The 134,425-nt window shown below is 51.3% G+C and overlaps 12 protein-coding genes and 1 non-coding gene across 33 annotated transcripts; 6 read left to right on the top strand and 7 right to left on the bottom strand.

Moving 5' to 3' along the window:
- Positions 1-897: 897 nt before the first annotated feature.
- TRIR (telomerase RNA component interacting RNase) lies at positions 898-3,967 on the bottom strand. 2 transcript variants are annotated; one of them, XM_066348081.1, is made up of 3 exons: positions 3,561-3,956; positions 1,618-1,695; positions 898-1,325 (listed from the first exon to the last, which is right to left on the bottom strand). In XM_066348081.1, exons 1-3 carry the CDS (start codon positions 3,894-3,896, stop codon positions 1,218-1,220), a joined length of 522 nt encoding a protein of 173 aa, XP_066204178.1. In that variant the 5' UTR covers positions 3,897-3,956; the 3' UTR covers positions 898-1,217. The 2 variants fall into 2 exon arrangements, with proteins under 2 accessions (XP_066204178.1, XP_066204179.1); XM_066348082.1 differs by lacking the exon at positions 898-1,325 and having other exon boundaries at positions 1,619-1,695; positions 3,584-3,967.
- A 1,162-nt stretch (positions 3,968-5,129) lies between these two features.
- Positions 5,130-13,200, top strand: GET3 (guided entry of tail-anchored proteins factor 3, ATPase). The gene is made up of 7 exons (XM_066348080.1): positions 5,130-5,558; positions 6,371-6,518; positions 10,913-11,061; positions 11,142-11,292; positions 12,046-12,153; positions 12,239-12,436; positions 12,857-13,200. The coding sequence occupies exons 1-7, from the start codon at positions 5,398-5,400 to the stop codon at positions 12,986-12,988; spliced, it is 1,047 nt and encodes a 348-aa protein (XP_066204177.1). The 5' UTR covers positions 5,130-5,397; the 3' UTR covers positions 12,989-13,200.
- Positions 13,201-14,853: 1,653 nt separating this feature from the next.
- On the top strand, positions 14,854-23,061 carry BEST2 (bestrophin 2). Of its 10 annotated transcripts, XM_066348070.1 has the most exons (13): positions 14,854-15,074; positions 15,204-15,334; positions 15,843-15,938; positions 16,040-16,120; positions 16,997-17,091; positions 17,222-17,316; positions 18,503-18,736; positions 18,844-18,998; positions 19,331-19,408; positions 19,576-19,728; positions 19,814-19,894; positions 20,072-20,226; positions 21,201-23,061. In XM_066348070.1, exons 3-13 carry the CDS (start codon positions 15,891-15,893, stop codon positions 21,619-21,621), a joined length of 1,596 nt encoding a protein of 531 aa, XP_066204167.1. In that variant the 5' UTR covers positions 14,854-15,074; positions 15,204-15,334; positions 15,843-15,890; the 3' UTR covers positions 21,622-23,061. The 10 variants fall into 10 exon arrangements, with proteins under 10 accessions (XP_066204167.1, XP_066204166.1, XP_066204168.1 ...); XM_066348069.1 differs by lacking the exon at positions 15,204-15,334 and having other exon boundaries at positions 14,855-15,074; XM_066348071.1 differs by lacking the exon at positions 15,204-15,334 and having other exon boundaries at positions 14,856-15,074; positions 16,927-17,091; positions 21,201-23,060.
- A 2,911-nt stretch (positions 23,062-25,972) lies between these two features.
- On the bottom strand, positions 25,973-40,127 carry HOOK2 (hook microtubule tethering protein 2). Of its 3 annotated transcripts, none has more exons than XM_066348059.1 (22): positions 39,967-40,127; positions 39,354-39,439; positions 39,212-39,284; positions 38,242-38,292; positions 38,023-38,155; positions 37,871-37,938; positions 37,454-37,516; positions 37,058-37,162; positions 36,803-36,963; positions 36,575-36,715; positions 35,008-35,209; positions 34,574-34,684; positions 34,384-34,471; positions 33,956-34,025; positions 33,162-33,299; positions 32,987-33,074; positions 32,757-32,791; positions 26,863-26,945; positions 26,671-26,774; positions 26,364-26,474; positions 26,225-26,296; positions 25,973-26,145 (listed from the first exon to the last, which is right to left on the bottom strand). In XM_066348059.1, exons 1-22 carry the CDS (start codon positions 40,009-40,011, stop codon positions 25,996-25,998), a joined length of 2,178 nt encoding a protein of 725 aa, XP_066204156.1. In that variant the 5' UTR covers positions 40,012-40,127; the 3' UTR covers positions 25,973-25,995. The 3 variants fall into 3 exon arrangements, with proteins under 3 accessions (XP_066204156.1, XP_066204162.1, XP_066204163.1); XM_066348065.1 differs by having other exon boundaries at positions 26,671-26,771; XM_066348066.1 differs by having other exon boundaries at positions 37,058-37,138.
- A 12,672-nt stretch (positions 40,128-52,799) lies between these two features.
- JUNB (JunB proto-oncogene, AP-1 transcription factor subunit) lies at positions 52,800-54,586 on the top strand. Its single transcript, XM_066348047.1, has one exon. The coding sequence runs from the start codon at positions 53,108-53,110 to the stop codon at positions 54,149-54,151; it is 1,044 nt and encodes a 347-aa protein (XP_066204144.1). The 5' UTR covers positions 52,800-53,107; the 3' UTR covers positions 54,152-54,586.
- Positions 54,587-57,567: 2,981 nt separating this feature from the next.
- On the bottom strand, positions 57,568-61,579 carry PRDX2 (peroxiredoxin 2). Its single transcript, XM_066348012.1, has 6 exons — positions 61,473-61,579; positions 60,884-60,988; positions 60,634-60,787; positions 59,339-59,461; positions 59,038-59,168; positions 57,568-57,869 (listed from the first exon to the last, which is right to left on the bottom strand). Exons 2-6 carry the CDS (start codon positions 60,984-60,986, stop codon positions 57,784-57,786), a joined length of 597 nt encoding a protein of 198 aa, XP_066204109.1. The 5' UTR covers positions 60,987-60,988; positions 61,473-61,579; the 3' UTR covers positions 57,568-57,783.
- On the top strand, positions 61,576-65,440 carry THSD8 (thrombospondin type 1 domain containing 8). 2 transcript variants are annotated; one of them, XM_066348027.1, is made up of 3 exons: positions 61,576-61,947; positions 64,075-64,280; positions 65,303-65,440. In XM_066348027.1, exons 1-2 carry the CDS (start codon positions 61,578-61,580, stop codon positions 64,272-64,274), a joined length of 570 nt encoding a protein of 189 aa, XP_066204124.1. In that variant the 5' UTR covers positions 61,576-61,577; the 3' UTR covers positions 64,275-64,280; positions 65,303-65,440. The 2 variants fall into 2 exon arrangements, with proteins under 2 accessions (XP_066204124.1, XP_066204131.1); XM_066348034.1 differs by having other exon boundaries at positions 65,236-65,371.
- Positions 65,441-65,556: 116 nt separating this feature from the next.
- On the top strand, positions 65,557-71,739 carry RNASEH2A (ribonuclease H2 subunit A). Of its 2 annotated transcripts, none has more exons than XM_066347964.1 (8): positions 65,557-65,690; positions 65,893-65,964; positions 66,075-66,201; positions 66,305-66,392; positions 69,165-69,302; positions 69,408-69,495; positions 71,389-71,453; positions 71,562-71,739. In XM_066347964.1, the coding sequence occupies exons 1-8, from the start codon at positions 65,564-65,566 to the stop codon at positions 71,718-71,720; spliced, it is 864 nt and encodes a 287-aa protein (XP_066204061.1). In that variant the 5' UTR covers positions 65,557-65,563; the 3' UTR covers positions 71,721-71,739. The 2 variants fall into 2 exon arrangements, with proteins under 2 accessions (XP_066204061.1, XP_066204051.1); XM_066347954.1 differs by having other exon boundaries at positions 71,330-71,453.
- A 3,705-nt stretch (positions 71,740-75,444) lies between these two features.
- Positions 75,445-79,180, bottom strand: RTBDN (retbindin). 3 transcript variants are annotated; one of them, XM_066347999.1, is made up of 6 exons: positions 79,052-79,180; positions 78,259-78,433; positions 77,311-77,377; positions 77,090-77,200; positions 76,475-76,568; positions 75,445-75,908 (listed from the first exon to the last, which is right to left on the bottom strand). In XM_066347999.1, the coding sequence occupies exons 2-6, from the start codon at positions 78,425-78,427 to the stop codon at positions 75,681-75,683; spliced, it is 669 nt and encodes a 222-aa protein (XP_066204096.1). In that variant the 5' UTR covers positions 78,428-78,433; positions 79,052-79,180; the 3' UTR covers positions 75,445-75,680. The 3 variants fall into 3 exon arrangements, with proteins under 3 accessions (XP_066204096.1, XP_066204075.1, XP_066204086.1); XM_066347978.1 differs by having other exon boundaries at positions 78,259-78,438; positions 79,052-79,177; XM_066347989.1 differs by lacking the exon at positions 79,052-79,180 and adding an exon at positions 78,871-79,045 and having other exon boundaries at positions 78,259-78,438.
- A 2,907-nt stretch (positions 79,181-82,087) lies between these two features.
- Positions 82,088-122,462, top strand: MAST1 (microtubule associated serine/threonine kinase 1). 5 transcript variants are annotated; one of them, XM_066347941.1, is made up of 27 exons: positions 82,088-82,190; positions 87,044-87,072; positions 89,013-89,101; positions 89,553-89,628; positions 91,566-91,644; positions 94,398-94,558; positions 94,672-94,747; positions 94,920-95,129; positions 100,841-100,942; positions 101,025-101,157; positions 101,237-101,304; positions 109,602-109,687; positions 109,777-109,985; positions 114,756-114,894; positions 115,010-115,142; positions 115,279-115,444; positions 115,545-115,646; positions 115,793-115,915; positions 116,482-116,591; positions 116,832-117,010; positions 117,085-117,335; positions 118,278-118,484; positions 118,700-118,929; positions 119,242-119,364; positions 119,472-119,608; positions 120,443-120,630; positions 120,732-122,462. In XM_066347941.1, exons 1-27 carry the CDS (start codon positions 82,152-82,154, stop codon positions 121,985-121,987), a joined length of 4,701 nt encoding a protein of 1,566 aa, XP_066204038.1. In that variant the 5' UTR covers positions 82,088-82,151; the 3' UTR covers positions 121,988-122,462. The 5 variants fall into 5 exon arrangements, with proteins under 5 accessions (XP_066204038.1, XP_066204029.1, XP_066204018.1 ...); XM_066347932.1 differs by having other exon boundaries at positions 87,041-87,072; XM_066347921.1 differs by lacking the exons at positions 82,088-82,190; positions 87,044-87,072 and adding an exon at positions 87,255-87,406 and having other exon boundaries at positions 101,240-101,304.
- Positions 122,463-122,847: 385 nt separating this feature from the next.
- DNASE2 (deoxyribonuclease 2, lysosomal) lies at positions 122,848-125,598 on the bottom strand. The gene is made up of 6 exons (XM_066347894.1): positions 125,226-125,598; positions 124,924-125,101; positions 124,751-124,829; positions 124,308-124,469; positions 124,021-124,218; positions 122,848-123,613 (listed from the first exon to the last, which is right to left on the bottom strand). Exons 1-6 carry the CDS (start codon positions 125,318-125,320, stop codon positions 123,219-123,221), a joined length of 1,107 nt encoding a protein of 368 aa, XP_066203991.1. The 5' UTR covers positions 125,321-125,598; the 3' UTR covers positions 122,848-123,218.
- A 576-nt stretch (positions 125,599-126,174) lies between these two features.
- KLF1 (KLF transcription factor 1) lies at positions 126,175-131,169 on the bottom strand. Its single transcript, XM_066361048.1, has 3 exons — positions 131,045-131,169; positions 129,598-130,417; positions 126,175-126,835 (listed from the first exon to the last, which is right to left on the bottom strand). The coding sequence occupies exons 1-3, from the start codon at positions 131,129-131,131 to the stop codon at positions 126,660-126,662; spliced, it is 1,083 nt and encodes a 360-aa protein (XP_066217145.1). The 5' UTR covers positions 131,132-131,169; the 3' UTR covers positions 126,175-126,659.
- TRNAP-GGG (transfer RNA proline (anticodon GGG)) lies at positions 128,585-128,660 on the bottom strand. The gene has a single exon. It is a non-coding gene; the product is annotated as a tRNA-Pro (tRNA).
- Positions 131,170-134,425: the final 3,256 nt, after the last annotated feature.

Raw genomic sequence — 134,425 nt, 5'->3', positions numbered from 1 at the left:
AAAAAAACAGTGTTGGCCCTTAGCGCAAAACCCCCCTAGGAGGTGGCACAGTGGATAGTGTCAGGCTGGGATGAAGAGGACCCAGGTTCAAAACCCCAAGGTTGCTGGCTTGAGCAGGGGTCACTCACTCTGCTGTAGCCCCTCAGTCAAGGCGCATAGAAAGCAATCAACGAATAACTAAGGAGGTGCAAAGAATTGATGCTTCTCATCTCTCTCCCTTCCTGTCTGTCTGTCCCTATCTGTCCCTCTCTCTGTCTCTAACACCAGGAAAAAAAAAAAGAATGAAGTTCCAAGTTGCCACCCTAACACATAAGGCTCTGTATGTAATCCACCCACCCTCCTCAGTCACCTGGCTCTAGTCATACCAGCCTCCTCAGAGCTCTCCATGAGGGCCAGGCACTTGCCTGCCCATCTTTACACTGGCTATTTCCTCCACCTGGAACTTGTTTCCTCACCTGAGGCCCCTGATCAGATGCCAATGAAAATGGACACCCTCCCCCTCTACCCTGTACTTCTTCACAGGCACCTCCTAAAATGGATTTCCCTTTTTGTTTCCTCCAAGGGGGGATCTATTCTGTTCATTGCTGTGGCCCCAGGGCAAAGCCCAGGCACATAGTAGATGCTTGGTATCTGCCAAAATACAGCTTTGGCTTAGCCAAATGGGACTGTGAAGAGACCCTGAACATGAGGAGCAACAGTGGGGGTAGTCAGGGGTGGGGAGAAATGGCTCCTGGGGAAGAGTCCAGGCCTACTGATGAGGCACCCCCCCCATGCCTCCAAAGGCCCCGCCCACCTCTACCCCCAACCCCAGTCACCAGGCCAGCTCCAGGTTTTGGTGAGGGCAGTGGGGGAGGATTTAGGTTAGAAGGATCAAAGAAGGCAAACCAAGCACACAGCTCCAGCACTAAGTCAAGGTCTTTACTTCTCAGAAGTGATGGCTAAGGAGAAGAGGAAGGGGAGGGTGAGAGGAAAACAGAAAAAGCCAGAGAGAGAGAGGAGGTGGGGAGAGAGGGGACAGTAAACCACTGTTCTATGAAGTCTCAGGAGGCAAGTGCTCAAGGTAAAAAAGAGTCCTGGAGGATCATCCGCGGCTGCTGGAAGCATCTCGATTTCCTTCTGTGTTTAAGTCCTTGGGGGGAAAGGCCGCTGCCGCTGCCGCATTAAATAGTTATGTACATCGCAGAGTCCCAGGCCATAGGCAGGCAGGGGAAGGAGGGTCATTTCACCAAGGGCCGAGTTTTATCATCATCACCACACTGGTGGGCTTTGTACTTTTTCACCTCTGCCATGTACTTGGCCCACGCATCACCTTTACTTGTTAATACCTGTGGGAGGGGGTACAGGGGCACACAGGGGGGTTGGGAAGGGGATGCCAGGAAGGCCAGGAACCAGGGTCAGGGCTGTCCTGAGACAGTTGATCCACCCCCAGCATCACCACCCCAGAGGTCCTGGGTTTGAGGTAAAGACATTCAGACAGAGTCAAGTTATCTGGGGCATTGTTGAAAGCCCTCCTCCCAAACCCAGTACCCCCCATCCAGGCCCAGATGCTAGACAGGAAGAAACAGGGCTGGTTAGCCAGGTGCTGAGACTGGAAAAAAAAAGGCCTGGCCTGCTCACCTCATCCTCCGTCTTCTGCTTCTTGGCTACTATTCCCGTCTTGAGGGCTAGTTTGTTCCCGCCTCTGCGCTTGCCCACCTGGGTGAAGGGACAGAAGACTGCAACGGTTACAGGAGCCGGGCCCGCCCTTGGCGGTGCTGAGGCCCACTACACCTTCCTAGCCCGGCCCGGTGGCCCGTCCCGACGCCGCGCCCAGCTCCGCCAGCCGGCCAACCTGCGCAGCAATCAGAGAGGAGCACACGCAACTCTTAGCGCCTGCCCTGGGCCCATGATACCCAGGCAGTCCTGGGTCCCCAGGCTGCCCTCCCAGGGAGCAAGAAGAACCCCCACATCAGTGGGTATGGGCTTTGTCCTCACTCTCCAAACTGAAGCCTCGCCCTCCCCTAGCAGTGACAAAGCAGGCAGCAACAGCTCCTTTTATTAAGCACTTACTGTATACCAAACCCTGTGGCAAGTGCTTTGCATGGATCATCTCCTTTCACTTTCACAGTTACAACTATCCCATTTTCTACATGAGGAAACATCTCTGAAAAGGAAATGTCTATACTCTCGGTCATGCTGGCAGCAAACCATGGAACTGAATTCAGGGTCAGGTGGGTTCAAGCCACAGAGCAGCATCCTTAACAACCAAGCAACACTGTGTTCCCTGCATCTAACCTAGGCTGGCCTCTTTAAGGGTGCTCCCACAACAGCCCCTCAATGAATAAATGAAAAGAGCAGTGACAACTATTGCTGCTACTCTTGTTTAAGGAGGGACACTTTTCTCCCACAGTTCACACAGCAACCCAGTTCCTGACACTTCCCCTTCTTCAAACAGTAGTTTCACTCTGGATTTTTGTCCTGGTCCTCCATCTTCTCCCATTGATTGATGGTTTCATGTGCCCCATGGACTGCAAGAGGCTTAATAAGCATCATCCCACCCCACCCCTCAACTAGGCATTAAGTGACCCATTTTTGGTGGATGAAGGAACTTAACCCCAAGTCTATTCTTCTCAAGTCAACATTTTTTTCTCCACTCCACAGGAGCTTGATCTCAATACCAGAGACAGAGCAAGCTCAGAGATAACAATCAATACAGACGCCATTTATTTAGCCTAAAAGTTCTCAACCTCACACTAATGACTTGTAGCTAGATCATTCTTTTCTAGAGAATTGGGGGTTGGGGTACAAGGAGAGCTGTCCTGTGCATTGTAGAGTGTTAAGCAACATCCCTGGTCCCTACTCAGATGTCAATAGCACCCCTCCCTCAGTTGTAATAACCAAAAATGTCTCCAGACTTCGCTAAGTGGGAAGTGTATTCCCAATTGAGAATGACTGGTTTTGGCCTTTCTATAGGACAGACCCCATGCCAACCATTTTTCCAGGATGACCTCACTGAACTCTAACATCGGAAAATGAGATGCTGTCCATTTATCCAAATAAAAAAATTTAAGGTAAGCCACACCAGATGCTACTAAATTAGCGATCTTGTCTATCATGTTCACCAGGGCATATTCAACACCTAGCACAATGCCCAGCAGAAGATAAAGTGGACAGTGAACAAATGAGACTCAAAGAAGCCAAGCAAATTTCCTAATTACAGAACAAGCGGTTTGAGTCTCTAATCTACACATCTTAGGCTCCAGATTTGAACTTTATCCCCTTCCGAAGAGTGGTAGGTGGTCCCAGTATCCACAGTTCTGGAACCACTCAAACAGGTATCTTGGTATCCTGGTTTCCCCATGCCCGGCTCCCGGTTCTCGCGGGCAAGCTACTGGGGTCCCCAACATTCGCCCCCAAACCTCTCTAGTCAGGAATCCATATTCCTCATCTTGAGAGGGTGACCTGGATGTTCCCCTCATCGGGGCCGGAAGGTAGACCTGGATCCCGATCCCCTTTCTCGGGCCCGATTACCCCAGCCAAGGAAGGCCCTGGCGCCCACCCCCACCCCCGTGGCTCCTTACGAAGCTGAGTGTGGGGCCAGGGCCGCCCTTCCTCTTCGGATCCCCAGGACCCGCGGCGGCAGCGGTAGCTGGCTGATCTGGTCGCGGCGGGCCCGGGGGCGGCTCCTCCTGCCGCTGGCGCTGCTCCTCCTCCATCTTCCGCTTGAACAGCTCGAGGAAGCTGCCGTCGTTGGCGAACAAGTTCACGCCACCTGACACTGGGCTCGACATTTCCTCGTCACCGCTCTCGGGTGATGTCCCAGGCCCCGATTCAGCCCATCGGCTCCCGCCGCCGCCCGCCGCGGTGCCCGGTGCCTCCCGGCCCGGAGGCTCCGCCCGTCTCCCTCGGGCAGCCATTTTGTCACCAAGACCCGCGCAGAGGCCTCCGGGAAAGCCTCTCCGGCCCGCGCTTGGCGCCCGACTTGTCAGTCCCGGGCAATGCATGCCGGGAAGGGCTGTCCGGCCTGCAAGCGTCCGCAGTAGGGGCGGGACCCGAGGGGTGGGACAAAGGAGGGGTTAAAACGGCGCGGTGTACCCAAGTCCTCTGCCCCGCGAGATCCAGCTAGACTTGGACGTGAGTTACGCAGACATGGTCTCCCCGGACTATTGTCTAGGGCTGCAGCTGGCTCTGCAGAGTGAGGTTCCCTCTTGGGACTGGGGGCGCATAGCTTTCTGGGGCTAGAATCCCCTTCTTGGCACCAGACATAATCTCATTTGGAGAGGAATCCCCTTTGAGGCTGTGTGCTCAGCTGACACCTTGCAACATAGGTCCCTAACTAGATCTAGAGAGTATAGCTATCCTGGATCCCCGGACTACAAATGAGGGTGTTCTGGGTTGGATACCTGTCTCTGGGATGGCGCTCTCATTTGGAAATGGGGACACAGCCCTGTGGAGCTGGGGTTCAGGGTATTATTTTATGAGCTAGAATGCCCACATGAAGCTAGAAGTATTTATTTTTCTTTCTTTTCTTTCTTGTTTTCTTCTAGGCCAGGGCTATTTTTCTAAACTAGAGTCTCCCAGCTTAGAGTAAAGAATGTCCGCAAAAAGCCTGGGACTCAGCTAGTATTCCTGCCAGTGCAGAAGTTCAAACAGGGAATTCGCTGAACTGGAGTCTTCCCTTCCACAGGAAGCAAACTGCAAGGAAGTTTTCCGGAATAGGGTTCTTACCAAGACAAGGAGGCATTTGCAGGTGTGATTTCTGCTCTGGTGTGCAGAGCATGGGTATTCAAGGAGCACCGAACAAGAATCTACGGACCTTGTGCACCACTGGAGTCAGTTCTCCCTCTAACCCTCTCACAGGCCCAGGATCTGACTTCAGCTAACTAATCAGTTCGTCTGTGATTGGTTTGCATTAGAAGCCAGGTGTCGCACGGAGAAAACGGACCTGAGACAATGCTGGGACCCAATCTGGATATAGGGGGAAATGATAGAAACGAGGTTGAACCTACGGACTCAGGCCAAGGCGGACCTGGGACTAACTTAAGGACAGGGCATGGACGGGGTGTTTGGCTGGTTGCTAAGGAGAAGAAGCTACCGGGACGTGCGAGTGATTGGTGAAAGTAAAAAAAGATGTAGCCAGTGAAAAGAGGGCTGCGAGACTTTGGGTCCAATCAGTAAAGGGGAGTATTCTGGAACGTACCATATGTTAATTAGGAAGGGAGCGTCTTTGGGAAAACAGTCGGGAAATCGACGAGGTAAACCCTGGAAATTGAAAATATGGCTTCTGTTGGCGCCTAAAAGTCAGGCTATGAAGAAACTAGCTCGGGATGCTAGCCCTGATGGAGAGAGGGCAAAGAATTTTTCCCTGTAGGTGCTTTGCGTGGTACGCTCCGCTTGGTCACGTGAGCCGGTTCTAAGATGGCGGCAGGGGTGGCCGGGTGGGGGGTTGAGACAGAGGAGTTCGAGGATGCACCCGATGTGGAGCCGCTGGAACCTACGCTTAGCAACATCATCGAGCAGCGTAGCCTTAAGTGGATCTTCGTTGGGGGCAAGGGTGGAGTTGGCAAGACCACTTGCAGGTAAGAAGGCTGCGGCGGAGACCGGGAAGACCGGTAGGATGTACCACTGGGCGAAGGGGAGGCCAGGGACCGGTTCTTCCACCTAGAGCTGGGCACTTGGATTGGGCCGGGGTCTTCCGCGTTGCGCTCTCTACCAGTTACCGGGAGCAAATGGAAGATACCTCCTGAATGCAGGCCTGGCACCCTCTGAGTTGGACCATTTCCGCTGGAGCTCAAGGGCCGAACTACATTGAACCCAGCGCATGGGGGCCGGGAGAACACTTAGATGTCCAAATCAGCTGGACCATACCAGAGCGAGCTCAGAGTAGGGAGAGGGGCTCCGGAGCAAACTCTTAGTCTGGTGAACCTTGTTAGTTTGTACCCACTGGCGGGGGTGTGGTGGGGGGGCGGCACGTTATGAGACTCTTTCAGTCAGCCTGTTGGACAGGGAGTCATCCCTGGGGCAAATTATCCTGGACGAGTGGACTGAACCATCCTGAGTTTAGCAGGAGGTTCTAAGGACTCCTTAGCTTAGCCTTGAGGAGATGCAAGGGACCCCTTAACTATGTTGGCTGGACAGCTGGAGCATACTGCTCTGTGTCTGCAGAGAAGAAGCAGGTGTCAAGTCAGACTGAACCTCACAACTCTAGCCAACTAGAAGGGTCATAGGTGAGGTCTGAGAGGGTCCCTTTGCAGGGATTGAGACTTGTTCTCACAATTACTCATATTCTCAAAACCCCTGCTTCTGAACCCCGCATCTCTCCCATGCAGGCAGACCTAGGGAGTAGAGCCTGACCCCTTACTCCCTGCCTTTTGACCTTTTCCTTGCCCAGCTGCAGCCTAGCAGTCCAGCTATCCAAAGGACGGGAGAGTGTTCTGATCATCTCCACGGACCCAGCCCACAACATCTCTGATGCATTTGACCAGAAGTTCTCCAAGGTACCCACCAAGGTCAAAGGCTATGACAACCTCTTTGCCATGGTGAGTAGAGCGAGGCTCAGCTCCCAAGTCTGGCAAAGGCCTGTTCAGGCCTTTCCTGAGAACACCTACCATCAACTACAATGTCTTGCCCAGTTTACATTCTTTGTTTCTCTGGTTTTACCCATTCTTCAACATACCCACAGCAAAACAATTGAGGAATGCTTGTGGAGCAAAAAGGAAGGCAGAATAACCAAAGTTTAGTGAGCAAGGGGAGAGAGACATCAGAAAAGTCCATCAGAGCCACATGGTGTAGGACCTTGTAGGCCTCTTGGAGCAATTTAGCTTTGATTCCAAGTGTAATAAGAAGCTGTTCGGCCTGACCAGGCGGTGGCGCAGTGGATAGAGCGTTGGACTGGGATGCAGAGGACCCAGGTTCGAGACCCCGAGGTTGCCAACTTGAGCACAGGCTCATCTGGTTTGAGCAAAAGCCCACCAGCTTGAACCCAAGGTCGCTGGCTCCAGCAAGGGGTTACTCGGTCTGCTGAAGGCCTGCAGTCAAGGCACATATGAGAAAGCAATCAATGAACAACTAAGGTGTTGCAACGCGCAATGAAAAACTAATGATTGATGCTTCTCATCTCTCTCCGTTCCTGTCTGTCTGTCCCTGTCTATCCCTCTCTCTGACTCTCTGTCTCTGTAAAAAATAAATAATAATAATAAAAAAGTAAAATAAAAACACTTTACTCTTAAAAAAAAAAAGAAGAAGAAGCTGTTTGTTTTGAGCAGGGCAATGTCATTATAGCTTAATTCACTTTTTGAAAAGTAGCCTGTGGCCTGACCTGTGGTGGCACAGTGGATAAAGCATTGACTTGGAACACTGAGGCCACCAGTTCAGGTCCCTGGGCTTGCCCGGTTGGGGCACATACAGGAAGCAACTACTATGAATAGATGCTTCCTGCTTCTCCCCTCTCTTTCCCACTCTTCCTATCTTTTTCTCTCTCCAAAAATCAATAAAAATAAAACAAAAATAATAAAAAAAAGAAAAGTAGCCTGTGGCTGCCATGGGGTGGATAGATTGTAAGTTGAAGGTGGAAGTAAAGAGACTAACAAGAAGCCTGGGACAGTGACCAGGCAAGAGATTATGGCAGCCAGTCCTAAGGTGGAGGCAGAATGTTGAGGGAGAAATGGCAAGATTTGGGATGTCTCTTGAGAGTCAAGTTATGCAACTGATTGGTTGTAATGGGTGAAGAAAAGAAATGAAATAAGTACATCTCTTAGTTGGCTCCTGAGCAGCTGGGATGGGGAAGACTAGAAGAGGAACAGGTTAAGAAGGGGCAAGTCAGGAATTCCATTTTGACCATAATGAATCCAAGGTACCCACTGAATGTCCAAGTGAGGACATAAGGACAGTAGCTTAGCTGTGTGAGCTTGGAACTCAGAGGAAATTGACATTGATTTGAAATTGTAGGAGATTGGTGTTTAAAGCTGTGTGAGCCTGAGCAGTGGTGGTGCAAGTGGATAGAGCACCCTAGTTCGAAACCCAGGATCACTGGCTCTGACTCCAAGGTCACTGGCTTGAGCCCAAGGTTCGATCCCTGGTCAAGGAACGCACAAGAAGTAATCAATACACAACTAAGTGGAGCAGCGAGTTAATGCTTTTCTTTCTTTCTCTCTCCCTCATCCCCTCTTTTTCTCTCTTTCACTCTCTCAAAAAAAAAAAAATTTTTTTTTTTGTATTTTTCTGAAGTTGGAAACGGGGAGGCAGTCAGACAGACTCCCACATGCGCCCGACCGGGATCCACCCGGCATGCCCACCAGGGGGCGATACTCTGCCCATCTGGGGCATCGCTCTGTTGCAACCAGAGCCATCTAGCGCCTGAGGCAGAGGCCATAGAGCCATCCTCAGCACCTGGGCCAACTTTGCTCCAATGGAGCCTTGGCTGCAGGAGGGGAAGAGAGAGACAGAGAGGAAGGAAAGGGGGAGGGGGAGGGGGGTTGGGCCTTGAGGTCCTGCAAACCGGTGTAAGAGCTAATAGTAGGTGGAGAATGGCCTGATGGGGGAGGGACTTAAGAACACAGTGGAGAAGGGAAGGGCCCCTGACCAGCAGGAGAGGAGAAAGAGAGATGGTAGTGGTGAATAAGAAACAGGTTTTTGCGAAGGGAGGGGAGGGGGATCTCAGAGGGAAGAGACCCGAGCACAAAAGAGGTCCATAGAGGGACCAAAGAAGTCCCAAGAGAGGGGCACCGCCGGGGATCAGACAGGAGGGAAAGAGAGTTGGGAGTCCTCAGAGAAGGAAAGATCAGGAGTGGAGGTTTTAGGTGAGGTTTCTCTGGCCAGAAAAAGGCCTGCGCAGTGGAACAGGCGGCACAGAGATTAAGGACAGGTGCATGAATAACTAGAAGCTGTGTATGTAAGAGATTTCCAATGAGTCCCCAGCTTTTTTGGCGATAGTTAAATTGGTGAGGGTGTTAACACCGAAAGTCCCTTTAGGAGGCTAATTCAGTGGGTTCTGTGGCCTGGCCACAGCAGAGAAGAACAGTTTCTTCTTCTTTAAGGAGGGAGATTCCTGTGCCCCCACGGCCACCCTCAGTCCTCAGAGTGGTCAGATTTGAGTATTAGCATCCTAAAACTCAAGGTCCGGCCACGGACAGAAAAGGTAAAGTGGATGTGCTCCGGACGTCTCCACAGCACATGCACTCGGACGAAAAAGACTTCCCTGATGTAGCTACGGTTTTGGACAGGGAGTCTCGGAGGAAAGAACTGAGGGGAGGCTGGAGGCAGGGGACTTACCGCACCATGCACCCAAGTGGGTGGAAGGTCGGAGATCCTGGTTCTTTCTCGGAGGGGACGGAGAGAGGAGCAGTCCTTGCAGACTTCTAACTCCTCCCGGGTTTTCGGCACCAAAATGTAAGGTATTTTTCCCTGCTGAGAAGGAAGGAAGGGGCCGGAGCCACCAAGTGTGGAATAACAAAAGGCTTTATTGAGTACAGAGCGCGCATCCCGCCCGGCAAGGTTCCTTGGCCCCAAGGTAAGATGGAGGCCAAGGAAGTCACCCCCCAAAAATTTTTTTAATTAAAGTATTTTAAATGTGAGACAGAGAAGCCCAGAAACAACCTGAAGGCATATCAGCATTTAGGGTCCAGTAGTGAAGGTGGCTGAGAAGGAGCCACCAGAGAGGTAGGAGGAGAGCCAGAGGGTATGGGCTCCTGAGCTGCAGGAGGATAAAGAAATTAGGCAGAAAGAGATTGTTCACTCCAGCAGGCACATCTGTTTATAGAGAAACCACCCTGGGAGTGGGGGCAAACGCCTGCCTGGAGTAGGTGAGCTGAGGAAGCGGAGACAGTGATTGCCATGATGGGGGCTAAGAAATGGGGCCATCGCTGGAGGGAGACAGAAGCAGGATTAAGGAGGGCTTTTTTTTTTTTTTTTAGAAAAGAGATATTAGACCACATTTGTTTCCTGAGGCAAATGCTCCAACAGGGAGGGAAAAGTGATGTTGCAGGAGGAAGTGAGGATGCCAGCAGAGGGCTGTCCTCGAGTGGAGTGAGCTCCATCCAGTGCACAGACTCATGATTTGGACTCCTCCAGGGCCAGGAATGCAGAGGTGGGGGGGGGGGGATACAGATGTTGACAGCCTTTGTGGCTTTTCGTTCTGTTTGAGACCCAGGTGAGGCACGGGTCTCTGCAGAGAGCAAGGAGCAAATAGAATAGCAGGGGTTGAGGAGGGATAAGATGTGACATAAACACGCCCAAGATTGAACTGTGTGGCTGTCAAGTGCCTATTGGAGTTTATGATTAGGAATGGGGAGCAATGACCTGTGGTGGCGCAGTGGATAAAGCCTTGACCTGGAATGCTGAGGTCGCCAGTTTGAAACCCTGGGCTTGCCTGGTCAAGGCACATATGGGAGTTGATGCTTCCTGCTCCTCCCTACCTTCTCTCTCTCTCTCTTCTCTGAAATGAATAAATAAAATAAAAATAATTTAAAAAAAAAAAGAACAAACAAAAATAAATGTGATGAGTAAGCCATGCAAGGAAAGGCTGGAAGTTAAGGAGAAAGGAAGGCAGGGCAGTGGGGTGTGACTGCACTGATAGATGAGATGGTGGGGGAAGGCTCATGCTAGAGGAATAACGAGGAAACAGTCAGGGTCCAGGTGGGGGAATAGCCAGTGAAAGCCATACAGAGGGCTTTGGCTTCCCTCTGTGGCCACTGATCACAATTTGCAATTTTCCATCTGTTTTTGAAATTGACTCTTTGTGCAATCAGGAGGCCTTAGTGACTGAGAGAGGGTCATGGAACCTTAGGGGTCCCCCCAGCCTCCTCTCTGATGGAACCTTAAACAGAGCTGAGGTTGAAGCCCCCTATGGGCTCCTCTGGTCCTGGTGCCACCCAGGTGAGAAGACCCTGGGAGTATCAGCAGCAGCCTGAGTCTCGATCCCTTGCCCCCCCACCAGGAGATTGACCCCAGCCTTGGTGTGGCAGAGCTGCCTGATGAGTTCTTCGAGGAGGACAACATGCTAAGCATGGGCAAGAAGATGATGCAGGAAGCCATGAGCGCCTTCCCAGGCATCGACGAGGCCATGAGCTATGCAGAGGTCATGAGGTCAGGCCCAGCGGGCTGGTGCTGCCTGTGGTTGGGGTGGAAGAGGGAGCAGAGTAGGCCTGACCCTCATCTCCCCACAGGCTGGTGAAGGGCATGAACTTCTCGGTGGTGGTGTTTGACACAGCGCCCACAGGCCACACGCTGAGGCTGCTCAACTTCCCCACCATCGTGGAGCGGGGCCTAGGCCGCCTCATGCAGATCAAGAACCAGATCAGCCCCTTCATCTCACAGGCAGGCAGGGCCCGAGGGCATCCAAGTGTCCCCTGGGTGGGAGCTAGCCCCCAGTCCCCCAGAGGTGCAGTGACAAAGGCCTTTCCCACGCACAATCCCTCTGGGTCCACAGTTCCCAATGGGTGGGGTGGATCTTCATTATAGGGGAACTGTCTACCCACTCTAGGGGACGTGATGTCCCTGTCCCCATCTACTGGGTACCTCAGACAGAGTTTGAAAGCACATATTCCAGAGCCAGGGAGCCCAGGTTCAAATGCTTTGCACTCTAATGTGACATAGCTATGTGACCTATAGCAAATCACTTACCTCTCTGGGCCTCACTTTCCTTGTCTGTCCAATGGAGAACACTTGTTATTAGTAGTATGACAGTCATATTTATTACACACAGCCCAGCTCCCAGGTAGTGTGTTTAGTCCTCCTATGGGGACCTGTGCCTCAACTAGTCACATTTGTAGAGCACTTACTCTGTGCCAGGCACTGTTCTGAGCATGTGACATGTCAGATAATGTAGTATACCAGCTCTTGGAGCTAAGGTCTACACATGGGTAAACTAAGCCTTTGAGAGATCAGGCCACCTGGCCACAATCCCACAGAAGAGGTAGAGATGGGATTTGACCCTGTGGTCTGCTCAAGGGCCTTTTAACCACTGGGAGGTGTCAGGAGCCATCCACCCTGGGTGTTTAATGAGCCCCCAACCCAGGAGGTCTAGCAGCCGCAGATAAACGTCAAGCCTTCCCGTGCCACCACCCCCAGATGTGCAACATGCTGGGCCTGGGCGATATGAACGCAGACCAGCTGGCCTCCAAGCTGGAGGAGACGCTGCCCGTCATCCGCTCTGTCAGCGAGCAGTTCAAGGACCCTGTGAGTCATGGTACAGGTGGACAGTGAGAGGCTCCAGGGACAGGGCCGGCATGTGGGCCTCACTGTCCTCTTTCACACCCTGCAGGAGCAGACGACTTTCATCTGCGTGTGCATCGCTGAGTTCCTGTCCCTGTACGAGACGGAGCGGCTGATCCAGGAGCTGGCCAAGTGCAAGATCGACACACACAACATCATTGTCAACCAGCTCGTCTTCCCAGATCCTGAGAAACCCTGCAAGATGTGTGAGGCCCGCCACAAGATCCAGGCCAAGTACCTGGACCAGGTGTGCATGCCCACCCACCCACCCACCCACCCAGCCCTCACACCTCTGATCCTGGCAGTGGGGCCTGGCCCAGCCTCGCCACAGCACTGCCAGCCATTCACTCTATGCTTTGACTCAGCTCCATCCTGCCTCTGACCTCTACCCCAGCCTCCTGCCCTTCACCCCTACTTCAGACCCTTTTCCCTAATTTTGGCCCTGGAGGACTGTGGCTGGCCTGGCCTGGAAACCTCTGAGGAGCTGAAGGTCCAACCCCAGAATCTCTGACCTCACTGGCGCCACTCCTACCTGTGACCCCATGAAGCCTCTGACCTTGGGAGTCCCTCAGCCTAACCCTTTCAATCAACCTACATCTGTGTCCCTGCCCTGCAGCCAGCCCCCTGACCACTGCCCTTTGCCCTCTGCCCCCTGCCTCGGCCATAGATGGAGGACCTGTATGAAGACTTCCACATTGTGAAGCTGCCTCTGCTGCCCCATGAGGTGCGGGGGGCGGATAAGGTCAACACCTTCTCCGCCCTCCTCCTGGAGCCCTACAAGCCGCCCAGCACCCAGTAGCACCGCTGCCAGCCCCAGCTGCTACCATTTCCACCCACCCTCCACGCCACCAGGGCAGAGTTTGCACAAAGTCCCCCTATAGTATGGGGGGGAGCCACTTGGGAGTGGAAGGCGGGGAGGGCGTCTGTTCCCCCTGGTGGAGCTGGGGAGGCTGTAACTACTCCCCCACCTCTTTCCGCCTCTTACTCCTCAATAAAATGATCTTAAACCACTGTGGGTATTGGTACGAGGGTTTGGGAGTCGGCGCCTCCACGTGCAGTTGCACAGTTTGTACATTGCACAGAGATATCATCAAAAGGGGTGCAGCACAACAGACCTAACAAAGGTGTTTATTATGGTGATTTTGGAACTTGATGTCTTCAGTAAGGGGGTACTTTTTCTAGCTCTGCATGGGTAGGGGTATACTTGCCATAATCCCTGGGGTAGGAGAGAGGGGCATATACCCCCTTTCTTTGAGGCTCAGTGTGGGAACCAGGAGGTCCCGTGGAGAGCCTCAGGCTGGTGGGGAGCGGATTAGGCTGGCAGCAGCTCAGCACTGCCTGCTGTTTGGTTTTGAAATTAGTGGGCACCCTGGGCAGAAGCTGGGCTGGCCAGACTGGGGATTAACAGTTTTCACCCCACCCACCCCCAATTCCTGCCTCTGTGGAATTGTATCAGCTTCTCCCAGCACAGCTACAACTAGGGACAGATTAGAGGACAAGATGGCAGAGGACTCAAGCTAGAGGGACCCCTGACGTCCTGTCCTGCCTATAGGGCCATCTCAGAGTGGTCTCATGTTTCCTATAGTTTGAACTTGATCCCTAAAATAGAAAATGTGGCCATTCACAGAACAAATTCACCTGACCCTGAAAGGGTCAGCACAACAGCCTGGAAGGCACCCAGCAGGCCCCCTGACCCCCTCTACTCCTCTGCCACTGCCTGGACAACCATGTTCATCCCCACCTGGAAGACTCAGGACTGGGAAGGCCTCCAGTGTTTGCAGATTCCATGCCAGAGCTGGTAGGGGCTGGGGAAATGGACGAGAGGTGCCTGAGGATACACATGAGCAGGAAGTGGTGTTCAAACTGCACTCCCAGGGTCTGGGTGTGTCAGGGTGTGCATGTGTGTGTGTAAGGAGAAGCCAGGCACAAGCCCAGACATGTGCTCAACTGGATTTCACTGGGTGTGCACAAGCTGTGTGGGCACTTTGGGGTGGCACTTGTAAACAAACACGGTGGTACAACCCACAACAAAGACCCCAGGCTCCCAGCTGAACTGCCTGGGTTCAAATCCCAGCTGTGCCATGAAAAGGCTGTCATTTGGGCCTCAGCTTCCCTACCAGATAATAGAAGTGACAAGCACCAACTTCTTAAGCCTGTTTGTAAGGACTCAGTGAAATGAAATAACATTTTTACACAGCACCAGGAATTTACCTGCCAAAGAGCGTTGTGTTAAAATTTGTTTCAGTTAAGCATGTGAACTAGCTTGGGCATCCTGCCCCTAGCCCAGCAGGGTGCAGCAGTCAAGTGTGGGGACACTGTGAACTGGAGGAGGGAGATGAGCACAGGAGGGGGGAAGAGGCTGGCTGCAGTGTGTATGAAAGGGAATGGGGGCCTCTGTTCAGGAATGGAGCCCAATCAACTTGAAGTCTGTCCCTTCCCCAGGGCCTGCAGCCAGCAGTGACACCCCTCATCCACTTTTATGGGCTGTCTGGCAGCTGGACAGTGAAGGAGCACATTTGAGGGTGGCCAGCCTGGGCCAGTTCTTAATTACCCCAGGTGGGGCTGACATCTGCGAGGCTTGGAACAAGGTGTCCTGGCTGGCAGTGCTGGGTGGGGCCGTATAAAGCCATCCTCACTCCTAGCACACACGGTGGATGCAAAAGACGTAGGGGCTGGATGCCTGAGTCCCCACCACTCCCACACCAGGCTGAGGATGGGAGGAATGGGATAGGGAGGCTGTTTGTGCCAGGCTGGGAGTGTCCCCTTTGTAGGAGTGTCTGTGAAGGGAGGACATCTGTTCTGTATCCATGCCAAATGTGGGGACAAGTCTTTGTGTCCCCAAGCTTATGTGCTCATGGCAATGCTGAGAGGGTCTAAGATCTGAGGTGTGTGTATGGGGGGAGGCGTGCCTGCTCACCACAGTGAGGGGCATTGGAGTGGGTGTCATCAATGTGCAAGTGCAGGTGAGTGTCATGAGGGTTACGGGTATGACTCCATCTGGATGTGCCCCTCAGGGTCTGCAGGACTGTTGAGGAGAGGTCGTTGTATGGATGTGTCCTTGCAACACTGATGGATCTTAAGGACTGCAGAAGCGTGTGCAGCTATGTAAAGGGCAGGCATCCCCACATCTATTGTGTGACCACAGGTATAGCTTTGTGCAGGAAAGACCAGGAATAAATTATGCTACCACCCTCTGTGGGGTGGTGTGTGAAGGCTTCCTGGGCTCTGGGTGGGGTCTGCACTTAGCTGATTGTGTGAGCTCATGTGTGTCTGTTACATGGCATGATCAGGAGGAATACAGAGCCTCTGGGTTTCCGCCTGTGTGTTCCTAGGTAGCTTTTTGGTGGCTGAGAGCCTGTGGGTTAGGGTCCATCAGCCTTATACCTGAATGTTGGAGGCGGTAGAGTTAGGTGTGTCTTTTGTGACTTTGTGACAGTACCTACTGCCCTCTGGATCACTAGGGTTGTGTCAGTGTTGAGGAAAGCTAAATTTGTGCCTGGGTCTACATATGTGTTTCTAAGTACATTTTTGTTAGTGTATGATTATAGGTGACGTTGGAGTGAACCAGCCTCACTGAATAGTGTGTGTGTGTGTGTGTGTGTGTGTGTGTGTGTGTGTGTGTGACTGAGGACAGTCCCTGTCCCCTCCCCCAGCCCTAGGTCCAAATCTGTTGGACCTGCCAGTGACTGCCAACGAGAGAGATGGGGAGGAGCAAGAGAGACATGGGCAGATTTCTCCCCTTGCTCCAGGTAAACTGGCCAGACTTCTCCAAAGTTCTAAGGCTGCAGCAGAGGGGGGCGGGCCAGGGAGGGACCATCCACGCCCATTCCTCAAACCCCTCCTGCCACAGGGTCTGGCTTCAGCCCCACCCAAAGCTGAAGCCACAAACCCATCTCATCCCTGTCCTGGTGTGTCCTGCACCCACCGTCAGGTGAGTAGGGCCCAGGCCCAGGGGAACAGGGGGCCATGAGGACAGGTGGGCCTGTGGGCAGGAATCAAGCAGGAATCCATCAGAATCATCAGAGTATGGAGTCGAGAGTTTGGAAGGCTGGAGAATGAACAGAGGAAAGGTCAAGGTGGACCCAGGAGAAGGGGAAGGATAGGGAAGGGTGGATAGGCTGGGCCAGCTGTGCAAAAGAGGGAGCCAGCTGGAGGCAAAGGGGCTGCAGGAGAGGACCTGGGGGCCTGGAGCCTTGTTGACAGGACTTCTAGGGCTTTAAAAGGGAGTGCAGGGGCGGAGGAAGGGCAGAGATTGGGAGCTAGGGGAGTGGAGGGATGGACAGAGGTGAGATCTGAGAGAGAGGAATGGTGTGTAGGGGGTCAGTCAGAGTCCTAAGAACCTATAAATGGAGGCACTGGGGAGTAGGGGAGGCTGTAGATGGAGCCCAGGAAAACTGGATGGATGAGATAGAAGGCAACTTGGTTGACTCAGAGGTTTGGGAGGTAAGAGCTGGTGAGAGGGTCTGAGGAGGTAGGCGCAAGATGTGGGGAACAAAAATCCAATAGGAGGGTGGCCTGTTAGAGAAGGCTTGGGGAGAACTGGCAGCTAAAGACGGAACTGAGCAAGGCAGGGAGGAGACTGGTCCGAGAAGGTGGCCGTGTACGGGAGGGAACGTTGAGCTGAGTCACCTCGTACACTCCACCAGCACCCGCAGCCCCCAGTCCCTCCCACCCGGTCTCCGGTAACTCGGCCACAGGCGGGGGTCCGGTCCAGCCCCACTTTCTCTGGCCTGACAGTCACGTTGCCGCGATGACCGTCACGTACACAGCCCGTGTGGCCAACGCGCGCTTCGGCGGCTTCTCGCAGCTGTTACTGCTGTGGCGCGGCAGCATCTACAAACTTCTGTGGCGGGAGCTGCTCTGTTTTCTCGGGCTCTACATGGCGCTGAGTGCCGCCTATCGGTGAGGCGGAGCGGGGTGGGCATGCCAGCCACAGTGGGCTGGAAAGGGGCACGGGTGTGCCTGGGGGCGCGGGAAGATAGATCTGCAGCTGGGGAGGGGCTTACCCATAACTCCGCACTCCTCCCTCCAGCTTCGTGCTGACGGAAGAGCAGAAGCGCTACTTTGAGAAGCTCGTCATCTACTGCGACCAATACGCCAGTCTCATCCCGGTCTCTTTCGTGCTCGGTGTGTTTGCGTTCCCGAGCTCCCCCATCCGAAGAAACCCATTTCCATTCATGCATTTTGGAGATGCCCCCATTCCTGCCCCTCTGAGACTCCCCTCAAACCCAACTCCAAAGACCCCCATTGCTGCGGGGTTTTCTTTGTTTTGTTTTTTTCTTGGGTTTTTTTTTTTTTTTTTTTGTATTTTTCTGAAGTTGGAAACGGGGAGGCAGTAAGACTCCCGCATGTGCCCGGGATCCACCCGGCATGCCCACCAGGGGGCGATGCTCCGCCCATCTGGGGCGTTGCTCTCTTGCAACCAGAGCCATTCTAGCGCCTGAGGCAGAGGCCATAGAGCCATCCTCAGCGCCCGGGCCAACTTTGCTCCAATGGAGCCTTGGCTGCGGGAGAGGAAGAGAGAGAGACAGAGAGGAAGGAGAGGGGGAGGGGTGGAGAAGCAGATGGGCACTTCTCCTGTGTGCCCTGGCCAGGAATCGAACCCAGGACTCCTGCACGCCAGGCTGACGCTCTACCACTGAGCCAACCGGCCAGGGCCATGCTGCGTTCTTTATGGCAGGTGTGGCCCCTTGGATATCGTCACCTGGTCACAGTGCACCTTTCAGAGTTCTATGTCACCCATATGCTTATCTCTGGTTACCTCAGGGACTCCCCTTTTCTGTCTACATAAGATTACTAGTGCCCTTATCCTCATGTTCTGGACCCCAGGGACCTCCTCCAGGAACTTCATATGAATCCATCAAGTCCAGCCTAGGAATTATTTCTCTGACAAGTCCTGGCCCCTAGCCTTCTTCCCATTGATCTCTTCCCACATGGATGGGGGTGACCAGCCTACACCAGGATCCTTGACATAAATCTTGTACCCAACCCCTTCACACATTTCGAGCTCAGGGTTTTCCTGTAGCCTCCATGAAAACATGCCATGTGCCCTGTGTCTCTGCCTCCATGCTGTGATCGCGACCCCCATCCCAGATACATTCCAAATAGCGGGAGCGACCCAGACTTCTCTGGCCACTTTAACCTCAGGGCTAGAACCCCAACTTCCCAACCCAGGAGGCCTGGCGTGGTCAGGGTGACCGCCTGCCCAGTGTCGGTGATGCAGACCCTAAATCATTCCTCTTTCCACGACCTGGGCACCTAAATCCCTGAACCTAGAGCCTCCATTGAGCCCCTATTCTCGGCTCTGCCACAGGCTTCTACGTGAACCTGGTGGTACACCGCTGGTGGAACCAGTACCTCTGCATGCCGCTGCCCGACCCACTCATGTGCATAGTGTCGGGCACGGTGCATGGACGCGACGAGCGCGGCCGCCTCTACCGGCGCACGCTCATGCGCTACGCCGGGCTCTCGGCCGTGCTCATCCTGCGCTCCGTCAGCACCGCGGTCTTCAAGCGGTTCCCGACCATTGACCACGTGGTGGAGGCTGGTAAGGTCCTGGCAGGAAGTGGGGACAAGGCCAAGACAGAGGGCTGGGTGAGTGACTCCAGTAAGGACAGGAAGGCGGGTCGAGTAACCCCAACTTCACCCATCCAGGGTTTATGACTCGCGAGGAGCGCAAGAAGTTTGAGAACCTGAACTCATCCTACAACAAGTATTGGGTGCCCTGCGTCTGGTTCTCTAACCTGGCAGCACAGGCCCGGCGTGAGGGCCGCATCCGCGACAACAGCGCCCTTAAACTGCTGCTGGAGGTGGGTTTGCCAGCTGGTCATTCATACAAAATGCCAGAGAATTTGTACCTCACCTCCCTGGAATTGTGTCAGGGGATGGCTTGCAACGCGCCTTCCACGAGGCTAATCACAAACATTCTTATATAGAATTCCCCAGTGCACATCTACCTCTATGGGGCCCCGCCCGAGCTGTACACGCAGCGCTAAATACTCTCCCTCCTGGGAGCCCCCAGAAGCACATGCCACCACCTTCCACCAGGTGACCACTCACCTCCATTTCAAGTACCTACACTTAATCCCCACGCGTGAACTTACAAGTCAGGTCCCCTTATAACTTGTATCTGCCCCCCCAGGAGCTGACTGTGTTTCGGGGCAAGTGTTCGATGCTCTTTCATTACGACTGGGTCAGCGTACCTCTCGTCTACACCCAGGTAACCCTGCTGTGCCTCCGTTTAGATTCATCCTCAGATGCACTTGGTCTCAAAGGGAAACTTAAGGCCAGCTAAGACCCCCCTCACAGTGACTCCCAATCCTATCCCTGGTCTCTCAATGAGCCTGAGGCTCGGAGAGCCCTGACCTGGCAGCTGCCCGCCCCCAGGTGGTGACCATCGCGGTGTACAGTTACTTCCTGGCCTGCCTTATCGGTCGCCAGTTCCTAGACCCTGCACAGGGCTACAAAGACCACAATCTGGATCTGTTTGTACCAGTCTTCACTCTGCTGCAGTTCTTCTTCTATGCCGGCTGGCTCAAGGTGGGTGGGCTCCCAGACCAGGATTCGGGGAATGGGGTGGGCAGGGGTTCTCAGGTCTCCATTTACCTCCATCCACCCCACTAAGGTAGCAGAGCAACTCATTAACCCCTTTGGAGAGGACGACGACGATTTTGAGACCAACTTTCTGATCGACCGCAACTTCCAGGTGAGACTGCTGTGACAATCCATCCTCGGGCTCCCAAAGTGGCCCTACGAAGACTTGCCACCTCGCCTCTGAACCCTTCTTCTCTCTTTGGTATTGCACTCCTACCCATCCTGAAGGGTCGACCCGCAGTGCCCGCGCTTTGGTACCCCCCACCTAGTCCAGTGTCCACGCCTACAGGTGTCAATGCTGGCTGTAGACGAGATGTACGACGAACTGGCCATGTTGGAGAAGGACTTGTATTGGGACGCGGTGGAGACTCGGGCCCCCTACACCGCGGCCACCGCCTTCCTAATGCAGCAGCCCTCCTTCCAGGGCTCCACATTCGACATCACGTGAGCCAGCGGGGTGGGCGGGGCTTCTTGGGGGCGAGTTTTATGGCTCTAGCAGTGGTAGTCAACCTGGTCCCTACCGCCCACTAGTGGGCGTTCCAGCTTTCATGGTGGGTGGTAGCGGAGCAACCAAAGTATAAATAAAAAGATAGATTTAACTATAGTAAGTTGTTTTATAAAGATTTATTCTGTCAAACTTAGCGAAAATCTGACATAAAGTACTTGGTAAGTAATTATAATTATATGCTTTAACTTGCTGTAACTCTGCTTTATAAATTTTATAAAGTTACTTCCCTACTTTATAAATCACCATTACTGTGGAACCGGTGGGCGATTAGAAAATTCTACTACTGCCTGACCTGTGGTAGCTCAGTGGATAAAAGCGGCGACCTGGAATGCTGGGCTCGCTGGTTCAAAACTCCGGGCTTGCCTGGTCAGGGCACATATGGGAGTTGATGCTTCCTACTCCTCTCCCCTTCTCTCTCTCTCTCTCTTCCCCCCCTCTCTAAAATAAACAAATAAAATCTTTAAAAAAAAGAAAAGAAAGAAAATTCTACTACTAACAGAGATACAAAAGTGGGCGGTAGGTATAAAAAGGTTGACTACCCCTGCTAGGGGAAATGTCTGGTTGAGAGGGCTAACAGGTCAAGGGCTAAATTCTGGAAATTTGAGGTTGAGAGCTAAAGTCTATGAGGATAGGGATTAGGGTCAAGGGCTGGTACCAGGCCACTAACTGGGGTCAGTGCTAAGGTCTAAGATGAGGACTGGATGAGTGGCCAGGGGCAATACGATGCCACAACTGAGGCTTTGAGGCCTAACTTTGAGCAGAGCGGGAGCTCTCAGGTGAGGGGCCAAATTCTTTTGGGATGAGACAAACAGTTGGGTAGACCCAGAAAAAAAACAGCGGCCTCAGTCGCAGCTCTGTCAACCAAGGAGAGGGGTGTGGACGCAGTGCTGACCCCCTGTCCATCTCACAGGCTGGCCAGGGAGGACATGCAGTTCCAGCGGCCGGACAGCGTGGACGTGCGGCTGGGCGAAGTGCACAGTGACTTTTTGCAGCGCCTCCTGCCGATAGGCCCGGGCATGACCGCGGGCCTGCTGGGCCGGCGCCTGTCCTTGCTGCGCCGCAAGAACAGCTGCGTGTCAGAGGCGTCCACCGCCACCAGCTGCGCGTGCACCAGCGCCCTCGATGGCGCGACCCCGCATTGCGCCTGCGGAGACCTACTGCTGGACTCCACTCTTCGAGAACTGGAACCCGAGCCTCTTACTGGGCCAGAGCCGCCAGTCCTGGGTCCCACCACTGAGCCCTTCACCACAGTGCTCATGCCCGCGCCCCGGGGGCCAGCTCCGCCCTGGCTGCCCAGTCCCATTGGCGAGGAGGAGGAGAGTCTTGCCTGAGACCCTTGGGTCTAGGATCCCCAAGAACAGGAAAGCAAAACCCACACGCATCCAGGAAGCGGTCCGGGTCTGCATAAGGCGCACGTGGATTTCACCCACTGGCTTTTGATGTCCTTGACCAGCACTCCTGTCTTCACATCAGGCCTGTGTTTGTCTTCTGTGGGCCAGGCACTGGGCTGAGGGTGGGAGATTCTTCCAGCAGCTTTGAGCAGCTCATCCTTCACACTAGTTCTACTTCCCACCCCTCATTGTAGGAGAGGCCCCTATCAGTGTGACCTGCCTGTATTGTTTCCTTAAAATGGAGGTGTGAGTGCCTACCTCTTTGAGTTATAAGGATGGAGATGTAATGACAGCTTTACAATATTTGGTACATAATAAGTGCTCAATAAAACGCTAGTGGTTTCTATTCAAATGTTAGCCTGACTTTTCCTGCCAGGCATTATGCTAAGTCAGATTAGAGAAACTTTCCAGGTTATCTCATGATGCCCTGCCCACTTCTTCCCAAACTTCACTCTCTGCAATGGCCCCATCAGTGTGCACAACCTTACTCATTCATTAATGTATCAGCCACAGTCTTAGGTCCACAGCTTCCTCCTGCCAACCTTGATTTATGATTCTGCAATCAACCTCTCCACCCCAAGTCCCTGGATTCTCAGATACCTTTTAATACCTCCTGGTATTAATTTAATCATATGCCAGTGACTCTGGCATTTATTAATTTGAATTTATTGGTTTAGAGAGAGGAAGGGAGAAAGAGAAACACTGATCTGTTCCTGTATGTGCCCTAATAGGATCGAACACATACCTTTGTGTTTTCAGATGATGTTCTAACCCAGTGGTCCCCAACCTTTTTTGGGCCACGGACCAGTTTAATGTCAGAAAATATTTTCACTGACCGGCCTTTAGGGTGGGATGGATAAATGTATCACGTGACCGAGACAAGCGTCAAGAGTGAGTCTTAGACGAATATAACAGAGGGAATCTGGTCATTTTTAAAAAATAAAACATCGCTCAGACTTAAATATAAATAAAACGGAAATAATGTAAGTTATTTATTCTTTCTCTGCAGATCAGTACCAAATGGCCCACGGACCGGTACCGGTCCTTGGCCCGGGGGTTGGGGACCATTATTCTAACCAACCAAGCTATATGACCAGAGCCACCAAAGACTCCTGTATTTAGAAGCCAGGATCCCTCCCCTGCCTCTTGACCCATATATCCAACTGTTCTTTTCTTCTCTTTTTAAAACATTTTATTGATTGATTTTAGAGAGAGAAAGGGAGAGAGAAATTTTGGTTGTTCTACTTTCCTTTCTCTCACTCCTCTCCACATCAACCCAGTAGTAACTCTCAACAGTTTGGTCTTCAATTGTATCCAGATTCCAATTATTTTCCCTTCTTCTAGGTTCCCCATCATGGCTAGAGCCCCCATTGTGTGTGTGTGTGTGTCTCTCTCTCTCTCTCACACACACACACACAGCTAGTCTAGTGATCTCTGCCCTAGTCTCCCAGCTCTAGCCCTAAACCCCCAGAGTCAGTTCCTCTCACAGCAGCCAAAGGGAGCCTACGAACACCTGAATCAGGTAACATCCTTCCTTTGCTTAGAACACTCCATGATTCCTACCCCACTTAGAATGAAAGCTCAAGTCTTGCTCTGGTCAGGTAGCTCAGTTGGTTAGAGCATCATCCTGACATGCCACGGTTGTGAGTTCAAGCCCCAGTTATGGCACATACAAGAATCAAGCAATGAATGCTTAAAGAAATGGAACAAGTCAATGTTTTTCTCTCATACTCCCCTTTCCTCTCTCTAAAATCAATAAATAAAAATTAAAAAAAAACAAAACTAAAGTTCTCCCCATAGCTCATGAGGCCCTGAACAATCTCCTTGCCCTGTTCCCTCCCTTCCCTTTACTCACTCCACACTATCCCTCTAACCCAGCAAGCAAGGTTTCATCTCAGGGCCTTTGCACATGCTATTCCCTCTGGCTGGATTACTCTTTCCCAGATACTTACATGGCCCCTCTCTCACCTCTTTCATGTCTCTGCTTAAATTATGTAACTTCCTTAATGAGGTCTCCTTTGTTGGCCTTTTATTATAAATCACCACCTCCCTTGCCCTGGCTAGGCCAGTTGGTTGGAGTGTTGTCCTGATATACCAAGGTTGTGGACTCAATCTGCAGTCAGGGCACATACAAGAGTCAACCAATTAATGTATAAATAAATGAAACAACAAATCAATGTTTCTCTCTCTCTCTGTTCCTCCCTCCCTCTCTAAAATCAATTTATTTTAAAAGTGCTTTGTCTTTATTTTTATTTTATTTTATTTTTTTTGTGAGAGAGACAGAGAGAGGGACAGATAGGGACAGACAGAGGAAGGAAGAGATGAGAAGCACCAATTCTTTGTTGCGGCATCTTAGTTGTTTACTGATTGTTTTCTCATGTGTGCCTTGACTAGTGGGCTACAGGAGAGCAAGTGACCCCTTGCTCAAGCCAGCAACCTTGGGTTCAGAACAGCTACCTTAGGCTTCAAGCCAGCAATCTTTGGGCTCAAGCCAGTGACCATGGGGTCACATCTATGATCCCATGCTCAAGTCAGTGACCCTGTGCTCAAGCAGGTGAGCTTGTGCTGAAGCCGGATGAGCCCGCACTCAAGCTGGCGACCTTGGGTTAGGAACTTGGGTCCTGTACATCCCAAGCTGACACTCTATTTACTAAGCCACTGCCTGGTCAGGCAAAAGTGCTTTGTTTTTAAAAAAATAAATACTGTGCCAGACCTGTGGTGGCACAGTGGATAAAAGCATCGACCTAGAATGCTGAGGTTGCCAGTTCGAAACCCTGGTCAAAGCACATATGGGAATTGAGGCTTTCTGGTCCTCCCCTCCTCTCTTCTCTCTCTCTCCTCTCTAAACAATAAATAAATAAAAATCTTTAAAAAATTATAAATAAATACTTATAAAAATTCAAAAAAAAATTTTTGCCACCTCCCCAATCTACCTCCTGCATCTATCACTTCTCTCTGCTTTATTTTCTCTATAGCACTTCTCACATCAAACTTTTTTTTCTTTTTCAGAGACAGAGAGAGAGTCAGAGAGGGATAGACAGGGACAGACAGACCGAAAGGGAGAGAGATGAGAAGCATCAATCTTTAGTTTTTCGTTGCGCATTGCGACACCTTAGTTGTTCATTGATTGCTTTCTCTTATGTGCCTTGACCGCGGGCCTTCAGCAGACCGAGTAGCCCCTTGTTGGAGCCAGCGACCTTGGGTCCAAGCTGGTGAGCTTTTGCTCAAACCAGATGAGCCCGCACTCAAGCTGGCTACCTCGGGGTCTCGAACCTGGGTCCTCAGCATCCCAGTCCGATGCTCTATTCACTGCGCCACCACCTGGTCAGGCTCACATCAAACTCTTATGTTTCCTTTATTGTCTGTCTCCCTTTTGTTGGAAATAGCTTCATAAGGCAGGGATTTTTGTCTGAAGCTTTGTCACAATACACCACACATGCGCAGTTACACAAATGCAAATATGATTCTCACTCCCACTGGGCACGCACTACCAGTCACTCACACTTTAGTAAGATAAAAAATCAAGCCCTAAAACAAAAGAAAAAAAAGAAAAAAAGATAAAGAAAACAAAAAAATAAATAAAATCAAGCCTTGCCTGACCAGGCGGTGGTGCAGTGGATAGAGCATCAAACTGGGATGCAGAGGACCCAGGTTCGAGACCCCGAGGTCACCAGTTTGAGCGCGGGCTCATCTGGTTTGAGCAAAGCTCACCAGCTTGGACCCAAGGTCACTGGCTTGAGCAAGGGGTCACTCAGTCTGCTGAAGGCCCGCAGTCAAGGCACATATGAGAAAGCAATCAATGAACAACTAAGGTGTCACAACGAAAAACTGATGATTGATGCTTCTCATCTCTCTCCCTTCCTGTCTGTCTGTCCCTGTCTATCGCTCTCTCTCTCTGTAAAAATAAATTTTGAAAAAATATTTTTTTCCCCTTTTTCTTTTTTTTTTTTCAGCCAAGCTTTTCTTTAAAAGCAGAGGTCTGAGTCCCTGGCCCATCTTCTTTCCCTCACTTCAGTGCCCAGAGTCCAGCGAGGGCAGATTGAAAATCTTTATTATTTTTCTTCTCAAATATAAAATCACTCTGTCTACCCTGGCAGCTCATTAACCTCAGGGAGAATATTAAGGATAAGAATCACATCGCTAAAAAGAACAGACCCATACCTGCCTCCCACCCTGTTCTGCATGCTTGTCTCATCTGGGTCAAGGTTCTCAAGCAGCTGATCCAGGCAAGATGCTGGGCCCCAGAGGAGTTGAGGGAATCCAGGATGAATTAAGCCCTGATTGGCTGGGCATGTGGCAGGATCCTGAGGTCCATCAGTGCTTGTCAGTGGGATGCATGTTCAGGGTTGCTAGGCGTCCCAGCCGTCCACGGCGAGCATTAGTAGCCAGCCGCTGCTGGGCCAGAAATGACTGAGCACGGGCAGGTGCCTGCTCTTCCCCTGCTCGCTGCTGCAAGGCCATGCCCTGGAGGGAGAGGTGTGGTTGGCATCAACTGAGCCCTGGGGATGCCCCAACACTCCAGCCCTGGTTCTGCTGCACTCACCATATTATACCAGGCACTGATGAGCAGCTTTTCTTCCTGCTCCCGCTGACTTCGATTCTTCTCAAAGTCCATCTGCCAAGGAGGCAATATTCAAAAGCCTGGATTGCTGGAGGCAGAGAGAAGGGATGAGGGCACTCACCTCCAGGTGCCGGATCCGGACTTCCCGCTCCCGGAGCTGTGTCCTCAAGGTATGGAGCTCTGGAAGCACCCCTCTGGGTGGCAGCTGCTTTGGTTCCAGGGTCTGTATCACCTAGGGTTTGGGGAAAATACAACCAGGGTGACCTAGCCCTCACAGGCTGTTTGACATACTGGAGTGTGTTAAGTGTGACAATTCATGGCTGTGGTATAGAAGTCTGTGACATGATGGCAGGAGATAAGCAAACTGGTGGGAAGCGTGACCCAATGGGAGGAAGCAGCTTGGGCAGCAGGTCACTCAGCATCCTCACCGTGCGTGCCTTGTCCACATAGCGGCGGTACCGCTCCTCCATGGCCCGCAAGTCTGCGTCCTTCTTCTGCAGGCTGTCCTGAAGCTCCTCAATACGCCGGGCTGCTAGGGGAATCAAGTGGCCCCTCAGCCCCACACCGAGACCAGGTCTCCCCCCACCCATCTACCCTTCTGACTGCTGAGTCTCACTCACTGCTGCCATTGGCAGGTGGCTCTAGCTCCTCAATGTACTCGCGCTTCCGCTGCAGCTCCAGATCTGCCTCCTGCAGCTTCTGCCTGTGGGCAGGGGATAAGCAGCAATGGTGGTAAACAAGGCATTCCCAGCTGGCTAGAAGTGCTACTGCATGACTAGAGCCTTCTCAGCCTGCCTCCCAAGCACAGGGGCTGTGTGCTCTGGTCCTACCCCCTCTTCTGCCGCCAGAGCCACACCCTCCAGACCCCTAGTCAGGCAGCCCCTAGGTCAGCCACCCGCCTGTCCACTTCTATTTCAGAGCTCACATGCTGATCCAGCCACCACCACCTCTTGCCAGCCTCTTCTGTTTTATTTTTTCTTTCTTATTTTCTTAAAGATTTTATTTATTCATTTTTTAGAGAGGGGAGAGAAAAAGGGGAGGAGCAAGAAGCATCAACTCCCATATGTGCCTTGACCAGGCAAGCCAGGGGTTTCAAATGGCAACCTCAGCGTTCCAGGTTGATGCTTTATCCACTGCACCACCACAGGCCAGGCAAACCTCTTATATTTTCAACTCTTCAGTTCCATTCTCCACTAAGCAGACAGTGATCTTTCTAGAATGTAAATATCTTATAGCAAAAGGAAATGCAAATTACAAGCTGCATCTAAGTTGATTGCCACCAATGGCAAAACACAAAATATTTGATAATATTCCCTGTAGGTGACACTATTATTCATTGAATGTGAAACATAGTATGACATCTAATAGTTACATCTATTAAAATTACAAAGGCATGTGCTCTCTGAGTCACCAACTCCACTTTTGTGATATAGTGAAATGATGTCTATATAAAGATGTACACTTCATTGCTTTGTTTGAAACTGCAAATATCTAGAAAGAATGAATTAAACTCATTATGAATTTCACAAAAAATGCTACAGGCCAGCTCTTCTGGACCAGAATTCTACAGAAGAATTAAGTCTTAATGCATCTAGTATCCAGCTTCTGTGAGGAAATAACTTTTTCTGTGCTTTGGGCCAACTTCAGCTACATTTCATCCTTGGCCAGGACTGAGAAAAACAACACCCAAATAATTGTCAGTGGGGCTGGTAGTTTCCTCATGCAACCCCAGTTGACACAGGATGCTATATTTATAAAAAATAACTATTCATTTGGAAAAATTTCCCCATCATCTTTTCTTTTTTTAAAAGACTTATTGATTTTTAGAGAGAGGAGAGAGAGAGAGAAGAGGGGGAGCAGGAAGCATCAACTCATAGTTGCTTCTCATATATGCCTTGACCAGGCAAGCTGAGGACTTCAAACCAGCAACCTCAGTGTTCCAGGTCAACGCTCTATCCCAGTGGTAGTCAACCTGGTCCCTACCGCCCACTAGTGGGCGTTCCAGCTTTCATGGTGGGCGGTAGCGGAGCAACCAAAGTATAAATAAAAAGATAGATTTAACTATAGTATGTTGTTTTATAAAGATTTATTCTGCCAAACTTAACAAAAATCTGACATAAAGTACTTGGTAAGCAATTATTATTATATGCTTTAACTTGCTGTAACTCTGCTTTATAAATTTTATAAAGTAAAGTTACTTCCCTACTTTATAAATCACCATTACTAAAAAAAAAAAAAAAATCACCATTACTGTGGAACCAGTGGGCGGTTAGAAAATTTTACTACTAACAGAGATACAAAAGTAGGTGGTAGGTATAAAAAGGTTGACTACTTCTGCTCTATCCAGTGTTGGGATTCAGCTGGTTCTCACTGGTTCAGTAGAACCGATAACTAATTTTTTATTGATTTCAGCAAATTGGTAGTTAAAATGGCACTGGTAATAAAAGTTCTCTTTAAGGTGGGTCCCTGGGCAGCAGCCCAATGTGGAAATCACAAATTTACATTCCTTACTAGTTATTTATTTATTTATTTTTATTTATTCATTTTTAGAGAGGAGAGAGACAGAGAGAGACAGGGGGAGGAGCTGGAAGCATCAACTCCCATATGTGCCTTGACCAGGCAAGCCCAGGGTTTCAAACCGGCGACCTCAGCATTTCCAGGTCGACGCTTTATCCACTGCACCACCACAGGTCAGGCTCCTTACTATTTTTTAATGTTTTTCTGTGCAACAGAATATTCTAAGTGGTCATAGTAATGTTCATTCCATCTACAGGTGAAAAACTTTGACGGAATTATGCTTGTAGTATTTATTCATTTTATAAAACTCATTATAACTTTAATGAAATACTACATTTTAATTCCCTTGTGTTTGTTACTTCAGTAAACAAACATATACGTAAAGAGAAAAAGTGCCAAACAACCAGGGGGTAACAAGCTCTCATTGGAAATATCTTTTTCGTGTGTGTGTGTGACAGAGACAGAGAGAGAGGGATAGACAGGGACAGACAGATAGAAAGGGAGAGAGATGAGAAGCATCAATTCTTCATTGCGGCACCTTAGTTGTTCATTGATTGCTTTCTCATATGTGCCTTGACTGGGGGGCTACAGCAGACCAAGTAACCCCTTGCTCAAGCCAGTGACCTTGGGCTCAAGCTGGTGAGCTTTGCTCAAACCAGATGAGCCTGCACTCAAGCTTGCAACCTCAGGGTTTCGAACCTGGGTCCTCTGCATCCCAGTTTGACGCTCTATCCACTGCGCCACCACCTGGTCAGGCTCAGTGAAGATATCTTCAATAACAGTTCTATTGTGCCTGACCTGTGGTGGCCGCCACCACCTGGTCAGGCTCAGTGAAGATATCTTCAATAACAGTTCTATTGTGCCTGACCTGTGGTGGCACAGTGGATAAAGTGTCGACCTGGAAATGCTGAGGTCGCAGGTTCGAAACCCTGGGCTTGCCTGGTCAAGGCACATATGGGAGTTGATGCTTCCTGCTCCTCCCCCCTTCTCTCTCTATCTCTCTCTTCTCTCTCTCTCTCCCTCTCTCTCTCCTTTCTAAAATGAATAAATAAAATTAAAATAAAATTTAAAAAAAAATAACAGTTCTATTATTTTCTGTCAGGTATTATTTAATATTTTTTTAATTAATATTTTTAAACTCTTTCTTATAACAATCTATTTTTATGTACCTCTTTTTTGTTGTTGTTCTTATTTAAGTATTAAATGCATGAAATGATAAAATACCTTTCAGTATATCATTTTTTTTTGGGGGGGGGGGGGTTTGTATTTTTCCGAAGCTGGAAACAGGGAGGCAATCAGAGAGACTCCCGCATGCGCCCGACCGGGATCCACCCGGCATGCCCACCAGGGGGCTATGCTCTGCCCATCTGGGGCGTCACTCTGCCGCAACCAGAGCCATTCTAGTGCCTGAGGCAGAGGCCACAGAACCATCCTCAGTGCCCGAGCCAACTTTGCTCCAGTGGAGCCTCGGCTGTGGGAGGGGAAGAGAGAGACAGAGAGGAAGGAGAGGGGGAGGGGTGGAGAAGCAGATGGGCGCTTCTCCTGTGTGCCCTTGGCCGGGAATCGAACCCGGGACTCCTGCACGCCAGGCCAACGCTCTACCACTGAGCCAACCGGCCAGGGCCGAGTATATCATTTTTTTATAAATTGTTTTACATAAAAATTTTTTTTATAAATTGTTTTACATAAAACAATCATTAGGGCAGAGAACAGGTTGTTAAAATATTTGAATCCCACTTCTAGCTCTATCCACTGCATCACCCCAGGTCAGGCTCCCATCATCTTAAGTAGAAAAAGCAAGTGCAGGCAAGCACATACCCTATTACCTTTTGTGTAAATAGGAATGAAAAAGAAATCTATACTCATATTTATTTGTTTGCTTTAAAAACTCTAGAGGAAGAACACTTTGTAAAGTAAATGACTGTCTTACTGCTACGCTGTACATCTAAAACTAATACAAAATACTATTAAATGTAAACTATCATTGAAAAAAAGACCTCTGGAGCAATTTCCATAATAAACTAACAGGAATGGGGATGGAGTAGGGTGGAAACTCAGTTCATACGGGATGATGACGGGGAGGTATATATTTTGATTTTTAAAACTATAAATGAAAAAAAAAAAAAGAAGAAAAAAAAAAAAACTATAAATGTGCCTGACCTATGGTGGTGCAATGGATAAAGCATCGACCTGGAAATGCTGAGGTCGCCGGTTTGAAACCCTGGGCTTGCCTGGTCAAGGCACATATGGGAGTTGATGCTTCCAGCTCCTCCCCCCTTCTCTCTCTCTGTCTCTCCTCTCTCTCTTTCTCTCACTCTCCTCTCTAAATGAATAAATAAAAATAAATAAATAAATAAAATTTAAAAATGAAAAAAACTATAAATGTGGCCTGACCTGTGGTGGCACAGTGGATAAAGCGTCGACCTAGAACACTGAGTTCGCAGGTTCAAAACCCCAGGCTTGCCCAGTAAAGGAGCATATGGGAGTTTATGCTTCCTGCTCGTCTTCCATTCTCTCTCTCTCCTCTCTAAAAATAAATAAATAAAATCTTTTAAAAAGACAACTATAAATGTGGCCTTACCTGTGGTGGCGCAGTGAATAAAGCATCAAACTGGAACACTGAGGTTGCCGGTTCGAAACCCTGGGCTTGCCTGGTCAAGGCACATATGGGAGTTGATGCTTCCAGCTCCTCCCCACCTTCTCTCTCTGTCTCTCTCTCCTCTCTCTCTCTCCCTCTCTGTCTCTCTCTCTCCCTTTCTCTCTCTTCTCTAAAATGAATAAAATTAAAATAAAAAAAAAAGATTGCCTTCCTTTAAAAAAAAAAAAAAAAATTATAAATGTGATCATTACTTTAAATAGTTTCTTTTTTGCTTGACCTGTGGTGGCGCAATGGATAAAGTGTCGACCTGGAATACTGAGGTCGCCAGTTCGAAACCCCGGGCTTGCCTGGTCAAGGCACATATGGGAGTTGATGTTTCTTACTCGCCCCCACTCCCCCCTCTCTAAAATGAATAAATAAAATCTTTTTTTTTTTTTTTTGAAAAGCGAATGCTTTGAATTTTTTTTAATTTTAATTTTTTAATTTTATTATTTTTTGTATTTTTCTGAAGTTGGAAACAGGGAGGCAGACAGACTCCTGCATGCGCCCAACCGGGATCCACCCGGCATGCCCACCAGGGGGCGATGCTCTGCCCATCTGGGGCATCGCTCTGCCACAATCAGAGCCATTCTAGCATCTGAGGCAGAGGCCACGGAGCCATCCTCAGCGCCCAGGTCAACTTTGCTCCAGTGGAGCCTTGGCTGTGGGAGGGGAAGAGAGAGACAGAGAGGAAGGAGAGGGGGAGGAGTGGAGAAGCAGATGGGCACTCCTCCTGTGCCCTGGCTCGGAATCGAACCAGGGACTTCTGCACGCCAGGCCGACGCTCTACCACTGAGCCAACTGGCCAGGGCCTAACTAAATAAAATCTTTAAAAAAATATTTTCTTTTTTAACAATGTAGAAAGTGAAAGGCTTTCGGCAAGGGAAGACTACCTTGCTGAAATTCCCTTGATGGCTCCCCTACTTCTCCCCCAAAACATTTTTTTTTAATATTTTATTTATTGATTTTTAGAGAGAGGGGAGAGAGGGAGAGAGAGAGAGAGAGAGAGAGAGAGAGAGAGAGAGAAGGGGGAGGAGCAGGAAGCATCAACTCCCATATATGGTGCCTTGACCAGGCAAGCCCAAGGTTTTGAACCGGCAACCTCAGTGTTCCAGGTCGATGCTTTATCCCACTGTGCCACCACAGGTCAGGCTTTTTTTTTTTTTTTTAATATTTTATTTATCCCCCAAAACAGTCTTTACTGCTTCCCTTGACCTTTAAGACCCTACTAGATCTGAACCTTTGATCTGTATTTCCACTGACTTGTTCTCACAAATGACTCCATGGACACCTCCCCATTCCGCATACGTGTGTCCTAGCCTCCCCTACCCCCAGGACTGCCACCCCTCTGGGACTCACAGATGTTCCTCTAGCTTCCTCTTCAGCAGGGCAGACTGGGGGAGAAGAGGCACGAAGTGAGTGGAGGTCCAGAGGTCCCAACCCCTCCCCAGAGTGAGGGTAGGGTGTCACCCCGGGCACATGGTACTTACAATGGACTGCATGGGGCATTGGGCAGCAGGTACAAAGAGAAAAGACTGTTACTAGGGGGCAGAAGGGAGGGGACAGGCTGGATGGAAGTGGGTACTCACATCCTCGGTCTTGCTCCCCTGCTCCTGCAGTGCCTTCTGTAGGTCCTCCACTTGGGCCCGCAGCTCCAACAGCTGCTGCTGGTTCAACCTGCAGGAGTGGGCAGCCGCTCAGTGCCTGGCCCCACCATCGGCCTGTCTCCACGCATACCCCTGGAACCTTCCACTGTTTCCTCACCGATGCTGTGTCTCCAATCGGTGGCGTGCACGGTTGGCCTCCTCTAGGTGGCGCTGCAACTCCTCTTGCCGCTCCCGGTCGGCGGCCTCCTGCCGGCACAGACGCTTGTTCTCCAGTTGAAGCCGCAGGAGGGTCTCCCTGCAGAACCCGGGAGAGAGTTGAACAGGGCTGTGGACCAGTCACCCCGCAGTCCTGGTGGAAGGGACTAGGAAAGGGACAGAGCCCTAGGGAAATGCCCAGCCAGACTCTGGGGTAGGACTAGAGTCCTGGGGACAGGGCCTAGGGCCTACAGCCCAGGGTCTAGGCATAGTGAGCAAAGCTCTGGGGAGCCAAAGTAGGCAGGACTATGAGCTGGGCCTAGGGTGGGAGCCAGGCAAGGACAGGGATACGGGAACTATTTTTGAACACTAGGGAAGGGGCTGCAGGAAAGCAAGACACAGGAATAGAAGAGCTGGAGTGGGAGAGCCTATGTGGGTAGGGCACAGGGCACTGAATCTAGCAGGAGCTACACTAAGGACAGGGCTGTGGGGTAGGATTTTTGCATGGCTAGTGGAGCCAGAAGGTTGGACATAATTTGTGCACTGAGGATGCATCCTGGAGAGGCAAGCCACCGGACAACTAAAGCAGAATTAAGAGTGGGTAGGCCTAAGAGCCAGGGTAGGACTTGGGAACCTAAGACTTGGGAACTGAGCCAAGCTGGCTGAGCTACGGTAGGTGCCTGCACTAGGGGCAGGGCCGAGGGTGAGCACTGGCAGTCCAGGGTATGGCTAAATTCCTGAGTAACCCCAGGATACCTGAGCTCCGCTGGTAGGATCTCTGCTGCTAAGTTTTCCACAGCTGGTGAGGTGGGATCCAGAGACAGGTCTGGAGAATGTGAGAAAAGTTTTCAGGTAGCTGGACGGCCCGTTCCCACCCCTAGAATCTTTTTTCCAAGAATCATCTTTGAGGGCTCAAGTGCAGCCAAAAGTCTGGCTTGACACAAGCCCCCACCCCTACCCCCCACCCTCGCATGACAGGAACCATGATGCTTGGCCCCACACTGAGCTCAGGAGGACAGCCCCTGCTTTCTTTAGGCCCTTATCACTGTCCCCCTCTGTCTGTCCAGCATGGCCTCACACTGCTCCCAGCCTAGGCAAGCCCTGAGACACTGCCTTTTCTGCCTGTTCTAACTCACCCCACCCCACACACCCCCCCAGGATCCCAGGATGGGCCCCAAACTCACCAGCCTGGGTTGGTCCCAGAGGCTGCAGCTGGGCACACCGCAGCTCCTCATTGGCCTCCCGCAGTGAATCCCGCTCGGCCAACAGCCGCTGAAGGGAAGGGTGCAAGGCAAGACTCCACTTGAGACCCATTCGAGTGAGCTACCCCATGATGAGCAGGGTAGAGCTGGGGTGGTGAGACCTCAGCCTCACCTCTTTCTCCTTTGTCACCAACTCATACTTTTCTTCCAGATTGCGACACTCGAATAGCCATTTCTCAGCCTTCAAGGCCTCCTCCTGCCGCTGGCCCTGCAGTTCCTGAACCTGAACAGAGAGGAGGTGTGGGGATGGCAGAGTGGGAAGGACGGACAGGTACTGAGTTCAAGGTGAAAGGGCAGGTGAGATGACCCAGCCTCAAAAAGTTAGAGGGGTGTGGTTTAAGTTAAAGGGCATGGCCTAAAACTGGAGAGCAACTGGGCTGCCTTTTAAAGGGCATGACCTATATATACATAAATAAGAGAACCCTCATTTCTGAGAGGCTCAGCACCACACTGAGGGTTCCCAAAGTGAATGGAACGATCCATGAGGGCCCCTCCACCCCTACCCAGGTACAGGTCAGGTTCTCCGCACCCCAGGACCTGCCACACCTGCCGCCGCTGCGCCTCCAGCTGGGTCCGCAGAGAGCCAGCCCTGCGCAGCTCATCCTCTAGCTGCTGCGTGCGCTCTGCGTAACCTGCGTTGTGCTCCTCCAGCTGCCGCACCTGCCTCCGCAGCTCCCTAAGCTCCCCAAGGCGGCGGCGGCAACTGCTCAGTGTGGCCTCCAGCTGGCCAGCACGCTCCGATGACTGCCTGGAGGAGGGGGAAGACGGGGGAGAGGTAGGTGTCTGAGGTCTGAACTCAGGGTTCAGCTTGGATTTGAGGCCCACAGGGCAGAAAAGATCATGTCAGCATGAGGGCATGAGAATTCAAGATGGTGGGTCTTGAAGGTCATGGGATAGCCTGGGCCTGGTGCTCTTGAGAGTCATTAGGGGGAATAAAGGGAACCTAAGTGTCAGTGCTAGCCAAGGTCATAATCAGGGATGATCAAGAGCAACACTGTGGGGACAGAGAATGGCTGTGGGGATATAGGGAGAATGCTGGGGGGCCCAGTGGGATTGAGGAGCTCCCAAGGACACTTTGGGGTCATGAAGTAACTGTGAGGTTGCTGTGGGCACTGTAGGTGCAGGGGCCTCTGGGGTCATGGGGGAGCTTTGGGGCCAGAGCACTATGGGTTCCTTGAAATTTAACCTTACAGAGGTTCTGTGGAATCACAGAGGAGCCCTTTGAGGCCCCATGTCTTCTGTAGAAGATACAGTGAGGTAAAGGGAGTGAGTGCAGTGGGGCCCACCAGGCATGTTGGGGTTGTCAGGGTGTGCAGAGTCCTAAGAAGGTACAATCCTGTTATGGAGGATATAGTGAAAGTTACAGTAGATGGCAAGGTTATTGCACTATGGGGTCCTAGAGGGTACCATGAGATCCTGGGGCATGGTAAGACCCAGAATGGTATAGTGAGCTCTGGGGAGCATTGGGGGGCCCTGAACTTGCTGGGTCACAGCAATACTATGAGATCTGGGTGTTACAATGTATGATAATAGGGAGACAACGATGGGAGTCCTGGGGAACACCATGGATCCAGGGGGCTTAGTGGTATTCAAAAGACGTGGTGGAACCTGACCAGGCAGTGGCGCAGTGGAAAGAGTGTCGGACTGGGATGCAGAGGACCCAGGTTCAAGACCCTGAGGTCGCCAGCTTGAGTGCGGGCTCATCTGGTTTGAGCAAAAGCCCACCAGCTTGAACCCAAGGTCACTGGCTCCAACAAGGGGCTACTCGGTCTGCTGAAGGCCCACAGTCAAGGCACATATGAGAAAGCAATCAATGAACAACTAAGGTGTTGCAACGCGCAATGAAAAACTAATGATTGATGCTTCTCATCTCTCTCCGTTCCTGTCTGTCTGTCCCTGTCTATCCCTCTCTCTGACTCACTCTCTGTCTCTGTAAAAAAAAAAAAAAAAAAGACGTGGTAGAGTCCAGATAGTGCAGTGGGGTTCAGAATGGCACTATGAAGGCTATAGGGCATTATGGGTTCTACTGGGCATTTCAGGGTTATAAAAGTACTGCTGTGGCATCAGAAGAGCACTCTGGCAGTGGGGTGTGTAGTGGGGACCCAATACTCACCGCAGCTCATCCATCTCATCCTTCAGGGCCTGTGCTTCCTGGGCCAGGCTAGTTAGCTCCTGGTTCCGCTGCTGCAACTCTGTGACCTCCCGCTCCAGCTCCATGCATCGCAGATGATCATCCTCCCTGCCATTCTCCAGCCTGACAGTGCATAGGGGTGGGTACATGAGGGGACCACACCCACCCCAACCCTTTGGCCTGCCCAGCTCTGGCCCCAGCAGCCCATACCTGAAGTTCTCCTCCTGCAGCTGCTCTAGCTGGGACTGTAGCAGCAGCAGCTTCTTGGCAGTGAGGCCTGTGGCAACCTCGCCCTCCGGCCGGCCCACCTGCTGACGCAGCACTGCATTCTCCTGCGCCAGGCTCTGCTTCTCTTCTGTCAAGAGCACCAGCTGTGGGCAGGGAGGTGCAGTTAGCTCGGGGGGCGGGGGCTATGCAGGAAACCCCGCCCTATAAGCACCTGTGGTCCCCCCACCTCAGCCCCACCTGCTGCTCCAGGTCCAGACACTGCTGCCGCAGCTCATCCCCCTCATCAGCCTCCTCACTCAGGAAGTAGTACCTGCGGGACTGACGAGAGGGACGTGGAATGGTCTGGAGGGGGGATAAGCAAGGAACTCAGGAATCCAGAGAGGAAACTGGGGGAAGGAGGCTGGGATGACTAGGGGCAGCAGTCAAGAAACCCTCAGGATTGAAAAAGAAAAGGTTGGCACCCCAGGGTACTAGAGGAAGGTGACTCAGGAGCCCTGGGTACCTGGCAAGGAAAGAGAATAGGACCCTGAGGGATGGGGTGGTTTTCAGGCTTAAAGACAAGCCCCTCCTGTTTAGGTAACCCCAAGAATCAGTAATGGCGTTGGGACCCTGACCAGGTCCCCCACCCCTTACCTGGCTGTCAAAGTTCCCGTATGTCTCCAGTGGCAAGGCATCAGGGGTATCTTTGGTCATGAGCTGAAGGAAAATGGAGTAGCACAGAGATGAGCTAGGCCCTCTGAGAGCAGCCTTCAAGGCTTCCATGATCAACCTGAGACCTTCTTCATCCTCCTGTCCCCCAAGCCATTTCTCCCCTATAACCCTAGCCTGAAGACTGTCTTCCTGCTATGCATCTAGCACACAGGGAGGCCTGGTCCTTCGGTTGTGACCTAGAGCTGGGAGGAGCTGGCAGACATGAGACAAGGAAATCTGGCCAATTGAGTTCCAGGCAGAGCCCAGACCTTACCAGGGCAAAGCCTGTGCCCAGTTGCCTCTGCCTTAGGGGCATCCCTTCCCCTGAAGCTCCCTGCCACATTGGGCACCCCCACCTACCTCCTGGATGGCTTCCATCACCACATGCTGAACTGATTCCTCCAGCATCATAATTCTCTGGATATGCTCTGGGGATCAAGGTTGAGGAGACTTGAGACCCTGGGAGGAAGATTTCCTCAGGTCTTCCCTTAGGGACCCCCTAACCACCATACCCTGCTTTTTCTCGCAACTGATGGCACAGCTCAGCACCAGCTGAAGCAGCTTGCCGAGCTCTCCAGGGTCTGAGAACTGGCCAATGAGGCTCACATCTGGGAGGTGCTGCTCCAAAATGGGATGTCCTAGGACCTGAGGATTGGTAGGTAAGTGTTAGGAACTCACAGGTTCTTCTTCTCCTCCCAGTACAACCCCCCTAACTCTATTTAGTTACTCACATCCTGGGAGTACTCCACCAGGCTCTGTAAGATTGTCTTCAGATTGCTGACCTGAGGAAAGACAAGGAACTATGTCCAGGGTCCCGGAGTGCCCCAGAAGTGGCCAGGCAGCCCTCACCCTGAATCTATCTACCCCACCCTTTTTGTCCACTTCCCGTCAGTCTCTGATCATGTCATCCTCTTTAGCCCCATTCTCTGTCTGAATGTCCCCTCTCCTAGGCCTGATCTATTGGGCTGCTGGCCTTTTTTATCCACCTGCTCATCTTGTTCACATGTCCCCAGAATCCAATCACTTCTCACCACGTGCCCACCACCCTGTGCCTCTAGTCACTGTCATCTCTCCCCAGGGTTACTGTACCAGCCCTGTCTCAGCTTCCACTCTCCACTCCTCTCCAAGCAGTCAGGGGAGCTTTTTCAAGCCCAAGACAAGGTTGTGTCTTTTCTCTGCTAAAACCCTTCCTTGACTTTGCATAGCACTTAAAATTGAATCCACCTCCCTGGCCCAGGCTGCCAAGCCCCTGATGACCTCATACCATTTCATTCCTTTGCTTTCTGTTCTGACTTTTCTGCTATTCTTTGATCACTCCAAGCTTGTTCCCAACTCAGGGGCTTTGCATCTGTTCTCTAGCCTCAAATACAATTCCTCCAAATCGTACATGGAGATCAACCCATCTGGAGTAATTGTCAAACAACCCCTGATTGTTCTCACTCATGGCCTACTTTATTGTTTTCATACAACTTATTGCCTTTGGAAGTCAACATTTATGTTTGTACATGCAGGTTTTTGTTACTCCTTGCTGTATGGCCAGGTTTGCTCAATAGATGAATAAAAGAATTGTTGGCTGATCACCACACATCTGTTGCTCATTCTAACCAGGTCTATCTGATCATCATCCAGGAAATATGTCTAGCTGACCCTTCACTGATCATCTCTTCACAAATCTGTCCCCCAGTCAAGTCCGACTGTCACCTTCAGCCTCCAGTTGGAACCTGGGTCCTCTGAGATGCGCTGGAGCCAGGCCTCGTTGAACCAGGAAGGGTCTCTGGAGGTGAAAAGGTGGGATGAGCTGCTGAGGGACTTTTTTGGGACCCTCCTCTTTAGCCCCACTCACATCTGGTTCAGCACATAGGCTATGGCCAGGCCACTGCTCAGATCCTGGGGGCTGGTACAGGGGGACGGGGCGTGGAACGTCTGCAACTGTGGAAAAGCACAACGAGCAGCATCAGGGCCTGAGATCACTGAACAACTCCTCTTTTGCAGACTTTTCCAGTCAGCAGGAACTTCACACACTTGAACTTGAAAGGCTGGACAGGAACTGGCCTGTTGCTCCAGCAAGCCAGCTCTTTGGGGGAGTGACCTCTGCTCACCTGGGACCAGAGGGGGTGTGGCCTCATTTCACCTCTGTCCCACAAACCTGAGAGATAAGCCAGTGAGGAACCAAATCACCTGGTCCCCACAGGCGACGTACGCGTCACGAGGCCAGCTCACCTGTGCCCTCGCCCCACGTGCCCCAGCCACGAGGAGGCGGGACCTAACCTGTTCTGTCCACGCAGATATTCTACGTGACAGAGGCGGATACTCAGGTCAGAGTCCAACAACTCAGCAGGCCGACGACCCCTTTTCTCCTCCCAGCCCCAGAACGAAAAGGTGAATTGAGCCAAGGCCGGGGCTCCTGGGCGAGTAGAACCAGCGCACACCTGTCCCTGGCCCCGCCTCCGACCTACCCAGGTGAACAGAGACCCGCATAGCTCGGCCTTGTCCACGCTCATGGCTCCCGATCGGATTCGACCCCGGCCGCGGAGCCCCGCCACCGCAGCCGCCTCCAGGTCTGCTACCAGCGAGCTCCCGCAACCTCGACCTCCCGCTCGTCCTAGAGCGCCGCCCCATGCCCGCCCCCTAGGCTAGGCCCCGCCCTGTGCACGTGATCTCCTCACCGCCCGCTCAGCCTTCCAGAGCTGCCATTTTGAGTCCGGTCAGCGTTCGGGCCCCCGCCCTACCACTAGGAGTCAGTCTAGGCCAGCCTTGCGCTTCTCTCCTCCACCCGGTCTTTTGAGGGGTGGCAGAGACTTCAGAATCTAATGTAGAACTACCCTATCTTGTCATACAAGGGCACTCATATCCCTTCCCTTCAGCTGCAAGAAATTCTACTATCAAATCACAATATGATCGGAGTTTTTTTCTGTGCTGGCAAGGGCCAGGCCATTACACATTCTTTGACTTGTAGTGGGGATCCTAAAAGGGTCTGTCTTCCTGATGGAGGTGATTTAGGAGTTTCGCCCCGGGCAGATAGGGGACATGGATGTGGTCCTAGGTCGAAGGCAGGATGATTCTACTAGACATAAGTCCTGGGTGATGGACAGGCACACTTGCCCATCCTGGATCCGTACGCTGAGCTTTCCCCTTGGTTCCCTCCTGTCCCAGAACCCGGATCAGGCTGCCCGGGTTCCCGAGCTCACCAGGGGGCGCTCAGACCACAGGAACGCGGTCTAGGGGGAAAGTGTGTATTCAATTTGAGACCCGGCAGGGGCGATGGAGGGGGCCGAAAGGAAAGTGGGAAGAGCCGTTAAAAATACAATCGCAGCCACCATTATTGAGTGCCTACAATATACAGTCTCTGCGCTTCGCGACTTAAATATATAGGCGGCTGAAATTTCCCCAGGACTCGATGTGGCAAGTGGTGTTTTAATTCCTGGTTCACAGGCGAGGAAACAGAGGTTCTGGGTGGACCCGGCTTTAAGAGTACGGGTAAAGCCCAGGCCCGCGCCCTTTGACGTCTGAGTTCCCCGGCAGCCCCTCCCGCGAGGGGCTGGTGACATAATGAGAAGTAATTAGATGTTATTAGCTGTACCCGGAGGGAAGGGCGGGCTCTGCATTGGGGGTGGGTTAGGTCTGAGGGAAGGGGCCCTGATTTCTCCAAGACAGAGTCTGGCTCCTTCAACCTTGCCCCGGAGTGGGTTAGGCGGGACGATCACAGCCCTCTCGCCGCTTCGCACGAACACAGTCATTCTACCACAAGACGCGGTGACAGCCGACTCATGCTCAGTCGCACGCACGCATGCACGCGCGCGGGGACCTCGGAGCTCGTTTACACCCCCACAACCCCTTCCCACGTCGTTTTCAGCCTTCAGCCCCTGGGACCTGGGTGGGAGGGGGAATAGAGGGGGAAAAGAAAAGGGCCGGCAGGCTGAGCTGGCTTCCGGACTGGACTTCCTTCAGGCAGGCGTGGGAACCGCTGCCGCTGGCCTCCACATGCTTCACTCACTAGAGAGGGTGCTGCCAATAGGGGGAAACCGGGCCATCCTGGCCCAGGGTAGAAGTGGAAGGTGAGCCAACAACTAGGGCTGTTTCTAAACTGGTATGGGAGTGGGGGGATGGAGTATTTGTGAGAAGACCTGGTCGCCCAATGTTTAGGGATATGCTGGAACCACCAAATATTTGGGATGGGGTCCCAAATGTTCACAAAAACCGCAGAGATCTTGATGTTTAGGAGGAACCTGGGAATCCAAATATTTGGACTTTGGATCCGAATTGTTCTAATGTTCTGTGATAGTATGAACATTCCAGATATCAAGTGGCTCAAATCTCTGTTTTTTAATGTTCATTTTATTGATTTCAGAGAGAGAGGAAGGGAGAGAGACACAACATCAGTCTGTTCCTGTATGTGCCCAAACCAAGGATGAAACCTGCAACCTCTGCGCTTTGGGACGATGCTTTAACCAACTGAACTATCTGGCCAGGGCACAAATCCCCATATTTAAGAAAAGGTCCAGCCTGACCTGTGGTGGCGCAGTGGATAAAGCGTCGACCTGGAAATGCTGAGGTTGCCGGTTAGAAACCCTGGGCTTGCCTGGTCAAGGCACATATGGGAGTTGATGCTTCCTGCTCCTCCCCACCTTCTCTCTCTCTGTCTCTCTCTCCCTCCCTCTCTCTCTCCTCTCTAAAAATGAATAAAGCCTGACCTGTAGTGGCACAGTGGATAAAGCGTCGACCTGGAAATGCTGAGGTCGCCGGTTCGAAACCCTGGGCTTGCCTGGCCGAGGCACATATGGGAGTTGATGCTTCCAGTTCCTCCCCCCTTCTCTCTCTCCTCTCTAAAATGAATAAATAAAATAAAAAATTTAAAAAAAAGAAAATACGTTCTTTAAAAAAAAAAAAAATAAATAAATAAAAATGAATAAAAAAATAAATAAAAATTTTAAAAAAGAAAAGGTCCAGATGCCATTTTGGGGGAGGTCCCACAGTCCTCCTTTGGGGTCTTAGGAATCTCATGGTTGGAGCAAATGGAAGCTCCGATGTTGGCAGAGAAGAGCAGTAATAAGAGCAATAATCGCTATAATGAGATGTAAGATGTCGCTGCTAGAGTTCCAAATACCATCAATAAAATAGATTAAAGGCCCTCATTTTAGGGCAGGGACTCTATATTTGGGGGAAGATACAACCCCCATTTTTAATGAAGGAAGTCCCAAAAGTTTGGGGGACAGTTTGGAGGCCCCCATTACATAGGGACAGAATGTGTAGGTCTCCTCTAGCAGTCCACAGCTGGCTTGGGGACCCACCCCCTCCTGTCTGTTTCCAGGAACAGCTGGGCCCAGCCTGGGAAGTACTGCTGGGAACCGGGTGACTCAACCCCTCCCTGCGGCCACAGCTGGACCCCCGCCCGTACTTTCTGGCCTTCACATCTGGGCATAGACCCAGTCATGAGGGCTGGGATGAGGACCCTGGGTTTATCTATTGGAGGATAGTGCCAATTCCCCAGAGCTTACCACAGCCATAGTATGTACACCATGCCACATACCATGGGGGACTCTGACAAGTCCTCTGCACTCCAGACACTGACATTTCTCCAGGAACTCCCATGTTGTCCCCCTCCTCTTGACTATGTGTCTGAGTCCTTGTGAAGTGTGCTCACATTTATGTAGGTATAAGATAATGCATCTGTGATTGTATGCACTTGGGTGTGTGTGTCTGCATCCACTTATGTCTTGGTGTATCTTGGGGCCCTTGGAATTTATGTAACAGGCTTTCTCTGTGTGATTTGGTTGAGGGACTGGAGCACATGCTCTCTATATGGGGCAGGGAGGGGGCTCCAGCTGAGCCAGTGACCCCTTGCTCAAGCCAGCAACCATGGGGTCATCATGTCTATGATCCCACACTCAAGCCGGACAAACCCGCACTCAAGCTGGCAACCTAGGGGTTTTGAACCTGGTTCCTCAGCATCCCAGGTTGACACTTTATCCACTGCACCACCACCTAGTCAGGCTACTTTTTATTGACCTGTGGTGGCACTGTGGATAAAGTGTTGACCTGGAATGCTGAGGTCACCAGTTTGAAATTCTGGGCTTGCTTGGTCAAGGCACATATGGGAGTTGATGTTTCTTGCTCCTCCACCTTCTCTCTCTCTCTCCCCTCTCTAAAATGAATTTTAAAAATTATTAAAATATCTTAATTATTTTACTTTAAATATGAGAGAGAGATAAGCATCAATTTATTCCACTTAGTTGTGTATTTATTGGTTGATTCTTGTATGTGCCCTGACTGGGGATCGAACCCACGATCTTGACATATTGGGACTATGCTCTAACCAACTGAGCTACCCAGCCAGGGTTACCTGTGTTCTTCTTTGTGTGAGAAGTATGTCATAATCTGTACCTAAGTGTGGCTGTAGGTCATGTTTCTGTGACCGTGACCTACTTTTTATCCATCATATATCTTTCTGTAATAGTGTTACCCTGTCATATGTTCTTGGTTTGTCCATGTCCCCACAATATGGACAATACAAATGTTCCTGTATGTGGTCTTTGGGTTTATCTCTGTGATCCTACTTTACATTTGTGATGACTGTATGACAGCAGCATGATGTCTTGATATACAAGACTGTGTCTTACTTTGTCTTTGTGTGTGTGTGTGTGTGTGTGTGTGTGTGTGTGTGTGTGTGTGAGAGAGAGAGAGAGACAGACAGAGAAAGAGAGAGAGAGACAGATAGGAACAGACAGGAAGGGAGAGATGAGAAGCATCAATTCTTTGTTGTGGCACCTCAGTTGTTCATCAATTGCTTTCTCACATGTGCCTTGACTGGGGGCTACAGCAGAGCAAGTGACCCCTTGCTCAAGCCAGCGATCTTGGGTTCAAGCCAGCGACCATGGGGTTATGATCTATGATCTATGATCCCACACTCAAGCCAGCGAGGGGTCAAGCTGGCAACCTCTGGGTTTCGAACCTAGGTCCTCCATGTCCCAGTCGGGCTCTATCCACTGCACCACCACTTGGTCAGGCTGTCTTACTTTGTCTTGATGGTGATGACATAGCTTTATCAGAGTGCCTGTGTATGCGACCTGTGTTATGAACATGGCCCTGTCTGTGTCCCCACCACAAACAGTGGGTGATAGATGTGCCTGTGTCACTATCTGTGTCTCCGTATGTATGTGTCCATGTGACCCTATCCCTTTCACTGCAGGACTGGCTGGACTAGCGAAGGTTTGTACCAGCATGTAGCAGGTGTATCTTGTATTCGTGTAACACTGTGGGTCCTTGGAGAGTTTGTGACTGTGTGTGTGTGTGTGTGTGTGTGTGTGTGTGTGTGTGTGTGTGTGTGTCTTATCCAAGTCACACAGAACAGAGCACTCAGTGCAGGCAACTGTGAACAGGGGGTGTCAGGAGCGGTACATCCTGCCTCTCTCGCCTGGGAGGACACCCTACCAGAGCTGCAGGGTCGCTTGCGTTGTGCGTGACGTTAGACACGACAGGGATTGCTGCGTGCGTGGAACCCGACGCGGTTGTGCAGTTGTGCGTGCGAGCGTGGGGAACATGGGATGGGCTAGCTTCATGAGCATGAGCGTGAGCGTGAGCGGGCAGCGCAGGGTACAGAGCCTTAGGGCAAGGATGAAACTCGGTGGGGAGGAGGGTGCCGTTAACCCCTTCCTGCCCAACCTGAAACTTGTGGCCCCTCAAGGGAGTGCAGGGGCTTCCCCAGCTCTTGAGTGCAGTCCCTGCTGGGGGAGGAACCCCCATAGAACGAGGCCCTCCCCCTAGTTACCCTGGGAACTGGAGCTTCCCGAGTGGCGGCGCGTGCCCCCTTCCCTGCTCTCCTGCTCTTCCTTCAGCTCAGTTGTCTGCAAGTCACTCGCTTCCGCTTCCGGCTCCCGGTGTCTGAGGAAGGGGACTGGGGTCAGTGAGGCCCTGGCTTAAGTGACTCAGGCCAGCCCGGTGGTCCCCTGACCGTAACAGACCTTGCTACCCCTTTTCTGCCCCAGTGACTCACTCCTCTCGGCTTTCCCCAGTGACTCAGGCCCCTGGGGAGGGGGACTGTGAACTCTGAGACCCCTCAAGGCGGAGCTGAGAACCAAGTTCTCGGGACTTCGTGCTCTAGGGGAGGGGAGTCTCTCTTCAGCAGGGGTATAGGGTAGGTGGCAGTGTCGACAGTTACCTGGCCCTAGCCAAGGTCACTAGCATGTTCACCCCGAACCCCAGGCGCCCAGGCCTCCAGGAACCCAGCCCCCAGCCCTACCCCCACAGCCCACAGGAAGTTTTGGCAGAGCCTGTCGTGGCGATGAAACAGTTAAAGCCGTTTTCTTATTCATTTCATCCAGGGGCCCCTTTTGACTCAGAACAAGCTGGGCGCCCCCTTCAGCTGAGCCTCCTGGAGGCCTAGGTTCAACATGAACCATTTTTAGAGAGAGAAAAGAAGGTAAGGTCGTTGGTGGTCTGGTTGGGAGTCTTGGGTAGCATACCCAAGAACTGGGCTCAGATCCTGCCTGTGCTCTCATTACGACTGGGTCTCAGTTTCCCCATCAGAAAATGGGGAATAAGTATGTCTGGCTTATTATGCCATTATGGAGATTAGGTGAATAATAGATGAGATTCTTTGCATCCAGAGCTGGGCACAGGAGCAGGAAGGGGTCTTGACCCACAAAAGGACACAGGCTCTTCCTGTCTCTCAGGGCTAAATGTCAGGATGTCTAGCAGAAGCAATTCCTTAATGGGCAGGCCTACCCAACCCAGGCAATCCAAGGCCTTGGGGTTCATCCTGTCCACCCCCTGCCTGGGGCAGGCACCCAGGAAGTGAGAGGCGGGACAGGAATGAGGCGGAACCTGTTGGACCTGTCGCCTCCCCACCCCTACCCTCATTCTGGGTTCCTGACAGAGCCCCCACGCTTCGGCCCCACCCCCCACTGCCTGGACTCCTGGGTCCTGACCCAAGGGTGGCCCGAGGGAGGGGATGTTGGCAAAGACAGTGTCTAGGGAACATCCTGTGGACTGCTGGCTGGACAGACGAGACGGGAGGGTCAACCCCTCCTGGGCAGGGCAGAAGTCAGTTAGGGGCAGAGTAAACATGGCCCAGGGTGGCCAGACTTGGGAGAGGTGGCAAGCAATATACACATACAAACTCACCCTGAGAGAGCCAGTCCAGACACACAAACCCCTGTCACCCCGGCCACAGAGAGACTGCCAACCTGGGACACACTGACAGGGTCGGAAACACATCTGGGCAAGATGACCCAGTGACAGACACAGTGGTAGAGCAGACTCAGGAGCACGACTGAAATCTGCTAAACACACGAAGCCATCAACAGGCCAGAAGCATGCAGGCAGGGTGCGTGTGGCAAGGATAAATCAACTTGGCACACAGGCAAGATGGGCAGAATGCCACACAAAGATATTCAGGTAAGCACAAAGCTTAGCTGATCTAGTGGCATGGTCACACACACGCTGAGACCAATGTGACAATGCCAGAAATACACAGACAGCTAGCTGTGCATCAGACATGAGCAGGCAATGCATGCATGTTGATAGACTCAGAGGGAGGGACAGTCACTTTCAGCACAGGTGCCTCAAGAGTTGTATGAGAGGTGTTCAGACACACAATGTCAGATCCTGACACACAAGACAAAGTAAAACGTGTGCATGCGTGCACACACACACACACACACACACACACACACACTAGCAAGACCACGACCTCAAAAAAATACTCAGGTCCTGAACAGATAGCTCAGTTGGTTAGAGCTTATCCCCAAACACAAAGGTTGTGGGTTCAATCCCTGGTCTGGATACATACTGGAACAGATTTATGTTTCTGCCTCTCTCTCTCCCTCCCTCTCTTCCTCTCTTCCTAAAGTCAAAGTTTTTTTTAATTAAAAAAAAATTTTTTTAAGACTTTATTCATTTTAGAGAGGGGGGAAGAGGAGCAGGAAGCATCAACTCCCCTATGTGCCTTAACTGGGCAAGCCCAGGGTTTTGAACTGGTGATCTCAGAATTGCAGGTCAACACTTCATCCACTGTGCCACCACAAGTCAGGCTCCTAAAATCAATAAATAAAATTTTTAAAAAAGATACTCAGAAAAAAAAAGAGAAAAACATAAATCTATGACAAGATGGATGGAGAGGAAACATATATACCATGACAGAGAGCTCTCCCACACACACACAGTTGCACACACACTCAGAAGGCTCCAACGGACACCAAGACTTACAGGTACACACTACCTCACTGGTAACATTTATATATCAGACCTGCTGACAGATGGGACAAATGGAAGAAGACAAACTGACATGTTCACACACATGGTCTGGCCAGACAGTCACATTAAGCACAGAGAGGCACAGCCAGGCCACAGCCAGATATTCGTTAGACATTCATAAACACAGTGACACAGAGACACCCTGTCTCTCTCTCTCTCTCTCTCTCTCACACACACACACACACACACACACACCAGGCAGCGCTCACACACACCAGCCACAGACCTCAAACACACATACAGACCTCACACAGGCAAGCTGTGGACCTCACACACACACAAACACACATACACACCAGACAGGAATAGGTTAGCCATATGAACTCCAAAACAACACAGGTAAATAGGCCAGCCACATGCAACTGATTCCATAGACCATACATACATACCCACCAATCCTCCCACAAAACTGACAGACCCTACACAGCCCTGCAGGGTTGGGCCAACACACAGACACATACACTGGGAAACAGGCCTCACACACATTCTCACATGCCCTGACAGGCCAGTCATACGCAGACCCACAGTTGACCAGACAGACAAGCTGCCGGACCATGCTGAGGTACTGTGGAGCTCTGGGCTGCCCAGTCTGTCTCTGTTGTGCCCCCGCCCAGATACCCACACTTCCTCTCTCCAAACATTACCCTGACTTCCCTCCCTCCCTATTTGTCACTTCCTGGGAGGCCTGGCTCAGCTGCCTCAGTCCCTGGTGGGCCTGTTTCCTCAGCACATCCCCTGTAAAGGGGGCAACCAGAATCAGCCAGGCCCAGGCCCCCCAAGACCTCACCAACAGTGTGTGTGGTGGGGAGACAGAAGTAGTTTTATGGGAAACTCCCCTCATGCCCAGCTGAGTCAGCCTGGGGAGACGGCCTCTCCTTCCTGCTTCCAAGAAAACCAAGCAGCTTCCTCTCCAGCAGAGGGGGCGAGGGACCCCCAAACCACATATGTGGGGGAGGGAGGAAGCTGGCAGGCCAGGGGTTCCTGAAGGAGGACCTTTGTGATTCTCAGCCTCTTCCTGCCCAGCTGCCTGTCCACACCCAGGGGCAGGGACACGGACGTTGGGTGCTGTGACTTGTGGGTTCTTGCCCTGGCCTGCCCACTGGCTGACTCACTTGCAGCCCCCTGCCCAGTTTCCTGGTGAGGGCCCCACCGGTCAGTAAGCCAGGCGGGAGGGGGTCACCAGACTATTTTTAAGAAGGAGAAGTCCCTCATGTCAAAGCTGAAAGCCCCAGAGAGACCCGTGGGTGGGGGTGGGTGAACTTCCCCCTTATCCCATCCCCACCCCAGGCCCTGGGCCCCTGGGCATGGGGGAAGCCTGGGCACAGAGTCCTCCTCCAGATGCTGGTCTGGAGCATAAGGGCTGGGCAGTCCCCAGCTGCATCTGAGCACCCAGGCCAGAAGTGGGAGGGGGCTATCCTCACGCCCTTCTCACTGGGGCCTTGGCGCCAGTGGGGCTGCATGAGGGGGTGGTGCCCAGGCCACAAGGGTGAGACTGGCAGGGGCCTGGAACCGGCTGTACCAGCTGGGCTGGGCCCCACCCTCTCTGGCTGGCCTATTCCCCACCCCCTGCTCAAACACCCATGCAGAGTGCATGGAGCCACCCAACCCCACTCCAACATGCTGACCTGTCCCCTCACTCACCAACACACCTCCACCATGTGCCTAACTCCATTTCTCCCCGGGTTAAAGAAGACCCTACACAAAAGGGCCTGTAAAGCTTGGCAAACAGTTGGTCTGTATAAAAGCCTCTCTGCCTGTGATTATTCACAGTATAGTGGCTGATGCTCTGGAACCAGACAGCTCAGATTATACCTCAACTCCAGCACTTATAGCTGTGGGACATCAGGCAAGTTTTTTACCTTCCTGTGCCTCAGTTTTCTCATCTGTTAAATGGGGATACACAGCATGTATTTTGCTGGGTGTTGGAAGCAGGCAATTAGTTACTCTACTTAAACCACTCAGAAGAGTACCCAGCCCATGGCAAGAGCCATATAAGTGTTAGCTATTAAAATAATTATTATTGTTTCTCAGTCTGTCTGCCTATCTTAAGTGTCATTGCTGTCTGCCTACATGATGCTAACCCTGCTCCCAGTTTGTCTTTCTGGCCATCTCTCCCTCCCCTGACCTCTAGCCCCATACATCCACTTTTCTTTGCTGGGTCCTTGCCCTTCATCTCCACCCACTCTGGGCCAGCCTCATGGTTCTCTAAGACTTCCCTAGCCTGGCCAGCCTCAGCACTGTCCAGGGCTGACTCATTGTGGCCTCCTGGCCTATGGGACCTGCAGGTTGGCTTCCTGAGATGCTGCCCTCTGGCCAGGCCTGCCCAACCCCCCAACCCTGCCCACTGCACACACCCCACCCCCCCCCACCCCCCCCGCAGGGTCCTGGCCAGATGTCAGCTGCAGTTATTAGCATGGGCGGGAGACACAGGCCTTGGCAGCATGCCTGCCAGACTCAGAGGCCGCTGGAATCTCCCTTGAGCCTGGGGCGGGGGAAGGGAGCAGTTCATGCTAGGGGAGGCAGGAAAGGGGGCACCCAGGGGTCACAAGTACCTCCAAAAACCAAAGACAGGGATGCCCCCAGCTTCTTCTGGGACCTTCCTCCCCAATGCCATTGCTCTACTGGACTTCCCCCTGCCCCCACATAGCTCAGTTTCTCTTTCACCTCTTTCATTTTCCTTCTCTCTCCCACCCTTGGTGAGTTCTGTGCCTGCTCTACAAAGGCTGGCTAGCCTCATCCCTCAGCAGCTCTCTACCCTAAAGAAACTTCCATTATTCCAGAAGATAGAGGCATCTTTTTGAAAGGAAGAGACTCAGCCTAACACCTCCTGTTCTAGTGGCTTACATCTTAACTGTTTGGAAGTCCCACCTTAAGCCTAACTAGAAGCCTCACATATAAACCCACCCAGTCCTTACTCAGGAAGGGCCTCTGGGGTCCCCTAGCTTCTTCCCTTGGATTTTCAGGTCCCTTCTGACTGGAAGAGAGCCCTCAGATGGAGATACCCTGAGTAGACAGGTAACAACTCCCCCTCCCGCCAGGTATTCTGGATGGTTGATGGAACCCCCAGACTAAAACAGGACTAGGGGTCCTTGCCCACATGAGTGAGTGAGGGGGAACCCTAGCCCCTAGGGGTGTTTGTGGGGAGGGGCCCTAGTTCTCATGGCAGAAAGGATGGGTTCCCCGCACGCAGGAGGGGGCAGCCCTGCTAACACGCCCAGGCGCCAGGGACGCCTCGAGGCATTGGCCCGCCCCCTGTGCGCCCCGTGGGGCCAGGGGCGAAGTCCGACCCAGGCCCGCGGGCAGGTGGGGACCTGCCAGGGTGGGTCGGGCCGGGCCGGGCTTGGCAGGACGCAGCCCTAGAGCAACTAGGTGGGGCCAGGCCAGGCTGCCGTGAGGGCTCCGGGGGCGGAGGCTGGGGCTGGTCAGGACTAGCCGTCGGGGGCCCGGGCGCGCCCTAGGACCTGGCAGATAACCGGGTTCCCGGCTCCAGGCTGGGAGCCAGGGAACAGCGCTGGCCCCACCCCTTCCTGTGCCCTTATATGGGCGTTGGAGACTCCCGGGACCAGCTCCGCCCCCAACTAAGCGCCGACTCCGACCAGTTGCCGCGGTGACCAGGATCAGCTCCCGGGTGGGTCCCCCTCTGTCGAGCTAGTGGAACCGTCCCCAGACTGCCTGCCTACAAGATCACCCACGGACACCGCGGGCTGAACCATTGCTGGGGGGGACGGTGCCTGGATGCCTCGAAAGCTGGGCGTGTTCAGCGGGGCCTTCGCGGGGGTCCAACGCCTATGTTCCTCTTCCCAGGCTCAGAACCCGGCCCGACCCAGGGCGGGGTGAAAGGTCCCGTAGGATCCGAGTGACGGAGACAGGGCCGGGCTCCTTCCCCTAGGGCTGTTGCCACACTTCCTGCCGCGGAGCTCTTCCTCAGCTTGTTTCTAAGGAAGGAGTGGGGTTGGGCGACCGCTCCCCGGCCTTCGGGCTGGGTACAGGCACCAGGAACTGACGCCTAGTCAGTAAAGCCCAGGGTTACTGGGGGAGGGCTTTGGGATGGGGATAGTGTATAAAGCAACTGTAGGTCACTTGTAAGAGGGGGCGCCAATCATGGAAGATCCAGCAGTCCAGTTCCTCAGGATCGTCAAAGACCCTTCCTTCCCTCATATCTCAACCGGGTACCCTCTGTCATTTTCATCTCAGCTCTGAAGGTGTGTCCCAACCGTTCTAATTCTCTTTCCTCAGGGCTTCGCAGATGACCCCTGTAACCCCAAGCTGTGACAGTGTCCTCTTATTCTACCCCACATATTTTTCCTCACTTAGTATACCCTAGGACCCTCATTCACTTTCTGCATATCTAGATTCCCCTTCCCATTTATGGAGGATCCTCAGCCTCTTCCATGGACTTCAGAATCCTTACTTATTTTTTGCAAAATGGGTCCTCAAGCCCCTTCCTGTATATTTTCATCCCACCACTTTTCCTGGAGTCAGTTCCTCCCATGAAAATTCCGGTCCCTCAACTCTCTGTATTTGAGACCCCCACTCAATTCCTGAATCCAGCATTTCCTTACCCCTTTCCCATTTACCTAGCTGAAACCTTCAATTTCTCTTTTATGGGGTTTACCAGAGTATTCATAGCCCTCCAGCTGCTCTAGTATACTACAGGTCCCTCAGACCTCCTCTGCACAACTTACCCCCCTCCACACACACGCGCGCGCATACACTTGCTCTGTACCAGTTCCTCGTGTCCCTCATCGCGTACTACAAGGGTATCGTAGCCTTCCCTGGAGCCCCTCCCCGTGTGTCTCGGAGTGTTCACACATCCCCTTCCTAGCGCGCACTAGGGTCCCCTGAGCCCCTCCTCCTGCAGCCTCGCCAAACCACCCAGCCCGTGGCCGCTGTTTACAAGGACACGCGCTTCCTGACAGTGACGCGAGCCGCCTCCTCCCCTTCCCCACGCTCGAGGTGGGGGGGCGCGGGGGCCCGGTTCGCGCGACGGCCAATCCGAGCGCACTTCCGCAGCTGACACTCGCCGTATAAAGGCGTGTGGCTCTGGCAGAGCGGCTGGGACCTTGAGCGCGGCAGGCCATCACCGGAGCCAGCAGGGAGCGGGAAGCTGGGTGAAGCGACACCGAGAAAGCGATCGCGCCAGAGAGGGTCGGAGGAGCTACCGAAGCCGCACAGGGCTTCGCTCACGGCGGCCGGCTGGCCTTTCCCGGTCGGTGCCAGCGCCCAGGATCGCGCTTACCGACACCTAGTCCAGCCACCGCCGAGGACAGCGCGCCCTTCACAGCTGAAAGGGCCGGGGCGGCCCCGCAGGGACCACCCCCCCTCCCGACCGCCCGGGCCGCCCGGATGTGCACTAAAATGGAACAGCCCTTCTACCACGACGACTCATACGCAACAGCGGGATACGGCCGGGCCCCGGGCGGCCTCTCTCTACACGACTACAAACTCCTGAAACCCAGCCTGGCGCTCAACCTGACCGACCCTTACCGAGGTCTGAAAGCACCTGGAGCTCGGGGCCCCGGCCCAGAGGGCAGCGGTGGTGGCAGCTATTTTTCAGGCCAGGGCTCGGATACTGGCGCGTCGCTCAAGCTCGCCTCATCAGAGCTTGAGCGCCTGATCGTCCCCAACAGCAACGGTGTGATCACGACGACGCCTACACCCCCAGGACAGTACTTTTATCCTCGCGGGGGCGGCAGCGGTGGAAGTGCGGGGGGCACAGGGGGCGGCGTCACCGAGGAACAGGAGGGCTTCGCCGACGGCTTTGTCAAAGCCCTGGACGACCTGCACAAGATGAACCACGTGACGCCCCCCAACGTGTCCCTGGGCGCCAGCGGGGGGGGCCAGCCAGGGCCCGGAGGTGTCTATGCTGGCCCGGAGCCTCCTCCCGTCTACACCAACCTCAGCAGCTATTCCCCAGCCTCTGCGCCCTCCGGAGGCGCCGGGGCCGCCGTCGGGACCGGCAGCGCGTACCCGACGGCCACCATCAGCTACCTACCACACGCGCCGCCCTTCGCTGGTGGCCACCCGGCGCAGCTGGGCTTGGGCCGCGGTACATCCGCCTTCAAGGAGGAACCGCAGACGGTGCCGGAGGCGCGCAGCCGCGATGCCACGCCGCCAGTGTCCCCCATCAACATGGAAGACCAGGAGCGCATCAAAGTGGAGCGCAAGCGACTGCGGAACCGGCTGGCGGCCACCAAATGCCGGAAGCGGAAGCTGGAGCGCATCGCACGCCTGGAGGACAAGGTGAAGACACTCAAGGCCGAGAACGCGGGGCTCTCGAGCACTGCTGGCCTCCTCCGGGAGCAGGTGGCCCAGCTCAAACAGAAGGTCATGACCCACGTCAGCAACGGCTGCCAGCTGCTGCTTGGGGTCAAGGGACACGCCTTCTGAGTACCCCTTCCCCGTACGGACATCCCCCCCACCCCCAGCCTGGACAGCTGGGCGCACGCCTCCCACAAGGCGACGGAGCAGGCGGTGGGTACCGGCCCCTGGTCATGGAGGCGCCGAAAACCACACTGGACTTCTGCCCGCCCGCTCTGCGCCCAGTCCTTCCACCTCGACGTTTACAATCCCCCCTTCTACAGTTTAAAAAAAATTCTTTTTTTTCTGCTGGAAACGGACTCGATTCATATTGAATATAATATATTTGTGTATTTAATAGGGAGGGGGGAGGAGGGGGCGATTGCGGCGGAGCTGGCCCCGCCGCCTGGTACTCAAGCCCGCGGGGACACTGGGGAGGGGACCCCCGCCCCCTGCTCTTCCCTCTGCACCGTACTGTGGATAAGAAACACGCACTTGGTCTCTAAAGAGGTTATTTTAAGAGTGTTCGTGTGTGTGTGTGACTTTTTATTGAAATTATTTAAGTAAAAAAAGAAAAGTTCTTTATTAATTTCTGTTGTCTTTTTTTTCCAAGCCCGGCGGGCGGAGGGAGTAGAGTACTGAAATGAACCCGCCCCATTGCTGTTTGTGGCTCGCTTCGGTATCTGTGTCCCCTCCGCAGGTCTACCAAAGCATCTCGCGATTCCAGCCCGGGTGTCCAATCCCACTTGGCATTCCCCGATCTAGGGCGGGGACACGGTCAGCCTCCGGACACCTAGGGGCAGGACGCCAGGGGCGATATATGTAGTGCGCAGACGCGGCCCCGCCTAGCCGCGCGCGCCGGGGCTTTCCCCACTGACGCAACGGAAGCGCTGCCCATATATGGGCGGATTCTGCCTAGTGACGCGACAGCGGTCTCCGGGCAGATTCCGGGAATCCCCTCCCCCGCTCTGCCGGGCAAGGGCTGCGGCGCCCGGAAGGAGGCCGGGATTTTCCCAGGCGGGCGGCTGCCGGGGCCTGGAAAGCCCCAGGGCTGGGTCCAGAGCGTCCGCGGTGGGCGGGCCGCACTCCTGGGTCCAGGGAGCCTCCCCCAGAGCCTTCCTCCCTGGCTGGCGCCCCGGGCCCGCCGCGCCCACGCTGTCTGACCTGACCCGAGTGGGGGGTTGCTGCTGCTTGCCTGTCCTTGCCGTTGCGGTCCCCCTCTTCCCGCCAGGAAGGGCGGCACCCGCCTGCCAGTTTCCCCTCCCGGTGCCAGGCCATGATCGGGGTGACTGCCAGGTCTTGTTCTGCCAGGGCGGCTGCTGCTCAGTCTCCTTCCCCCGCAGCTGTTGCGCCCTCCGAGGGGATCAGGCTGGCCTCGGAGCTGGAAGTAATCAGAACAGTAGAGAACCCAGGCCACAGGGGCAGGATAGACAGAACAGACACTTCATTGATTCATTTCATAAACTACTAAACAACCGGCCCTAGGGACACAGCCTGTATCACAGCAGGTAGACAGAAAATAAACAAGGAAACATGATTCTGAGATGGTAAGTGCTAGGAACAGAAGACACAAGTCAAAGTGGTAGTGATGGGGCAGGGGAGATGAACTGCTTTGGAGAATGGCTTGGGAACATGGACCTTTAATGAGACCAGATTTAAAGAATCCTGGCGCTGAGAAAATCCTCGGTAACAACATTCTGGGCAGAGGGAACACATGAAGTTCCTGTGGCCAGAACAAGATCAGTCTGTTAAAGAACAACGGTAAGAAGCCAGTGTGCCTGGAGTGGAGTAAACCAGGAGGGTGGAAATGAGGTCAGGGAAGACTACACAGGTCCTCGGAGAGAGGTGTAGATAAAATCCCAAGGCTATTATTGACTTTGGAGGATATTCGGCTGGACAGCAATATTAATAATGGGCCTAGCCTGACCTGTGGTGGTGCAGTGGGATAAAGCGTCGACCTGGAACCCTGAGGTTGCCAGTTCGAAACCTTGGGCTTGCCCAGTCAAGGCACATATGGGAATTGATGCTTCCTGCTCCTCCCCTTTCTCTCTCTCTCTCTCTCTCCACCCCCCCTCTAAAAATCAATCAATAAAAAAAAACAATGGGCCTATGGGTTAAAGAAACTTGTTTGTCCTTTTGAAGGAAATGGGGACTCAGAGTGGCAAGGCCACCTGCCTGGACATATGGAACATCAAACTACACTCCTGGGAAAATTGCCTTGCTCAACCCTTGCCTTCCAGTGCAGGGTCCAACAGGCAGCCCTTCCAACTTGCGATGGGACAGCTTGCCCTCTGCATATAGCTAGAGACTACCCACTCTTGACTTTGCTGACTGGGTCAGCACTGTCTTCCCCATAAGACTGGACTCTTCTTCCAGGTCCATTAACCCATTGTAGTAACCATTCACTGGGCCCTGAGTTTATTTTTAGCCAGAGGGAGACAGTAACATCAATCCTTTCCTGTATGTGCCCTGACCTGGGACTGAACCAATAACCCTGGCAACCTCTGGCCTTCTGGCCACTGCTCTAACCAATGGAGCTGTTGGGCCAGGGCTACATACTTTATATCTTTTAACATGCATGGTGATGTGTGTTGGTTGTCTTTATTCCCATTTACCTGAAGAAGAAAGCCAGGAAGTAGCACATCTCTTCCCTTTTTATTGACTTTTAGAGAGAGGGAGGTAGCATCAACTCTTGCATGTGCCTTGACCAGGCAAGCCCCGAGTTTTCTAACTGGTGAACTCAAGTGTTCCAGGTGGGCATTTTATTCACTGTACCACCACAGGTCAGGCATCACATCTCATTTTTTTTAAAGATTTTATTTCTTCATTTTAGAGGGGAGAGAGGGAGAGTAATAGCGGGAGAGAGAAGTGGGGGAGTAGGAAGCATCAACTCCCTTATGTGCCTTGACAAGGCAAGCCCAAGATTTCGAACCCGTGACCTCAGCCTTCCAGGTTGACACTTTATCCACTGCGTCGCCATAAGTCAGGCCATCACGGCTCTTAAAACATTTTAATCCGGAGGGAGGGGTACAAAGAAAACTGGATAGAAGGTGACGGAGGACAATCTCTCTTTGGGTGATGGGTATGCAACAGAACTAAATGACAAGATAACCTGGAAATGTTTTCTTTGAATATATTCACCCTGATTTATTGGTGTCACCCCATTAAAATAAAAATTTATTTATATAAAAAAAAAGAAATCGTATTCCAACTATACGTTAATAAAAAAAATTTTTTAAAGAAAAAAAACAAAACATTTTAATCCGGGCTTACCGGTGGCAGTATGTGGCAAAGACTGCTTTGTAAGGCCAGGTTCAGGAGCTTTTTCCTGGCACAGAGGCAAGCAGCACCCAAAGTGCCTTTATGCTTAAAATGAGAAAAAGTGGTGAACATGATAAGACTGCCACCTTGTGGTAGAGATAAGTAACTACAGCATCTGTCTCTCAGGCCAGAGCTTGGGGGAAAAGGGGAGTTAGGGGGCAGACAACAGACAACAGAGACTCATATCTGTCCCTAATACTTTATTGATCACCTCTAGGCTTGTGCCCGGTTGAGGGGCTCCAAGGATGGGTCACCATTCACCACTCAGCTAGGAATATGAAAAGGCCTTGGCCTAGCCCTTCAAGGTCACACACACTGTAAAATATGAAGGGGCAGGTCTGGCCTTTTCTGGGCCAGTATAGAGCACCAAATGAGCCCAAGCTTGGCTCCCATCTGCCAGTCTAATTGTGTTTGGAGAAGTATTCCTTGCTGTCATCCACGTTGGGCTTGATTGTGTCACTGCCTGGCTTCCAGCCAGCGGGACAAACTGTGGGAAGACACAGGAAGCACATGTGAGGTTACAGTCCCATATTCAAGGTAAGGCAGCAATGAGAGGCCAAGTGAGATCCCAAGTTGAAGAAGCCCATAACCAAATGGTACAGACCCAAGGCCACACTGCACGTTGACTAAAGCACCTAGGCCCAGGTGGAAGATTTTGTGGCTGATCTTTTTTCTCTCTTTTTTTAAACATTTATTTATTTATTTATTTTACAGAGACAGAGAGTGAGTCAGAGACAGAGATAGAGTCAGAGAGAGGGATAGACAGGGACAGACAGACAGGAACAGAGAGAAGCATCAATCATCAGTTCTTCATTGCGCGTTGCAACACCTTAGTTGTTCATTGATTGCTTTCTCATATGTGCCTTGACCACGGGCCTTCAGCAGACCGAGTAACCCCTTGCTGGAGCCAGTGACCTTGGGTTCAAGCTGGTGGGCTTTGTGGGCTTTTGCTCAAACCAGATGAGCCCGCGCTCAAGCTGGCAACCTTGGGGCCTCGAACCTGGGTCCTCTGCATCCCAGTCTGACGCTCTATTCATTGCGCCACCGCCTGGTCAGGCAATTTTTTTTTCTCTTTTTCATGTAAAGTTTTATTTATTAATTTTTGGAGAAAGGAAGGGAGAGAGGGAGAGCGACATTGATTTATTGTTCTACTTATTGATGTATTCATTGGTTGATTCTTGTATATATTCTCTGACCAAGGATTGAACCTGCAACCTTGGCACTTCGGGATGATGTTCTAACCAACTGAGCTACTTAGCCAGGGCCAACATTTTTATTTCTTTTTGGTCCCATCTTATTCTCTTAGTCCCACCACCCCTACTAGACTTTGAGAAACTATGGTCAGGCTGTGCCCTTCACCCAAGAAGTTACTCTGATCCAACTAATTTTATTCAAGCCTGCCTTAGCACACACCTTCTCAAATACCTTCTATATAGATTTTTATTACCTCCTGGCTCCCCACCCTCATATTAGGATGTCTCCTCCACCAGACTAGAAACTTCCTGCAGACAAAGCCCTAAGCTGAATCTTCTTTGGAACCCTTACATCCATGTCACACAGCTGATAAAGCAGGCAGTGAATGTCCACATGAGTGACAGAGAGAGGGGCTGATTATGTACCCACATGTGAATACATGTGAATATGTGTCCACTCACCTTCCCCATGCTCATCTGTGTACTGGAAGGCCTGGACCAGCCGCAGAGCCTCATCCACGGAGCGCCCCACTGGCAGATCATTGACAGTGATCTGGCGAAGGACACCCTTTCCATCAATGATAAAGAGGCCCCTGCAGACATAAGCATTCATAGTGAAGAGCCGGGAACTCCCGCTGGCAGGGGCAGAAGAGAGATCACCATCTCCCTGCCAGCCACAGTGCTGGGGACAGAAAGGGCATCATCCAAGAGTAAGTAGTCCCTTCACCCTGAAGATGGGGAACCCCCAAGGATCCCACAGTACCTGTAGGCAATGCCCTCATCTTCCTTCAGCACGCCATAATCATGGGACAAGCTTCTGGTTACATCAGCCAGCAGGGGGATGTTTAGGGGGCCCAAGCCTCCCTCCTTCCGGGGGGTGTTAATCCTGGGGGTGGGGAAAACAGAGCAGGGACCTCAGAATGCCTAGCATAGCAGGGTCCTCACCCCGTGGGCCTGGGTATGATAAGGGTTAGAAAGGGGGTGCTGGAGGATAGAGATAAAGGGCTTTAGAGCAAGGCCCTGAGAGTTCCACCCACCCCACCCTGAAGTGGGTGCAGTGGCTGTTTCCCGCAGCTGGGAAGACTAAGCTAATGCTCTCATTCCAACAAAGTGGTTTAAGATGTGCTGGCCGTCTCCGGCATCTTGGGGCAGAGACCTCATCTCCTCACTAGCTCTATCCTGGGGCCCAGCCCTTCGCTCTCTCTCTTTTTAAAAAGATTTTCTTTTTTCTTTTTTTGGAAAGGTTTTTTATTTATTTATTTATTCATTTTAGAGAAGAGAGAGAGGAGAGAGAGAAGGGGGGAGGAGCAGGAAGCATCAACTCCCATATGTGCCTTGACCAGGCAGGTCCAGGGTTTTGAACTGGCGACCTCAGTGTTTCCAGGTCAACACTTTATCCACTGCACCACCACAGATCAGGCCTAAAAAGATTTTCTTAAGTGAGAAGCAGGGAAGCAGAGAGGCAGACTCCTGCACATGCCAGGAACCAGGATCCACCCAGCAAGCCCCCTACCAGGTGATGCTCTGCCTATCTGGCCTGTTGCTCCGTTGCTTGGCAACTGAGCTATTTTTAGCACCTGAGGCAGACCATGGAGCCATCCTCAGGGCCCAGGGCCAATTTGCTCCAACCAAGCCATGGCTGCGGGGAAGAAGGAGAGAAATATAGAGAGAAGGGAGAGGGGGAGGGGTGGTCACTTCTGTGTGCCCTGACCAGGAATCCACCCGGTTAGTCCATTCCCCAGGCTGATGCTCTACTACTTAGCCAACCAGTCAGGACCACCATTCACTCTTAAACTGGAGTTACTACCTTCTTGAAATAGTTCTTGGGAGGGAGGCTGCTTTGCCCTAAGTGAGATAAAGCATTTGCAACTCTGCACGAAACAACTATTGATAGATTCCAAGTGCTAATTACTATAGTCAAGGTTAAGGACTTGGGCGTGATTATTTCCATTAATTTTCAAGATGGAAAAGGGTGGTGCAGAGGTTGAGCAACAGCCACTAGAACAGAGTGGTGTAGGTTTCGCTGCACCCTCTCTCCCTACTGGTCCCTGCTCTTACCAAGCCAGGTGAGTGAATTGCGAGTCTACAGAGACCCCCAGCACCTCGCAGCCCAGCTTGCGGAAGTCTTCAGCATGCTCGCTGAAAGCGATGATCTCCGTGGGGCACACAAAAGTGAAGTCCAATGGATAGAAAAAGAGGACCACGTATTTCCCTGGATGAGCGGGCGGGAATAGAAAAGGAGTGAGGGCCCAGCATCTCCGACGCCAGTGCCCCGCCTCCCCATGGGCTCCCTCCTGGCCGCCCTCACCTCTGTAGTCTGAAAGCTTCACCTCCTTGAAGGCGCCCTCCACCACGGCGGTGGCCTGGAATTCCGGGGCCGGCTTTCCGATGCGAGCGTTGCCTGAGGTCATGACTGAAAGGTGAGATCCCCGCCCCCCCCGCCGGGTCAGCGCGCCCGGGAAGACCCTTTGTCCTCGCTTTCCAAGGTCACGCTGTGTGCAGTAAATGGTGATTGCATCAAAGCGGTCCAGGCAACGGCGCAGCTCCGAACACTCCTCGGTACCGGCTCTGCACCGCTTTCAGACCGCGGAAGACCCGCCTCCCTTTCCCCCCTGCTTTGGCCAGCAACTGCAGCTCAGGCGCTAGCATCAGGCCTCCAGCTGACATGTCCACCTGGACGCGGTGGCGCGGACTCACCGCCCGGGGAGAAACCACCGCAAGCAGCGGGGCGGGAGGCAAGTCAAGGCTCTGGCCTCGATTTCCCCCATCCCACCCCAAGGACAAAGACGGCCACCACGGCGGGTGGAAAACAAAGGCAGCCAGAGCTGAGGTCTGGAGAGAGCCGGAAAGGCTGCAGGGGGGCTTCCCCCAGCCCAGTGCGCTCCGGGTGGTCCTACCTGCGTGAGGAAGGGTGGGACGCAGAGACGAGCAGACTTGCGGACTCACGTTCTCAGCGCCAAGTGCGCGCAGGTCCCGGGAGCCTTTTATGCGCGGCGCGAACCATGACGCTTAGGGCGGGGGGTGGTGGCGAGAGGAGCGGTTGGATCCACTGCCGCCGTAGGAAAGGGGGAGCGAAGTCGGCCGGTCCGCGCGCCTGCCCTCAGTCGGGGAAGACGCGCAACCGTGGGCCGCGCCCACTACGCCCACTGTGGGGCAGTGAGGCCCCACGGACCCGTGCAGGGCTCTGCCCCGGAGCGCGCTGGGGGCGGTTGGAGTCCAGCATGGCCCGGAGCCCAGCTGGGCTACTGCTGTCACATCTGATTTTCCTGTTGCTGGGGATCCCTGCCCTGGTCTCCCCCGACTACCATTACTTCGGCGATCAGGGCGAAGGCGACACGTGGGAGCAGTTAAGGCTGCAGTATCAGGAGAAAGGTAACTGCAGGCCGGGGGTGTGACGGTGCGGAAAGGTGCCCCATTGCCTCACTGGCCGGCTGGCTGCAAACAGATCTTCCTCCGTGTACTTAAGATCTCCGCCCAGCTCCTCACTGGCACGTCCCTGGTGCTGGTCACTTTCCTCAGAGGCTCAGTTTTCTCATCTGTAAATTGAATTAGATTGCCTTTAAGCAGTTTACACGGAGGAGAGGCGGTGAGCAGGACCCAAGCAGGCACACCCATAAACACATGGGTAGGTGAGAGAAGAGCAGAGATAGAAGACGACAGGTCTTTTTTTTTTTTTTTCCTTCTTTCCTTTTTTCTTTTTTGACAGATAGAGTGGGACAAATAGGAAGGGAGAGAGATGAGAAGCATCAGTTCTTCATTGTGGCAGCTTAGTTGTTCATTGATTGCTCTCATATGTAACTTGAAAGGGGGGGGGCTACAGCAGAGTGAGTGACCCCTTGCTCAAGCCAGGGACCTCGGGCTTCAAGCCAGTGACCTTTGGACTCAAGCCAGTGACCATGGGGTCATGTCTATGATCCTGTACTCAATCCAGTACCCCACACTCAAGCTAGTGAGCCCTGGCTCAAGCCAGCAACCTTGGAGTTTGAAACCAGGTTTGAAACCTGGTTCCCTACTGGGTCCTCCACATCCCAGTCCAATACTCTATCAACTGCACTACCACCTAGTCAGACACGACTGGTCAACTTCTGAAGTCTGAGCAGGGCTGGATGAAGAAGATGGGTAACCAATGCAGCTGGCATGACAAGAAAGGCAAAAAATACAAAGATTTAGGGGAAAGAGAGGGAATAGCATATGCCAAGGCCAAAAGACCTGATGAAAGAATGAAATATGTTAGTGTGTGTGATGGAGGCTTGGTAAGTCAGGGCCTGTCTCATTGAGGCTAGGGAGATGTCAGTAAAAGAACCCTGTAAAGGGGAGTGAGTAAGCGCTCAGTAAGTTGTGTTGTTTTATTATTTTTTATTATTTCTTTTATTATTATTATTATTTTTTTGTATTTTTCTGAAGCTGGAAACGGGGAGGCAGTTGGACAGACTCCCGCATGTACCTGACTGGGATCCACCCAGCATGCCCACCAGGGGGCGATGCTCTGCCCATCTGGGGTGTTGCTCTGTTGCATCCAGAGCCATTCTAGCACCTGAGGCAGAGGCCCTAAAGCCATCCTCAGCGCCCAGGCCAACTTTGCTCCAATGGAGCCCTTGGCTGTGGGAGGGGAAGAGAGAGACAGAGAGGAAGGAGAGGGGGAGGGGTGGAGAAGCAGATGGGCACTTCTCCTGTGTGCCCTGGCCGGGAATCGAACCCGGGATTCCTGCACGCCAGGTCGACGCTCTACCACTGAGCAACCGGCCAGGGCCAAGTTGTGGTTGTTTTAAAAGTGATCAGATTCTCCCTGACCTGTGGTGGCGCAGTGGATAAAGCGTCGACCTGGAAATGCTGAGGTCGCTGGTTTGAAACCCTGGGCTTGCCTGGTCAAGGCACATATGGGAGTTGATGCTTCCAGCTTCTCTTCTCTCTCTCCCTCTCTCTTTCTCTCTGTCTCTCCCTCTCCTCTCTAAAATGAATAAATAAAAAATAAAAATAAAATAAATTTAAAAAAAGTGATCAGATTCTAAAAAAAAAAAGTGATCAGATTCTTTGTTTTTGTTTTATAAGCTAGCACAGTGCCAAGGACTTTAAGTATCTTTATTATGCTAATTATGTCTTTCAATTTACCACCTGACAGACCTGCTGGTCAGGTGGCACTGTGCCCGCTGGACAGGCTTATGATCATGTCCCTGAAATGGGAGTCAGCTTCTGAGGGTGGGCATGAAGGGTGTTCTACCATAGTCCCATCTGGCACAGGTAGGAAATGTCAGTTTGCAGTCTCTCTGGGTCATTCACCAGATGTTTGAACTCAGAGAGGTGGCTTGCTTTTTCTTGATCTCAGTTTCACGACCTAGAAGTAATGGGAAGATAAACGAGATCATCTATGGCAGGGCACCTGGCACAGAGGCACAGCGCTGCAAACATGAACTGTTGTTATTAGTGTCTTTAGCAGCCTCCTTCCCTACAGGAGGTCTTGGGGGTAGGTTCCCCCCCACACACATGGCCTTCCATTCCTAGACGCGGGGGACTCGATCTTTGGCCCGTGGGGAAAGTGGCGCTGTCTTTGTGACCTGGGCAAGCAGGAGCGCAGTCGCAAGGTGCTGGGCACAGCGCCGGACCCGGTGTTCATGGACCGCGAGAACCTGGTTCAGGTGCGACCCTGCCGGCAACGGGATTGTTCATCCTGCAAGCCTATCGACTGCTACTGGGGGCTCTGAGTCCGGGTGAGAGAAGGGGTGCAGAGAAAGCGGGCTGGGTGGTCTGGCAAGTCCCCAGGGTGGGTGGAAAGAAAGGGAGAGTGTGTGTGAGGGGGAGCGCACAAACGAGGTGGGCATCGGGGAGGGAAAACTGGGGCCCTAAGTTTGGGGCTTGAAGGTGGTGGGAGGAGAAGAGAGCTCAGTCTGGAGATGTGAGCCCCGCTGATATCCGGGCAGAAAAGAAGATGGGGGGAAACAGATAGAGGAGCTGTGAACCTGAGGAAGGGACATGAGCCAGGCGAGGGCCAGGGACCAACAGGCAGAGGACGTGAGCCCCGCTGAGTCGAGGAAATAAGATGGGGGAGAGAAGCAGACGGGTGGGGTGGGGAACAACATGAACACTGAAATGGAGAGCATGAGACTGCGTGGTGGGCGGAGAGAAGTCTCTTGAGATTTCGGGATCTCAGACCTCAGTCTGAAGGAAGGGGAGTCTGAGCTCGAATGAAGAAGGGGAAGACAGAGATCTGGATGAGGTACCGAGAGGGAGTTGGGGGACCCCCCCAAAGTCGGAAGGCCTGAGCTCAACGGGATAAGGATACCTAGTCCAGGGGTGGCAGGGATGATCACGGGTGCAAATAGCCTGAGATAAGGTGGAGGGTGGGAATTCTGGAAGTGTGATGGTATCTCATTTTTTTTTTCTTTTTAAAATAAAAAGTTCAATTTATTTGTTTTAAAAATTACTTTCTTGGTCTGACCTGTGGTGGCGCAGTGGATTAAGCGTTGACCTGGAAATGCTGAGGTCGCCGGTTCAAAACCCTGGGCTTGCCTGGTCAAGGCACATATGGGAGTTGATGCTTCCAGCTCCTCCCCCCCTTCTCTGTCTCTCTCTCTCTGTCTCTCCCTCTCCTCTCTAAAATGAATAAATAAAAAAAAATGATTTTCTTAATTTAAAATATTTATTCATGTTATCCATTTTATATAGGCCCTGATTAGGCCGGTCCTCCAAGGTCCACCTCAGTTTCCCATTTATTTTCTACTTTTCCTACCAGCCCCGCGGGCGAGGCTCTGGAGACCTCCGGGTGGAGTTTCGAAAGTGACCCTTCCCACCCGGGTTCTCAGAGCTGTGTGGTCGGCCCCCAGGAACTACAATTCCCAGGAAGCCCCACGGCGTTGGCGTCAGCTGCGCAAACGTCAACGGCGGCGGCGGGAGCTTTAGGGGTGAGTCCTGCGTGCTGATTGGTCGAGACCTAGAACCACTGAGGGGGTCTGCGGCAAACTCGCGCGGAGACCTACGCGGTGGCGGGAGCGGTATGGAACTCGGAGAGCTGGAGAGAGATAATACAGGCCGCTGTCGCCTGAACTCGCCTGTGCCCGCAGTGTGCCGCAAGGAGCCGTGCGTCCTGGGCGTCGATGAAGCGGGCCGGGGCCCGGTGCTGGGTGAGCCCTCAGGGCCGGGGTTGGGGAGGGACGCGATAAAGAAGATGCAAATTGCTGGAATGGATTCGAGCCAGAATTGTACCGATTCGGTAGGGGAGGTGATAGTGATGATAGCCATGACACTGGTACCGGAAAAAATGGTGATGATGGAACAGGGATGGCGGCTTTCATTCGCTCACTGGTTGGATCCCCGCTTCCCCAGGCCCCATGGTCTACGCCATTTGTTATTGTCCCCTGTCTCGCCTGGGAGATCTGGAGGCCCTGAAAGTGGCAGGTGAGTCCTTGGCGAATGTCTGGGGAGGGTGCAGGGGCGGGTGTAAACTGGAGGGAGAGCAGGAACTGGAAGAACCAGCCTCTCCCCTTCTCTTTGAACACTTTTCCCAGACTCAAAGACCCTGTCGGAGAGCGAGCGGGACAAGCTGTTTGCGAAAATGGAGGAGGATGGGGACTTTGTGGGCTGGGCACTGGACGTGCTGTCTCCAAACCTCATCTCTACCAGCATGCTTGGGCGGTGAGGGATCCCTGGGAGGGACCAGAGTGGAGGGACAGCCAGCCTAGGCTGGAAGGGATCGGTGACTGGAATGGAGTTGACTGGTCTCTGTCCCCCACTGCAGAGTCAAATACAACCTGAACTCTCTGTCGCATGATACAGCCGCTGGGCTGGTGCAGTATGCGTTGGACCAGGACGTGAAAGTTGCTCAGGTGAGCTGTTGAGTTGCTCCGTTTGAACACCTCAGGGTAAAATGTGGGTAAGAGTGCATTGGGCGATTCAGTGTCAGAGATATCTGTAGTACCTTAGGAATATCTGTTGCTGCTGTTGACTTCCTACTGCTTTTCCTACCCTAAATATGTGCCCTACTGAGGAGCATGGTGGGGGCACATGCTCACGCCTATCTCCATCTATTTCAGACTGAAAGGCTCTGTGTCCAGAACAAATCCTACATCTGTCCACTTGTCCTAGCCCAGAGTACCCTCCCATCCTGGACACTGCCCCATTTTCTTCTTTGATTTCCCCACCTTCAGTCCCCTCCCCTACAGTCTGCTCTCAATACAGCAGCAGCTGATAGTCATTTTTAAAAATGTAAATCTCGGCCTGATCTGTGGTGGCGCAGTGGATAAAGCGTCGACCTGGAAATGCTGAGGTTGCCGGTTCAAAACCCTGGGCTTGCCTGGTCAAGGCACATATGGGAGTTGATGCTTCCAGCTCCTCCCCCTTCCTCCCCCCTTCTCTCTCTCTCTCTCCTTTCTAAAATGAATAAATTTAAAAAAATCCTTACAAAAAATAAACAAATGTGAATCTCAACATTTAATTTTTTTATCACAGTAGAAATTAAATCAGGAAAAATTAGTCAAAGGGAGGAGAATGAGATTATATTACCAGAGAGAAACAGAAGTAAGTATGCCTCAAGTGCTCTGAGGCAAAGAACCAGCTGGTTTGAGAGAATGACATGGGCAAATACACTTGTGGTAGGGAATGGAACAGGGGAGGCCTTGCTGAGGAGGTGGCTGAGAAACAAAACTGGAATGTGGAGCTGTGATGGAATACTAGAACAGACAAAGCCCTATGCTCGACTTCATGACCAAGTCAGGGAGGTGGGTGTTCAGCTAGTAAACAAATACTAAAGGTGATTTCTGAGAACAATAATTGCTGTGGAGATCACTTTCCCATTTGCCTTCCCTAACATTCTGTCAGCTCCAGCCATGGGGCCTCCTTACTGCTGTGCAGCATACTAGACATGGTTCCACCTCAGGGCCTTTGCACTGGCTGTTTCCTCTGCCCAGAACAATCCCAGATCTCCGTACACATGGTACATTCATTCCTTTATTTTTTTTAGGCCTTTATTGAAATGTCACCACTTCAGAGTGACTTTCCCTGAACTTCCCATCTCTGTTTAAAATGAAATGGCCTTGCTTGACCTGTCTTGTGGTGGCACAGTGGATAGAGAGTCCATCTGGAAAGCTGAGGTTGTCAGTTCAAAGCCCCAGAGTGGCCAGTTAAGGTACATACAAGAAGCAACTACTATGAGTTAGTGCTTCCCTCTCCTTCCCCCTCTTCTCTCTCTCACCTCTCTAAAACCAATAAATAAAATCTTCACAAAGACAACCTAGTGTCCTGGCCAGTTGCTCAGTGGATAGAGCTTTGTCCTGGAGTGCTGAGGTCACCAGTTTGATACAGTGTCATTGGCTTGATTCCTTCATTGCCAGCTCAGCCTTGGGGTCAACAGCTCGATCTTGGGGCTGGCCAACTCAATTTCTGAGGTTGCTGGTTTAAGCCCTGGTCAGGGCATATATGAGAAGCAATCAGTGGCACAACTAAGTGTTACAACAGGTTGATGCTTTTTCCTCTCTCTTGTTCTCTGTCTCTTCCCCTGCCTCCTGCCCCCCTTCCCCACTTTCCTCTCTCTCAAAATAAATAAATAAAATGGAGGGGATATAGCAATGGCCGAGTATATGGACGTCCTGGGTTTGATTCCTGGTCAGGGCACATAGGAAAAGTGACCATCTGCTTCTCTTTGACCTTCCTTTTTTTTTTTTTTAATACAGAGGCAGAGATAGACAGGGACAGACAGACAGGAACGGAGAGAGATGAGAAGCATCAATCATCAGTTTCTCGTTGTGCGTTGCGACTTCTTAGTTGTTCATTGATTGCTTTCTCACATGTGCCTTGACCGTGGGCCTTCAGCAGACCGAGTAACCCCCTGCTGGAGCCAGTGACCTTGGGTCTAAGCTGGTGAGCTCTTTGCTCAAGCCAGATGAGCCCGCGCTCAAGCTGGCAACCTCGGGGTCTCGAACCTGGGTCCTTCCACATCCCAGTCCGACGCTCTATCCACTGCACCACCACTTGGTCATGCTGACCTTCCCTTTTGAGATCTCCTTTTTTCCATCCTATAGCCAGTGGCTCGATTGGTTCAAGTGTGGCCCCGGGTGCTGAGGATAGCTTAGTTGGGCCCAGCTTCGGCATAGGTGCTAAAAATAGTTAGTGCTTGAGCGTTGGCCCCAGACGGGGTTGCCAGGTGTATCCTGGTTGGGCACATGGGGGAGTCTTCCTCACTGTCTCCCCTCCTCTCACCTATGAATGAATGAATGAATGAATGAAATGACAATCTCATCCAACTCTCCCCTATTCTTTATTATTTACCTTGTTTCTTGTCTGTGGTCCTCACCAGGGTATTCCCTCCATGAGAATGTGGATTTTTGTCTGGTGTATTCACTGCCATGTTCTCATATTAAATGCAGCGTATGTTATGCAGTAGGTGCTCAATAGATGTAGAATAGGTACAGCTTGATTGGGAAAGCTCCTTTGGGGGTCATGCTTGAGTTGAGACCCCTGAGAAAGATGCAGCCTGGGACAAGCTGAGAGAAGAGTATTTCAGGAAGCGGGAACAGCAAGGGCAAAAGCTGTGAGGCTGGATCATTTGCACAGTTGTTTGCCCTAGTGTTTGTTGAATGAATACATTTCTGTCACCACTGCAGGTATTTGTGGACACTGTGGGACTGCCAGAGACATACCAGGAGCGACTGCAGCAGCGTTTTCCTGGCATTGAGGTGACGGTCAAGGCCAAGGCAGATGCCCTATACCCCGTGGTCAGTGCTGCCAGCATCTGCGCCAAGGTCAGCCCTTTGCTATCCATGACTGGCCCCCAGCATCTCTCTGGGTAGAGGTCAGGTGTGGCTGCCTCAAGGGAGGGAAATCCTAAGTGCCTTTCTTGTCCACAGGTGGCCCGTGACCAGGCTGTGAAGAACTGGCAGTTTCTGGAAAAACTACAGGACCTGGACACTGATTATGGCTCAGGCTACCCCAATGGTGAGCAGATGATTGGGGCAGCTGTAGGAGCCGCCCTGAGCCAGTGATACTGGTGATCACTCTGAGCAGGGGGGCCTGAGAGTGGGCCTGCTTACCCTGCTCCACAGTGGAAGAGGTGAGGCCCAGACTAGGAGCTCATGGCCCGTGTGCACCCTCCCTTCTCGATGCTGTCTCTGAAGCCTCAGTGGGGGACTGAGACCCATGGTGAGGTCACTGTGTCCAGTAGTTTCAGCTTCAATCTTTCATTTTTCTCCCCATTATGAGGCTTGGTTTTCTTCTTTTTCTTTTTCTTTTTTTAATTTATTCATTTTAGAGAGGAGAGGGAGAGACAGAGAGAGAGAGAGAAAGAAGGGGGGAGGAGCTGGAAGCATCAACTCCCATATGTGCCTTGACCAGGCAAGCCCAGGGTTTTGAACCGGCGACCTCAGCATTTCCAGGTCGACGCTCTATCCACTGCACCACCACAGGTCAGGCAAGGCTTGATTTTCTTGTCTGAAGTAGAAGTGATTGTGCTCCCCTGACACACATACAACACAAACACACACACACAGAGCAGATTTGAAGATTCAGTGGTTGGCTTCAGTGAACCCCCTGGTCCTTCTGAGGCCTAGGAAATAACTGGCAGGCGGGTGGGGCGACACCGTCTATGATTGGAACTTAGGTGAGGCCAAAGTCAGGAAACCAAGCCCAGGCCAAAAACACTTTGGCCAGCATTCAGTGCTTACTGAGTACCTGGTACATGCCCTGCAGCTCGGGGGATATAGCTGTGAGCAAGACAAACAAGGATTTCACTGTCCCCACTGAGCCCATGGTTATGTGGGGAGATGGCAATAACCTGATGGTTCACAAATGCAAATTTAACAACTGTTGTTCTTATGGGGTAAGGGAGATAGATGTCTCAGGAGCAGTCTTCTTTTTAAAAATTTAATCTAATTTCTAATTTATTTTTATTATTTTATTCTATTGATTGATTTTAGACAGAAAAAGGAAGGAAGGAAGAGAGAGAGAGAGAGAAGCATTCATTTGTTGTTCTACTTAGTTGTGCATTCATTGGTTACTTCCCCTATGTGCCCTGACTTGGGTTTGAGCCTGCAACCTTGGCATTTTGGGATGACGTTCTAACCAACTGAGCTAATCAGCTAGGGCAGAGGCAGTCTTCTTAAATTTTACCTTGAGCAACTGTTGGCCAAGTGAAGAATTGGAGGGGAAGTGACTGTTCAAAGGTCCTGAGGCAGGAAGATGTCTCAGACAGTGGGAGGTGCCTTAGGTACTCAAGAGTAGTCCTGAGCCTGACCAGGCGGTGGCGCAGTGAATAGAGCGTCGGACTGGGATGCAGAGGACCCAGGTTCGAGGCCCTGAGGTCACCAGCTTGAGTGCGGGCTCATCTGGTTTAAGCAAGAAGCCCACTAGCTTGAACCCAAGGTCGCTGGCTCGAGCAAGGGGTTACTCGGTCTGCTGAAGGCCCGCGGTCAAGGCACATATGAGAAAGCAATCAATGAACAACTAAGGTGTTGCAATGCACAATGAAAAACTAATGATTGATGCTTCTCATCTCTCTCCGTTTCTGTCTGTCTGTCCCTACCTATCCCTCTCTGACTCACTCTCTGTCTCTGTAAAAAATAAATAAAAAAAAATAACTGATGATTGATGCTTCTCAACTTTCTCCGTTCCTGTCTGTCCCCATCTGTCCCTCTCTCTGACTCTCTCTGTCTCTGTAAAAAAAAAAGAGTAGGCCTGAGATGAGGTGGTAGGGCATCAGCTGGCAGGCTGAGAAGCTAGGACTTTATAGCAGGGCTCAGGGGCTGCCATCATTACCCATCCCACCCTCTACTAGATCCTAAGACGAAAGCATGGTTGAAGAAGCATGTGGAGCCTGTGTTTGGCTTTCCCCAGTTTGTCCGGTTCAGTTGGCGCACGGCCCAGAATATCCTGGAGAAGGAAGCAGAAAGCATTATGTGGTGGGTGTCCCAGAAGTGCTGTGAGGAGGGAAGGAGGCTATGGCTCAGCCCTACCTGCGAAGTCCACCTCCCCACAAGGTAGACAGTGTCACCACCTCTCACCCACAGGGAGGACTTGCCAACAGCAGATCAGGAGGGACTAGGGAGGATCACATCCTATTTCAACGAAAGCTCCCGAATTCACCCCCATTTCCCTCACCGGTACTTCCAGGAACGTGGCCTACAGTCAGCCACCACTCTCTAGGAGCCAGCCTGTACCCCCTCTGATTAAAATTGCTTAAGGAAAGCCAAGTGTGGGGATTGTACTTTGTGGTGGAGGGGGATGGGAGTGTGTTCTGTGGCTGGACCTAGCTACTGACTTGCAATCTAAACAAGGTGGGCACTGTTTGATTGAATTTTTTTTAAAGATTAAAAAATTTTTATTTATTGATTTTAGTGAGAGAAGAAGGGAGGGGAAGAGAGAGAGAGAGACAGGAATATAGATCTGTTCCTATATGTGCCCTGACCAGGGATCGAACCAGCAACTTCTGCTTTTTGGGGACGATGCTCTAACCAACTGAACTATCCAACCAGGGCTAAAAGATTTTATTCATTGATTTTAAAGAGAAGAGAGAGAGAGAAAGGCTTGGGGAGAGGGGTGGGAAGGATTTATTCATAGTTGCTTCTCCTATGTGCCCTAACTGGGAAGCCCCGGGCTTCAAACTGGTGACCTCCTCATTCTAGGTCAATGCTTTATCTATTGTGTCACCACAGGTCATGTTGATAGATTTTGTTTTAAAATATGTTTATATGATACAGAATTAGGAAGGAACACATTGAGAAGCACCTTGCCCCAGCTAACTGGTGGGCTTACCCGTTGTCTCAGTCTGTTTGGGATACAATAACCATATACCGCCTGACCTGGTGGTGGTGCAGTGGATAGAGCGTCGGACTGGGATGCAGAGGATCCAGGTTCGAGACCCCGAGGTCGCCAGCTTGAGTGCGGGCTCATCTGGTTTGAGCGAGGCTCACCAGCTTGGACCCAAGGTCGCTGGCTCCAGCAAGGGGTTGCTTGGTCTGCTGAAGGCCTGCGGTCAAGGCACATGTGAGAAAGCAATCAGTGAACAACTAAGGTGTTGCAATGCACAATGAAAAACTAATGATTGATGCTTCTCATCTCTCTCTGTTCCTGTCTGTCTATCCCTCTCTCTGACTCACTCTCTGTCTCTGTAAAAAATAAATAAATAAATAAAATTAATAACCATATACCACAGATTGCGTGGCTTGTTAACAAGACATTTAGTACAGTTCTAGAGGCTAGAAGTCCAACGTCAGGATATCTGCATGGTCATGTTCTGATAAGGGCTCTCTTCTGGGTTGCAGACTACTGACTTCTCACTGTGTGCTCACATGGGAGCAGGGTGAGGAACCTGTAGGGTCCCTTTAATAGGGGCATTAACTCCATTCTTGAGGTCTTCACACTTGTGATCTAGTCACTTCCCAAATATTCTACCTCCTAATACCATCGTCTTTGGGGATAAGGATTTCAACATAGGAATTTGAGGGGGACACAAATATTCAGATCATAACAGATGCCTCCTAGGTCCTTCCAGAGATAACCCACGTTACAAACTATGTACAAAAACATTCTTTTTTTTAATAAAGTTTGTTTGTTTGTTTGTTTGTTTATAGGCAGGGAGAGAGAGACGGACAGAAATATCAGTCTGTGCCCTGACCAGGGATCAAACTGGCAACTTCTGCACTTCTGGACAACACTCCAACCAACCAAACTATCTGGCCAGGGCTTTTTGTTTCTTGAGAGAGAGAATGAGAAGCATCAACTTGTAGTTGTGGCACTTTAGTTGTTCAGTGATTGCTTTCTCACACATGCTTTGATAAGGGTGGAGGGAGCCCCAGCAGAGCCAGTGACCTTGGGCTTCGAGCCAGCGACTTTTGGGCTCAAGCAGCTATCGTGGGGTTATGTCTATAATCCCACGCTCAAGCTGGTGACTCTGCATTCAAGCCAGATGAGCCTGCACTCAGCTGGTGATCTCAGGGTTTCAAAACTGGGTCCTCAATGTCCCATGTTGACACTATCCACTACACCACAGCCTGGTCAGGCCGGATACATTCTTTTTTTTTTTTTTTTTACACATGGGAACAAAATGTACCAGAGAAAATGCACATTAATCTTTGTGCCACATATATCTTGGAGGTAATCCAAATGGGTATCTAAAGACCTTCCTTACTTGCTTTACAGCTGAAGAGTCCTCTGGTGTGACTGTCCTATAGTTTGTTTAATGCCTCATTTTTTTGTGTGTGATAGAGATAGAGACAGAGAGAGGGACAGTCAGGAAGGGAGAGAGATGAGAAGCATCAGTTCTTCGTTGCGGCACCTTAGTTGTTCATTGATTGCTTTCTCATATGTGCCTTGATGGGGGGGCTACAGCAGATGGAGTGACCCCTTTTCAAGCCCTCAAGCTTAAGCTAATGAGTCTTGCTCAAACCAGATGAGCCCGCACTCAAGCCAGCGACCTTGGGGGTTTCAAACCTGGGTCCTCCGTGTCCCAGTCCAACGTTCTGTCCACAGCACCACCACCTGGTGAAGCTAATGCCTCATTTTTATTTCTACTTATTGATTTGAGAGAAACAGACTTGTTCCACTTATTTATGCTCTCATTGGTTGACTCTTGTATGCGCTGTGACTAGGGATTGAATTTACAATCTTGGTATAGTGGGATGACACTCTAACCAACTGAGCTACCTGTCCAGGGCTGTAAAATGTCTCTTAATAGCTTTTGAGTTATGGCTCAGCTTGCTGTTAAAACTGTATAGTAGGAAATAATGGGAATAAGCCATCATTTCTTGTATATAGCTCTGTAGGATAAATTCCTAGAGGCTGGGTTGCTCGGTCAGAAAATCTATGTGTTTGAATCTAATTTGAAGAAATATTTTCAAAATTCCTTTCTGTGGAGGCTTGTACCCAATGGCACTCCCACCAGCAACGTAAGTGAGCACTGAGGGCAGGGAATGAACCTGTTCTATTTCAGCAGTGCCTAGACACAAAAAACATTCATCAATCCTTTTTTTTTCTTTTTTTTTTTTCTTTTTAAAGTACTTTATTCATGAAAGACTAGTAAAAGCAAATTAAAGTTTACATATTTGTACTATGGAAATGGGAGAAATCTCTTTAGTTAATAAATATGGATTATGTACACTATATAAAATGAAAAATGAATTAGAGGTGAGAATTCTACCTTGTCACTACAGGTATAAGAGTTCTTGGCATTTATCAGTTTTGCTCTATTGAACTAGAAGGGACTTTGTCCCTGTTTTACAGGTGAGGAGGAAGAGGATTAGTAGTACTGCTTACAACCCAAATCCTAAATCTGAGTCTGGTCCTTTGCCTTAAGGATTTGGAGAATGGGGAGGAAGGAAGGGAGCTTTTTCCTGGTGGCACACAGTGGAAGAATATATCATACCTTCCGCACTTGTCAGCCCTTCTTCTGACCCCAGCCCTCTCCCAATTCCTGACACCAGATTATTCCAAGTCACAAGAGGATTGCTCCAGGATACAGGCCATCATCATTTACACACTAGTGTGAATCAGTCCCTAACTCTAGGACCTGAGGATTAAAAATGGGCCTGACCTTGTTTTGGTAAGGTAGATGGAACGACAAGACTGGGACGCGGAGGACCCAGGGTGGAAACCCTGAGGTCGCCCGCTTGAGTGCGGGCTCATTCCGCTTCCACTTGAGCATGGACTCACCAGCTTGAGCTCGAGGTTGCTGGCTTGAGCAAGAGGTCACTCGTTCTGCTGTAGCCCCCTACCCCCGTCACGATACATATGAGGAAGCAATGAATGAACAACTAAGGTGACACAACGAAGAATGGATGCTTCTCCCTTCCTCTCTGTCCCTCTGACTCAAAAAAAAAAAAAGAGAGAGAGAGAGAGATGCCTATCACTGGCAACTATTTCCTCGTTTCCCCAAGAAGCTGTCACATCATGAGCTCTAGTTGGCAACTTTATTCTGGGGTTGGGGGGGAAGAAGGAGACGAGCTAGAGTTGGGATGTTTCTCTAATATTCTGGAGAGGGGCAATTCTCTGGGACTCCAGGTCCAGGTAGGAGGGATAGGGCTCTAGAAACTAGAAGCAGAGGGGGGAGGGGTGGAGCTCTGAGTATCTAGAAAGGCGGTCAGGGCTTGGGGACAAAGGGGCGCATCTCCCATCTTAAGACCAGGCGCCTCCTAGGGGCTGCGGCCGCTTCCGCTGCCACTCCCGCTGCCGGCAGTGTCCAGAATCCAGATGCGTGGATGGCGGGAGCGCCGGAAAATGGTTTCCCGGACCCTCCGTCCCTGTCCAGGATGCGGAAGCACCGAGATGGAAATGTTGAGGCAGTGACCAGCTCCAGGAACTGCCACCGGCAGCGCATAGCCCAAAACCGAGCCGCAAAGGTCCATCCCGTCAGTGAAGGTCTGGGAGAAGAGGTGGAGTTAAGACCCTAATAGGCGGAGTGCAGATACCTTGGGGATGTGGCTGTCTGGTGTAGGCAGAGGGCGTTTTTAGGACCATTGCCTTGGGAAGGGAAAGGCCAGGCCGGGAGTTACAATGATAGTAGTCGCCAGAGGAGAGGTCTTGGGGCAGGCAATTCTGGACTCAGGGTCCTCCTGGGAGTCTGGGAGAGGGGCCATAGAGTCAGCGGGGACTTGGGTAGGGCGAGTAGTCTTTACTGAGTCCTAAGGGGAAGGGGTGGGCTGGGGCCCTGGGGAGAGTGATGGTGGGCCTCTGGAGCTTCAGACTGTGAATGGGCCTAGAGCAGAGACAGTCCCTGGGAAGAGCAAAATCGGACCCTGTGGGCCTTAGGGAGGCTACAGGCGTACGCATATGTATTCCATTATGGTGGTTGGACTGTAGAAGGGGGAAGAGTGGGAGCGGGGAACTTGGGATTGCCACTCTGAACTCTGGAGTCTAGGCAGGTTAAGACAGCACGTAGTAAGGGGAGGTGTCAGCCTCTTCCTCATTCTCTCTGTCCCATGCTCACCTGCCCGTAGGTACTGCAGCCAGGGTTGCAGTCCTTTTGTAGGAGTGGGAGCCAATTCGGGCCGCAGGTAATATCACTTTTGCAGGTGGCAAACCTGGGGTTGGTATGTGGAAAGAAGGTGGGTAAAGGCTCTGCAGTTGCTTTCCAGTGGGATTCCTGCTATCCTAGGATCCGGAAGTGTTTGTCCCTCTCCCAGATCTAGGCCCCGCCTTTAGGGCCACGTCCCTACAAATCCCTCTCTCCGGATTTCACCCCATTTTATATTCTCCACACATACCCAGGGCTCTATCACCACTGGTCATATCCCTGCTCACCACAGACCATCTCCAAGCCAGCCCCTTACACTCTCAACCCTTTTAGCTTCTCTTTTCAATCAAGAGTCCTTGCCCCTTTATAAGAAAAAAAGACAGGTCTATAGGAGGCTACACCTCCATACAGCCAATCTTAAAAGCCCCTGTACTGGCTCTGCCCCTTTTGTCTAGTTTAAAAACTAAGGCCTTGGTCTTTACAACTTGGCTGAGTTGAAGGTAGGCTATGCCCCTTCAACCACTGGGATCTGCAAGCTGCAGGCCCCGCCCAAAACAGGCCTTTCCCCTCACACCCCGCCTCTCCGACCAAGCGTGGCAGAGCTCCGCGCAGAGCGGCTGTGTCTGGTGTATCCCCAATAGCAGGAAACGGAAGCGACTGCGGAGGGCAACTTCGAGGTGTCCCAGGAAGGATTTACACCTGAATATTGGGAGAGACAAGTCCGGATGGGTCAAGATGCGAAGGGCTCTGGCCCCTGGCTGGGGCAACTGGAGCAAAGAGCACAGGGAAACACGGGGAGCTGTACTTACTGAGGGCTGGGCTCCCCACAGCCTTCTGAGAGGATTACAGGATCCAATGCCTGTGATGTGTCCATCTCTGAAGACAATGGAGAAGGAAACTCCTTTCAGTTGGGATCTTGGATCCTTGGGTAGGTTTTACCCCAATTATATAATTCCTCCCAAACATAAAACAAGACATTTTGAGGCACAATGCCTCTCAAGTAATAATAATAATTTATCATAATCAATTAATGATTTTTGGCCCTGGCCAGTTGGCTCAGTGGTAGAGCGTTGGCCCAGTGTTTGGATATCCCGAGTTCAATTACTGGTCAGGGCACACAGGAAAAGTATCTATCTGCTTCTCTACCCCTCCCCCTCTTGCTTCTTTTTCTCTCTCCCTCACTTTGTCTTCCCCTTCTGCAGCCATAGCTCAATTGGAGCGAGTTGGCCCCGAACACTGAGGACAACTCCATGGCCTCTGCCTCAGGCACTAAGAAGAGCTCAGCAATGCCCCAGATGGGCAGAGCATTGCCCCCTAATGGGCATGCAGAGTGGATTCCAGGCCCGGCACATGTGGGAGTCTGTCTCTGCCTCCCTTCCCCTCACTGAATAATAAAAAAAATATATTTATTTTTCTTGCCCCTGTTAATGTATAAGTTCTCAAATGCTCATATACACCCCTTTACAACACCTGTATGAAGTAGGTCTATTATTTCTCCCCCTTATTAATGGCTCACATGAAGCCCAGAGAGGTTAAATGACTTGCCCTGGGTTCCACAGATACAAAGTGGGGATGTAAACCCAGGCAGTCTTGATCCCAGAGCTCGTGCTCTTTAACCACCATTCTTCAGCACTAGCTCAGGCTGCCCACCATGGTCACCCTAAGCCCTTATTATAAATAATAATAATAAAAAAATCTGGCATTGCTTTATGTGAGTTTTTGGGTGTTGAGGATTAGACAGGGTCTGGAGTGCTCACCTGCTAGATGCAGCTGTCCTGTGCCCAGATTGGCTGTCAGCCTATTGTGTGTCTGGGACCTAATGGGGAGTGGATGGCTCCCTTCACAGGCCCCTAGCAGGATCCATGCCAGGGTCAGTTGCAGGACCCAGGCCAGGCCCCTAGGTTGAGTACGGTCCCTGCAGGCCATGTCCACCTGAGCTAAGAGTCAGATGGGTTATGGGGTGAGGTTTGGCCATCCTTTTCTGGGAGCTCAGGGTGGTGTTCTTTATGCATACCCAGGAGATGATGCCAGGCAGAGCAGAGAATGGGCAGTTGATGAGGCATTGGCCAAAGACCTTAAAATCACAGGAGGTTACCAAGGACTGCCTCTGACCCAGGAGCCCCCTCTATCAGATTCATGTGCCCTCCATCTCTTCAGGCCCAAGTGTCCCTCAGTTTGACCATGCTGCCCCTCCCCCCTCACATCTAGCTGGACCTCCCACCCTTATCCCTCAGGCAACCCCCTCTGTCCTCAGAACTAAGGGGACATCCCCAGCTCTTTCAATGTCCATCTTCTGTCAAGTAATTCCTCCCTATCTTCTGCCCAGCCCCTCCCCCCGTCTCCATCCCCCTGGTTCCTCTCATGGTCACCTTCTTTCAGCCTTCAATCCGCTTAGGAGCTGCCACCCAGGACTAGGCCTTTGGAGCCAAGCTTGGCTATGGCAGGACTCGGGTCCTGCCACTGGGATCCAAAACCCCAGGGCAGAGGAAGCTAGGAGTCTGTAGAGACAAGACGATTCCCCTTCTACGCTCCCATGGGGCCGCTTCTCACCTGTTAGCCGGACTGGGGTCTGCGGCGCTGTTGAGACACTTCAGTGTTAAGTCCAGTAAACGGTGGGGCCAAAAGGGGCGTGGTTTGATGCAGGGGAGGTGTTTCCACCACCCCGCCCCCTGCTTCAGCTGACCAAAGGCTGGAGGACCTGGGACTAGTGTGCACACATACATCCTTGTGTTTGCCTTTATGTTGAGGTTGTGACTTAAACTCTGGCTATATATGAGTGGGGAGTGTGTGTGTATCAGATGAGAGTGGTTTATGTGGCTGTGTGTGTTGTGTGTTAAATTTGTATGTTTGTTCTCTGCAGTTTATATGTGTCTTTGTGTGGTTGTGAGTTGAAAATCTGGATAAGGAGGACTGTATGTGTCCCAAGCCAAGTATGTCCAGGTGAATAAGACTCAGATAATAAATGTGTGTGGGGTGTATTATCAGATTAGAATGGGTGTCCTGTGAAAATGTTGGATAAGTGAGTGGATAAAGTCAGTGGATAAAGGTTGTTGACCATAAATGTTGACTATGAGTGAACAAGAGGGTGTTGTCATGTATAGAAAAGGTATGTCTGCATCTGAAATATGTGTGTATGTGTCCCTTTATATTTTCTGTAAATGTGTGTCCCTTGAAAACATTTTCTCTATTTATTCATTCAACAAACATTTTTTTTACACTTTTAAATTTTTTATTTATTTTTAGAGAAGTCAGAGGGGTAGAGAGAGGGAGGGAGGAAGGGAGGGAGGAAAGGAGGGAGGCAGAGAGAGAGAAGGAGGGGGAGCAGGAAGCATCAACTCCCATATGTGCCTTGACCAGGCAAGCCAGGGGTTTCAAACCGGCGACCTCAGCATTCCAGGTCGACGTTTTATCCACTGCACCACGACAGTCATTCAAGAAACATTTACTGAGCACCTGCTGTGTGTCAGATTTGGAGGATGCAGAAGCAACCAAGACACGAAAATCTCAATCCTCATAGACCTGACATTTTAGTAGGAGAGTCTGATAGAAGAAATAACCCTGCAGTTGGTATGTATGTGTTTGTGTGTCCATGTGTTGTTTTGGGAGGATAATGTGTCTGTACACTGGATGAAAGTTTGTGTGTAGTTGAGCTTCCTTTGGGACTATATATGTGTGCTTATGTTTGTTGAGTATTTTTATGTGTTGTTGTATGTGTTTGCATTTTCTAGGTATGAGTTTGCAGAGTGTGCTTTTATATGTATTTTTGTGTATCTGTTTGCTGAGTATGTTTTGTGTGTTTGCACAGAGTGTGTGTTCATGGAGTATGTGTGAGTATATGAACCTGTATTTGCTGAGCATGTGTTGGTATGTTCATGTTTGTGTGAATGTTTGCAGAATGTCGGTGTACATGTGTTTTTGCCTGTGCTCATAGAGTTCATATGTGCTTTTGTGAGTGATGACCACTACCACAAACCTTTCTCCCTTTCTTCTCAGGCTAATGTAGAGTTTTTGTCTATTTTACTGCTCTACTCCTAGATCCCAAAACACTAACTTGCACCAGTAGATGTTCAATACGAGTCGAGTAAATGAACTAATTAGGAGGCACTGTCTCTGGACCCCTCTGTGGGTACCAATTGATGTCCTGGAGGCAGCCAAGACCTAGAGAACATAGCCTCCCCCTGGCCCATCTTGAGGTAGTCTAGGTTGCTCGTTAGTCTGATCTGTCCAGCCTGCGGTCTGTGCTTCCTGGGAACCATTCCTCTCCCCTGACCTCAGCCCCCAACACTGCGCGCATATTTCAGCACCGTGGACAAGAGCGCGATATCAGCACCGCGGAGAGCTCCCTGGGCAGCAGGCGTGAAAAGGGGCTGTATACACGGGTGTAGGGTCCTTGGACACAGAAGTATGAGGAACAGACTCAAGAAAAACATGCCGGCCAACAGAGACAAAGAGAAACAGACAACTTAGGCAAAGGTGTAGAGATGAGGAGACAAGCACCCAGGGAACACCCAGACCTAGACTTCTTTGTTGCCTTCATTAACAGGCAGGAGTTGCGTCCGTCCAGTGACCGGCTTTCCAGGCGTTAGGGCCAGTTACGGGCTAGGACTCTCGGGAAGCCCCCTCCCCTCCCCAGCCTGTCTCCCAATGCCTCGGCTTGGAGTGGGGTGCTCTCTGACACTTTCTACTCTAACTCTGGGAAGCTCTGTCAGTTTGGACCCAACTGTAGGAACACTTCTGAAGGAGGTTTGAAAATCGTTTCAGCTGCTCCCCACCCCAAAGACCAGCTAATCGCTCCTATAAATATAGCCTGTCCTGGCCTGATTTCTTAGTCCTGATGACGAGGGAGATGGTCAACAGAGGGGCTGCAGGGTTCCCTAAAGTCTCTGCTTGGAAAAGGGGCAGTATATGAATGTAAATGTTTTTCTGAGGGGCCATCTCCCATGAGAACGGATCTCCTTGGGTGAAAATGTCCCTCTAAAATGTCTCTCCTTAGGAAGTGGGGCTCTTGTGGGTGGGGACAACTTCCCACAGAGAATATAGCATTTAGGGGGTATTTCAATGGGGGGCTCACCAGACTCCCCACGTGAATGTCACCGTGGAGATTTTTATCTGTAGAAATGTTTCTTCCTGGGGAGAGGAGGTTTTGAGAGGAGGCGTCACCTCTCATAGACAATCTGTCTTAGGAATGATTTTCAGGGTGAGGGGAGAGTTTGATTGGAGAGGTCCTCCCAATGGAAACTGAGTCCCTGTGGGAATGTGTCTTCTTGAGAGGGTCGCATAGGGAATATATCTCAGTGAGAATGCCTCTCTTGAGGTGCTTCTTGGGTTGGGGGTCTACCCATAAGCATATCTTTCCCCTGGGGTGTCTCCCTATAAGGGTTACTTGGTAGCTTGGCTCTCACGGGTTATCTGGAGGCTCCTCCCCACCCCCGCCTCCCCCACACCCCGAGCGCGGGGAACCTTGGCCAAGGCCGGCTCAGGCGCCCAGACGCAGTGACGGTGCCGGACGCGCCCCGCTTCGCCCCGCCCCCGCCACTGCCGCCGCCGTCGCGGTCCCCGTGGTTTCTCACTCCCTCCCGTCTCCCTCCTCCCGCCACCGCCGTAGTCGCCTCCTTCCTCCCTCCCCCGGGCCTCAGCCGCCTCGGCCGCCATGGACGACTCGGGCCTGATCCGCCGCAGGAGGCTGCAGGTAGGTGGTAGCTCTGGACCGGGTAGAGGTGAAGGGATTGGTGCCCTGGGGCGGAGCCGGGCTGGGGGTGGGAGAACTTACGCCGGGCCAGGGTCAGTCTTGGCGCCCCCTCACCCAGCGTCCGGATGCTAACCGCAGGAAACGCGGTGTCCACGCGTCCTGCCTCGCTGGGAACCCCGCCCCTCAGGCGGCGCCGCAGGGGATCCAGGGAGTGGAAGGAGGGGTTCAGCCGAGTGCTTCACCTCTAGGATAGCCTGAGGGGCGTGTGGCCCACCAGAGGGAAAGGGGGCTGGGACCGAAGTCATTGCCCTGGCGTTCCGCCAGGCTGGGGGTGAAGGGGTGTAGAGCAAAGTTATTGCCCCAGGGCTCAAACCCCTCGGGGCTGCCAATAGCCCCGCGCTGCTGTAAACATGTTTGTGAGACAGCCTCGCCCCTCACCTCAGGAGCCTCTTTTGGAGGTGTGGGGATCCCCCCTCCGACTTCAATGCATCTGCCCAGCCACCAGGATTTTTCCTACTGACCTAATTGGACAGGCACCTAGACAGCCACCCTCACTCTTTATTCTACACCCCCCTCCATTACACCTCCCTCCCTCCTCAAGTCCAGCGCAGCTTGTGGGTGGGCGGGAGCGATTTTTAGTTTCTTGCAGCCTCAGAAGATGCTGATCTCCAGGCTGCGCAGGCGCAGGAGGCCTGAGTCCACTTCGCGGAGTGGAACACTGAGGATTATTTTGTGGAGTGTAGGAAGGTAGGGACAAATCCAGACGTCAGGGACTCCGACTTCTAAGATGGGTGGCGATTCTGAAGCCGAGAAAAGTCCCCTTCTCTTGTCTTCGGTGTGCGCTTCTAAGAATTAATGCAGGGGTTCGATGTTGTTCGCAAACTAACGCCAGAGGGGAAACCGATCAAAGCTTCACCCACCCTCTTACCCCCTTCAAAAAAAGTCTGCCTGGGGTCTGGTCCTTCTGAGCCTCGTTGGAGTCCAGCCCCGTGCTAGATAATCTGGAGTTTAGATAAAGCCTTATATGAACCCAGACTCAGGCTACATCTCTTTCCTGAAGCTTGGGAAAAGAAAGGGAGGATTCAAACCCTCATCCAGGGCTTCGTCCTTTTCTGGACTTCTCTAACCCTCCATTCCTGAGGCTGGAGACCAAGGTGAGCTGATCAGTCATTGCAGCAAGAAAAATCAGAGTCAGACAGCAGGAAGGACTTTCCAGGTGTGGATGATGCCGGATTCAGACCTGTGTGGGGAAGCTATTTTGCTTTCAAACAGCCCAGATGGCCTCATCTAGAAGCTTTGGGCTCTTCAGACCTTCCCAGGATTCTCTCTCCATTCCAGGGTTGATTTAGGAGAAAGGGTTCTGAGAAAAGGGAGGGAGCTGGGCCAAAGGCAGACTGGGTACGCGCCGTCGGGCCGAGAGAGAGAGAGAGAGAGAGAGAGAGAGAGAGAGAGAGAGAGAGAGAGAGAGAGGGAGAGAGGAGAAACTGGGTGGTGCCTACATGGGGTGTGTCTCCGCACTTCTTGCCGGCACCGATTCCCATTGGCTCAGCGCCACGGCGGGACTTTTTTCTCTCTCGGAAGGCCCCACCCCCAGCCTGGGATCCTCCCATTCACCCTCCAGTCCTATCGGAGTCCTGCCCCTCTTACCTCTGGCAGGGTTAACCAATTCGCTGTCTGTCTACTACACCCTCACACGGGTGCTACACCGTAGGAACTGCCCCACAACCGCTGAGCGCCCGAGCGTTCCCTGTGAGCAGTTGGGATTCGTGTATACAGCCAGTATCTTCGAATGCCCTGTCCGCAGCGCCGTCCATTAATGCTAGAGAGAAGCAGAATCCGCTTGGCAGAGCCGCTCTGCAGCTGTTCACAATGACGCCAGGGATCTAAATCCCATACTGCTCCAGTTTGTCCCTTTGTTCGACCTTAGAATATTTAGGTGCGATAGCAGATGGGGCTACGTTTGAGGACCTCTCTGGAAGGGGCTTAATGTTCCCCAGAGGCTTACCCTAGAAGGCCGAGTGTACCCAGATCTGGAATCCTGGGCTCCATGGCCAGAAAATCCAGGTCTTGATTTTGGTTGGGCCACTGCAGTCACACAGCCAGCCACTTTGGTCCGAGATGTAGCTCATTCAAGTTAATCCTGCAAAGACAGAGGGGAAATCTGGCATGGATTTAAAGTCACCCAGTGGCTAGAAGGTGTGTGGGGGGGAGGCAGGACTGCCAGTGTGGACAGTGTTCCCTTTGACCTCGGTCATACCTCTATCCTCTGTACATAGAAATGGGAGATGCCACTGGTCCATCTTCTGTCACGTAGTGTGTTCATCCACAGTAATTTCTGTTCTCATGACCTAATACTGAGCACTAACTATGTGCTAGGCATCATGCTGAAGTGTTAGACACCTGCATCAACTCACAGAATTATCTAGGAGGCACAACTATTGGAAGGTCATTTGCCAAGATTATAAAAGGCCTGACCAGGCGGTGGTGCAGTGGATAGAGCATTGAACTGAGACACAGAGGACACAGGTTCGAAGCCCTGAGGTTGCTGGCTTGAACACAAGCTCACTAGCTTGAGTGTGGGGTCTCCAGCTTGAGCGTGGGATCATAGACATGACCCCATGGTCACTGGCTTGAGCCCAAGGTTGCTGGCTTGAGCAAGGGGTCACATGCTCTGCTGTAGCCCCCCAGTCAAGGCACATATAAGAAAGCATTCAGTGAATAACTAAGGAGACTAAGGTGCTGCAACGAAGAATTGGTGCTTCCCCTTTCTCTCCCTTTCTGTTTGTCCCTCTCTCTGTCTCTCTGTCTCTGTCACCAAAAAATAAATAAAATTATAAAAGGCAAAGCTGGGCCTGACCTGGTGGTGGCACAGTGGATAGAGTGTTGACCTGGAAAACTGAGGACCCAGGTTCAAAACCCCAAGATCGATGGCTTGAGTGTGGGCTCACCAGCTTGAGCATGGGGCCACCGGCTTGAGCATGGGATCGTAGACATGACCCCATGGTCCCTGGCTTAAGCCCAAAATCACTGGCTTGAGCAAGGGGTCATGGGCTCAGCTGGAGACCCTGGTCAAGGTACATATGAAAAAGCAATCAATGAACAACTGAAGTGACAGAAGTAGGAGTTGATGCTTCTCATTTCCCCCTTTTCCTTTCTGTCTGTCTCTCTCTAAAAAAAATGAGACTTGAACCCAGTGCTTTCTGCTTTCAGAAATTACAAAAAGGATTAATTTTCTTCTGGTTGGAGTCCCCAACAAAAGGACTTTGAAACCTTCACCAAAATCTTGCATCCCTACCCAATCTCCTTTATTTACATCAGCCTGTGGACTCAGAACTGGCTGGAAAGTAGCATCTCATCTCCCCATTGCTCTCAGAAAAGGGTTCAGACCTATGTAATCTCTGACCCCTGTAGTGACTTCTTGTGTGCTTGGCAAACAGAACATGACCATCTTCTGATATGTACACATAAAGTTTATGGCTAGCCAATATTATCACTGCCATTATTAAAAAAGACCACCTGATTCCCAATTCAAATCTGTTTTAATCTACCCTAACTACCACCCCCAACTCTGTAGATCTTGTTGGGAGGGGGGTGGTACCTTTAAAGTGTGGAGGAGTCATTCACTCATTCATTCATTCAACCTTTCATGCTTGAGCATGCCAAGTCATTCCTGCCCCCATGCCTTTGCAATTTCCTCTACCTTGAATGCTTTCTCCACAGATCCTCCCATGGCTGCTTCTTATTTACAGAAACCATCTTAAAAGTCACCTCTCCAGCCTGACCAGGTGGTGGCGCAGTGGATATAGCGTTGGACTGGGACACAGAGGACCCAGGTTCGAAACCCTGAGGTTGCCGGCTTGAGTGCAGGTTCACCAGCTTGAGTGCGGGGTTGCTGGCTCGAGTGTGGGATCATAGACATGACCCCATAGTCACTGGCTTGAACCCAAGGTCGCTGGCTTGAGCAAGGGGTCACTCGCACTGCTGTAGCCCCCCTTCCTGGTCGAGGCACATGTGAGAAAGCAATCAATGAGCTAAGGTGCTGCAACAAAGAATTGATGCTTCTCATCTCTCTCCTTTCCTGTCTATCCTTCTCTCTCTCTCTCTCTCTCAGTCACACACACACACACACACACACACACACACACACACAGAATAAGTATAAAAAAAAAGTTACCTCTTGGCCAGATAGCTCAGTTGGTTAGAGCATTATCCTGATACACAAAGGTGTTTCCCCATCAGGGCACAGACAGAAACAAATAAATGTCCCTCTCTCTCTCTCTCTCTCTCTCTCTCTCTCTCTCAAATCAATAAATTAAAAAAAAGTCACCTCTCCAAAGAAAGCCATTTTAGACCATCATGACTCCTCCTATCCATTTTTTTGTCACATCACCTTGCTTAATTTTATTCATGACACTTATTACTGTCTAAAATTATGCTGTCCACTTGTACATTGATCTTTATTGGCTGCTTCCCTCCTCTAAATGCTAGTACCAAAAGGGCAGGAATTTTTGTCTCGTTCACTGCTGTGTCCCCAGTGCCTAGCACCAAGCCTGGTATACAGTAGGTGCTCAAGAAGTATTTGTCAAATAAAGACTCCAACTTCATTTGCACATACATAGAGATGCCCACTCAGGAGTCCTCTATGGGGCCTTGTCCTGGTCTCTGAGGGTCGGGGGAGGAATCAAATTGGTACCCACCCCCTAGTCCTCCGTGCATGGCCAATTGTACAGGTGATGATGCTGATGAGGGGCCGGTGCCACCCAACTTCTCCTCCAGGGGGCTGAGAAGACTTGCGGGCAGCTGCTGCTGGCCTATGCTGACCTTTATCATTTTGCTCCTTTGCCTTCCAGAAGGATTTGCCCCTGCCCCGGAAAAGTAGCAGGTGAGCCTTGGGGAGAGATGCACTGGGCTGGACGCCCCTTCTCCGGCCGGAATTGGGGCGCTACGCGCGCGCGGGCGGGGTCTAGAGCGCTGGTGTGCAGCAGCGCCCCCTCCTGGCAGGCGGCAGCTGTGCGTCCCTACCCTCCCCCGCCCTCCTCTGCCCGCTGCGGCTCCAGCCTCCACCCCGCCCGCTCGCTCCCTGCGCCGCCACCGCTGCTGCCGCACCTGCCACCATGTCGCCGCCGCCGGGTCATGTCTGACTCTCTTTGGACCGCGCTTTCCAATTTCTCGATGCCCTCCTTCCCTGGCGGCAGTATGTTCCGCCGCACCAAGAGGTAGACCCCCCCCTTCCGCGATCCCTCAGACCTGACCCAGCCCTCCCCCATCCAAGCCGCCCCTTGGGCCGCTACTTCAGGGCGGGGCCCAGTATGCTGCACCCGGTCCAGCTGCGCCAGAGGTGCCGCGCTGCGCCTTCCTGCCAGGAATGGGGCTGAATGAGGGGCAGTGTGGGGTTGAGGTTGGGGGGCATCTGGAAAGGACGGCCGCGGGGGGAAGGGGACTGCTCCGAGTGGGGGGTATGCGATGTCTTTGTCTGCTGTTGCTGTGGACTCTAGCAGCTCAGAGGGGGTAAGGCAAGAAGGGGAGGGTAGGGGCTTGGCACCTTCAGAACAATAGCCGCAGCCGGCTTCCCCCTAACCCCCCTGTTGTGTGCTCTGGCCGAGCTAATGTGCTCAGTCACTGTGGTGGACGGTGGGGCAGTAAGGGGAATTGAGTGGTTGGGGGCTACCTCCTCGGAAGCTTGTATTCTGAAGGGCAGAAAGAAAGGGGGGTACTTTTATCCCCCCAACAGACTCATACAGAAAATAGTGACACACAGCGTCACGTAGGACATGATGTCACACCCACATATACACACAACAGTCCTAGTGGCCCAGATACACCCGGGAGCCACATACCCAGCCATACAGTAACATAGGTTAGAGACCTGCACAGATCACAGGGGCACTCCCAGCATCATACACTAAGAAGTAAACCCACAGGTACACTATTGTGTATACTTGTGTACATGTAATAAGATGTTACCTTTGTGGTGACACACACACTTACATGTGTGGCAATGACATTCATGCACCCAATGTTACAATACATTATATCACCTAAGCATGTTTGCATGCTGTATCTATCACACAGATGCCAGAATAACAGACACAAGAAATCTTTTCAGAGAATGAGGCACACACATTACACATTATCACATGCAAGACTCATATAGGGAATGTCACACACTCAGACATGCCCAGTGTCACAGGTTGATAAGCAGATGATACTCATAGACACTTATAGTGAAAGTCACATGCAGATGGAAGGACAACGTCTTATACAGAATTAGAATGCCACATAGAGACATAGACACACATGAAACAAATCCTACATTATGCAGATGTTACAGCACACAGCGACACATCTAGTCATACACCAGTGGCATTACACAATGCATCACATAGGCAGGTACAGGTTGTGTCATACAGATAAACACAGGACTGTCACACATGCCATGATGTCACACTAAGATGTGCCCAATGGTGAACTCATACACTGGGTGCCACACATGGATATACACAGCAGATGTGACACACAGACCTACACAAACATGCTAAGTATCTCCCATAGTGTCACATAGACAACATGATTATCATTCCGTGACTGACTGACTCTATGCCCCACATGGTCACACATGTTTCACACCAGAAGTCTCTCACATAACGTCACACCTGCATCCCCTCCCATATGCAGCCCTGCCAAGGCCTCCACTGCCTTCTCCTTGACTGCCTTCTCTGAATAGTTTTCTGAGGGGATACTTCCTAGAAAAGGAGGGTGGTTGGTTGGGTTCACAAACTCTCTGGGCTGCCCCCCGGCACCTTTACCTCCCTTTCCCCGAAGCTGCCGCACCAGTAACCGGAAAAGCCTCATCCTGACCAGCACTTCGCCCACGCTGCCGCGACCCCACTCTCCACTGCCTGGACACCTGGGTGAGACAGATGGTGGGTGTGGACCAGACTAGAGCAGGTGTGGCCATAGGTGAGGGGTGTATCTATGCTGCAGGAGGGGTGGGCCCTTTGGACAGAGGAGAGCCCAGATTGGACAAGTGGCGTGGTCATCGCTGCGTGGGCGCGGTCAGTTAGCAGTGGGGCGATTATTGGTGGGCGAAGCTAGTTTGGTAAGGGGATGGGGCAGAAGGAAGGATCCACACTCGAGGGGCATGGCTATGTCAGAGGAAGGCAGAATTGGCTTGAAAGGGCCGGGCTAACTCGGTACCAAAACGTCTTCGAAAAGCGGAACCACAGCGAAAGGTGGGTGGTCTACTCACACTGCGGCACTAAGGAGGGAGCGGCTGCTGCTTGCAACCCACTTTGGGAATCAAGAAGTCTCATGGGATTGCCATCCAGCCCAGGACTAAAGATGCCCCTCTTCCCACCACAGGTAGCAGTCCCCTGGACAGCCCCCGCAACTTCTCCCCCAACACCCCCGCCCACTTCTCGTTTGCATCTTCCCGAAGGTGAGTCCTTGTTCGCAGGGCCCCAGAACCCCGGCCCAACTCTCCCCACCCACCATCTGGGTTGCCATCTGTTCCCCTCCTAATTGGACCTGAGCCAGGGCTTTGAGGGATCTTCAGAGTGCCCCAATGTCCCAGCGGGAACCAGCGCCCAGCGTTATGGGCCGGGCCTATAAGAAGGAGGGGCCAAACGCCTCTCCAGAATCCCATCAACCGACCGGTCTCCCTGGCGCTGCTGGCCAGGCGTTTCCATAGCAACAGGACTGGGGAGCTGAAATGAAGTGCACAAGCTCAGACTGAGCCGTGCCCATCGAGGGACTCTTAATCCCCAATGAGGGGGTTGGGGGGAAGGGTTCCTAGGGGTATTTCTGGAAGGGTCAGGAGGTGGAATCTCAGGTTTCCCTCTGGGGAAGGGGTGTCTACGTGTTTCTGGAGTGTCTCTAAATGCATTTTCTGGGGCCTTTGGCGAAATCGGCGGAGGAAGACAGATTCCTTCAATGTTTTCAGGAGAAACTTATGGGAGTCACCAGGGTGTTTGGGCGGGTCTCTTTTTCTTTGAACTTTACTCATTCTAAAAGCGTTGTTTGAACATATGCTGTGTTCTGGGAGTTTAGCATAGGGACAAATGATACCCCCTCTATCCTCAGAGTTGAGCAGGGGTGGCAGTCCAGAGAACCAGGATTACTGTAAAGGCTGGTGAAGGCTGTGGTGTGGGAGTCACATTGGACTGTGGGGACAGAGGACAGCTCTTTGGATAGAGTGGGGCAAGGCTCCTCTTGTCAGTGGAATTCAGCTGAGGGCCTTAGGGAACCAGAAAAGGGCTCCGAGATTGGGCCTGATGTGGTCATCCACATGGAAGGTGGCTGGGAGGCAGACGGCAGAGTGAGGGCAGTGCCTGGAGGGAGGAGGGAGGAAGGAGGCCAATGTGTTGCAGTGTGTCTATGTGACTGTCAATCTGGGTGCCAATGTGTGGAGTGTAAGTTTATGAGATTGTGAGTATGTGAAGTAGCCTGTGCCTACACATGTGTCCATGGGAGGTATGCATCAGCATGTGAGTGTGAAAGTGTGTGAATGTGTACCTGTAGGGTCGTACATGTATGTGAATATGTGAGGGAGTATGCATCTCCCTGTGTGCCTCCATGTGAGTGTATAATCTATGTAGGAATGTGAATGAGTGTGTGGCTGTAAGAATTTTGAATGTGTGACTGACTGTGTGAGGGCGTCTTGAATGTATGTATGAATGTGAAAGTGTAGAGTGTGTAAGGGAGTGTGAGGCTGTGTGTGTGTATTAGAGTGTGAGTACTGGGTCTTTGTGTTTATATGTGATTGGATGTCTGTTTTTGCAAGTGCAATTAATTATGTGTTAATATGGGAAAGGGTGATATTTGGGTCCATGTATGTGTTAATATGGGAAAGTGTGAATGTGTGTTACTTTCAGTGCATGACCTTGACCTCACTAGTCACACTAACACTAGCGAATGTGGACCAGAGTCACAGTGTGAACATGCATGTACTGATGTGAGAGCGTGTGTCAGTGTGTGTGTGTGTGTGTGTGTGTGTGTGTGTCTAGGAAGAACCAGGGGGTCTGCCTCTGAGAGCTTTCTCATGTGGGATCCACTAGGGGTCGACTTTTGGGGTCCTCTGGGATGACTTCCTTGAGTGGGCCTTGTGGCCCTCCTCGGGGTCCATGCTGGTAGCCAATGTGTTCTGAGTATGGCAGGAGAGGAGTATCATGCAAAGGAGCAGAGGAGACTGGTACCAGTCTGGAAGACTGTCTCTTTACCTCTTTGAATCAGAGGGCCTTCAGGAACCTCAGAGACAGATATATTCCCCCAACCCCTGCCCTGGCCATGGCCAGTGGCTTCTCTCACAACCTGAGCAGTGGGGGGGAGGGGACTGGTGGGACCTGGCGGCCTCTGAGCACCTTGGCTGGGTTCCAGGGCGGATGGACGCCGATGGTCTCTGGCTTCACTCCCTTCATCTGGCTATGGCACCAACACACCCAGCTCCACTGTCTCGGTGAGTGTTGTAGGTGGGTGAGTGGGTGGGCAGGGGACCCTCCTACCCGAAGTCCCCCACCCAGGCCAGCAGCTGGACTGGCCTTAATGAGCGCTTTGGGTTTTTCTTGTCCTCCAAGTGTGTCACCTGTTCATCTATTAGTGAGTTGCTGGTCTCACTTCACCCTCAGCCCTGTTCTCCACCCTCGACATATCTTCTAGGGGACCCTATTCATCACCGACTTGTTTTACAGATAATTATATTAAGCCACTTGCCCAAGTGTGTGCTGCTGACCAGAGCCAGTCCCAATTCTTCATTCAGAGTCCATTTGCTCACTCACTGCAGTACTCAAAGTCTGTCTCTTCGTCTGCCCCCTTTTCTACCTGTGTCTCTGGTTTGCTCACCCATCCATTGGTGTGATGTTCAGCAGACATTTATCATGTGACTGTCATGTGGTGGGTGGGCTCAACAAGCTGAGCAGGGTCCAAGGATTCACAAAGCCCTCATGAGAGGAGACAGACCAATAAGAAGGCATTTGCAACATGAGGGATTGAAACTGTGATGGGAATATTATAAAGGGAGGTGATAGCAGAGAGGAGGCACCTGACTGAACTGAGGGGAGAGTGAAAGAAGGCTTCCTGACAGAGTTGGCATCGAAGCCAAGACAGGATCGGCAGGAGTTTGGCAGGTGAAACAAAGAAGGGTAGGGTGTTTAAGGAATGGGGAACATCATGTGCAAACTCCCAGGGGCAACAGAGAACTTGCAGGGGGAAGCCACAGAAAGGCTTTTTTTTTTCTTTATATTAAATTGTATTAAAATTTCAGTCTGAACTATTTGAAATTGTGCTTTTGTAGATCATAGATTATATACATTTAAAGACTATTTTATTACATACTGATGGGGTTGGAAGTTTAAAAAAAATTTTAATTTTTTTTAGCAGGAGAGAGAAACAGACAGAGAGGGACAAACAGGAAGGGAGAGAGATGAGAACCATCAGTTTTTCATTGCGACACCTTAGTTGTTCATTGATTGGTTTCTCATATGTGCCGTGACTGGGGGGTTCCAGCTGAGTAAGTGACCTCTTGCTCAAGCCAGTGACCTTGGGCTTCAAGCCAGTGACCTTTGGGCTCAAGCCAGTAACATTGGGGTCATGTCTATGATCCCACACTCAGGCTGGCTATCCCGGGGTTTTGAACCTGGGTCCTCAGTTTCCCAGGCCAATATCTACTGCGTCACCACCTGGTCAGGCAGTTTTTTGTTTGTTTGTTTGTTTAGATGGAGAGGGGGAGAGAATAGAGACAAAAACATCCATTTTGTCTTTCCACTTATTTATGCATTCATTGGTTGACTCTTGTATGTGCTCTGATAGGGGTTTGAACCCACAACCTTGGTGTATCAAGACAATGTTCTAACCAACTGAGCTACCTTGCCAGGGTTGGAGTAATGAGTTTCAAGCAGGGGAGTGAGTGATGTGATGTTTAAAAGAGAGTTCTGTTTACAAAATCAAGTGGCTGTCCTTGTGTCTCTCCACTGATGTCTGTGGGTCTTTGTTTGCCTTGATGGCATGCCAGCCCTTACCAGGGACCAAGCAGAGCTAGTCCCTGCCCTTGAGCAGACAGTAGTAGCAAATAAATAATAATGGTGTAATGAGTCAGGAGATAAATACCACAAAAAAAAGCAAAATAAGGCAAGGATAGAAAGTGACAGGTGTGTAGCCTGACCTGTGGTAGCACAGTGGATAAAGTATTGACCTGGAACGCTGAGGTCACTGGTTCAAAACCTCTGGCTTACCTGGTCAAAGCACATATGGGAGTTGATGCTTCCTGCTCCTCTCCATCCTCTCTCTCTCTCTTTGTCTCTCATCTCCCCCCCCCCCCACTCTCTAAAATCTTTAAAATGAATAAGTTTTAAAAATAGTTAAAAAAGGCCTGACCTGTGGTGGCACAGTGGATAAAGCATCGACCTGGAAATGCTGAGGTCGCCGGTTCGAAACCCTGGGCTTGCCTGGTCAAGGCACATATGAGAGTTGATACTTCCAGCTCCTCCCCCCTTCTCTCTCTCTGTCTCTCTCTCCTCTCTCTCTCTGTCTCTCTCTCTCTCTCTCTCTCCTCTCTCTCTCCCTCTCTCTCTCCTCTCTAAAAATGAATAAATAAAATAAAAAACATATTAAAAAATCGTTAAAAAAAGAAAGAAAGAAACTGACAGGTTCAGAGGAGGCCGCCCCAAGAGGTGAAATTTAAGGAAAAATTTGAGGAAAGAACAGTAGTCCATAGTAGATGTACTCCAGGCAGAGGGAACAGTCAGTGCAAAGACCCTGAGGAAGGAGTGTGCCTGCTTTGTTCAAGGTCTGTCAAGAAGGTCACAACTCTGTGGATGGAGTAGTACAAGTGAAGGGTAGAGTGGGCAGAGGTGACAGCAGGCAGGGCCAGATGTTCATGCAGAACACTGTGGGCTGTGGGCAGGACTTTGGTGTTCATCTTGAGTAAGGTGAGGGCCATGGAGGGTTCTGAACAGAGGGAGGTGATTTGACTCAGGTTTTAATAGGCTCCCTCTAGTCGCATCCTTGTCTGTGTCTGTCTCACTGTTCTTATATGTATCCCCATGTCCCCATCCCTCTGTCACCAACTGGGGCCCTGGGACTCTAGGATCCTAATCAGGTCCCAATACCAGCTTTGCCAGTGGTCCATCAGCCCCAGGATCTCAACCCAGGGTCCCGACTATGGGACGACCGCTGTAGTTCTGACCCCGGCCCTCCCCCTCCTCCTCCCCCCAGTCTTCCTGCTCCTCCCAAGAGCGCCTGCACCAGCTGCCCTACCAGCCCACCGTGGACGAGCTCCACTTCCTCTCCAAACACTTCGGCAGCACCGAGAGCATCACGGACGAGGATGGCGGCCGCCGCTCCCCGGCAGTGCGGCCCCGCTCGCGGAGCCTCAGGTGGGGCGGCATCCCCAAACTCCAAGCTGGTGATTTGAGGACTTGTGCACTGCGAGACCCTAGTCCCCGCGAATGGGCAGGGAACTGGACAAAATGTGCTTCTCTCTCCATAGCCCCGGGCGCTCCCCCTCCTCCTATGACAACGAGATCGTGATGATGAACCACGTCTACAAGGAGAGGTTCCCGAAGGTAAGGCGGGGCCCGGTCGCCGCAAGGAGGTCAGGCTGTCAGAGCCCAGCTCCCCTAAGCTCCGCGCGTCCCCTGGTGGCCGGCGCGTGCAACTCGGGTTCCTGACGGCATCAGCCTCGGCTAATCTCCGCACTACCGTCCCTGCCCTGCCTCCATCCCTCCATGCCTCCAGGCTACAGCACAGATGGAGGAGAAGTTGCGGGACTTCACCTGCACCTATGAACCTGACAGCGTGCTGCCATTGGCCGACGGCGTGCTCAGCTTCATCCACCACCAGATCATCGAGCTGGCCCGGGATTGCCTGACCAAGTCTCGCGACGGTCTAATTACCACCGTCTACTTTTACGAATTGCAGGAGAACCTAGAGAAGCTGTTGCAGGATGTGAGTGCACGGGGAGGCTGGCCTCATCCCAGATTCTGCACCCCCAAATCAGGCCAATGCTTTCTTTTCTTCACCCAAACCTTCTCAGAGGGCTCCTACCACGTTCTAGGCGCTGGCGTGGAGCTGAGGATTCAGGGTAGAAGAGAAGGACGTGGTCCCTGCTCTAGATCTGATGGGGGAGGCAGATATTTAACCTCCTTCAGGTCTTTACTCAATGTCAAGTTCTCACATTGGCCTTTTAGACCCCTCTGTTTAACATGTCTTACTCTGCTCACAGTCATCACACACTTTTTTTTTTTTTTAATATATATATATTTTTCTGAAGCTGGAAACGGGGAGAGACAGTCAGATAGACTCCCGCAAGCGCCCGACCGGGATCCACCCGGCACGCCCACCAGGGGCGACACTCTGCCCACCAGGGGGCGATGCTCTGCCCCTCCGGGGTGTCGCTCTGCCGCGACCAGAGCCACTCTAGCGCCTGGGGCAGAGGCCAAGGAGCCATCCCCAGCGCCCGGGCCATCTTTGCTCCAATGGAGCCTTGGCTGCGGGAGGGGAAGAGAGAGACAGAGAGGAAGGAGGGGGTGGGGGGTGGAGAAGCAAATGTGCGCTTCTCCTATGTGCCCTGGCCGGGAATCGAACACGGGTGCCCCACACGCCAGGCCGACGCTCTACCGCTGAGCCAACCGGGCCAGGGCCACTTTTTTTTTTTTTTTTTTTTAGATTTTATTTATTCATTTTAGAGAGGAGAAAAAGAGAGAGAAGGGGGGAGGAGCAGGAAGCATGAACTCCCATATGTGCCTTGACCAGGCAAGCCCAGGGTTTCAAACTGGCGACCTCAGCATTCCAGGTCGATGCTTTATCCACTGTGCCACTGTAGGCCAGGCCAGTGTGTGTGTGTGTGTGTGTGTGTGTGTGTGTGTGTGTGTTTTACAGAGACAGAAAGAGAGTCAGAGAGAGGGATGGACAGGAACAGAGAGAGATGAGAAGCATCAATCATTAGTTTTTCATTGCACGTTGCAACACCTTAGTTGTTCATTGATTGCTTTCTCATATGTGCCTTGACCGCGGGCCTTCAGCAGACCAAGTAACCCTTTGCTGGAGCCAGGGACCTTGGGTTCAAGCTGGTGAGCTTTTTGCTCAAACCAGATGAGCCCAGCGCTCAAGCTGGCGACCTCAGGGTCTCGAACCTGGGTCCTCTGCATCCCAGGCCTATGCTCTATCCACTGTGCCACCGCCTGGTCAGGCTGTATTTTTTTTTTAAGTGAGAAGTAGGAAGGCAGAAAGACAGACTCTGGCAAGCGCCAGATGGGGATCCACCCGGAAGGTCCACCAGGGCGCAATCCTCTGCCCATTTGGGGCATTGCTCCTTACAACCAGAGCCATTCTAGTGCCTGAGGTGGAGACCATGGAGCCATCCTCAGTGCCTGGGCTGACTTTTCTCCAATGGAGCCTTGGATGCAGGAGTGTAAGAGAGAGATAGAGAGAAAGGAGAGGGGGAAGGGTGGTAAAGCAGATGGGTGCTTCTCCTGTGTGCCCTGGCCAGGAATCAAACCTGGGACATCCACACACCAGGCCGACGCTCTGGTCTATGCTTTATCCATTGCGCCACCACAGGTCAGAGCAGGGCTACCCACTGTCTCTTTAGATTTTACCATAGCACTTAACACCATCCATCACAATGTGTTTTTTCTTATCTTTTATTTAAATTTTGCAAATACATTTATTAAAGCTGAGAACAGTGAAATAGTGAAGGGCTTAGGATAGAAGCAGCAACAGAGAGCCTAGGCAGGGCTGCTTTGGCTCACCGAGAAGTCAGAGAAAAAGGGGCCTTCGAGAAAGGTTCAAAAGAACAAGCTGCCACTGTCCATTGCTCCCCTGGTGGCAAGTCTGGTGGGGTCCCTTAGAGTTTAGGAGATGCATGACTGTGGGGAAAAAGAGGGGGAAGGCAAAAAGGCACAGCCATACTCCTGGGCTTGTCCCATTTACTCCAATGTCAGTTCCACAGGTGAGTGGTGAGGTTGGCTATTTGTTCCCTGTTGTATCTCGAATGCCCAGCACAGTGTCCGCACACAGTAGTTGGTCAATAAATGTTGATTAAATGGCCCTGACCAGGTAGCTTAATTGATTAGAGTGTCATCCTGATACACTCACAGTTGCAGATTCAAACCCAGGTCAGGGCACATACAAGAGTCAGCCACTGAATGCTTGAATGAGTAGAACAACAAATTGATGTTTCTCTCTTTCTTTTTCTCCTTTTCTCTCTCTTTAAAGTAAGATTTTAAAAGTTGACTAAATGGATGGATGAATGGATGAATAAATGAAAGTAAACAAGATAGTGCCCCATTCCATGATAATGGTAACATTTATTGAAAATTTAGTGTGTGCTCGGCACTGTGCTGGGGCACTGGGACAACAGCAGTGAACAAACTAGAGAAATATTCCCGCCCTCCTGGGGTTGATATCCTAGATATAGATGGATAGGGACATGAAAACAAGCAAATCAAGGAAGTCATTGATTTCAAACTGATGCTTAAGGCTATGAAGCAAAAAGAACAGAGCAACCAGATGGAGTGTTAAGGCTTCCCTTATAGGGTCCAGGAGGCCTCCCCAGAGGAGGTGGATTGAAATTGGGAAAAAAATAATAAGGAGGTGGCAGCTATGAGAAAAGCTGGGGGAAATGTGTTGAACAGGGTGAACAGCACATGCAAAGGCCCTCAGGAAAACAGGCAGTTTGAAAAATTCCAGAAGCACAGAATGCAAGTGACTGTACTATATTGAGGAAATGAGGTTGGATAAGGGTAGAAGGACCAGAATATGGGGCTCTGGTCTGTCCCTTTGCCCTGAAGGACAGGATGTTAGTATGATTATATCCTTTGGCATAGGATCGGGTTTGAGTTTGGATTCTGCTACTAGGTCTATAGATGTTGAAAGCACAGACTCCAAACAGCCTAGATTTACGTCCAGCTCATGACTTATTTACTGTGCTATCTTTGCCAAAATCACTTAATCTCTGTGCTTCTACTATAAAAAGGGGACTCACTCATTCTTTAATGCTATGAATATTTATTAAGCACTTATTCTGGGGACAGCACTGGCCTAAAAGCTGGAGAATCAGCTGGAAATAAACAAAATCCCCTGCCCTAGGGAAGCTGACATTCTAGCAGGAAGAAACAGAAGGTAAACAATAGGCATCAAGGCTGGGACCAGGATGATTAATTTTCCCCCCTGGAATATTCATTACTGAAAAAGTTGAAAAATAGATATATTAAAACTTAACATTATTTTAGATTAAATATTTTGTTTATAATTAAACTAGAATTTAAATTTTTATTTATTTATTTTTATTTTTTACAGAGACAGAGAGTGAGTCAGAGAGAGGGATAGACAGGGACAGACAGACAGGAATGGAAAGAGATGAGAAGCATCAATCATTAGTTTTTCATTGCACGTTGCAACACCTTAGTTGTTCATTGATTGCTTTCTCATATGTGCCTTGACTGCGGGCCTTCAGCAGACCAAGTAAACCTTTGCTGGAACCAGCGACCTTGGGTTCAAGCTGGTGAGCTTTTCCTCAAACCAGATGAGCCCTCACTCAAGCTGGTGACCTTGGGGTCTCAAACCCGGGTCCTCCGCATCCCAGTTCGACGCTCTATCCACTACGCCGCTGCCTGGTCAGGCACTTCCCTGGTTTTAATAGAAACAAACTTACCAATAAATAATATTTTTATTAAAACCATTAATGATCTTAAAAGCATATATAGATTGTCACTCACTTTTCCTTTTGCTTCAAGCTCCATTATGCCTGTGCACAGCCCTTTTGGATCCTGTCCTTATTTAAATTTTGCTCTTTTGCTTGTCATGGATTTTTTGCATTCATTTTGATTTTTAAAATATTGCATTAAAATATTAGTGATCTTGAAGAATGAGGTTTTTGGAGCCAAGGTGAGTGCCTCTTTGCCTCACCCTGATAGACATGATAGATAAATTAATATATGATGCCTGACCTGTGGTGGCATAATGGATAAAGCATCAATCTAGAATGCTGGACTTGCCCAGTCAAAACCCTGGGCTTGCTCGGTCAAGGCACATACACAAGATGCAACTATTATGAGTTAATGCTTCTGGCTCCTCCCTACCCTTTCTCTCTCTCTTTTTTCTCTAGTATCAATAAGTAAAATCTTTTTTAAAATTAATATATGACACCTGACCGGTGGTGGCACAGTGGATACAGCATTGACTTGGGATGCTAAAGACCCAGGTTCAAAACCGCAAGGTCGCCGTCTTGAGTGTAGACTCATCCAGCTTGAGCACAGGCTCACCAGCTTGAGTGCGAGGTCGCCGGCTTGAGCATGGGATGATAAACATGATTCCAAATGATTCCAAGGTCATTGGCTTGAGCAAGAGATCACTGGCTTGGCTGGAGCTTCCCACTCGTGTCAAGGCAATTATGAGAAGCAATCAGTGAACAAACAAAGTGCTGCAACTATGAGTTGATACTTCTCATCTCTATCCCTTCCTGTCTCTCACTTAAAAAAATTAATATATATATGACATATTTAGAGAGTATTCATGTGTCAGAAAAAATAAGTAAAATAGCATAATGGTGATTGAGGGTACTGCTAGGAGGTGGGGTGCAATTAAATTAAGATGGGGAGTCTGACCAGGCGGTGGCGCAGTGGATAGAGTGTTGGACTGGGATGCGGAAGACCCAGGTTCGAGACCTTGAGGTCGCCAGCTTGAGCGTGGGCTCATCTGGTTTGAGCAAAAATTCACCAGCTTGGACCCAAGGTCACTGGCTCAAGCAAGGGGTTACTCGGTCTGCTGAAGGCCCACAGTCAAGGCACATATGAGAAAACAATCAGTGAACAACTAAGGTGTTGCAATGCGCAACGAAAAACTAATGATTGATGCTTCTCATCTCTCTCTGTTCCTGTCTGTCTGTCCCTGTCTATCCCTCACTCTGACTCTCTCTCTGTCTCTGAAGTAAAATAAAAATACATAAATAAAAATTAAAAAAAAATTAGATGGGGAGATTAAGGCAGGCCTCCATGATGAAGTGACAACAGAGCAGCAACCTGAAGGAGAAGTGCAGACCCACTCAGGCATACCAGCGGAGAGCCTATCTGTGGGACTCTAATTTAGCTCAAATTATAGGGCTGTTCTGAACATGAATTGAATGAGTGAATGTCTTAAGACAGTGTCTGTAATAATAATAATGATCATTATTATTACCATGCAGACTGGGCCTCGTGGCCCACCTATAGTTTTCCCACCTATAAAATGTGACAACAGCCTGACCAGGCGGTGGCACGGTGGATAGAGCATCGAACTGGGACGTGGAGGACCCAGATTCGAAACTCTGAGGTTGCCAGTTTGAGCGCGGGCTCATCTGGTTTTAGCAAGGCTCACCAGCTTGAGCCTAAGGTCACTAAATTGAGCAAGGGGTCATTGGCTCTGCTGGAGCCCCCTGGTCAAGGCACATATGAGAAAGCAATCAATGAACAATTAACGTGCTGCAACAAAGAATTGATGCTTCTCATCTCTCTCCCTTCCTATCTGTCTCTCTTTCTGTTTCTCTCTGTCTCTGTCACACACACACACACACACACACACAAAATGTGATACCAGCAGTGTGTAGCTGGTGGGGTTGGGGGGGCCTGGCTCAAGCGGAGCACCTGTGAACCCCACCCCCACTGTTCCCCCCTTACCAGGCCTATGAACGTTCCGAGAGCTTGGAGGTAGCTTTCGTCACTCAGCTGGTGAAGAAACTGCTCATCATCATCTCACGCCCTGCAAGGCTGCTGGAGTGCCTGGTGAGGGAGCTGGGAGGGTGGCAAGGGGCTCTGGCAGGGGCCCCTTAGGGCCCACCACTAGCCCAACCTTGCCCTGCCTCAGGAATTCAACCCCGAGGAGTTCTACCATTTGCTAGAGGCAGCTGAGGGACATGCCAAGGAGGGCCACCTCGTCAAGACAGACATCCCTCGTTATATCATCCGCCAGCTGGGCCTCACCCGGGACCCTTTTCCAGGTGACAGCTGGTGGGCACAGGGGGCTGGAGGTGAACCCACTGAGACCCTACCCTCCACTCACTTTCAGTCCTTTCCTAGAAGTGGTGCATCTGGAGGAACAGGACAGTGGTGGCTCCAACACGCCAGAGCAGGACGACCTGTCTGAGGTAAGACCTGCATTCTGCACTTTGGTTCTGGCTGTACAGGTGGGACTCACCTTCTGGTTCTCTGCATGCAGTCTGGGTAGACCTCTTGGTCCCTGCGCTGAGTCTCAGTTTCCTTGTCTGTCAAATAGGTTAATAATAGCTCTTCTTCCATGGGCCTTTTTCCTTGTGAGTACGTATAACATAAAATGTACTGTTTTGACCATTTTAAACTGAATAGTTCAGTGTCTTTAGTACATTTACAATGTTGTGCAGACATCACCTCTATCTAGTTCTGGAAGGTTTTCATCAGCCCAAAAGGAAACTACTCATTAGGCAGTTATTCCCCATTCTCCCCTCCCCCCTGGCCCCTGCTTTCTGTCTCTGTGGCTTTACTTGTTCTAAACATTTCATGTACATGGAATCATTCACTCTGTGGCATTTTGTCTGGAAAAATTTTTTTTAAATTTATCCATGTTGTAGCATGAATCAGAGCTTCATTCCTTTTTAAGACCAAATAATATTTTATTGTATGGGTATATTATATTTGTTTATCCGTTGTCCACTGAGGGACATGGTTGTTTCTATCTTTTGGCTATTGTGTGACTAGTGCTCCTATGAACACTTGTGTACAAGTATTTGAAGAACTGTTTCAAACTTTTGAGTATATACCCAGCCGAAGAATTGTTGGATAATATGGTAATTCTATGTTTAAGATACTAAGGAACCATGCATGAGGTTTTGATCGAGTTGTGTGTCTTCCCACGTTAAGAGCTCGACATAGTCAAAATTGCCATCATCTCACCCCCGCCGCACTTTCGATGTTCCACATGTCTAGTGTAAACTACCTGTCATAATGACCATGGCTGTGTTTTCTCTGAACTGTCTAGTGTTTTTCAAAATTTTGAAGCAAAATATAAAAATCAGAAGGCCTCAAACCTAGGGTTGGGCCTTATTTTGAAAAAAAGCACCAGTACTAACAATACTATGGTGGAACTAGCTGGCGCTGAGTGGGGCTGCCCTATGATATGGGGTATCTACCAGTCACCCGCGGTCCCCACCTGGTCTGCCTAGCCCCTGAAGGCATTTGAGTTTCTAACCTTTGTTTCAAATTGAATCTATAAATTCACACACATACATACACACACACACACACACACACACACAAAATCTTTCCTATATATATGTAAATATATATATTTAAAAGAACTTCATTTGTTTAATTTTTTGAATAGGTAATGGAATGACATCACTCAAAAGTCTAAAACTCTAAAAAGGTATTTATCTTTAATTGTTGTTTGTAGAATTCTATATAATTCCATTCAATCAAACTTGTTAATTGAGTGATTCAAATCTTCCATCTCCCTATTCTTTTTTTTTTTTCTGGTCTGATTGATCTCATAGTTTCTGAGAGATATATGTTAAATCCTTGTTTTGAGCAATTTCTCCCTGTAATTCTGTCAATTTTATGTCAGGTATTTTTAGGCTACATTCTTTTTTCTTATTATTATTTATGTATTTATTACACAATCAAATAATAATTTAAAAGTCATAACATTTTTTGAGCCCTGGCCGTTCGGCTCAGTGGTAGAGTGTCGGCCTGGCGTGGGGGAGTCCCAGGTTCAATCCCTGGCCAGGGCACACAGGAGAAGCGCCCATCTGCTTCTCCACCCCTCCCCTTCTCCTTCCTCTCTGTCTCTCTCTCTTCCCTTCCTGCAGCCGAGGCTCCATTGGAGCAAAGTTGGCCCGGGTGCTGGGGATGGCTCCATGGCCTCTGCCTCAGGCCCTAGAATGGCTCTGGTTGCGACAGAGCGATGCCCCAGATGGGCAGAGTATCGCCCCCTGGTGGGCATGCCTGGTAGATCCTGGTTGGGTGCATGCGGGAGTCTGCCTCTCCATTTCCAACTTCAGAAAAAAAAAGCAGATTTGAAAATCCCAAAGAAGTGGATGTCAGCTAGACACTGCTCAAGTAGCCCTGTGCACAGAAAAGGGCGTGGGGCCCGCCCAACCTTGCTGTAAATACATCGAAACTTCTTCAAGGTGCTGTTTTCTTAAACATGCATAACAGGAAATGCTCTTTCAAATGTATTAATAAATTTATACCCATCTTTTCAAAAAAAAAAAAGTCCTAACATTTTTAAAGGTAAAGGAGACTTTGTGTCACAGCTGCATTAATAAAACAGACATCAGCGTGACCGGGTGGTGGTGCAGTGGATAGAGCGTCAGACTGGGATGCGGAGGACCCAGGTTTGAAACCCTGAGGTCGCCAGCTTGAGCATGGGCTTATCTGGTTTGAGCAAGGCTCACCAACTTGATCCCAAGGTTGCTGGCTTGAGCAAAGAGTCACTCAGTCTGCTGTGAACCCCAGTCAAGGCACATATAAGAAAGCAATCAACAAACAACTGAGGTGCCGCAACAAAGAATTGATGCTTCTCTGCTTCTCATCTCTCTCCCTTCCTGTCTGTCCCTCTCTCTGACTCTCTCTGTCACAAAATAAATAAATAAAAATTAAAAAAATAATAAGTAAATAAAACAGACATCAGTCTAAAATGTAACATTAAACAGGTGTTCTGTTCCCATATTTAATAAATACATAATAATACACATAAAATTTCACTAACGATCTGAGATGCGGCAAATAATAACCCTTTGAAATAAACTGCCCAATGAATAGAGGCATGCTGCAAATAATCTGTATTAACATTTTACTGCAAGATGGAAAAATCTCCAAGATAACTACAAACTCAAACTCCTCATTTCATGTACCTGGCCTTGGCTTTTGTCTTCCTTTCTCAGAAAGGCTTCTGCACCCTATGACCCTAAGTCTCCAAGGACCTCAGTACAGACTGCTGTTGATGAGTGTATATTCAACCTTTATCCAGAACCTCCAAGGAAATCAAGAGCCCAAACTTGAAGAGGAGCAGCATTTCTTTGAACACTAGTTTTGCCCTGGCTGAGTAGCTCCATTGGTTAGAGCAGTGGCAGTCAACCTGGTCCCTACCACCCACTAGTGGGCATTCCAGCTTTCATGATGGGCGGTAGCGGAGCAACCAAAATACAAATAAAAAGATAGATTTAACTATAGTAAGTTGTTTTATAAAGATTTATTCTGCCAAACTTAGCGAAAATCCGACATAAAGTACTTGGTAAGTAATTATTATTATATGCTTTAATTTGCTGTAACTCTGCTTTATAAATTTTATAAAGTAAAGTTACTTCCCTACTTTATAAATCACCATTACTGTGGAACCAGTGGGCGGTTAGAAAATTTTACTACTAACATAGATACAAAAGTGGGTGGTAGGTATAAAAAGGTTGACTACCCCTGGGTTAGAGCATTGTCTCAGTATACCAACATTGTGAGTTTGAACCCCATCAGGGCACATATAAGACTCAACCAATGAATGCATAAATAAGTGGAACAACAAATTGATGATTCACTCTCTTCCTTTCTCTCTCTCTAAAATCAATAAAAATAATAAATAATAGGTTTTTCTTTTCTTTTATTTAAGTGAGAGGAAGGGAGATAGAGAGACTCCTGCATGTGCCCTGACAGAGATCCGCCTGGTAACCCCTGTCTAGAACCAATGCTCGAGTACCAAGCTATCCTCGGTGCCTGAGGCTGACACTCGGACCAACCAAGCCACTGGCTGCAAGAGGGGAAGAGAGAGAGAAGGGGGAGAAGGAGGGGAAGAGAAGCAGATGGTCATTTCTCTTGTGTGCCTTGACCGGGGATTGAACCCGAGCTGTCCTCACACCAGGCTGATGCTCTATCCACTGTGCCAACCTGCCAGAACCTAAAAATAATAGTTTTAACTGTTGAATGAGCTCTGACAGGCCACATGCATTTTATAAACAAACCAATATATTGTCTTATTTTCTTTCTCTTTTTTCTTGCAAAATATTAAGTAGGCCATTCAAGTAAAAAAAAATTCAAAAAGTTTATGCCAAAAAGTACCAGTCCTTTGCAGCCTAACTCATTTATTTCTGGGCTGTGAAGTCATGTAGAGGGCAATCAGACAGTAGATGGTCCCTCCCACTGTCAGTGTCATGGTGGTCCAGTAAAGCATTTGGTCAGGCAGGCTTCATTTCTGGTATATGGGCACACCATTAGATTTCTGAAGTTCTGGAACTTTATTTTACCCAGCATTTGTCAGAAGTTAGTTTAGTTGGTGTAGCAAAATGATAGGTGATGCTTTTATGGAAACCATAGACTTTAATCCCTGTGGAACATATGAAACCCATACTCCTATGACTTTCTCTTTTTCTTTTTCTTTTTTTTTTTTTTTTTTTTTTTTTTGTGACAGAGAGAGGGACAGATAAGGACAGACAGGCAGGAAGGGAGAGAGATGAGAAGCATCGATTCTTTTTTTTTTTTTTTTTTTTCATTTTTCCGAAGCTGGAAACAGGGAGAGACAGTCAGACAGACTCCCGCATGTGCCCGACCGGGATCCACCCCACCCGGCACGCCCACCATGGGGCGAAGCTCTGCCCACCAGGGGGCGATGCTCTGCCCATCCTGGGTGTTGCCATGTTGCGACCAGAGCCACTCTAGCGCCTGAGGCAGAGGCCACAGAGCCATCCCCAGCGCCCGGGCCATCTTTGCTCCAATGGAGCCTTGGCTGCAGGAGGGGAAGAGAGAGACAGAGAGGAAAGCGCGGCGGAGGGGTGGAGAAGCAAATGGGCGCTTCTCCTGTGTGCCCTGGCCGGGAATCGAACCCGGGTCCTCCGCACGCTAGGCCGACGCTCTACCGCTGAGCCAACCGGCCAGGGCTAGCATCGATTCTTCATTGTGGCACCTTAGTCTCCTTAGTTGTTCATTGATTGCTTTCTCATATGTGCCTTGACTGGGGGGCTACAGCAGAGCAAGTGACCCCTTGCTCAAGCCAGCAACCATGGGCTGAAGCCAGTGACCTTGGGCTTCAAGCCAACGACCTTGGGGTCATGTCTATGACCCCATGCTCAAGCCAGAAACACCTTGCTCAAACTGGTGAGCCTGCTCTCAAGCCAGCAACCTTGGGGCTTCAAACCTGGGTCTTCCATGTCCCAGTCTGACACTCTATCCACTGTCCCACCACCTGGTCAGGTTTCTATAAATTTCTGCATGAAGCCACTAAACTTGTAGTACATGATGCCTTGTGTCTGGCTATTCATAGCTGCTACCTGCATAACTGCCCCAAGAAGTTTTTAGGCTACATTTTTAGGAGCATATTAGTTCAATATTTTTTCAATTTCATAGATCTTTTGTGTAATATTTATGTAAATAGTTTCTTTGGCCTGACTGGTAGTGAAACAGTGGATAGAGTGTTGACCTGGGATGCTGAGGTCCCAGGTTTGAAACCCCAAGGTCAACAGCTCGAGCATAGGCCCATCTGTCTTGAGCACTGGCTCACCAGCTTAAGCATGGGATCATCAATGTGATCTCATGGTCGCTGGCTTGAACCCCAAGGTCGCTGCTTGAGCCAATGTCACTGGCTTGAGCAAGTGAGTCACTGGCTTGGCTGAAGCCCCTTGGTCAAGGCATATGAGAAGCAGTGAATAACTAAAAGTGCCTCAACTGCCCAACCAGTGGTGGTGCAGTGGATAGAGGGTCGACCTGAGGTGGCCCCAGGTTCAAAACCCTGAGGTTGCAGGCTTGAGTACAGGTTCATCTGGCTTGAGCACAGGCTCGCCAGCTTGAATGTGGGATCATGTCAATGGCTTGAGCTAGGAGTCACAGGCTCGGCTTGAGCCCCCACACCTGCGCCATCAAGGCACATAAGAAGCAACCAATGAACAACTAAAGTGACAAAAGTGCAAGTTGATGCCTCTCATCTCTCTCCCTTCCTATCTCTCTTGTGTGCCCTAACCAAAAATCAAACCTGGGACCTCTATATACTGGGCTGACGCTCTATCCACTGAGCAAACTGACCAGGGCTGGAACGTACATTTGTAATTCTGATATACACCATAGTACCTTCCATTGGGGTTGTACCAATTTATACTCTCAACAGCAAGACATATAAAAGTACCTGTTTCTCCACAGCTTTACCCACAAAGTTTGTCGGCTTTTTGGAATATTTTTTGCCAATCTACTAGGTGAAAAATGGTATCTTGGGTAGTTTGAGTAGTTTTAATATGCCCTTCTGTCATTATATGTGAGGTCGAGTGTCTTTTCATGTCGTTAAGAACTCTTAATTCGCCTGACCAGGTGGTGGCACAGTGGATAGAGCGTCGGACTAGGATGCGGAGGACCCAGGTTCGAGACCCTGAGGTTACTAGCTTGAGTGCAGGCTCATCTGATTTGAGCAAAGCTCACCAGCTGAACCCAAGGTCGCTGGCTCGAGCAAGGGTTCACTCAGTCTGCTGAAGGCCCATGGTCAAGGCACATTTGAGAAAGCAATCAATGAACAACTAAGGTGTTGCAACAAAAAACTAATGATTGATGCTTTTCATCTCTCTCCATTCTTGTCTGTCTGTCCCTGTCTATCCCTCTCTCTGACTCTCTTTCTGTCTCTGTAAAAAAAAAACACCAAAAAACCAAAAAAGAACTCTTAATTCTAGTTCACATATCATACCTATTTTTTTCTCTTCAGTTGTTAAACTTTTTGTTATTGACTTCTGGGAGTGTGTGTGTGTGTTTTCTTTTCCAAGTGAGAGGAGGGGAAATAGAGAGACAGGCTCCTGCATGTGCCCCAACTGGGATACACTCTGCAACCCTGGTCTGGGGCTGATGCTCTGCCCATCTGGAGCCATGCTTGCAACTGAGCCATCCTCAGTGCCCCCAGCCAGTGAGCTTGAACCTATCAAGTCATGGCTGCAGGAGGGGAAGAGAGAGAGAGAGAGAGAGAAGAGAGAGAGAGAGAGAGAGAGAGAGAGAGAGAGAGAGAAGGGTAGAGAAGCAGATGGTAGCCTCTCCTGTGTGCCCTGGTGGGAATCGGACCCAGGACATCCACATGCAAGGCGACACTTTACCACTGAGCCAACCTGACAGGACTTTTTTATATGTTAAGGTGATTATTTTGTAGGCTTTTTTTCCTAGTAGAAAGAAGTTAGGGATATGGTTTCAGAGTCAGAAAGTCTTGGGTTCAAGTCCTGATTTTGTTACTCCCTCGCTGTGAGTAACATATTTTCCCATGTATAATATGCTCCCATGTATAAGATGCACCTTAATTCTGGGGCCTGAAATTTGAAAAAAATAATGTATTATATAAAGTTATTGAACTCAAGTTTTATTCATCATAAAATTCATACAGCTCCTCATCACTGTAAACTGCCATCCATTAGCTTGTCCTCATCTGTGTCTGATGACGAATCATTGTCTTCAACAATGAGTGCAAAAAAAAGCGTAAAAAAGCAGGAAATGCAAGTAAAAAACCAACAACCACTGTATAGGATGCACCCAGTGTTTAGACCCCCAAAGTTTTTTGTTTTTTGTTTTTTGGGGTTTTTTTTGTTTTTTTTTTTACAGGGACAGAGAGAGAATCAGATATAGGGATAGATAGGAACAGACAGACAGGAATGGAGAGAGATGAGAAGCATCAATCATCAGTTTTTTGTTGCGACACTGTAGTTGTTCATTGATTGCTTTCTCATATGTGCCATGACCGCGGGCCTTCAGCAGACTGAGTAACCCCTCACTCGAGCCAGCGACCTTGGGTCCATGCTAGTGAGCTTTTTGCTCAAGCCAGATGAGCCCGCGCTCAAGCTAGCAACCCCGGGGTCTCGAACCTGGGTCCTTCTGCATCCCAGTTCGATGCTCTATACACTGCGCCACCGCCTGGTCAGGCGACCCCAAAGTTTTTTTTGTTTTTTGTTTTTTTTAAAATAATTTATCTGAATCCGGAAACGGGGAGGCAGCCAGACAGACTCCTGCATGCGGCCGGCCGGGATCCACCCGGCACGCCCACCAGGGGGCGATGCTCCAGCGCGACCAGAGCCACTCCAGTGCCCGGGGCAGAGGCCAAGGAGCCATCCCCAGCGCCCTGGCCAGGGCCATCTTTTGCTCCAATGGAGCCCCGGCCGCGGGAGGGGAAGAGAGAGACAGAGAGGAAGGAGAGGGGGAGGGGCGGAGAAGCAGATGGGTGCCCCCCCTGTGTGCCCCGGCCGGGAATCGAACCAGGGACCTCCGCACGCCAGGCCGACGCTCCACCATGGAGCCAACCGGCCAGGGCCTGTTTTTTTTTTTTTAAGATGCATTTTATACATGGGGGAATACAGTAACTTTGTTACTTGGATGAAGGACGCACTCCCTCTGTGCCTCAATTTACCCATGGGTAAAATGAAATAAAAGTCCCAATATTATCATGATGATGGTAGTGGTCTCCATCTTTCCCCTGCAGGGCCGCAGCAGCAGCACCAAGGCTAAGAAACCTCCTGGAGAGAATGACTTTGAGACCATCAAGCTCATAAGCAATGGTGCTTACGGGTGAGCCACCCTGGGCTCTGGCACGGGGAAGGTCACAGAGACCAGGTGTCTCCGAAGTGATGGCCAGTCCTCGCTCTCTCCCCCTGCAGCACTGTCTACCTGGTGCGGCACCGGGACACCAGGCAGCGCTTCGCAATGAAAAAGATAAACAAGCAGAACCTGATCCTGCGCAACCAGATCCAGCAGGCCTTCGTGGAGCGCGACATCCTCACCTTCGCCGAGAATCCCTTTGTGGTCAGCATGTTCTGCTCCTTTGAGACCCGACGCCACCTCTGCATGGTCATGGAATATGTGGAAGGTGTGGCTGCCTTGAGGGGCTGTAGGGAAGATGGGGGATTCATGTTGGTCAGGCCTGCTTGAGTCCCAGTCACCATATACATTCCATTTGCTTCTTTCTTTCTTTCTTTTCTCCTTCCTTCCTTCCTTCCTTCCTTCCTTCCTTCCTTCCTTCCTTCCTTCCTTCCTTCCTTTAACTGTTTATTTCTGTCCAGCCATCTATTAGTCTGTTTCCATTTTATTCAATATCAATACACGCATCCAATTATCCATCTATTCTTCCATCTATTAATTTGATAATCCATCTGTTTTTTCATCCAAACATGTTTGTCCATTATACATCTATTTTTAAAGAATTAATAGACTTCATTTTTTAGAACAGTTTTAGATTTATAGAAATTGATTGGAAAGTACATTGAGTTCCCACATACCCTCTTTCCCCCAGTCTCCCATATTACTTATATCTTTTTTTTTTTTTTCATAGACAGAGAGAGAGAGGGATAGACAGGGACATGAACAGACAGACAGGAACGGAGAGATGAGAAGCATCAATCATTAGTTTTTCATTGTGCATTACGACACCTTAGTTGTTCATTGATTGCTTTCTCATATGTGCCTTGACCGCAGGCCTTCAGCAGACTGAGCAACCCCTTGCTCGAGCCAGTGACCTTGGGATCAAGCTGGTGAGCTTTGCTCAAACCAGATGAGCCCGCGCTCAAGCTGGCAACCTCGGGGTCTCGAACCTGGGTCTTCCGCATCCCAGTCTGACACTCTATCCACTGTGCCACCGCCTGGTCAGGCTAATTATATCTTGCCTTAGTGTGGTGCATGAACCAATATTGACACATTATTAACTGAAGTCCATAGTTTATATTAGAGTTCACTTTGTGTTGCACATCTATTTTTCATTCATCCATCTTTTTATATGTCTAGCCATTTGTTCATTTATCATTTTATTCACCTACCTACTCACCATGTATCCATCTATCAATACCTATTTATTAATTTAACCATCCATTCACTATCTGTATTTTAATTAATTAATTCAAACTTTATTCTAGCAGCCATCTCATCTTGCTATCTCTAGCTATTCATCTACAATTCATCCATCAGTTTATCTATCCACTTATCATCCATATATCCATCAACCACCAATGTATATATTTTTCATCTGTTCATCCATTCATGCTTATATTCATCCAAATGTTAATACATCATTGCCCCAACACATGCATACTATGGTTATTAGAACATACATGATCTCGTTGGCTACAGCTATGCCATACCTAAGCCTTAGTCGACAATCCTTTCAACAGATAACACCTCATTGTCTCCCTTACACCACGTGTTGTGCTAGGTGCTCTGGGGGCCAGACAGAGACAACTCTCTTCTATGGAGGTTAAATTCTAGGTAGACAGTAAATAAGCAAAACAAGCCAAAGGTGATCAGGTCATTTTATATAGTAAGGATGGTAATGAGGACCTTAAGGCTCAAGGAGACCATAGGAGCCTCTGAGACCGCACTATACCTGAAAGAGGGGACCCCAAGCACAAAGTCTCTTAGGTGAGAAGGTATCTGGATTTCTTTTTAAGTGAGAGGAGAGGATATAGAGACAGACTCCTGTATGCACCCAACTGGGATCCACCTGGCAACTCCTGTCTGGGGCTCATGCTCCAATCAAACAAGCTATTTTTAGTACCTGAGAAAGTTGCTCAGACCAACCAAGGTATCCTCAACACCCTGGGCCAACGCTCGAACCAATCAAGCCACTGGCTGCAAGAAGGGAGAAGAGAGATAGAAGGGAGAGAGAGGGGAAGAGAAGCAGACGGTCACTTCTCATGTGTGGCCTGACCTGGAATTGAACCCAGGACTTTCATCTGCTGGGCCAACGCTCTATCCACTGAACCTACTGGCCAGGGCCTATCTGGATTTTTTTTTCTTCTTTTTTTTTTTTTTAGAGAGTCAGAGAGAGGGATAGATAGGGACAGACAGACAGGAATGGAGAGAGATGAGAAGCATCAATCATCAGTTTTTCGCTGCGACACCTTAGTTGTTCATTGATTGCTTTCTCATATGTGCCTTGACCGGGGGCCTTCAGCAGACCGAGTAAGTCCTTGCTGGAGCCAGTGACCTTAGGTCCAAGCTGGTGAGCTTTTTGCTCAAGCCAGATGAGCCCACGTGCAAGCTGGCGACCTCGGGGTCTCGAACCTGGGTCTTTCCGCATCCCAGTCCAACGCTCTATCCACTGCGCCACCGCCTGGTCAGGCCTATCTGGATTTTGATGCAGCAATTTTCAACGGGTGTACCGTGAGAATTTTTGAAACATGCAATACCTAACTAGTCAGTGGCACTGACCTCTTTTTTTCCCCTTATGTTGTAAAATAAAAAATGACAACAGCCAACACAACAATAACCATCTGGTGTGAACAAATCAAAATTATACTTTTTTTGTAAGATAAGCAAAAAATATATTTTTGGGTGTGCTGCAGAATTTTATTCATTTTTTTTTTTACAGAGACAGAGAGTGAGTCAGAGAGAGGGATAGACAGGGACAGACAGACAGGAGCGGAGAGAGATGAGAAGCATCAATCATTAGTTTTTCATTGCACGTTGCAACACCTTAGTTGTTCATTGATTGCTTTCTCATACGTGCCTTGACCACGGGCCTTCAGCAGACCGAGTAACACCTTGCTGGAGCCAGTGACCTTGGGTTCAAGCTGGTGGGCTTTTTCTCAAACCAGATGAGCCCGCGCTCAAGCTGGCGACCTCAGGGTCTCGAACCTGGGTCCTCTGCATCCCAGTCCGATGCTCTATCCACTGTGCCACCGCCTGGTCAGGCTTTTTTTTTTTTTTTTTTTTTTTTTTTTTTTAGAGAGGACAGAGAGAAGGAGAGAGAGAGACAGGAGAGAGAGAGAGAGAGAGAGAGAGAGAGAGAGAGAGAGAGAAGGGGGGAGGAGCTGAAAGCATCAACTCCCATATGTGCCTTGACCAGGCAAGCCCAGAGTTTCGAACCGGCAACCTCAGCATTTCCAGGTCGACACTGTATCCACTGCGCCACCACAGGTCAGGCTTGCTGCAGAATTTTAGTAAATAGTTTGTGTGTGCTGTGAGATGAAAAAGTTGAAAATCGCTGCTTTGAGGAGCAGCAAGGAGACCAGTGGGGCTGGAGTCAAGTAAACAAGTGAGAGGGAGGGAGAGGGTAGATGAGAATGGAGAGGTAAGGAGGTTAAGAATGCAGGGCCTTGCAGAGCCCCAAATGGCATTGAATTTCATGCCAAATGTAACAGGCAGATACTGAAGGGGTCTAAGCAGAGTTGGCATAGTCTGACTTGTTTTAAGAATATTTATTTAGCTGCTGTGCGGAGGGCAGAAGAGGCAGACCAAGTTGGAGGCAACTGCATGAGTCCAAGGTCATACAGAGGAGAGAAGTAGATAGAATTGGGGTCTCTTTGATGGGTTGAGCACACAGTAAATGTGTATTCTTGGTGCCTCCTGAACATCGCCCAGCTTCAAAGTCTCATTTGGGAGTCAACTCAGCCTTGTTCTTAGTGTATATGTCAGTGTTACCTGGGGTTGTGGCCCAATGCAGATTCCTAAGTTCCACTCTCAAAGAGTCTGATTCATCAGACTCAAACAAAAAGAGAAAAAAGAAAAAGAAAGGAAGACATTTGGTGACTCATGTGAACAAAACACTCATTGCTTTCAGATATGGTGGTATCCAGATGCTCAAACCAAACTATCAGGAATCTCTCCATTTCTTGGCTCTTCTCTCCCATGTGTGGACTTCCCCTTAGACAGGCCTTGATATAGCAATGTTGCCATCTAGCAAATCTCACTTATGTCCTGATAACTTAGCAATCTGTGTGGGGGGAAAAAAAGTGAAAGTTGCCAGGCTGAGCAACTTGGGCTAGCTGCTGCCCTTGGAAGGAAATCTCGTCCTTGTAGGAAAAAGGAGAAATGTGGCCCTGGCCGGTTGGCTCAGTGGTAGAGCATTGGCCTGGCGTGCAGGAGTCCTGGGTTCGATCCCAGCCAGGGCACACAGGAGAAGCACCCATCTGCTTCTCCACCCCTCCCCCTTTCCTTCCTCTCTGTCTCTCTCTCTTCCCCTCGCGCAGCCGAGGCTCCATTGGAGCAAAGTTGGCCCGGGCGCTAAGGATGGCTCCATGGCCTCTGCCTCAGGGCTAGAATGGCTCTGGTTGCAACAGAGCGATGCCCCAGATGGGCAGAGCATCGCCCCCTGGTGGGCATGCCAGGTGGATCCTGGTCGGGCACATGCGGGAGTCTGTCTGACTGCCTCCCCGTTTCCAACTTCAGAAAAATACAAAAAAAGGAAAAGAAAAAAAAAAGAAAAAGGAGAAATTCGTATTGGGAGAGCCTAAATTACAAATGCTGATCACAGTAAATCTGGTGGGGGACAGGAATATACATTTTAAGGCCCCAGACTGTCAAGATTCAGACTTCAGGAGGCGGTCAAGGGCAGTGCTCCCAGACTCAGTCGGTAAGCAGGCAGTCTTTGGTACCAACCAAACCTCACCTCCACCATCAACCACCTGCATCATCCAACCTCTCTCTGAGTCTCAAATCAAACCAACTTTGAAGGATGGTTGAGAGGACAAGAGAAGCCTGGCAACTACCTGTGTGACCTGGGGGACCCCTCTCTGTGCCTCAATTTCCCTTAGCTGTAAAGTAGGGGCAATGTGAGGTGAGGATGTGGTGCTATGGTGCATGTCAAATGCTCAACTCTAGGTCAGGGGTGCCTCCCTCTTTACATGAGCCTACTCCTCATGCACAGGGGGAGACTGTGCCACACTCCTGAAGAACATCGGAGCGCTGCCGGTGGACATGGCCCGCATGTACTTCGCAGAGACGGTGCTGGCGCTCGAGTACCTGCACAACTATGGCATTGTGCACCGGGACCTCAAGCCTGACAAGTGAGCCTTGGCCTTTCCCACCACCCACTCTCTGCCCCTCTGGAGGCCCTGGAGTGGAAGGGCCAGGAGAGAAGTAGGCAGGCCTCATCTCTGAAACCCCTGTTTGTGTTTGCAGCCTCCTCATCACCTCCATGGGCCACATCAAACTCACAGATTTTGGCCTCTCCAAAATGGGGCTCATGAGCCTCACCACTAACCTGTATGAAGGCCACATTGAGAAAGATGCCCGGGAGTTCCTGGACAAACAGGTGTGTGCGCGGATGTGGGGATCACTGTGGGGGGAGTTAACCAGCAGGACTGTGGGGCCCAGGGCGTAGTAGGGAGTGCAACTCCCCCTTGAGGCCCCTCCTGTGGCCAGGGTGCAGGCTGATGGCCTGCCCCCAGGTGTGTGGGACCCCAGAGTACATCGCACCCGAGGTCATCCTGCGCCAGGGCTATGGCAAGCCGGTGGACTGGTGGGCCATGGGCATCATTCTCTACGAGTTCCTGGTGGGCTGTGTGCCCTTCTTCGGAGACACACCCGAAGAGCTATTTGGACAGGTCATCAGTGGTGCGTGCATCCTCGGTGGGCAGGTAGGGGTATGGGGACATGGGCTGACCCAGGGACTTCTGGACTCCAAAAGTGACCCCAGCCCCACCTTGCTCTGCAGATGACATCCTGTGGCCTGAGGGAGATGAAGCCCTGCCCACGGATGCCCAGCTCCTGATATCCAGCCTCCTGCAGACCAACCCCCTGGTCCGGCTTGGGGCAGGTATGGGTTCGGCTGTACAGAGAAGCTGAGGGCTGGGCTCCAAATGCTGTGGCCCTAGAGTGGAAGATGGAGGAGTGGCTGGGCTTCTGGCCTGACCAGCTGTCCTGGAATTCCTTCCCGGCCCCCATCCACTCCTTCCTTCCCAGGGGGTGCCTTTGAGGTAAAGCAGCACAGTTTCTTTCGAGACCTGGACTGGACAGGGCTGCTGAGGCAGAAGGCAGAGTTCATTCCCCACCTGGAGTCCGAGGATGACACCAGCTATTTCGACAGTGAGCTGGGAAAGGGTGTGGCATCTGGTGAAAGGGGTCCTCCAGCAAGGCCTGGGATGGAGCCCTGCTGGGTAGGAGACAGAGGAGAGAGATGGCAACCTCCCAGACAGAGGAGAGAGATGGCAGGAGGGTGGCCTGCATAGGAGTGAGAAGTTGGTAGGAAAGGAGGTTGGGGGGAAGAGGTGGGGCCTGAGTTCTTGAGAGGCACCTGGGCCTGGGTTAGGGGACTGTGCTACAACCGCGAAAGAGGCAGAGGCAGAGGCAGGGGCTGGCCTGAGAGGAGCCAGGGTGGAGAGCACCGCAAGTGGGGTCTGGGGGTGTGGCCTCTGAAGGCCAGGCTAAATAGAGCCTCTGAAAGTTGGACAGAAACTCAGCCTGGCGGCAGGGTCTGAATCAGATCCTAGATTGGGACAGGGGCATGGCAGGACTTGCAGCCCTGGTTTGAACTCGGCCCCTGTAAGGGTGCGTTCTGAGGAGTGGATGATCCACTGTGGATTCCTGCCCTGGGTCACGGCTCACCGGCCTGCTCTCCCTCCGCCCTCCCCTGCTCCCCCCTCCACCCTCAGCACGCTCAGATAGGTATCACCACGTGAACTCCTATGATGAGGATGACACGACGGAGGAGGAGCCTGTAGAGATCCGCCAGTTTTCCTCCTGCTCTCCACGCTTCAGCAAGGTGAGCCAAGGCTGGGCTAGGGGTGGGGCCAGACCCGGGGAGGGTGGGGTGAGATCGGGAGGCGGGTCCGGGCAGGGGAGGGTCTTTGTCTTCCAGCAAGGTTGTAGAAGGAAATGGAGGTGGTCCTGAGTGGGGTGGGACTGAGGAGGCTGAGGATAAATGGAAGCCGATTGGTTCAGGAGTGAAGGTGAGTCTTGAGGGCTGGACTTGCCTCCCACCACTACTCACCCTCCCTTGCAGGTGTATAGCAGTATGGAGCAGCTGTCGCAGCATGAGCCGAAGACCCCCGTGGCGGCAGCGGGGGGCAGCAAGCGGGAGCCGAGTGCCAAGGGTCTAGAGGAGAAGGTGGCCAGCAAGCGGGAAGGCCTGGGTAGCCTGACCCTGCGCGAGAAGACCAGGAGAGGCGGCTCCCCGGAGATGTGAGCAGGGGCAGGTCGAGGTTTAAGGAGTGGTGATGAAGGGGCGTGGCGCCTCTGACCACGCTCCCTTTCAGCAGCAAGCGCTTCTCGGCGTCTGAGGCCAGCTTCCTGGAAGGGGAGGCTAGTCCTCCGTTAGGTGCGCGCCGCCGTTTCTCTGCGCTGCTAGAGCCCAGCCGCTTCAGCGCCCCTCAAGAAGACGAGGATGAGGTCCGGCTGCGGAGGCCTCCCCGGCCCAGCTCTGATCCCCCAGGCTCTCTGGACGCGCGGGTCCCTAAAGAGGCAGCTCAAGGGGATGGTACCGCCAACACCAGGGACCTGGAAGCCAGTGAGTGCCTCCACCTACCGTCTTCCCTAGTTCCCCAGAGGCCATATTTTGAGCATTTGATAAACCCGGTACTGTTTATGCCACATCTCATGTACTCTACACTAAGGTAACCAATTTTTTTTACAATGAAAAGGAGGACAAAGCCTGTGGCGCAGTGGATAAAGCGTCGACCTGGAAATTCTGAGGTCGCCTGTTTGAAACCCTGGGCTTGCCTGGTCAAGGCACATATGGGAGTTGATGCTTCCAGCTCCTCCCCACCTTCTCTCTCTGTCTCTCTTCTCTCTCTCCCTCTCTGTCTCTCTCTCTCCCTTTCAAAAATAAAAAAAACATAAAAAAGGGAGGACAAAAATAAATAGAAGAAAACATCTTAAATAAAAGAAACATTTTATTTGTTGCAACAATAATACACTATAATATGATAAATGCATAATAAAAACATTTGTAATGTTTTATATTGTAATTATGCTTACATGCCTGTTAATTTTTAATAATAATTGTAAGAAAAAGGTACTCATTTAGATACAAATACTTCACATCACACGCAATGGATCGACTCTGCATCGATCAAATACGGACATTTACAGATTAGTCTTCCAATATCAAAGCGGAGGACATGTAGGAGGACACTTTTCGAGGGAGGACAGAACTTAACAAAAGAGGGACCATTCTCCCTAAAGGAGGACGATGGGTCACTTTATCTACACACTCCAATCTGGGTTCTCATCAATAAGAGGAACACCTCGCATTCCGTGCTTGGTCATCAACAAATGTATTTGAGCACTTCTTTGTATCAGGAGCTGTGCTAGATGCATGTTACTTGCTCTTAGGAAGCTCACAGTCCAACAGGGTGAAAAGTGGGGAAAGCATTCCAGGCAGAGTGAACAACACTTGCAAGAAATCTGTGATCTTAATCTGACTCCCAACCTACTTGCTCTGTTGCAGCCGACCGACCGCGCCCAGGCGACCTCTGCCCACCTTCAAAGGATGGGGACCCATCAGGCCCAAGGGCCACCAATGACTTGGTTCTGCGCCGGGCTCGGCATCAGCAGCTGTCAGGGGACCCCACGGTAGAGAAGTGGACTTCTCGAACTGGGGGCAAAGTCATAAAGTCAGCCTCGGCCACTGCCTTATCTGTCATGATTCCTGCAGGTGATGCTGGGTCCCACCTGGCAGGGGAGGGGCTGTGCCCATTTGTGCCAGGACAGGCCAATGAAGACACGGCATTTTTTTCCTGTCCAGTGATTGGCACTGGGGTGGACCAATGAGGGCCCTGGGACTTTGACTAGGAAGGAGGGAGGAACATATACGGGGAGAGCTGTGACTAAGTTTAGCCATGACCTCTGACCATGGTTCTGTGTCTGCAGTGGACCCCCATGGAAGCTCACCCCTGGCCAGCCCCATGTCCCCCCGATCTCTCTCTTCCAACCCATCCTCGAGGGACTCCTCACCCAGCCGAGACTACTCACCAGCTGTCAGTGGGCCCTGCTCCCCTATCACCATCCAACGCTCTGGCAAGAAGTACGGCTTTACACTGCGAGCCATCCGAGTCTACATGGGTGACTCTGATATCTACAGTGTCCATCACATTGTCTGGGTGAGCACTCATAGGTGGCGTCTGTGTTCTAAGGTGAGGTGGGGGGAGAGAAGTCCCCACAACTTTTAAGGATGAGGGACAGTTTAATCTCTGTATCCAGGCAACTTAGATGAAACTCCTGTGACCCTCAGTGTCCCTTATCCCTCTGAGCTTCTGTTTCTTCTGTTGTAAACTGGGAAGAATAATTACTATTTCATAAGGTGCTATGAGGATTACAGTGCATGCAGAGCTAGGTGTCTGGTACATAAGCTTAGGGAGCCTTCCTTGTTACTGATCCTGTTAATCCTGCCCTTTGTGGTGTCTGGTCCTCAGCACGTGGAGGAGGGGGGCCCAGCCCAGGAGGCGGGCCTGTGTGCTGGGGACCTCATTACCCATGTGAACGGGGAGCCTGTGCATGGCATGGTGCATCCTGAGGTCGTGGAGCTGATCCTCAAGGTGAGTGCAAGGGAGAGCACACTGTGGGTAGGGAGGAGAGGAGAACCTGTGAGCTGGAACTCCCTGAATAGCTTCTAGCAGAGCATTTGCCTCCCTTCTTCCTCCAGAGTGGCAACAAGGTGGCAGTAACCACAACACCCTTTGAAAATACTTCCATTCGCATCGGCCCTGCAAGGCGCAGCAGCTACAAAGCCAAAATGGCTAGGAGGAACAGAAGACCCTCTGCTAAGGAGGGCCAGGAGAGGTGGGTGGAGTCAAATACAGTGGGTGGGGCTATACACAGCGGGCAGCTGGAACTCTCCAGTTTTTGAACAGTGGGCAGGGCTAAGATGGGAGGGCCACAAGTGAAGACTAGAGAAGAAATGTGGGGACCACCAAATGAAGGGTAAAAACAAGAGGACAGAGAGGGAGGGGCTGGGAAAGGAAGCTGTGCCAGGTTCCTGGGCTGGAAGAAAAGCATTGTAGGAGTATCCTAGGCAGGTGGTGAGCGCCAGTAGCTCTGGAGTAGAGAGGACGCAGTTCAGAAGGCGGTCTTGGCCTGTTGGACATGTTTAGATGACTGGGAGGGGTTAGCAGAGGGGATTTCTATCTTGAATGAGCAAGCCAGGGGAAACTGGACTGAAACAATTTCTTCCCTTATAGGTAGCAGGAACTAGAGAGGTTAGATAGGGCTAGTAGAGAGTTCTGTTTTGATCAGTGGGTTTGCCTGAACAAGTCATGAGTGGGGATTTAAGTGAGGAGCCAGACCGAACTGAGTCAGATGAACTTCTTAGTGTCTTTATAGGTGGGTTGGTTGTACCTGGGGGGAGGGGTTACAGATGGGGCGGGGCCAGAAAAGATTGGTTCTTCTTTGATGGGTGTCTCTAGCTTGGACTGGGAGTGGTCAGCAAGAAATGAGTAGGGCCTGACGTCGGAGGGGCCAAGTGGACCAGCGCTGTGGGAGGTTCTTTTGGTTTTGATCAGCGAGTTGTAACTAGCTGGAGAAGGGCCAGAGAAGTGGGCGGTCCCAGGTGCTGAAATGAGAGAAGCCAGTTCTGGAGTCTGGTCTAAGGTAGATAGCCTTCTCCTTGTCCCCCAGCAAGAAGCGCAGCTCCCTCTTCCGCAAGATCACAAAGCAGTCGAACTTGCTGCACACTAGCCGCTCGCTGTCATCGCTGAACCGCTCGCTGTCGTCCAGCGACAGCCTCCCAGGCTCGCCCACCCATGGGCTGCCTGCGCGGTCACCCACCCACAGCTACCGCTCCACACCCGACTCCGCCTACCTAGGTAGGCTCTGTGCCTGCACTGGGCTAAGCGCTGGGTGGTGGGGGCGGGTCTCCTGTCAGTGCTTGCGACGCAGCGCAACACCCGCTTTTGCCCAACCGCAGGTGCCTCATCCCAAAGCAGCTCGCCAGCCTCGAGCACGCCCAACTCGCCGGCATCATCGGCGTCGCACCACATCCGGCCTAGCACTCTGCATGGCCTGTCGCCCAAGCTGCACCGCCAGTACCGCTCTGCGCGCTGCAAGTCGGCCGGCAACATCCCACTGTCGCCGCTGGCGCACACGCCGTCCCCAACGCAGGCATCGCCCCCTCCGTTGCCCGGCCACACAGTGGGTAGCTCGCACACAACACAGAGCTTCCCTGCCAAGCTGCACTCATCGCCACCGGTGGTGCGACCGCGCCCCAAGAGTGCGGAGCCTCCACGCTCGCCCCTCCTCAAACGTGTGCAGTCAGCGGAGAAGCTGGGAGCCTCGCTTGGCGCTGACAAGAAGGGTACACTGCGCAAACACAGCCTCGAGGTGGGCCACCCGGATTTCCGCAAGGACTTCCATGGTGAGCTGTCGCTGCATAGTCTGGCTGAGTCTGATGGCGAGACGGCCCCTGTCGAGGGTTCTGGCATGCCCCGGCAGGTTGCTGTCCGCCGCCTGGGCCGCCAGGAGTCGCCTCTCAGCCTGGGCATGGACCCGCTGCTGCCCGAGGGCACCCCCAGGCCAACCGGGGCATTGAGTAAAGAGGAGTCCTCTGGTAGTGCGGAGGCTTGCACCCAACCCCGTGCCACAACTCCCGGGGCCCGGTCCCTGGAGCGGGACACCAGCGGCACCCGGCACCAGGGTGTGCAGACTGAGGATGGTGTGGGCGGGGCGCCCAGGGCCGTCACCAAGGCCGCACTGAGCCCGGTACAAGAACACGAGACGGGCCGGCGCAGCAGCTCAGGTGAAGCGGGTACACCCCCAGTGCCCATTGTCGTAGAGCCTGAGCAGCCTAGGGCCAAGGCCGGGGTGTCGCAGCCTTCCAGCTCGAACTCTAAGGGGTTGCAGGAATCCATACCCCTGGCGCCTCCTGCACCAGAGGTGCCCCGAGGTCAGGAATGCTGGGTGCTGGAGGTGGTGGAGGAGCGGACCATGCTGAGTGGGCCTCACTCCAAGCCCACCTCCCCCAAGCTCTCCCTGAACCCCCAGACTCCTTCTCTAGCCTCTACAAAAAATGCATCAAGCAGCACAGAACCCCCAGCCCTACTGTCCGCCCTTCTTGTCCCTGCCACAAAGCCTGAGGTGGGGCTGACTTCCAGGTACCCTACTGAAGCTGTGCCCCCAGCAGGCCTGACCAAAAGGGCACCCTGCCCTATGCCCCCTGGCCCATAGCCTACAGGTGCCCGCTGGCCCTGCACTGTACAGCGCCTATATACATATGTACACATATAAATAAAGTGTGTCCATGCTTTGTGAGCTTTCTGGGGCTTGCCCCTCCTACCCTGGCAGGGAAAGGTTTCAACCCTCTTGCTTGTGAGATTGTTGAGAGGCAGAACTCCAGTCCCAGTTACCATTGAGAGGGGAGGTGAGTCTTATGTAGAACTTTCCTTATGGTCCCACTTTGTGTCTCACCAATAAGTTAGCTACTCCCAGACACTCAGGAAGTTGCAATGCTGTTCTGAGTCCCAGTGTCCACCTAAAAAAACGGTTAACAGCCCGATCTACCAATTTCCCTTTATTCCTCACAAATCCTGAGAGGTGTTGTGGCTCTCCCATTTTGCAAATAAGTAGACTGAGTCACATATTAACGCACATGGTTAAGGTCACACAATTAGGAAGGGACCATATTGCGATTTTTTTTTTCCGAAGCTGGAAACAGGGAGAGACAGTCAGACAGACTCCCGCATGCGCCCGACCAGGATCCACCCAGCACGCCCACCAGGGGCGAGGCTCTGCCCCTCCAGGGCGTCGCTCTGCCGAGACCAGAGGCACTCCAGCGCCTGGGGCAGAGGCCAAGGAGCCATCCCCAGAGCCCAGGCCATCTTTGCTCCAATGGAGCCTTGGCTGCGGGAGGGGAAGAGAGAGACAGAGAGGAAGGGGGGGGTGGAGAAGCAAATGGGCGCTTCTCCTATGTGCCCTGGCCAGTAATCGAACCCGGGTCCCCCGCACGCCAGGCCGACGTTCTACCGCTGAGCCAACCGGCCAGGGCCCATATTGTGATTTAAACTGAAGTACAAAATGGCTTCTAAGCCTTAACTTTTTTTTTATTTTTTATTTTTATTTATTTTGTATTTTTCCGAATAAGCTAGAAATGAAGAGGCAATTAGACAGACTCCTGATGTGCCCGACAGGGATCCACCCTGCATGCCCACCAGGGGGCGATGCTCTGTTGCGGCTTGAGCCATTCTAGCGCCTGAGGTGGAGGCCATGTAGCCATCCTCAGCACCCAGGCCAACTTTGCTCCAATGGAGCCTTGGCTGCGGAGGGGAAGAGAGAGATAGAAAGAGAGAGGGAGGGGTGGAGAAGTAGATGGGCGCTTCTTCAGTGTTCCCTGACCAGGAATCAAACCTGGGACTTTCACACTCCAGGCCGACACTCTACTGCTTAGTCAACCAGCCAGGGCCTAAGCCTTAACTTTTATATGCTCTGCTGGACTTCCTGGAGATATGCTATTGTTCTCCTCCTCACAGGGCTCCCAGGCCTTCACCAGAGGCTTGAAGGCCTTCCAGAGGGCAGACAGCTGGGCACACAGTATGCTCCCACCTCGGGACTCCTCTGCTTTGTTCCGATTCATGTCACCCACACAAGCCCAGGGCCCTTCTGGGGCTACACACCACTTGGAGTGGTCCTCTGTGGTATTGAAGGTGGGCCCAGCTGGCCCAGGGAAGGCTATCTGGGTCACATCTAGCACTTGCTGGGCCCTGGAGCAGTTGGAGGGCAGGATGTTAATAGTATGTTGCCAGAACTGGACCTGCAGATTGCTGCTAAGGGCTTCTGCCAACCAGCCAGAGTATAGGTCTGCAGAGGATGGAGAAAGGCCATGGATAGGGTTAGGGTCACTGCTAGGGAATCTAGACCACTATCCTTCTCTGAGCTTAGTTTCCTCAGTTGTCAATTCCAAGGAACATTAAGACTAACAACCCTTACTAAACACTTACATGCATCACTTCATTCACAACAACACTTTACAGTAGATATTAGTATCCTCTATTTTTTTTTTCAGATGGATAAACTGAGAGTCCAGTTAAATCATGCACCACACAACCAGGAACCAGTAATTGAACTCAGGTCTGTTGGTTGTCTACCTTTCATGTGTTTATGGCTCCCAACGAGTTCTAGTTCCTATCTCCAACCTGCCCTCAGCCATGGACATATCTGACACAACCTCTGTAAAGATTTCTTCAACCCACAATCTCAGCGCTTACCATCTCCAAATTTTCCAAATTTGGCAAAGCTCTGGAAGGTGGCCCCTGCTTTTGATGTGAGTGTTAAACTGCTGTTCCAGGGTCTGTGCTGAACGTGGTGGCCCTCAACCACCTCCCCCAGCTCAGGTAATTTCTTGAGGAAAACCCCTTCCAACTTGTGGTCATACACGTAGGGGTAGGTGTAGTTCAGCTGTCTGCCTGGGGGGCAAGCAGAAAAGAAAATGAGGGGCTGTCCCGCAGTCTGGCCTGGGAATCAGGGATCACCCTGCCTTCCTGTCCCTACTCACCAATCTTAGAGAACTGGTCTAAGGGAAAAGACACGCAGAGCAGGGTCTGCCCATATTTTTGGGCATGAGAAGGCCAGTCGTATGCAGCATTCTGAGGTGGAGGGAACTCGGGAACGCTGTGGACCAGCCAGAATCCCCCTTCTTTGTCCAGAAGCAGCACACCTGGATCAAAAGACTGGATCAGGGAAACTGCTAAAGGCATCCCAACAAACACATGTGCGACCAGAAACGTCCTCAGTTTGCAGGGAGCCTGGAGAGGGTATGGGCAGTGTCTGGACCACTGCTGAACTCTTTCTACAGCCTGCCTTTGTCAAAGTCCAGAGAAGGGACAACGTTTATATAAGATGAGGAACCCCGTTCCTGCTCCTGCAGGTCAAGAGTTAGCTGGGGGAACATGCATAAGGAAATCAGAGCCTTTCCCTAGCCCCCAATCCGAACCTCACCTTTCGTGTGCCCCCGTGTGGAAGAGCTCTGAGTCCCGCAGTATTTAGGAGGCTGGTCATTGTAAAGTAGGAAGGCGAGCTAGGGGAGATGCACGGGGCGACGTGAAGTTTTACCCAGGCCGGACCCTCCCTAGAGTCCCACCCCAGGCTCTGCCGGCACCCCCATCCTTCACCTGGCTGGTGTTCTGGTACAGCGGCAGCAAGCTGCGGCCTATGGCTCCCTCCAAACTGTCAATGGACACGGCGCCATCGCGCCAACCCCCTGAGCTCTCATCCAAGTACTTGTACTGAAGCCCCGGCTGAGCTCCAGCCCCAGGCCTGCTGTGGGCCGGCAGCTTGTAGACAACGAACCTGAAAATTGAGGATGGGCAGAAATGAAGGAAGAGGAAGAGAAGGAGCCCCAGGCTTCACCCAAGAGCGCAACAATCCCCAGTCCGGCCCCGGGGGAATGAATGGTTGTCGCCAGAGCACTCACCAGTCCACAGGCTGCCTCGAGTCCCCGTAACAGGTCAGGGTCCCTACAGGGACCCAAAGCAGCGCGGCTAGGAGCAGCGAGCTCCGTGCAGCCATGGGGCTAGAGTAGAGGAATCTATGTTGGGACCAGCGGGCACCGGGTCACGAGTTGGGCAAGGCGCCGTCCCTGGTGACTTTCATTTCCCCAAAACCTCTTGGGAACCCAGGGCGTGACAGCACAAACTGAAAACCCCGCCCTTGAAGTGAGGAGCAAAGATTTGAAAAGACAATATCTGGCCCTCCGGGGGCAGGTCTTCCTTTCGGGTGGTCACTCCGCATAGGTCTTGCCCTTATCGGGCCAGCCTATGGTTGCCTCCTACTGGAAGTAGACTCGACCCTTGATAGGCTTCACCCTTTGACTCGGCCCAGGCCACGCCCTTTTATGGCAAAGTGGTTTTTGCGCAGCCCACATTCACCACTCCTGGCCAATCACAGCTCACATCTCTTTCGATTCTGGCCAATCTCAGTCCACTCTCCCGCCATATCCTCCTCTCTCCGTTTCCGGGTGAGAGGCAAATTTGTTTTTTTTCCTTTCCAGCTTTACAGCCCAATGTCCAACTCTTCGGACTTTTGCTCTCTTAAGGAGAGTTTGTGCTCTTTGTCCTCTCCCTTTTCACTCTGCATGTTTTCACAGGCTCCCCCTGTGCTAACCAAGGAGTCACTTTGGATTATGGCAAGCCCCTGTGAATGCCCCTGAGGTTCAAGGCAAAGGAAAGAAGGATGTAAACTGATCTTGGAATGGGGGGGAGGAGGTGCGGCAAAGCTTGTGGTACCAGAGGGGGTCACTGAGGTTTAGGAAATGAGTGTGAGGGTATGCCCTACACACACACACACACAGATCACCTCTGGGCTTACAGCTTTCATCTTCCAGCCCCCAAAATTCACAAAGTCATGCCACAGCTGAAGCTTTATATAGAAGAAGCATTGTTACAGGACCCATAACCATTCACAGCAGATGCCAGTCACAATGTGGAGCTTTAGAAATTTCAGTGTAAAGACCCTTTCTAGACCTAGGGGTCACCCCATAACCCCTCCCGCTGTCCAGGGCCGCCTGTGAGCTGGTCTGAGGGTCCACCTTTCTGAGGATCTGTCTCTCTGTCCGAAGTGTCTGGGTGTCCATCTCAGTCCATTTATTTGGCGGTCTGTCTTGCTGGGTCTGGGTGATCATAGGAAGTCTCTGTGTGGCTCCCTGTGGTTGAGGACATGTAGGAGCTTCCATTGCAGGTGCCCACAGGTCTGTCTATGGGCCAGTCCTTGATCTTTCCAGCGATCTGTGGGGCCACAAGCCCGGGTGAGGGTCTGTCCGAGGGAAAACCACACTGCGTGGATCTGCTTTTGTTTCATCCCCAGTTCCCAGAGAAGGTCCAAGTGCCCGGACAGAGGGCGTGGGGGTGGTTCAAAGGTGACGCTTCATGTGCAAGGCCAGATGATCAGAGCGCGAAAAAGCACGTGGGCAGAGTTGGCAGCGGAAGGGACGCTGTCCAGTGTGCTTCCGGTAGTGACGGGTCAGTTCGTCAGAGCGTGCAAACCGCCAGCCGCAGCTGTCCCATGTGCAGGCATATGGCTTCTCCCCTGGGAGGGGAGGAAACTGTGAGTGCCATTGTCCACCCCACTCCGCCCCCGGGTCATCCACTGCATCTGGTCCCGTTCCTTTGCTCAGCCTTGACCAGGACTAGGGTGAGTCAAGTTGAGGCACCTAGGGTGCGAAATTTAAGTAGTCACTCATTCTCAGAGGAATGTACCCAGGTCTGGCATCCTGCGACCCCAACCCTTGTTCTGTACCTGCATCTGGCACCACGCTTGTTTTTATTTCCTGGGCCCAAGTCACATCCCCTACTCCTTGCCCCTGAGTCATAAAGTCATCCCATCCTCATCCTATAGCCCTGTCCTGTGTGGTCCAGCCCCTTGCTTGTTCCAGGTGACTCACCAGCTGCTGCCCAGCCCTGCCTCTGGCCTTGACCCTTAGAGCCCCAAAATCCAGACCCTGTCTAAGGTGATTATGTTCTTCCCCTACTACACCTGGTCCCACCGTCTATTCAGACCCCTAGAGCAGCAATTTTCAACAGGTGTGCTGTGGCATACCAGTATACCACAAGAAATTTTATTATTATTATTTGCCACAAGAATGTTTTGTTTTGTTTGTTGTTTTTGCAAGAGAGAGAGAGACAGAGAGAGGGACAGACAGGGAGGGAGAGAGATGAGAAGCATCAATTCTTTGTTGCAGCATCTTAGTTGTTTACTGATTGCTTTCTCATATGTTCCTTGACTTGGGGGCTCCAGCTGAGCCAGTGACCCCTTGCTGAAGCCAGCGACCTTTGGGCTCAAGCCAGCAACCATGGGGTCATGTCTATGATCCCACGCTCAAGCAGGATGAGCCCATGCTCAAGCCAGAGACCTCGGGGTTTTGAACCTGGGTCCTCAGCATCCCAGGCCAATGCCCTATTCACTGCGCCAACCCCTGGTCAGGCCAAACATCACTGGTTTGAATCCCAAGGTCGCTGACTTGGGCAAGGGGTCACTGGCTCAGCTGAAGCCCCCTGGTCAAAGCATGTATTAGAAAGCAACAATCAATGAACAACTAAGGTGCCGCAACTACGAGGTGATACTTCTCATCTTTCTCCCTTCCTGTCTGTTCCTGTCTGTCACCACCCACCCCCTTTCTTGATTAAAAAAAAAAGAAAGAAAAAGAAAAAAGATTTTTTAATGTAATTAGTTTATTAGTTCATGAGATGAAAAACATTGAAAACTGCTGCCCTGACCTGACCTGTAGTGGCACAGTGGATAAAGTGTCGATCTAGAATGCTGAGGTCACCCTTGGACACCCCAAGCTTGCCAGGTCAAGATACATATGAGCAGAGGCGGATTTAACGGCGGGCACCCTGGGCCCCGACTTCTGAAGGGCCCTGCAAAACCCCAACTTTACACTTTTTTTCTAATATCACCAAGTTTGGTTTCATATGTGCAATTTTAACATTAATAGTACATAATATTTTTTTTTATTTAAAAATCTGGTTAACATGTATTTTTTTTTTCTTTTTGTATTTTTTCTGAAGTTGGAAATGGGGAGGCAGTCAGACAGACTCCCGCATGCGCCCGACCGTGATCCACCCGGCACGCCCACCAGGGGGCGATGCTCTGCCCATCTGGGGCGTGCTCTGTTGCAATCAGAGCCATTCTAGCCCTGAGGCAGAGGCCATAGAGCCATCCTCAGCGCCCGGGCCAACTTTGCTCCAATGGAGCCTTGGCTGTGGGAGGGGAAGAGAGAGACAGAGAGGAAGGAGAGGGGGAGGGGTGGAGAAGCAGATGGGCGCTTCTCCTGTGTGCCCTGGCCGGGAATCGAACTCGGGACTCCTGCACCCCAGGCTGACGCTCTACCACTGAGCCAACCGGCCAGGGCCTGGTTAACATGTATTTTTATTTTCCCTGTCTCTCCCTTTTTTTTTAAGGGGCCCAATATTTTCTTCTGCGCCCAGGGCCTCAACCAACCTTAACCCGCCTCTGCTTATGAGAGTTGATGCTTCCTGCTCCTCCCCTCTTCTCTCTCTCAAATGAATAAAGTCTTAAAAAAAATTTAAAAAAAAGAAAGAAAGAAAACTGATGCCCTAGCATAGGCCTCCCTCTTCCTCCTCTCCACCTCTATTCCACGGCCCCACCTAAGCCTTCAGCTCCTAGAGATCCGGCATCTCTCGTACCCACCCTACTCCTGTTTGACAGCAATTTCTTCTTACTCTCCTGAAACCGATTCTGCATCTGGGCACATGAAACTGACTCTGCCACCTATCTCCCCTCCTGAGCCCCAGACAGAGCCCCTACAAGCCTCCCTCCGTCTCCATGCAAACAACCTACGTTATATACTCCTGGCTCCGGCCCCTGAGCCCCTAACTCTGCTCCCCGCTTGCCACAAACCTGAACCCTTTGTCCCTAGTATGCCAAGCTTGGAGTCTCCCCGCAGTCCCTCCTCTAGCTCTTCCTCCTGTCATTTGCCAGGCTTTATGCTCCTCAGCCCGGGCCCAGGTCTTTCCCGTCAATTCTCTGCAACGTTTCTTCAGATTTTCCAGGTCTTCTCTCTGCCCCTACCTGCCTCCCACACCGCTACCTGTCCCCCAGCTCTGCTTCTTAGGATCTAGATCCCCTCCCTGGATCCCGCTGTTTCGCCCCTGGCTCTGAGGCTCTGCTTTAGCCCCTCCTCTGTTTTTACGGGTCCTCCCCCTGACCCGGCCTTCACTTCTAGCCCCTCCCGTCATTCCCGTTTCGCGCTCCGGGGCCACTCTCCATTCACGAAGTCCCGCCTCCAGCCCCGCCCCCGAGCCCGCGCCCCAAATCCGCTTTCTCACCTGTGTGCGTCCGTAAATGCGCCTTCAGGTGCGAGCTCTTGGTGTAGCTCTTGCCGCAGCCCGGGTACGTGCACGTGTGCGACGCCTGCCTCTTACGTGCCCAGGAGCGCCGGCTGCGCTTGGATGGCGCGGTCTCCGCTGTGCCTGTTGGGTCTCCTGCGGTTCCCTCGAGTCCCGCACCCGCCGTCCTGGGTCCTAGACAATTCAGAAAAGAGGAGGGTGCGGCGGAACCAGGGGCGGGCGCCGGGAGCCCGCGGAAGAGCTGGAAGTGCCCTTGATACTGAGGGGCCGAGTACAGAGCTGGGTACCCGGACAGCAACCCATAGGGGGCGCCGGGCGCCGCAGCCACTGAAAGCCCGGTCCGCGGAAAGTAGCTGCCGGAGGAGCCTCCACCTGGCCCCGGGTACACCGGCTGCAGCGGTAGCGCCTTGGGCTCAGGGGCCAGGGCGGGGCTCACGAAGGCATCGGAGGCTGGGGCTCGTGGGGCCGGGCGCACCCAGCCCGGGTGCTCCTCGGGACCCAAGAGCCCAGTCACCAGCCCCGGGCCGCCCGCGTACGCGCCCAGAGTTTCAGGCTGTGGTAGGAAATGCGTCCCGGGACCTTCGCCCGGCCCCAGGGCGCAAGTCTGAGACGCGCCGCCCGGCTCTGGGCCCGGCAGGTTGGTGAAGAAGACATCCAGGTCCCATGCAGTGGCCGGATCCCTATCGTCGTCTTCTTCCTCCCCAGGAGCGTCCTCCGACTTTGGCCTCACGTAGAGGTGTGGCCGGGTGGCATCTGGGGGACCCGGGCCCAAGTCCTGCACCTCCTCAAAGCGCCACCACTGTGGGAGGGAGCCGGAAGCATGAGGCTTCAATGGTCACCAGGGTACCCTCCTAAGAGGGGCCTGATGCCCTGACCCGGACGGCTGGCCAGAGGCTCCGGAAAGGGGTCTTGTTTGCTTGTCTGTGATGTCTATCCCACTCCCTCACACTGCCCCCCTACCCCCCAGCTTCAGGGACAGAGGTGGATAGGGTCTGGCTGGCGACAGGAGATAAGACTTACATTATCTGGAGCTGCACTCAGGCATGGGGGATGGGGTGGCAAGGCCAAGAATGAAGGGGGGGGGCAGCTTTGCCTCAGTTTTCCCCCAGAGTCTCCCACTCCTTCCCATTCTCCCATGATTAATTCCCAAGATTAATTCTTGGATGTCTTCTAGATACCTTTGTTCTTTCCCCCTGACATCTGGGGTTGTCTTACTGAGCCTAAACCCTCATGGTATTCAGCTCCAAGCCTCAGTTTTTCAAGACAGAAATAGGCCCTTAGACCACATTCAGATCCCTGGACTGGGTTGAGAACCTCCAGCCCTGCCAGCTCTCTGGATTCCAGGGCAAGATACACACCTGATCCCCAAGCTCTGCGACTGCAGCCCCGGACCCCAGCCAGCCACCTAGACCCTGCCTGGCCTCACCTTGAGCAAGTCTTCCTGTGTGTCTGGAAAGGGACCTAGGGCAGTCAGCGTACTGATGGAAGGCAAGGTGGTGTCAGCTGCGGCCATGGCTGGCTGGTGCCCACCCAAGAGCCTCAGGACTCCTCTCCCTCTGTGGCCTCGTGGCTCTGAGGCTCTGATGGCCCCTTGGAGGGCTCCTCTCTGCTCTCAGTTGATTGGCTGCAGCCCCAGATAAGAGTCAAGCAAGGCGTGGGGGGGGTGGGGGTGTCACCATTTCTGGGGAACAGACTTTGCCATGGCCTGTTTGGGGCAGAGCCTTAAAGACTGACCCTCTCTCCAAAACTCAGATGTTTGGGGGCTTGGGATTCCGAGGCTTGGGGGTTCAGTGATAGATAACGTCAGACACTGGTTCCCCAAAGAAGGAGAGGCTTGGGGCATTCTCTCAGTTACCTACCTGGAGAAGGGGTGACAGGCAGAATGGGAATTCTGGGAAGGGACTTCCAGATCCCCCTTTTACTCAACTAGGGCCTTCCAGCCCTTTCCCTCCCCCCCCCCCAAAAGAAACAACCATGTGATGGCGGGACTTGGCACAAGCTCCCTGCCAGGCCAAGCATTATCAGACACCCCAGATGTTGGAGACTGCTATCAGGTAGGGGCCCAGAAGAGCCAAGGCTCTATCCCTGGAGAGTGACAAGGCTAGAAGCTAGGGCTTCACATAGCTTGGCTTGAAATTGCCTGGGTTATGAACTCTCAGGGTTGGAGCCTGGTGGTAGAAAGAGTCCCTGCTAATCAGCCTCCACTTGTCTACCATGGACCCCCTCCCAGGGTGCACTGCAGAGAGTGGACCTGTGTGGATGTTGAAGCTGGTACCACTACAGTTGGATCTGGAGAAAAGTTGGCCACCTTACCTGGATGGGATGAAACAATTGGATTGGACATCAGGAAGTAGCTGAGGTGCAGGAGATCTGCACCAACCTTTGCCCTGGTTGTTGCTGCTGCCTGATTTTTGTCCCACATTGGTACAGGAATCAAGGTGCTGTACCAGGGATCTCCACTGTGGTACCCTGGGAGCCCAGGGTAAGGGCAACATGGACACACATTACACACATACAGTTTACACATACACATATACAATAGGCAATTACATAGTGACACAAATTACTAGTCACCTCAGTCACACTGTGTAGTCCCTGCACATATATTTGTGTCTGTATATCACATAAACCATGCAGACAAGAAAGCACAACCATATACTATTTGGTTACACAATGTTGTAGTTACACAATCCCTCAGACATAGAATTCATAATCACACAGGCTGGCTCTGACATAATCACACACAGTTAATCATATACAATCATACAATTACACCAACATGATTTAGCCAAAACTAAACAGACACATGGAGATTTCTGGACAGATTGTCACAAAACTATAAAAGATGCAGTCACATAATCCTATCAAACACAAACGCAGCCTCAGACACAAAGGCATAAAATCTGGCTGCATCCAACCGTTTACATGTAATGATGTAGTCATGCACACAACTAATATCAGACATAGATATAGTCACATACAGTACCAGAAAAAATCTACAATCTTTCATAGTCACACCAAATGTCACTGTCACAGTATGTCAGTCACACAATTGCATAGATACCACTGTCCAACCATAGAGGGTGCACTCATTCAAACTCAGACAACCCACCAACAGGTAATTAAACACCCTGTTAGGGACAGACATGACTTTGCCCAGACATAGGCACAATACCACAGACACAGAGTTGGTGTGCCACAAATGCATCACACAAGAAGACAAAAAATTATCGTGCTACAAGAGGGGTGAGAGCAAAAAGTAATGTAAAAGCCTGCTCTTCACACCAACTAGAATGACTATAAGCAAAACAAAACAAACAAAAAATATAAAAATTGTTGGCAAGGATGCAGAGAAATTAGAACCCTAGTCCACTGCTAGTTGGACTATAAAATGGTGCAACTACTGTGGAAAACAGTTTGATGAGTCTTCAAAAAATTACTTAGAGTTACCATATGATCCAGCAACTCCACTCTTAGGTATATACCCAAGAAAATTGAAAACAGGGACTCAAACACCACTGTTCACAGCAGCACTATTCACAGTCTTCAACAGGTAAAAACCCATTTATCAGATGAGTGGATAAACAAAATGTGATCTAGTCATACAATGGAATATCATTTACCCATAACAGGGATGAAGCCATAATACATGTTACAATATGGATGAACCTCAAAAACAAGAGAAAGAAACCAGTCACAAAAAAGTTACGTATTATATGATTCTATTTATCTGAGATATTGAAAATAGGCAAATCTATAGAGACAGAAAGATTAAGGGGAGGAGGGAATGGGGAGTGGCTGCTAATGGATACAAGGTTTCCTTTTGGGGTGATGAAAATATTCTGAAATGAGATAGAGGTGGTGGTTGCACAACATTGTGAATATACTAAATGCTATTGAATTGTACACTTTAAACGGCTCATTTTATGTTATGTAAATTTTACTTCAGTGAAACAAAATGGCTGGAATTAAGAGTGGTTTTCTGGGGGGGGGGGAAGCAAAATCTCTTTTACGGAGAGATACTGGTTTTAGGACAGTGGTCGGCAAACTCATTAGTCAACAGAGTCAAATATCAACAGTACAACGATTGAAATTTCTTTTGAGAGCCTAATATTTTAAACTTAAACTATTCAATATATAGGTAGGTACATTCCTTATCCAGGTAGCGCCCACATGTGGTATTTTATGGGAGAGCCACACTCAAGGAGCCAAAGAGCCGCATGTGTCTCATGAACCACAGTTTGCCGACCAGGGGGTTAGGACAAGGCATTATCAGGCATGTTTGGCTTTGAAAGATGAGGCAAGAGGGTAAGGGTCCAGAGAGAAAGGCATTTGGCTAGGAAATAAGGCCTCTGGAATGGTGTGAACTTTGAAGGACAGCAAGGCCTGAACCTCCATTTGGGTATCCCTCAAACATAGAGAACTCCAGCACTCACAGTAGCTCCAGAGCAGGGAGCTTGGGATGAAAGGAAGAAGTAGAAGGAGAAAGATCACTGGCTCTCGAAGGAGGGAGGTTTCCAGAAGAATAAGAGCTATGCAGAATCCCAGATATCTCAGGGTAATGATGGACTGCTTGCTGTGTGAGGAAGAAGATTCAAACCTTTTATTTGGATAGCAAGAACAATAAAGGGCCCAGAAAGTGAGAGAGTACAAGGACACCCAGACCCCAGGCACTTGGTGACTTGCAAGCCAGTGATCACATTCAGATACAATTCCACAATTAACTCCCATTACATTCAATGTGTAAGGCAGAGCATGCTACACACACTACCAGAGTGTCTATGTGGGAAGAAGTATTCCTGGGTGG

Source organism: Saccopteryx leptura, chromosome 1, assembly GCF_036850995.1.
Source record: "Saccopteryx leptura isolate mSacLep1 chromosome 1, mSacLep1_pri_phased_curated, whole genome shotgun sequence".
NCBI lineage: Eukaryota > Metazoa > Chordata > Mammalia > Chiroptera > Emballonuridae > Saccopteryx > Saccopteryx leptura.
The sequence above is the reverse complement of the archived record's forward strand: the minus strand, read 5'-3'. Positions and strand labels throughout refer to the sequence as shown.

Bases quoted from the DNA above. Each gene is read 5' to 3' on its own strand.
- TRIR (XM_066348081.1), bottom strand. From the start codon at position 3,896: ATGGCTGCCCGAGGGAGACGGGCGGAGCCTCCGGGCCGGGAGGCACCG. The intron at 1,696-3,560 runs GTAAGGAGCCAC...CCCTTCACCCAG, and splicing joins CTGGCCCCACACTCAGCTTC to GTGGGCAAGCGCAGAGGCGG. The intron at 1,326-1,617 runs GTGAGCAGGCCA...CCCCTCCCACAG, and splicing joins AGCAGAAGACGGAGGATGAG to GTATTAACAAGTAAAGGTGA.
- GET3 (XM_066348080.1), top strand. From the start codon at position 5,398: ATGGCGGCAGGGGTGGCCGGGTGGGGGGTTGAGACAGAGGAGTTCGAG. The intron at 11,293-12,045 runs GCAGGCAGGGCC...CACCACCCCCAG, and splicing joins TCAGCCCCTTCATCTCACAG to ATGTGCAACATGCTGGGCCT. The intron at 12,437-12,856 runs GTGTGCATGCCC...CCTCGGCCATAG, and splicing joins AGGCCAAGTACCTGGACCAG to ATGGAGGACCTGTATGAAGA.
- BEST2 (XM_066348067.1), top strand. From the start codon at position 15,891: ATGGGGAGGAGCAAGAGAGACATGGGCAGATTTCTCCCCTTGCTCCAG. The intron at 18,737-18,843 runs GTAAGGTCCTGG...TCACCCATCCAG, and splicing joins TGACCACGTGGTGGAGGCTG to GGTTTATGACTCGCGAGGAG. The intron at 19,409-19,575 runs GTAACCCTGCTG...GCCCGCCCCCAG, and splicing joins TACCTCTCGTCTACACCCAG to GTGGTGACCATCGCGGTGTA.
- HOOK2 (XM_066348059.1), bottom strand. From the start codon at position 40,011: ATGAGCGTGGACAAGGCCGAGCTATGCGGGTCTCTGTTCACCTGG. The intron at 38,156-38,241 runs GTGAGTAACTAA...ACCAATCCTCAG, and splicing joins TGGTGGAGTACTCCCAGGAT to GTCCTAGGACATCCCATTTT. The intron at 37,163-37,453 runs GTAAGGGGTGGG...TCCCCCCTCCAG, and splicing joins ACGGGAACTTTGACAGCCAG to ACCATTCCACGTCCCTCTCG.
- JUNB (XM_066348047.1), top strand. From the start codon at position 53,108: ATGTGCACTAAAATGGAACAGCCCTTCTACCACGACGACTCATACGCA.
- PRDX2 (XM_066348012.1), bottom strand. From the start codon at position 60,986: ATGACCTCAGGCAACGCTCGCATCGGAAAGCCGGCCCCGGAATTCCAG. The intron at 60,788-60,883 runs GTGAGGGCGGCC...CCGCTCATCCAG, and splicing joins GAAGCTTTCAGACTACAGAG to GGAAATACGTGGTCCTCTTT. The intron at 59,462-60,633 runs GTAAGAGCAGGG...CCCCACCCCCAG, and splicing joins CAATTCACTCACCTGGCTTG to GATTAACACCCCCCGGAAGG.
- THSD8 (XM_066348027.1), top strand. From the start codon at position 61,578: ATGACGCTTAGGGCGGGGGGTGGTGGCGAGAGGAGCGGTTGGATCCAC. The intron at 61,948-64,074 runs GTAACTGCAGGC...TTCCATTCCTAG, and splicing joins GCTGCAGTATCAGGAGAAAG to ACGCGGGGGACTCGATCTTT.
- RNASEH2A (XM_066347954.1), top strand. From the start codon at position 65,564: ATGGAACTCGGAGAGCTGGAGAGAGATAATACAGGCCGCTGTCGCCTG. The intron at 66,393-69,164 runs GTGAGCTGTTGA...TCACCACTGCAG, and splicing joins AGGACGTGAAAGTTGCTCAG to GTATTTGTGGACACTGTGGG. The intron at 69,303-69,407 runs GTCAGCCCTTTG...TCTTGTCCACAG, and splicing joins CTGCCAGCATCTGCGCCAAG to GTGGCCCGTGACCAGGCTGT.
- RTBDN (XM_066347999.1), bottom strand. From the start codon at position 78,427: ATGGCCTGCAGGGACCGTACTCAACCTAGGGGCCTGGCCTGGGTCCTG. The intron at 76,569-77,089 runs GTCGGAGAGGCG...TACCAACCCCAG, and splicing joins GCGGAGCTCTGCCACGCTTG to GTTTGCCACCTGCAAAAGTG. The intron at 75,909-76,474 runs GTGAGCATGGGA...CTCTTCTCCCAG, and splicing joins GCTGCAGTACCTACGGGCAG to ACCTTCACTGACGGGATGGA.
- MAST1 (XM_066347904.1), top strand. From the start codon at position 87,324: ATGTCTGACTCTCTTTGGACCGCGCTTTCCAATTTCTCGATGCCCTCC. The intron at 109,986-114,755 runs GTGTGGCTGCCT...CCTCATGCACAG, and splicing joins GGTCATGGAATATGTGGAAG to GGGGAGACTGTGCCACACTC. The intron at 119,365-119,471 runs GTGAGTGCAAGG...TTCTTCCTCCAG, and splicing joins TCGTGGAGCTGATCCTCAAG to AGTGGCAACAAGGTGGCAGT.
- DNASE2 (XM_066347894.1), bottom strand. From the start codon at position 125,320: ATGGCTGCACGGAGCTCGCTGCTCCTAGCCGCGCTGCTTTGGGTCCCT. The intron at 124,470-124,750 runs GTGAGGTTCGGA...CTTTTGATCCAG, and splicing joins CACACGGGGGCACACGAAAG to GTGTGCTGCTTCTGGACAAA. The intron at 123,614-124,020 runs GTAAGCGCTGAG...CATCCTCTGCAG, and splicing joins ATTTGGAAAATTTGGAGATG to ACCTATACTCTGGCTGGTTG.
- KLF1 (XM_066361048.1), bottom strand. From the start codon at position 131,131: ATGGCCGCAGCTGACACCACCTTGCCTTCCATCAGTACGCTGACTGCC. The intron at 130,418-131,044 runs GTGAGGCCAGGC...TCCCTCCCACAG, and splicing joins CACAGGAAGACTTGCTCAAG to TGGTGGCGCTTTGAGGAGGT. The intron at 126,836-129,597 runs GTGAGAAAGCGG...CTCCCCTCCCAG, and splicing joins GCATTTACGGACGCACACAG to GGGAGAAGCCATATGCCTGC.